The 144,179-nt window shown below is 43.8% G+C and overlaps 2 protein-coding genes and 1 non-coding gene across 7 annotated transcripts; 1 reads left to right on the forward strand and 2 right to left on the reverse strand.

Moving 5' to 3' along the window:
• Window positions 1-6,364: 6,364 nt before the first annotated feature.
• DRD1 (dopamine receptor D1) lies at window positions 6,365-10,510 on the reverse strand. Its single transcript, XM_032158658.1, has 2 exons — window positions 10,027-10,510; window positions 6,365-9,910 (listed from the first exon to the last, which is right to left on the reverse strand). Exon 2 carries the CDS (start codon window positions 9,425-9,427, stop codon window positions 8,087-8,089), a length of 1,341 nt encoding a protein of 446 aa, XP_032014549.1. The 5' UTR covers window positions 9,428-9,910; window positions 10,027-10,510; the 3' UTR covers window positions 6,365-8,086.
• Window positions 10,511-17,075: 6,565 nt separating this feature from the next.
• Window positions 17,076-17,178, reverse strand: LOC116472108 (small nucleolar RNA U13). The gene has a single exon (XR_004249013.1). It is a non-coding gene; the product is annotated as a small nucleolar RNA U13 (small nucleolar RNA).
• Window positions 17,179-45,719: 28,541 nt separating this feature from the next.
• SFXN1 (sideroflexin 1) lies at window positions 45,720-97,736 on the forward strand. Of its 5 annotated transcripts, XM_058440157.1 has the most exons (12): window positions 45,720-45,828; window positions 52,745-52,844; window positions 61,227-61,399; window positions 77,072-77,242; window positions 78,149-78,247; window positions 79,485-79,560; window positions 80,137-80,222; window positions 81,484-81,611; window positions 84,636-84,685; window positions 89,979-90,028; window positions 90,434-90,481; window positions 94,640-97,736. In XM_058440157.1, exons 3-12 carry the CDS (start codon window positions 61,236-61,238, stop codon window positions 94,734-94,736), a joined length of 969 nt encoding a protein of 322 aa, XP_058296140.1. In that variant the 5' UTR covers window positions 45,720-45,828; window positions 52,745-52,844; window positions 61,227-61,235; the 3' UTR covers window positions 94,737-97,736. The 5 variants fall into 5 exon arrangements, with proteins under 5 accessions (XP_058296140.1, XP_032014551.1, XP_058296139.1 ...); XM_032158660.2 differs by lacking the exon at window positions 52,745-52,844 and having other exon boundaries at window positions 45,730-45,828; XM_058440154.1 differs by lacking the exon at window positions 45,720-45,828 and having other exon boundaries at window positions 52,750-52,849.
• Window positions 97,737-144,179: the final 46,443 nt, after the last annotated feature.

Genomic DNA, 144,179 nt, shown 5'->3' on the forward strand with positions numbered 1-144,179 from the left:
AATGTTATTAGTACCAATGAAAGCTTTCTAAAAATGGCATGCCAATTTGCTCTTGCCTTGAAGGTATTATGACCCGTCTTTTTAAACAAACTAGAACCCTCACCTTATTGCCCCTGCACTGGATCCTCTTTAATCCCCTCCTTTGCCAGTCAGGAACATACTGTTTTACAGCAAGTAAAAACCCACAGCTGTTTCAACAGAATTAGTGTGGAGCACCCGTCTCCCCCGACACCCCTCCTCAACCATTTAACAGTAAACAGCAGTGTGCATTAAAGAAGCATCTTACAAATGGGGCTGACCATTATCTTAATTACAGTCAACATGTTTATAATGCTAAATACAGCTGTCCTAAAAACTCAATCTCAAAACAGCGTGCATGGGGCTGGATAATCTGGGTGCACATTTGTGACATTTGGTTGACATTTCCTCTCTCTCCTGGGTAAAAGGGTTGATTGCTATCCAGGCACATCCCCATGAGAGAGAGCCCTAGTTTGCCGTTTAAACACTATTTCAATTAGTTTTCCTGTGATTGTGTCAGTGATGAAGAAACCTAATTTAGAAGAAAAGATCAGCCCTTATAAACTCAGCAGAGTCAATCCCACAACAAAAATTAAGGTTTGTGTATAATAAGCAGCTACCCTAAGCTTTTCATAAAGTTATCAATTCGCTTATTCATCTAATGAACTAAAATATTAACTTGGATGGCTATGGCATGCCAGGCCATGCTGGGTGCTCGAATACAGTGTTGAAAAGGACACACTAAGCCCTCCAAGGGCTGTCTCACTCACTGGAGGGAACGGGAACCAAACGGCACACAGGACAAGATGGATGTTCTGCAAGGGGCTGTAGTCTGGAGGGAAGGTTTCCAGCTCTGAGGCCCACACTTGAAATGAGTCTCAAACAGCTGAGGATGACAAGGAGGAAGGGTGTCCCAGTTGGAAGAACAAAGAGGTGCCACCAGTGTGCCTTTGAGAGCAGTGGGCAGGTGAGCACAGCTGGAGAGGGTGTGCAGAAGGGAAGGGCGTGCTCACGCCCTGGGGCTATCGGAAAATCATCTGGTTAATTATTCAGATGACCGAGAAGGGGCTTCTGCAGAGGGTAGAGGTCACCCCAAAGCCACTAATTTGGCAGCCTGTAAGTCCCCATTTGGACCAAACCTAATACATTTAAATTCATCTCCACGTCACGTCCTATATCCAGAAAATCCATCTAGCATCCACTTCCCAGTCCCATGTTTTCAGGCACTGGAGCTCCCACCCCAGCTCTCCTCATTCCCTGTCTCTTTCCACCTGTCAAAGCTCTGTCCGTCCTTCAAACCCACCTCCAATGCCACTTCCTTCCCAGCCCTGTGCTCGGCTCCCATGCTCTGCCAGCAACACTCTCCCGTCTTCCCCATCCTGCCTTTACCCTCTCATGTCCCTCTCCAAAAGCACCAGGCAAGTGTAGGTAAATGTTTGCTGAAATGAAGTGTACCCTGATTGAATTGATCTGCAAACATAGGAATGTTTCAGCCCTTGAGTAAGCCATCTCCCTATTTCGTTATCTTTGAACTCCACAAGGTCATGTTTTTGAAACTTAAATGTCTCAAACATTTTCTTACACTCTACCCAAAGATACAAGCTTCCTGTTGTCATTGCTCACTTAACTCTTTCAAAGACCGTCAACCTCAGTGTTGCTAATGTTCACACCTGGGTAATGTTCACAGCTCATTCACAGTTTATAAAACCATTCTCTCTTCTTTTTGTATATCCTTGAAAAATGTCAATAATAATAATAATTTTTTAATGCACAGTATTTGAGATATTTGGAACCCTCTTAGGAAGTCCTTGTTTGGTTAGGACTATTTCATGGTAAACAGATTCTTGATTAAAAGAATAGGCTTTGAAGTCAGAGAGCCTAAATTCAAAGCTGGCCCCATCATTTACCAGCTATGTGACCTTGAACACATTTCATGCCCTCTCTCAATATTAATTACGATCTGTAAGATAGCAATGATGATAATTGTGCCCACCTCGTAGGATGAGTATAAGAATGGAATGAAATAAGGAATGCATAGTGCTTGACACAATGCAGGGCATGTGGTTATCAAGGCTCAATAAAATTGAATTACTGGCATTACCTGGAAAAAAACTCCTTCTCCTTACGTCATACTTTCAAAACATTTTTTGGTGATGGTTTATTTGCATATATGTCTCTCTCCTCTAAGACTAGAATAGTGTCTAATCCATTTCTGTGTCCCTAGCACCCAACACAGGGTCTGAATCATAAAAAGTGCTCCTAAAAGGTTACTAACTTCAAATTGTATTGAATCATATATATACATATACACACATATGTATGTGTATGCATATATGTACATGTATATGTATGTATATGTCTCTAAGTACATATGCATAGATTTATATATATATGCAATTACCTCTATACAACCATGTCACTCTAGGGAACTGCAAGCCTCAGAAATCACGTGGAAGTTGTACCCAAACTTTAGAGAAAGCCTCGCAGACTTAACAAATACTTAACAAATACATCAAGCCCTCAGAAATAAACTTCACTGAAACTGTGACTCCAGCATTCCTTATTTTGACTTGTTCATTCTTTTATTCATTTAACAAAGATTTAATAAACAACTCCTATAAGCCAGGCAGTGTGTCAGAGGCTTAGTAATACACAAAGAGAGGAGGGAAAAAATAAAATAGCGTTTGCTCTCATATGCACATAATTTAGGGAAAATGATAATAAAGTAAGATCACTTCATGACAATGTGGTAAGCCCTTAGGAAGAAATTAGAGAGTAGAGGTGGGAAGAAGGCGCCAAGGAAAAACTCTGACGTTGATGCCTGACTGAGTCGGAGTGGACAGACAGAGGCAACAGGGAAGGGTGCCCCAGGTCAGGGAACGGCAAGCACAGAGGCCTAAAAACAAGAAAGGACTCCACAAACCGGACGAAGCTCACGATGCCTGCAGGGTGGTGCCGCTGGGGTCGTAGCAATAGATGAGGCTGCAGAGGCCACCAGAGGCAGAATCATCAAAGGCTCTGAATGAACTTTATTTTTTTACTAAAAGTAATTAGGAGCCATCGAAGAATGTTAAGCAATGGCATAGCCATCAAATTTGCATTTTATAAATATCCCCCTGTTAGTTTTCTGAAAGCAAAGAGAATGGGCACTTGAGAAACACATCAGGGGGAACTATCAGAGTCATATTTTGCCTATAATGGATTTTATATCTCCTACTTCTTTTCTTTTCTTTTCTTTTTTTTTTTTTTTTTGAGACGGAGGCTTGCTCTGTCACCCAGGTTGGAGTGCAGTGGCCAGTCTCGGCTTACTGCAACCTCCGCTTCCCAGGTTCAAACGATTCTCCTGCCTCAGCCTCCTGAGTAGCTGGGACTACAGGCATGCACCACCACACCCAGCCAATTTTTTGTATTTTTAGTAGAGACGGGGTTTCACTGTGTTAGCCATGTGTCTCCTATTTCTAAGCCAGAAAATATCTTAGAAGGCATCTTATCTAACCCCCTTATTGTAGAGACCAACCCCCCACCTTATTTTCAAGGGATGTAAAGCAGCCTGTCCATTTTTTTTTTTAATGAAATGAAACATCTTGCCCTACAATTCAGCCTTCCTAGGTCCCACCACCACTGCCATTTTGCTAGCATTTCTGCCAGTGGAAGCATAAGAAGTATCACTTCTGAGTATGCAGCTCACAGCAGATCCTTTTCAATGGCTGAAAACATTTACCCATTTTGAAAGCTGGTAGAGTCTGTATTCTATGAACATGAGAAAAATTCCAACCGGCTTTGTATATTTTCTCATAGTGATTAGAAAGTTAAACCCTTTTAAATCAGAGATTATTCTTGAGCTTCTAATACTATTTAAATTACAACTCCCAAATCTTGAATGATGTAACAGACTAAAGTCCAAATGCTGCTTTTTAAATTCTGTGCATCACACGGAAGTTACTTAACGTGACAGAAGGCAACATAGATTGGCCTGGTAACAAAATCTTAGAGGTTTTGTCTGTGCTAGAATGCTCACCATCCTCTCAATCCTCCATAAAATAAACAGGTTGATTTGTCATCGTTTATATCCAGGAAGTCTCAAACATATCCATAGAGATGCATCTTATCTATATAGTACTACAATTTCATAGCCCAGAGGGCTCAATCCTTCTCATGACTGAAGTAACCAGATCGTGCAAAGCAGTAAGTCCTAAATTTAACAGCCGGCAGGCCATCAACTCATTTATTACTCCTGAAACAAATTCTACAAGATAAAGACATTTTAAGAAGAAAATGTTGTGGATAGATGTATTCAATCAGTATCTAGTGGTAACTTACAGCAATTTTCTTAACCACGCAGATATAAAAAGCCACTTGCTTTTGGAATACCAGATAACCGCAGCAAAAGACAATAGCGTCTGGGAAAATCCCAAACCACCTATACTCTGAAAGTCATTTCCCTTTGCTTTAAGCAAACATGCAACAAGTCAAGTATATAGCAAATCCATTATTACTAATGCAACAAACATTGTGATTAACCCCTTCAAAATAGAGATCTTGCAAAGAATCAGTGAGCGCATCTCAGTGCTCAGAGCTCTTATAGGCATTAACTTCATTTTTACCCTCCCAAGAACCTGCATATTTATTTCCATTTCACAAATGGGCAAACAGGCTGAGAGGCAAGGGCATAGGGCTATGCTCACACAGGTAGCTGCAATTCCTATCTGAAATGGCAGCCCTCCCCTGCCTGAAACAAAGCCTGAGCTTTTTTGCATTCCAGGCCCTCAACTGTGGGCTGGCTCTGGGGGAAAGAGTGGCTGAAATGCTGCTGGTGCGGGCCTGGAGATAAATCGTGATGGAGCCCCCAGAGAGTGGAGAGTTCAGAAAGTCACTGAAGTTAGACTACATATCAATTTGCTTTGGGGGACAACACCCCCAATGAAAAAGTTAATGCAGAGGTTTTGCTCCTCCTATTTAATGGATCAGGATAACTGAGGCTCAGAAAGCATGACTTGCTCAGATGCCAAGAGAAACCAGTAACGTTCCTGAATGCAACCTACCCTACACATTGAAGCCCAGTGCTCAGTCCCCACTTTCACAAAACTTCCTGCTGTGTCAGTTACCAATAAGAGCTGTGTATCTAGTTGATTAGGAAAGATGTCTTCTTGGACAGAGAGGGGAAAAATCACCTCTTTCAAGTTGTCTTAATCTTGGTAAAGTGTTTCACATATATTTAGCATTATTAATGCTCACCAATACAGTTAAAAATGAAGTGAAAGTCATCTTGTAATTTCGCTTTTATAATTATAAATCAAATTCTCTGAAAGGTTCTTTGAGTAAAATTACCATTTCATAAGATGCCCTTTTTCAATCCAATATGCCAGGAATCCAAAGTATAGTCTCATTGAAGGTGTATTGAATTTTATAATTATGGAACATAATTTCTAGACATATCATTCATTTTCACTCTTTTGCCAAGGAGATTAACGGTAAAGGCTCATATTTCATTGGTTTGACAATTCTGCCTGAGCATTATAGCTTGTGTTGCTGAGCTTCTAATTTAAGAACAAAATTAGGCTTCAAAGAAAAAAGAGGTCCATAAAGTTATGAAACAGAAAGAAAAGGCATTATGCTTTTTGGGTGCCCATTGTAGGTATGTTCATTATATGCCAAAGCCTGGAGAAGGCAAATACAGAATTTAAAAAGACACCAGCTGGTATGCGATGCTCCAAATTATAAACTTAACCCTTAATTTCTATATCACCTGCTGTTCCGCTGTTCTCTTTCCTCAGCACAGGGGAAAAAAAATGGCTTAGCATATTAACTGAGTAGCTTTGGCATGACCTACGGACGTGCCTCATAAGCCATTTTGATAAGCTCAGCATCACAACCTGTATATTTTCTCCAAAAAACAAAATTGTTATATTTTACTTTTAAAACAACCATCACATGTACGATGGTTGCCATCAGCTGAGAAGCTACAACAACCCAACCCAATAGCAAGCCATGGTCTTTTCTGAAATTTTTTATTTTCTTTAAAATAGTCTTTTTGAAAGAAAAGGCAGAGATTTTAGAAAGTTTTAAAATCTGTGAAATGAAAAGTAAAATAATTCCTCAAGTAATTCCTTTTTTCAAAAAAAATTATTAAGACAGAAGGAAAAATAGTATATAGCCCAAATCAGAAAACATTTTCACTTTAAATATTCGAAGGCAACATATGCCATACATAACTGAAGAAACTTCCATTAAAGAAAAAAAAAGTAATATATACTTGAAAATGCCTGTGTTTTCTTCCTTGTAGATCTGAAATGTTCTAGTTTTAAAAACACATTTAGCAAATGCAACACAGCTCATTCAGGGTTGATTTGAGTTCACAAAATATTTTTATTATGTGTAAGAAAGCATACAGCCAATAAAATTAAGAAAACATTCACAATACATAAATAACACAGACCTGATGCAGGAGATATTTTTCAGATTTTTTTTCTTTTCACGGATTGCATCTAAATGTTAAGTTCATTGCTTATCAAGAAGAATACTTTGTAAACATTTCAAAGAAACTCCGTTGAAATGCCCCACGAGTTGGCATCTGGCAAGGGAGGCTTATGATACTTTTTACAGTCCGGGTGATGATGCAGGAACTGGATTCCAAAGCACAGAGAAAGGACTAGCATTTGTCAAAAGAGATGCTGATGGCTTTGGGGGGTGCTCAACACACCCAAAGGGAAGGATTCTTCTGTTTCTCCCACCAACAGAAGTATCTGACTCAAGGATGATAATGAGGCACTATTCGTTAGTTAGTATACCGTTAACATTTAAAGACTCCTTAAAAATCAGCTCTAAATTCAGATTAAAGCACTATAAAAAGTAGCCCCACTGAGTGGCTTGGTTTGACGTGGTAAAATGGAAATGCAGAGTTTGAGTTTGGTCCCTCAGTGGGGCTGCTGTAACCCAGTGTCTGTGCTACACATCTCTCTCCAGGAAAGCCATTTGTCTGGTTCAGAAAAACTACCTGACACGTGAAATGAGAAAAGATGGAGAAGGCCAGTTATTTTACATAAATACAAAGCAGCATATACTTTTCATTACCACCTAAGATCATAAATTTAATGCTGGGTTCTTCTTAAGCTGGCTTTTATTTAAGATATTTACAGAACTGCAAATTCCCCTGGGAAAGTCTTTTGTCATTTAAAATGTTTTGAACACAGTAGTAGCTATACTTTTTTAAATTTTTCAAAATCTTTTCAGGAAAAGAAAGCATTTATGGCATTTGTCAATTCTCACCTTGCATTTATTTGTGTCCATGAATTTTAAGGAATCATTTCAACTTTATTCCCTTATCTATCAGTTTCTGCTGTGTTTCTAGAAGTTATACATGAACATTTAGAATCTCACAGAGTCTGTGTGTTTGTTTCATTGGCTTATAAAGTGCTAGTTAAATGGCCAGAAATGTGGTTGTAAGGTCTTGGATAAAACTCATTAATTTATCCTATTAAATATGATAAATATATATTTATTATATAATAAATTAAAAATATCCATATATACAATAAATAAATAGAAACAATATCAACAAAACATCTCTCAATTCTGGAAAAAAACTTCTCATTCCTACTATAAGCCTCAATTAATGTTTTAGAAATAATTTATGAAGGCATGCACCTACCTTTACAATCTGAAAACTTTGCTGGGAACAGTGTTAGCACCTGTTTGTATACAGCAAACTCAACCCATCTCATTTTCTTCCCAGAAAGATTCGACTTTAAGTGAAGCTGTTCACTGTTGATTCTTTGCCCTATTTGGTAAGTCCTAAGATAAGAATAAATTTCTAAAAACAATTTTGAAGCCAAAGACATGTCCCTTGCGGCTCCCCATGTTTGTAGTGTCCCTGTTGGATTGACTATGAACAACATAGAAAATACACCGGAATGTATTTGAAAATAGAGTTAGTTGTGTGTTGGAAAGCAGCAGAGGGCTCTCCTGACACCTCAGAGTCTCACCATACCTTAGTTTCTTAACAGCAAGCCCCAGAGCAATCTCCTCTAGCTTTTGGGATGAGCATGTGTGGCAGGATTCATCTGCGAGTTCAGGTTGGGTGCTGTCCGTTTTGTGTGATGGGTTGGATCTTCTCCAGAGAGACGTCAGTGTCATAGTCCAATATGACCGATAGGGCTGGGGACAGCTTCTCCAAGGGTCTGCCGATGCCAGCTGCCTCCTCCTTTTTCAGGTCCTCAGAGGAGCCCACAGCATGTGGGATCAGGTAAACCAGATTGCACTCCTTGGAGATGGAGCCTCGTGGCTCGTGATGGCTGGAAAACATCGCGGCCCCATTGTTATTGATACTCACCGTCTCTATGGCATTATTCGTCGCAGGGCAAAGTCTGTAGCATCCTAAGAGGGTTGAAAATGCCTTCCGAAAATCAGCATTAAAGGCATAAATGATGGGGTTCAAGGATGAATTAGCCCACCCAAACCACACAAACACGTCAAAGGTGATGGAATCAATGCAGAAGGGCTGCGTCTCCCCAGACCCACAGAAGGGCAAAATGCAGTTCAAGATGAAGAAAGGTAGCCAACAGCACACAAACACGCCCATGATCACCGACAGAGTCTTCAGGACTTTAGTTTCTCTTTTGAAGGACATCTTAAAAGAACTTTCCGGTTGAGAACATTCGACAGGCTTTCCATTACCTGTAGTGGTCTGGCAATTCTTGGCGTGGACTGCTGCCCTCTCCAAGGCTGCAATGCGCCGTATTTGTTTCTGAGCAATCCTGTAGATCCTGGTGTAGGTGACAATCATGATGGCTACAGGGATGTAAAAGCTTATTACAGAGGATGAGATGGCATATGTCCTGCTGAGGCTGGAGTCACAGTTGTCTATGGTCTCAGCCAGGGAAGTGGCATTTCCATCAGAGGGGCTTGTGGGTTTTGCCTTGTGCCAGCTGAGCTGCACTGGGATGAAGGAGATGAGTACAGACAAGGTCCACGCCACACTGATCAGGATGAAGGCTGCCTTGGGGGTCATCTTTCTCTCATACCGGAAAGGGCTGGAGATAGCCCAATACCTGTCCACGCTGATCACACAGAGGTTGAGGATGGACGCGGTGGAGCACATGATGTCAAAGGCCACCCAGATGTTACAGAAGGACCCAAAGGGCCAGAAGCCAGCAATCTCAGCCACTGCTTTCCAGGGCATGACCAAGACAGCCACCAAGAGATCTGACACAGCCAAGGAGATGACAAAGAAGTTGGTCACCTTGGACCGCAGGTGTCGGAACCTGATAACGGCAGCACAGACCAGCGTGTTCCCCAGGAGCGTGGACAGGATAAGCAGCGACAGGAAACAGGCAGTGAGGATACGAACAGAGAAGTCCCTCTCCACCACCAGCCCAGTCCCGTCCATGGCAGAGGTGTTCAGAGTCCTCATCTTCCTAAGGGAAAGCACATCAGGGGCTCGGACACCCCTCAAGTTCCTAAGCAGGGAATAGGGGTCACTCAGATTTCCAGGAGTCCTCCCCACCAGGCAGCCCTTTGCACAGCCGGATTGCTTCCCTGGCAAAGGAGCTCAGCAACATTCCATCAGAGGACCGCTTGAGTGGCAATCCAAGTCAATCCCGTGGACGGTCACTCTTGATTTCTACATCTGTCTTCTGACTCCCTTGCTGCAGGTCACTGTCTTGGGCACCAGAAAGCCCCTGAATTCCCCAAATAAAGCACTGGCTTTTTAGCATATTCTAAATCATCAATCCAGTGACTCCTGGGCCTCTGCTCTGCTAGTCAGTTGCAATCACATTTCGGGGCTGTTGCTTTTCTGGTGGTGACAGGAAATTCTCCCCTTCTGAGACACAGCTGAAAATACATGTCTTCTCCTTCCTCCAAGCCCCTGGCTCCTCAGCAGCTCTCCAAACGCCTTAAAAAGCAAAGGGAAAACACACGGTCTTTCTCCAAGACTTAAGCAGATGGCATCATTACTCACGTCAAGCCCAACCTAATAATTCCCAGGGCAAGCCCGTCCGAGCCACCTACCTTGCCTTGGGGTCGTCTCTTTCAAAGCCCCTGGAGCTTGGAATGTGGACTTCGCCGGGCGCAGCGGCTCCGAAACGTTGAGGAAGCGCGCCTGAGCCCAGCCAGCTGCGCGCAGCAGGGGTTCGGCTCCCGGTGTGCAAAAATCGCCGGGGTGCGTTTGGGGAAAGGATCCCGGGCCAGGTCCCCAGAGAGGCGGCGCCGCCCCACTTCCTTGAACAGCTAGAGATTGTTCAAAGGACACTGGACCCCGGCTAAGGGCTCCTGGGCGCTCGGAGCTTCCTTGGGAGAGAGCACTCCCAGGACTGGTCACCTGGGCAGCTTCTTTTCTTGGCTTCCTTTGGAGAGCCCAGAGCCTTAGCGAACCTCGGGCGGCCTTCAGCCCTACAGAGCAGGGCCCTGCGCCTCCCCGCAGGCACTGCCCGCGACCTCTCAGGAGCCTGTGGCAATGCGAGGCAGCGAGCCGAGCTGGCACCAGCGAGCGCACAGGCCGGCGGGGTTCCCGCGGGGCACAGCCCACCCCGCCCGCGCGTCCCCTCCCCTGCCCTGGGGGCGGTCCTCGCTTGACAGGCAGAGTTGCGGGCGACAGCCGCACGTGGTCCCCCTGGATGGTTCTGCGGGCGAGGTGGGCGGAGGACGCCCCGGTGAGTGCTTGCCCTCCCTAGTTACCTCGCCAGTCCCCGGAGCCCCGCGCAGCACGCGCAGGGCCCGCGAGACAAATCCGATGTCAGAACCTCAAGTAAGCTTGAGTCCCCTGAAAGCAAAGCTCAGTCCCGACATCCAGCGCCTCTTGGGGTCAACCCCTAGCCGGACCCAAAGCCCTAAGCGAGCGGGAGCCGCCCCCATTCTCGGCACACCAACTCCTAGAACGGCCGGCCGACGTCCGACCTGCGTTGTCTCCAAGTGCCCCCTAACTAGGGTTGGAGATGCCCATGGGCGCCTGTACTCACCGCTCGCAGGAAGGGCCCGGCGCAGCTGCGATCTGGACCAGCGCGCCCCGCTGCGCCCCGAGGGGACTCACTCCTTCTCCGCCCAGGTGACGGGCCCGTCCCGGCTGCGGTCAACGCCGGACTACAGTCGGTGCCCCGCACCTCCCGAGCGCCCCAACCCCAGCGCCGCGCGCTCCGTGTGCCCGGGGCGCCCTCTGCCGGCGGCTGCGACTTCCCGAGTCCCCGCTGTGCCCTCGCAGGTACCAACCTCACTCGCAAGGGTTCCAGCGACCGCCGGGGACCCGCGCCCCGAATCGCTCTTCCCGGTCCATGATTGCCAGAACCTGAAAACAGGGAAGCGGAATCTTCTTCATTCAGGACTCCTCCGCTTGAAATACCCTGAAAAACGGACAAGGGTGAAAAATCTTACTTTGCTGGCATTGCATTCGTGAATCAATGTTTCCTCCTGTGCGCCCACTGCGTTCAAACCTGGGGCGCTAGAGCAGTCAAGACGCAAGCCTTGCTCTCAAAGAGAACGGCAGAGCGGGCATTGACTCAGCAGCATCCGTGTTCCCGGTGCACGCCTTATGTTGTTCCCCCGTTAAAACAATCTTTCCCCCCCAGGCCGGCTCATCCCGCTTCGCCCAGGTGGAAATGAGGCTCGGAAAGGTAGTGGGGCCTGCTCAAAGTCACGCAGCTAACGCGGGAGCCGCGCCGCTGCCCACCTGTTCTTTGAACCCACCACATGTGATATAGCGAGCCCACAAACTGGAAAATTACCTACAGGGCTAAAACACAAGGAAGAGTCATATGGAGGCAGCGGGGCCTGGTGGAGAAGGAGCCCCCAGCCTCTCCTGTTTGCCCCAGGCAAGCTCACAGGTGAGACTTTGCACTAATTGTGCACAAACTGCGACATTGTGGTGCCTTCCTGTGCCTTCCGACAGGTGGGAGGAGAATAAGCATGGAGCCCCCGAGGCACACTGCCTGACTTCCTGGTCCTGCCCTGCCACTGTCGGCTGCATGTGCACTCTCTCCTCTCTGAGCTCGGCTTCTTCCTCTATGAAACGGTGAGGACATAACAGGATTGTCATAACTATTAACTGAGACGGTGTTTCCAGAGGGCTTGGCACCAAACCTAGAATCCCATCAGCCATAGGCAGGAACCCCTGGGACCCATTAACAAACCAACAGTCCAGGCCAGGCGCGGTGGCTCACGCCTGTAATCCCAGCCCTTTGGGAGGTCGAGGAGGGCGGATCATGAGGTCAGGAGATCGAGACCATCCTGGCTAAAACGGTAAAAATACAAAACAAAATTAGCCGGGCGTGGTGGTGGGCGCCTGTAGTCCCAGCTGCTTGGGATGCTGAGGCAGGAGAATGGTGTGAACCCAGGAGACGGAGCTTGCAGTGAGCCGAGATCGCGCCACTGCACTCCAGCCTGGGTGACAGAGTGAGACTCTGTCTCAAAAAAAAAAAACAAAAAACCAACAGTCCAATCTCCATGACAGCCATGCACTATATCAGAAGCAAGAATTTTCTCTGAAAAAAAAAAAAAAAACCCTAAAACCAAAGTAATAATTCCATTTAGTTCACCAGCACAAACTATACCTTGCTCTGTCACCCAGGCTGGAGTGTAATGGCGCTATCTTAGCTCACTGCAACCTCTGTCTCCAGGGTTCAAGTGCTTCTCCTGCCTCAGCCACCCAAGTAGCTGGGATTACAGGTGTTTGCCACCACATCCGGCTAATTTTTTGTATTTTTAATAGAGATGGGGTTTCACCATGTTGGCCAGCCTGGTCTTGAACTCCTGACCTCAGGTGATCCACCAGCCTCGGCCTCCTCAAGTGCTGGGATTACAAGCGTGAGCCATGGCACCCGGCCTTTTGCACCTTGGCTTTAGATGAAAGGACCATATTGCTGGCACAGACCCTCCTGTGCCTGTGCTCACAGCTGTCTCCTCCCACCCATGGCCTTGCCATCACACACAGCATCCAACAGACTGGGGGTCAGAGACACAATTGTTGCCACACACGTTCCCCAAGAACTGCATTTCTGTAGAGCCCTAAGTCATGCTTAACATAACACTTTCAGATCACTTTCCCCAAGGCCATCATTCTCCAAACTTCTTGACTTTGTTTCATTTTCTTTCTTTCCCTTTTACTAATAAACAAAAATTAGAGATATGTTTCTGGTTCGAGACTGTCATGTAAGCCTAAGCATTTAACTCCTGACATTCTACCCTGGCATCTGCAATTTTCCACTGAAACTACCCGGAAATAAAATAGGTAGGGGAAATTCAGCATTAACCTTGGAAAGCAGGAACGGGTGGGATCCTGATCTGTGGGATAATGAGCCAGTGGAATTGGACTGGGGGAAGCAAGACTCCATAGGAATATTCCATATGGCAAGAAAATGTACTTCAGGAAGTAACCTCAAAAGAACACACTAACTTCCCTGCCACCCCAAAATCGAGGTAGCAGACACTGGGGGTGAGAATGAGGCCAATTTGAGGGGTAAATTTTCAGTCTAATGACTGCCTTTCAGAAGTGCCCCCAATTCCCAAGTCCTCTCAGAGCCAACAATGCCACTGCTCTCATAATTAAAACAAGGATGACAAACACATCACAACACCTGGGCTTCAGGTGGTATCACGCTCAAGAAAACATCAGTTTAACAGTGGAAAAATATTTGACACGACATTTAAATAGTAATCAAAATTTTGTCCAAAGGAACATTCATAACATACTTCATATTCTCATTTCTCTCATCCCACCAGCTGCTCAAAAAAACTTTTCTGTTTTGCTTGAAAAATCACCTAAATTATTTCAAACTAGCCCATACTACCTTTATTTTTTTCTCTCAACCCATTTATCTGACAAGTCCAGGTGATCAAATCAACACATATCATTTTGGTAGTGACTGAGAGCTATTTCTCAACCACAAGTAGATTTCTGTCATTTTCAATGTCAGATATTAAATCTCCTCCCTACCCATATGCTATGGTTTGAATGTCTCTGCCAAAACTCATGTTGAAATTTAATTGCCATTGTGACAGGATTAAGAGTTGGGACCTTTAAGAGGTGATTAGGCCAAAGGGTTCTGCCCTCCTGAATGGACTAATGCTATTATCTCGTTATCTCTGGAGTGGTTAGTTACTGCTGGAGAGAGCTCCTCCATTCCCTCCCTGCCTCTCGTGTACTCTCTTCTTCTGCCAAGTTATGATGCCACCCCACGATCTGAGACTTCCCAGCCTCCGGGAACTATGAGCCAAATAAACTTACATTGTTTATAATTTACCCAGTTGGTGGTTTTCTGATACAGTAGCAGAAAACAGACTAGACATCATAACATACAAAAAAGGCTCAGAAACCCAGCCAGCAAAGCAAAAACTGTTAAACAGGTAGAGAAGGAGAGAACCTGAGAATAACCAAGGAGGTGATTTTGTTTAAGATCACCAGGAAAACCAGAGTGTTGGACCAGTTTGTCTATCATTCTATAACTCAATGCCTGAGATTCCTTCCTAACAGATGTAGGTCACTGGCTTTTGAACGTCATTGCTGAGAGAACAGGAAAAAGTAAAATGGAGCTTAAATCTCAGTGTTTCACTTTGCACAGAGTGTGAATTTCAGAGGAACTTACAGTTTTGCTAGAGGTTCGGAGATTTTCCTATTTTCTTATTTGAAGCTAAGGTGAAACAAAGCCTTCTATTTTGTTCTATAAAAATCTCCCCCACAAACATCAAGAACACAGATATAAAAGCAATAAGGTATTAGATCATGCTGAGAATGTAAACCCAACACAAAAGCACCTTTGTTTCCCAATTTAGTATGTCTTTTAAGCTCTGCTGTGTGTGATTTACATACTGCGAAGAGGGGGATGTCACAATGATGCTTTTCAACAAATCTTTATTTGGGGTATATAAAAGTCAGTGAATACAGAAGGCACACTATCAAAGGGGAGTTTAATCTCATAAAAGAATAAATAAAACAACAGAACTGTCAAGTATATCAAATGATGTATTTAAGAGTCTTTGGGATTATTAAAGCGGACTTTATACACAAGATGACTAGCTTATGATGTTAGTGAAAAAAGATAACGTTTGGCTGACCTTGACTAAGTAACTAGAATGCTTGTTTCAGACAATAAATGTAACTTTTCTGAAATTCCTAATCCCATGTCGTATTTTCCTCTCCTATAGTTATACAATTCAAAAATCAACACTTTAAAATTTCAAAATCAATATATATCAGTGTCTGCAGTGGTTGGTGGGTAGTGTAACGTGCATAATGTGTTTTCTATGGTTGCACCTGCCCTTCGTTCCCTTTTTCTTCTCTTTTCTGCCTTTTATAGGCTTAACTGAGTAGTTTTTATAATTCCATTTTATCTTTTTATTGGCTAATTTTCTATAATTTTTTGTTATTTTCATGGTTGCTTTAGAGTTTATATCATTTCTCTCTCTCTCTCTCCATATATATATATATATATACATACACCCATACACACATATGTATTTCATAATATACATATGTAATATTTTTCAAAACCTGCATTCAAGTGATATTCCATGTATCGTTAAGAACATTATAATAGTATTCTTCCAAGTCTTCTGAAATGGTCAATTATCTTTTAAAGAACTCTAAGTCATAGGAAATAAACGCCGTATGTCTCCCATGTGCCATTTCTGATGTTCTTCCTTTTTATATAGATCCATATTGCCATCTGGGATCATCTTTCTGCTAGAAGGACTACCTTTAACATTTCCTGAAGTGCAGGGCTGCTGGTGGTTGATTTTCTCCAGCTTTTGTATCTCTAAAAAGTATCCATTTTGCTTTCATTCTTGAAAGATATTTTTGCTAGGTATAGCATTCTAGATGGACAGATTTTTCATTTTAATGGTTTCAGATATTGATCTGCTATCTTCTTATTTATATTGTTTCCAACAAAATATCTGCCATCACCTTTATCTTTGTCCCTCTCTACATAACATGTCTTTCTTTCCTCTGGCTATTAAGATTTTTTTTTTCTTTATCAGTGGTTTTGAGCAATTTGATCAAGATCTACCTCGGAGTAGTTTTCTTCAAATCTTTAACGTGTTTGGGATTTGTGGAGTTTTTCTAATCGGTAGGCTTTCAGTTTTTGTCAAATTTGGAAATCTGTGGTCATTATTCCTTAATTTTGTTTTGGTTTTTTTGTTTGTTTGTTTGTTTTTTGAGACAGAGTCTCACTCTGTCATTCAGGCTAGAGTGCAGTGGCACGATCTCTGCTCACTGCAATGTTGCCTCCCAGGGTCAAGTGATTCTTCTGCCCCAGCCTCCTGAGTAGCTGGGATTACAGGTGCACACCACCACACCCAGCTAATTTTTGTATTTTTAGTAAAGATGGGGTTTCAGCAGGTTGGCCAGGCTGGTCTCGATCTCTTAACCTCAAGTGATCTGCCCACTTCGGCCTCCCAAAGTGTTGGGATTACCGGCGTGAGCCACCGCACCTGGCCTAAATATTTTTTTTAATCTTTCCCCTTTTATTCTCTTCTTTGGGTTCTTTAAATGCATGGACTGCTTGCAGTTGGCCTCCAACTCACTGATGCAGGTTCTCTTCTCTTTACTCTCTTTTCCCTCTGTGTTACATTTTGGATAGTTTCTATTGTTATATCTTTGAGTCAACTAACATTTTTCTTCTGCAAGGTCTAATGTGTTGTCAGATCTCATTCTGTGTATTTTTCAGCTCACATTTTGTAGTTTTCTTCTCTGAAAGTTCATTTTATGTCTTTTTGACATTTCCTGTGTATCTACTTAAGTTTCTGAATATATGAAATATGGGTATAATAACTATTTTAATGTCCTTCTTTGCTAATTCTAACCTCTGTGTCCATTCAATTGATTTTTCTCTTCATTGTGGGTCATATTTGTCTAATTCTTTTCATGCCTGCTAATTTTTTTGGATGTCCTACATTGCAAATTTTATCTAGTTGGCGCTAGCCTTTTTTATATTCTTAAAAATATTCTTGAGTTTTGCTCTAGAACATAATTATTTGGAAACAGTTTGATCTTTCAGTTCTTGCTTTTTTTCTTTTTCTTTCTTCTTTTCCCTCTTTTTTCTTTTGTTCCTTTTTTCCCCTTTTTTTCCTCACATCAGACGAGTGACGTGCTGACACCGTAACAAGGTTTAAGGCAGCACATCTCACACATGACCATGAAAACCGAATCATCATGCTTATGAACCACAAAACGATTCAGGTATTGCTTTTAAGAGGTGCTAGGTAGAACCAGAGCAGAGTTTAATCTGGGGTGATTTATTTTGTGTGACTGAAGCAAGATTCTTTTTCGGCGTATCTGGCTGGTGGTGGCAAACCCTGTTCATGCCCCTGCGTCAGTGCCAGACACTGAGATACTGTTCCTTATAATTTCCACACTTATATTTCTGCACACTCATGTACTGGTTAGTCCTCTGCTGAACACTCAGAGGGGACTCTCTGCAGATCTCTGGAGTCCTTTCTGTCTGTCTGTCTCTCTCTCTCTCTCTCTGTCTCTTTCTCTGCAGGTCTCCCCTTTGCAGTACTTTGTTCTGCGACCTCTGGTTGTCTTGATCTCCCTGGACCCTTAGTTCTGTTCACTCAACTCAGGGAGTCTGCCGGACTCCACCTGTGTTACCCCTCCCTGCACCACGGCTTGGAACATCTTTTGAGGCAGTAAGCTGGGTGACAGTAAGTCTCACCTCATTTCTTCCCCATCTTTCGGGGATCGCTGTCCTCTGTTTCCTGATGTCCAGTATCTGGAGAAACATGTATTTTGTTCATATTATTGGTTGTTTCTGGTGGGAGGGCAAATCCAATCCTTGTTATTCCATCTTGTCTGGAAGCAGAGATCAAGAAAAGTCACAACTTTTAGATTTAAGTCTCAACTTTTTAGGTTTTAAATCTAAAAAGGCAAAGGAATCTAATCAGGCAAGAAAAACTGAGGTTAGAAATAGAGACTAGTCCAGTAGTACTTTAATACCCCAAAACTGCTCTTGGTTCATGGCTCTGGCCCACCATAGCATCAAATCTAGCCCTGGCCACACCTGTCATTACGGTTCCAGCGTTCTCATCTTCCCCCATCTAAATCCTTCACTTTTAGGAGACACAGAGGGTCCACTTGGCTTAGCCTGGTCTTTGGGGAGTATGGGGAGTGCCAATGCTTTGAGAAGGGATGGAATGGTTACGAACACCACCATGCCTTCCCTAAGTATTTTTTGAATGCCTATTATTGGCCAGGTAGTGTGCTAGGTGCTGGGATCATAGCAGTGAACAAAACAAACCTCCCTGTCCTCATAGAGTTTATATCCCAGTAATAAATGATAAATACCTTTAGCACAACACAATATAGAATTGCTATAAGCTTTGATTTTGTTGAGAAAGAAAAATGTGCTTTCTAGCAAAGTCATAAGCTAAGCTGAGATGAAAGACAGGCTAATCCACAAAAATTGTTTATCCTGTGTAAACATAGAATCTATTTAAGTCACCTTAGAGAGTCTTCTTTAGGCCATTTACAGAAAACATGAATGAAGCCCAGGGGACAGTCTCTGCAGTGAAAAATGCTGAAGTGGGCTCTTGAGGCTGGAAATCAATGCTTTGTGAAGAAATAAAAGCTGCTAATTTGTCTGCTGGGCCCAAGAGATTATATATCACTGGGGGAGCCCAGAGAGTATCCTTCAATTCACAAAGGGCTTTCCTCTCAGCCTGCCTCTGCAATGATTTAATTACTTCCCCTCCCTAGAACATAAGCACTGGTCACTCTCACCCCCAGCTTCAGGCATCCCAATTCAGGAGACGAGCCTGGGGCTGCAGTGGAAGGAACAGTGGGTCAGACAGACCTGGGTTTGAATCTTGGCTCCATTGCTATCAAGCTGTGGGGCCTTGGTCAAGTTTCTTCACCTACATGCCCTCCTTATTTCCCACCCCTGAAAATGCAAATACAGCTGCCAAGAAGCTTACATGAAATCCCGTCCGAAGTATCAAGCAGGTAGGCACAGATCAGGAAGTCTTCCCTTGCATTGCATTTTGTCTTGGCAACGGCTGTATGTAAAGTGCACATTCACTGGTCTTTTCCAGCCCAGCATCCATTTCACCTTCTCTGAAGAAAACATCCCAGATTATTTTGGGGGAATTACCTGTTTTTTATTGAATACATTCTGGTGGTCTGATAGGGCCTGCCCCTCCCTAGCTAAGGGAGTAGACACACAACCTGAGACAGGTTGACCAGATGTTTCCTCCCTGAGATTTGTATCTTCAGCAGAAGGACAGAGAAATTGAACGCATATGAATGAAATAGCATCAGCCTCATCAGCATCCCTCTGATCAGACTGATTCTGCTGTGAGATGATTCATGGAACACTTGCTTCCAGAAACCCTGGTGCTTTGTTCCTTGTCCTCTCCCAAGCCTGGTTCTGCAGCCTCCCTTCCACTCAGTGTTACCTTTCCAGTGAATTTCCATTTGATGAGGTTAGCCATAGTACATTTCTGTGACTTACAATCAGAGAGCTCTATCTGATCAGCTGAAGAAGAAGAGGAAGAGAAGAAGGAAGAGGAGGAGGAGGGAGAGGAGAAAGAGAAAGGGGGGAAGAGGGAAAGAGGAGGAGGAAAAAGGGCAGAAGGAGAAAGGAGAGGAGAAGGACTAGGGAAGGAAACACATTTTATGTCTTATTTGGATTTAACACAGCTGGAGCCACAATTTTTGCTTGCCTGGCCAGCAAAGAGAAGAATCAAACACAAGGAACCTCAGGTTTTTTCCTAATTAACAGATAACTGATGACCCTATATAATCTATATAATGATGGATCTTCCCCCAATAATTTATTTCATTTACAAACTTCATTCCCTATAATAAACATATTTAATAGATTAAATAAATGAAGTGTATTACCTGCTTCTAGTGGGCAATCCCCTGCTATCTTACCTGGAATCATCAGAGCTAGCAGGCACCAAATCTCCCACTTTCGGACACTGAGATTGGCCTGATTGGCTGCACCTCCAGAAATACAGCTAATGGAGATGCCCATCCCAGCTTTGGGAGGGTGGATAGAGCACCAAAAGAGACTTTACGGAGGATGCAACACTGAATCTGATCTTAAAGGAAGATCTCATAGGACATGCTTAGATGAAGAAGGAGGGGAAAGTATGTTGGCAGAAGGAAAAATGTATGCAAAGACTCAAGTGGGAGTGTGTGGGGAGGGGAGAAAGAGGGTCCTTTTAAAATCAGAGCACTTTTGAGGTCAGTGCACTTTTATCCAGAGATTTATGGAGTCTCAAGGATACCCAGGAGACCTTGTTATGCTCGTGAAGTAGAGAAGCTGGAAGAAGTCCACATATTTTAGTAGTTTTGTTACTGGAAAGGAGACTCAGTCTAGACACCAAGAGAGGGTTCTTGGATCTTGTGCAAGAAAGAATTCAGGGTGAGTCCATAGAGTAAAGTGAAAGCAAATTGATTAGGAAAGTAAAGGAATAAATAATGGCTACTCTGTATACAGAGCGGCCCCGAAGGCTGCTGGTTGCCCATTTTTATGGCTATTTATTGATTATATGCTAAACAAGGGGTGGATTATTCAGGCCTCCCCTCTTTAGACCATATAGGGCAACTTCCTGACATTGCCATGGCATTTGTAAACTGTCATGAGGCTGGTGTGGGAGTGTAGTAGTGAGGACGACCAGAGATCACTCTCGTCACCATCTTGGTTTTGGTGGGTTTTGGCTGGCTTTTTTACTGCAGGCTGTTTTATCAGCAAGGTCTTTATGACCTGTATCTCGTGCTAACCTCCTGTCTCATCCTGTGACTTAGAATGCCTGAACTGTCGTGGAATGCAGCCCGATAGGTCTCAGCCTCGTTTTACGCAGTTCCTATTCAAGATGGAGTTGCTCTAGTTCAACACCTCTGACAGCTTTAATTTGGAAGAGATGGAAAACTTTGAGGAGGACCCGGAGAATGACCAGCAACCTCACAGACAGAATCCTGGGTACCTTGGGTAAAGGTTTCCTCTCCATGCCACCCACAAGACACTGTGGCCCCAATCTCCAGCCCTCCACCTCTCTGGAATGTTTCTATTACATCGTCTGTCCACTCAATGGCTCCCCCAGATTTTACTTGTGTCTTTTATCAAACTTACCATCTTCCTCCAAAACTCGCTGCTCCTCCTGTAATTCCTCCGTTAGTGAAAAACACTCCATCTTCTCCATATATGACAACAACTGAACTTCAAAATGAACTTTTGCACATCAAAGGGCACTGTAAACAGAGCAAAAAGACAACCTATACGCCGGGCACGGTGGCTCACGCCTGTAATCCCAGCACTTTGGGAGGCTAAGGCAGGCAGATCACGAGGTCAGGAGAATGAGAGCATCCTGGCTAACATGGTGAAACCCCATCTCTACTAAAAATACATTACATATAAGCATTGTGTAATGCTTCCCCTGCCTACACCACATTCAAAGTCATACACTCTTGCTCATTCTTCTGGGATTCAGGGATACATCTGCTCCTTTCACCTGATTTTAACACCTAGTGTTCTAATCCAGGTCTCAATATCTCTTATATGGGTTACCTCAACCAGCCTCCGCATCATCATCTGAGCCTCCCCAAGGGCATACACCATGGACCTGAGTTGTTAGGTCATGGGCTATGTGTCTCCAGCTTTCAGAGCAACTCTGTAAAATCAGATGAGCAGCACCTCTAATTGACTCTTCTGTTTCTACCTGAGGCAACTGGATATGGTAGCAAATTTATACACTATTTGCCCCTTTCTTTAAAATCGATGGCTTCATTATATAAACTTTTACTAGGTTATAGATTTCTTTAGGCCTTGCCTTATTGGAAGAAATTCTGTGTGCAATCTTGCTGAAGAAAGTCCTCCTAAATGTAGGTAAAGGAAGGAAAAAAGCTGGTGTGGCTTCACCTGGAGATGAAATCCTGAACAGTACAGCCTTTTAGGAAAAAAAAATGATAAAATTGGAAGTAGGAAACATTTCAAGAATAAAACTCCTGGGGTGAAGTTTAGAAGGGGGATGAGGGATAAAAGACTACACATTGGGTACAGTGTACACTGCTCAGGTGATGGATTCCCCAAAATCTCAGAAATCACCACTAAAGAATTTATCCATGTAACCAAACACCACCTGTTCCCCAAAAACAATTGAACTAAAAATTAAAAAAAAAAAAAAACCTCCATTCCCTGATTAGAAACCACAAAAGGGGCCTTAAGAGGTTGTCTGTAAATAATGTACCTTGAATCTCTCAAGGCCTTTCATGCTGATTGACCATCACAGGAAATGGTATTCAAATCAGCATCTATCATTTTTGGAAGGTTTATAAACTGACATTTTACTTTGCCAGAAATAGGAGACTCCGAATCCAACCTTGTTTGTGTCTTCTCTGGTGTTACAGAGGCAAATGAACTGATGAACCTGGCAGATTTCCCATCTTCAAACAATGATGGTTCATGCTGACACTTTGTCCCTGGCTGCAGAGGGCACCTCTTTTTTTGTTCACCTGACAGAAAACAACAATTGGATTGGTCTCTCCCAGACCACGTGGTCCTGGCAGGCTGCCCATCATGGGCCTCAACTCCCCTGACCACGTGGGTCAGGCACAAGACCCACAGTACTCTGTTCAGACTCTCTCTTGGGCATCTGAAATTTCCATGGAGACAGAAGGACAAAAGGACAGAGCTGTCCTTTCAACAAATGATGCTGGGAGAACTGGATATCTACTTGCCGAACAATGAAGTCATACCCTTATCTCACAGTATCTACAAAAACTAGCTTAAAATAGACTAAAGAGCTAAATGGAAAAGTTAAAATTACAAAACATAAGGAGAAAGCTTCATGGCATTGGATTTGGCAGTGATTTCTTCTTTATGACACTAAAAGCACAGGCGACAAAAGAAAAAAGACGGAAATTGGACTCCAAAATGAAGAATTTTGCACATCAAAAGGCACTGTAAACAGAGTAAAAAGACAATCTATAGGCCAGACGCGGGGGGCTCACGCCTGTAATCCCAACACTTTGGGAAGCCGAGGCGGGTGGATCATGAGGTCAGGATATCGAGACCATCCTGGCTAACACGGTGAAACCTTAAAAATACAAAAACAAAATGAGCCGGGTGTGGTGGCGGGCACCTGTTGTCCCAGCTACTAGGGAGGCTGAGGCGGGAGAATGGCGTGAACCCAGGAGGCAGAGCTTGCAGTGAGCCGAGATTGCACCACTGCACTACAGAGCAAGACTCTGTCTCAAAAAAAAAAAAAAAAAGACAACCTATAGAATGGAAGAAAATGTTTGTAAAGCAAATTCCTAATTAAAAATTAATATTCATAATATGTAAAGGACTCCTATAACTCAACAACAACAATTAAAAACTAGGCAAAGGACTTCAATAGACATTTCTCCAAATAAGTTATACAAATGGCCAATGAGCACAGGATGAGATGCTCAGCATCACTAATCATTAGGGAAATGGAAACCAAAACCACAGTGAGATCCCACCGCACACCCATTAGGATGGCTACTATCAAAGAAGCAGAGAATAGCAGGTGCTGGTGAGGATGTAGAGGGATTGGAAGGAACTCTCGTGCATTGCTAGTGGAAATGTAAAATGGTGCAGCTACTATGGAAAACAGCACAGAAGTTCCTCAAAAACGTAAAAATAGAATTACCATATGATCCAGCAATTTTGTTTCTAGGTGCATAACCAAAGGAATTGAAGGCTGGAACTCAAAGAGTTATTTGTACACTTATGTTTGCAGCAGCGTCATTTACACTAGTGTGAAAAGATCATCGTGGGCATGTTAACATTTTAAAGCATTTATTTGAGCAGACAATGGTTCATGAATCGGGTAGCACCAAACTGCGAGTAGTTTGGGCTCCACCAAGAGGGTGTGAGGTGAAAATTGTTAAAAGGTGTTCATGAAAGCAAGACAAAGAAAATATTTGATTGGCTAAGGCAGGAAGTCTCCAGTTAGAGGTCAGCTGGAGGTTTCTGATCGGTCAATTCTGTAGTGAGAGGTTAGTTAGCAGTTTCTGAATGGTTAAGCTGGGATTTCATTTTCCCAGGCCATGCTCACTCACACTGAAAGGGGTTTCATTTTGCTTATGTAGGAATCCAAGGTGCTGGGTTCTCAGCCAAATGGACTCCAAATTAATTTTTTAACAATAGCCAAAAGGTTAATCAGCTCAAATGTCCATTGACGGAATGAGTCAATGAGTTTGTTTACTCGTCGATGAATGAGTAAACAAAAGGTGGTATATACATACAATTAAATATTATTCAGCCTTAAAAAGGAAGAAAATTCTGACCCATGCCACAATGTGGATGAACTTTGAAGACATTATGCTAAGTAAGATAAGCCAGTCACAAAAATAACAAACTCTGTGTGATTCCCCTCATAGAGGGTCCGTAGACAAATTCACAGAAACAGAGTAGTGGTTGCGGGGGCTGGGTAGAGGGTGAGTCATGGTCTAATTTTTAGTGTTAAATTAAGCTTAGCCTAAAGCTGACTGCTTACATATTTTAAGTTCAGCCCAAAGATCCCTCCATACATGGTGAACTGTCCCCTAACTGGATGTATGAACAGACTGTAACCTACTCTTGTACCAGTCACTGAGTTTCTGCAAATCAAAGGTGGCCAGCCCCTGTTTAAATAAGGCAAACATTGAGCTGTAGCCAATACAGTAGTTTCTGCACCTCACTTCCACTTTCTGTACATTACTTTCCTTTTTCTGTCCAGCAATCTTTGACCACACTGCAGCAACAGGGTCTCTCTGAACCTATTCTGGTTTAGGAGACTGCCCAATTCACGAATCTTTCTTTGTTCATTTAAACTCTGTTAAATTTAATTTATCTGAAGTCTTTATTTTAACAATTACAGAGTTTCAGTTTTGCAAAATATAAAGAGTTCTGTGGATAGATGGTGGTGATGGTCTCACAACAATGTGATGGTAGTCAATGCCACTGATCCGCACCCTTAAACAGAGTGAAAATCGTCAATTTCATATTATTTTATCACAATAAAAAGAAAAGGAGGTCAGAGCTGAGCCATCAGGCAACAGTCTCCGGAGTGATGCTCTGTCCTTGCGTGCTGTTGAAGACCCTGGTGCTTCCCTGACCCCTCCATGGCAGACCTGAAGGATCGGCACTCCTTTCTAGCCTGTGAGTGCCCCGTTATGTTTACCATCAAGTCCCCTTTTGGACGAAGTCACCCAGTGTAGGCTTCTTTTTGCCAAAGAACATTCCCTGAAATGCCAGCATTCTACATAAAGTGGCTGCAGCTATCTGCCTACCAGACAGCCATCCCCAGATTGTTCTATGGAACAAAGAATACCTGCCGTTTGCTTGCCACCCCTTACGCATCCTGCTGCCACCTCGTCCCAGGGTCATCCTAAGCCATCCAGAATGAAGATTTATTTGGCAGTACATTCATGTTTTTATTTTGGTTTCTCTCTAATATTCTTTCCTATTTTCTTTTTTTTGTTTTGTTTTGTTTTTGTTTGTTTGTTTTCTTGAGACAGAGTCTCGCTCTGTCGCCCAGGCTGGAGTGCAGTGGCGCAATCTCAGCTCACTGCAAGCTCCGCCTCCCAGGTTCACGCCATTCTCCTGCCTCAGCCTCCCGAGTAGCTGGGACTACAGGCGCCCGCCACCACGCCCGGCTAATTTTTTGTATTTTTTAGTAGAGACGGGGTTTCACTGTGTTAGCCAGGATGGTCTCAATCTCCTGACCTCGTGATCCGCCCGCCTCGGCCTCCCAAAGTGCTGGGATTACAGGCGTGAGCCACCGCGCCCGGCCTATTCTTTCCTATTTTCATTCCTGTAGGTGACATGTACCACAGCTCATGGGCCAGTAAAAGCTACCAATTGCACCAGTCCTGATTCCTGGGCATGACATGATAGTCTGCACTCATCCCGTCTGGGTGAGGAGCTTGTGCAGACATCATCTTCATCTTACCCAAGAGAAAACAGAGGCTCCAAGAGGGGAGGGGATTTCCCCAAAGTCTCAGAATGAATACGATGATGGAGCCAGTGTCTTGCCCAGCCCTGTCTAACTTCAAAGACCATAATCTCTATCCACTGGAGAAAGCGTGGCTGGGATGTTCTGTATATTGGAGTAACTCTTGGATCAAATGCTGAAGAGTCAGAGATAACTCTCCAAATCACATAGATTGATTTGAGACTAAGACTCATTATTATTACTTAGAAAATAGATTTTGTAAACTACTTACAGCATGAAAAACAAATCTGCAAATTGAAACAAGGCAGTCAATAGATCAACAGATGTCATTTTTTAAAGCCAAATTTAACACATTCACTAGAGCATATGAGACTCAGTGGCAGAGCAAGAGATCATGAAATTAAATTAAATTTACTTTAATTAATGTATAAATTTACAATTTAATTAATTGGGTTAAATTACTGCAAAACACAGCCAATCTCAAATGGAGGGGTTTCTGAATCAAAGCCAGTATAAAAATGTTGTTCTAATGAGAACACATGGACACAGGGAGGGGAACATCACACACAGGGGCCTGTCAGGGGGTCGAGGGGGGAAGGGGAGGGAGAGCATTAGGACAAATACCTAATGCATGTGGGGCTTAAAACCTAGATGACGGGTCGAAAGGTGCAGCAAACCACCATGGCACATGTATACCTATGTAACAAACCTGCATGTTCAGCACACGTATCCCAGAACTTAAAGTAAAATTTTTTTTAAAAAATGTTCTTCTATATTTGCTGCAAAATAATCAATGTCATGTTATTGCTCATATATGTTGCAGTGAACACACACGCCTAAAAAATAATGATGACTACAAAACCAACACAGTGAGAAGGAAACTAATGTTTTGTTGGTGCCCTCTATGGGCCAACTGTGATGAAAGTTTTATCATCCTTGTTTTGAATATGAAGAAACTACAGCACTGAAATACTGGTTAACTAGCCCGAGGTCATATACTAATAAGAGGCAAAGCTGAGCTTCATACTTGATTCTACCTGATTCCAAAGTCTGGCCTTGTTCCATGATCTTTCAAGTTTACGTATTCATTTATCCAATGACGTATTTAGACACACACATTACGCACACTGCTCCTAAATCACCGTGGATTTATTTACAATTTATAATTGTAATAATTTCTATGAAAGCAAGCAAACAATAGGAAGTATTAAGAGAAAATACAGACCGGGGGTGACCTTTTTGGTAAATTATTGTTCATAATATTTGCTGCCTGTCCTTGGGAGAATATTCTACTTGTCCAGCTCATTGACTTCAGGCTTCGCTATGGGACTTTACACATCCCTAAGGAACACATGCTTTGTACTCTATGGGACTATTATAGGTCCCCACCCTGGGGAACTGGGGAGTGTCCATGTGACTTGATTTAGCCAATAAAATGAGGCTGGAGAGATGTGTATTATTGCCAGGAAGAAGCCTGGTTTTTATGCTTATGGCTCACCGTCTTTCTTCACTCCGCCCTAAGTCCAGCAATGTCCCAGTGAAGGCAGTTCATCAGCCTGTGTCCCAGAGTGAAGTCTTTGTGAACAGGAGCTGCAGCTGGCCCTCGATAGCACTGTCATTGTTGGACCAGGCACAGTGGCTCACGCCTGTAATTCCAGCACTTCGGGAGGCCCAGGCGGGTGGATCACTTGAGGCCAGGAGTTTGAGACCAGCCTGGCCAACATGGCAAAACCCCATCTCTACTAAAATATAAAAGTTAGCTGGGCATGGTGGCGCACGACTGTAATTCCAGCTACTTGGGAGGCTGGGGCATGAGAATCACTGGAACCCGGGAGTGGCCGAGATCGCGCCACCGCACTCCAGCCTGGGGGACTGAGCGAGACTCTGTCTCAAAGACAAAACAAAACAAAAAAAGAATTATTATCGTTGTAAGTCACTGAGATTTGCGGATCATTTGCACAACATAATTTGACCTATCCTGATGGATGAGTCTTCTTAACTTGGGGGTGAGTGAAGACCCCTTGGAAGAAGTGACATTTGAGCTGAGACCTGAATAAAGAGAAGGGTTCTATCTGTGAAAGAGCCAGGAGGGAAGAGATTTCCAGACAGTGCAAAACAGCCAGTGCACATGCCCCAGGGTGGGAGAGAACTCAGCACACTCGAGGAAAGGAGGCCTGAGTTACTGAGCTGACAAGAGTGGTGAGGGATGAAGCCAGAGATGTGTCCACGCCTGAGCACAAGGTCATCGCCAGCCACGTGAGGAGGTTGGGCGGTATTCCATGTGTGACAGGAGGACACCCAGGGAGCCAAGCGGTGGAACGAGGTGGTCAGATTCAAGCATGTGAGATTGTCCTCAACACTGGGTAGTAGAGGAAGCAGAGAAACCAATTAAGAGGCTTTGTTCAGGCCTGTTAAGGGCCGAATGGTGTCCCAGTAAATCACATGCTGAAGTACTAACCCCCAGTAGCTCAGAATGTGGCCTTCTATGGAAATAGGGTGGTTGCATGTATAATTAAATTTAGATGAAGTCACACTAGAGGAGTGTGGTTCCTTAATCCACGTAATTGGTATCCTTATGAAAAAAAGGAAATTTGGGGCCAGGCGTGGTGGCTCATGCCTGTAATCTCAGCATTTTGAGAGGCCGAGGCGGGCAGGTCACGAGGTCAAAAGACCGAGACCATCTGGGTCAACATGGTGAAATCCCATCTCTACTAAAAACACAAAAATTAACTGGGCGTGGTGGCACGTGCCTGTAGTCCCAGCTACTGGGGAGCCTGAGGCAGGAGAATCACTTGAACCCAGGAGGAGGAGGCCGCAGTGAGCCAAGATCATGCCACTGCACTCCAGCTTGGCAACAGAGTGAGATCCTGTCTCAAAAATATAAAATAAACGACAAAGACGAAATTTGGGTGCACACGGACACGCAGGGAGAATGCCATGCAATGAAGGCAGACATTTGGGTGGTGCTCGCACAAGCCACAGCATACCAACAACTATCAGCAAACCACCAGCAGCAGAGCCAAGGGCACGGAACAGATCCTCTCTCACAGCCCCAAGAAAGAACCAACCCTGCCGACACTCTGAACTTGGACTTTCAGCCTCCAGAACTGCAAGACAATAAATTTCTGTTGCTTAATTCACTCAGTTCATGGTACTTTGTTACGTCACCCTAGCAAACTAACACAAGGCTAGAAACAATGGTGCCTTGGACTGGGGTCATAGCACTAGAGGTGGTCAAAAAGCAGATTAATTCAAGGTTTTTTTGGTTTTTTTTTTGAGACACAGTTTTGCTCTGTTGCCCAGGCTGGAGTGCAGTGGCACTATCTCGGCTCACTGGAACCTCCACCTTTCCAGTTCAAGAAATTCTCCTGCTTCAGCTTCCCCAGTAGCTGGGATTACAGGTGCACACCACCATGCCCAGCTAATTTTTTGTATTTTTAGTAGAGACAGGGTTTCACCTTATTGGCCATGCTGGTCTAGAACTCCTGACCTCAAGTGATCTGTCCACTTTGGCCTCCCAAAGTGCTGAGATTACAGGCGTGAGCCACCACACCCAGCCTCAAGGTACATTTTTGAAGGTGGAAATAATGGAAGTTTCTATTGGATTAGACATAGATTAAAATGGAAAGGGAGGAATTAAAGAGGAAATTCTCAAACTTGTGTATCATGCACTGTGTTCAATGCTTTCAAGGATTATTGCCTAATTTCATCTTCACCAAAGTCCCGTGTATCAGTTGGGTCCCCTGGGATGCAGACACTGAGACAGAATTAAGAATACAAGAAGTTTATTGGGGGTAATACCTGTGGATGATAAAAAGGAGAGGAAGCAGGATTGGGCAGGGAAAAGACTGCGATGCAGATGTGACAGAAGATTCAGCCATCCCAACCCAACAGGGATCTTCAGAGCAAAGATTTCCCATGGCAAGCATCGTGCATTGGCAGAAATAGGCCCTAGTGTTCCCACCATGCTTGGTCATTGGCTGGCAGGAACTGGAAACAGTGTGGCCTCTGCTCAAAAGTGAAGGTGGACCCTGAAGGCTCTGACAGCTAGAAGCTGTCAGCTAAATTCACTCCTAACAGTGAAACAGCAAGTTCTTATTTGAAGAGAGATCCAAGCTGCTCACCATGCTCTGTAACGTACAATTTCTAACCATATTTCTCAAATTAGGAAACGGAGGTTCAAAAATCAAACTTTGAAACGTTGCCTTGAATGGGACAACACAGACTCTAGCTGTGCTCCTCTAACATCATGGTCTCTGCTGAATTATGGTGAGTACTTGTGGCAGAGACTGAAAGCTGGCTCACTCAGCACCCATTCCAGTACCCTCAAAGCTTGCCTCACAGCACGATAGGGGATGAAGAGCTAAAAAACAAAGTCTCAGATTCCTTTGCAGTGTGGGTGCAGGTGCGTGGCCTGCTTTAGGCCTGTTTGATGTATCACTAGACTTGGTCATGACTGTCAGAAGTGAAAGGTAGGACTGTGGCAGCTAAGACGCTCACCTGGACAGCTCTGTGGCTGAGTCTCTAGACCCACAGGTGCTGAGTGGCAGGTGGTTAACAGCTGCATTGTTTTTGCTAGAACAACCCTTGATATGACTGACTGATTCTCCCAACTGTGCTGTGCCTGGTTCTTTAAACACTCCGGAGTTTTGCAAACTATCCAATATCCTTTAACAAATCACCTTCTGTTTACACTAGAAGGAAGGACCTCTGTTGTCTGCAATAGAAAGCCTTGAGATTCACGATACTGGCTAGAGTACACTGAGTCATACAGACACAAATGCACTATTTAGCAGGGAAATTGAATTGAAATCCAAGTGCATTTTTCAAGCTCTGGCGTACTCCACTGCAGCATTTCTCCTAAATGAATCGAACACATTTTGGCCTTAGCCGCATGCAAACATGTCTAAAAAATCAAGTACACACCTGGCAGGCAGTGTGTTGGTTAAAAGGGTCTCAGGTCTCCTAGAAATTGCTGTGCAAGAACCAGACTTTTTTCCAGTTGTATGCAAATTAACTATCAGCATCTTTAAACAAAGCAAAATACTAACTGAAAAATCAAGTGCCTCAGCTACAACATAGAATAGGTGTTCACAGATTTTTGTTTAATACAAGGCCCTCTTAAAAAGTCCCATTTTTATCTCTGATGTAATTCAAAGAATGTGTATGTTTTTTTCCTCCCTACCTGTCCATCAAAAGCAAATCAAAGGCCTTTTTCCTCAAGGAAGTTTCCACACTATGCAACAGCCAAGAATGTCAAGAGCTGATTTGCAGGCTGAGCTCAGTCACATTAGGGACTTCCTGCTATGCAAGCGGGGCTGTTGAAGGCAACAGTGAGATTAGTAAGGGTGATAGTCAAAAACCTGGACCCTCCTCACAGCCTGGCAAAACGACGCTGACTGAGTGGTGCAAGCTCTCCCTTCCCTGAGCCTCTCTGTCCTCCTCTGCAATCCTGCCTCAAGCGGTCATTTTCAGGATTGCGCTGAAAATCTGACAAAGCAGGAAGCTGATAGGTCTACAGAGGTACTGAATAGAGGTAAACAGAAATTTCAGAGGCCACCTCTGCATGGAGAAGCCACAAGCAGAACCGCCCAGTGCACCACCACCTCGGACCACACCTCCCCAAGTCATCCAGTCCCCAGAGCCGCCTTTTCCTGTTGTTTTGTTTCTTCTATAGAGATAGGATCTTTCTCTACTGCTCAGGCTGGAGTGCAGTGACATGATTATGGCTCACTGCAGCCTTGAACTCCTGGGCTCAAGCCATCCTCCCACCTCAGCTTCCTAACTAGCCAAGGCTACAGGCTCTCACCACCTTACCTGGCTAATTTCTTTCCTTCTTTTTTTTTTTTTTTTCTTTTCATAGAGACAAGGTCTGGCTGTGTTGCCCAGGATGATCTCAAACCCCTGGACTCAAGTGATCCTCCCACCTTGACTTCCCAAAGTGCTGGGATCACAGGCATGAGCCACCGTACCTGGCAAAGCCTCTTGGCCAAAAGCCCCACTCCAGTGGCTCCCAAGGAGCTGGTCTCAAAAATCCTATCTGTTCAATGGATAAAAAAATCCAGCATCCTTATACAATGGAATACTACATGACAATGAAAAGGAACAATGCACTGATGAATGCACCAACGTGGAGGAATTTCACAGCCATTGTGATAAGCAAAACAAGACAGACACAAAAGACATGCTACAGGGATTCCATTGATTGGGCATGCTAGAAAAGGCTAAGCTAATTTAGAGTTACAGAAAGCAGATTAATGGTTGTTGGGGATGGGGGCTTGACTGCAAAGGGACACAAGGGAAACTTTTTTGGACACTGGATATATTCTAAATTTCAATTGTGATAGTAGATATGCAAATGTATATACCTTGGTCAAAACTCAACGAACTATACAACTTACCGTGAATTGTGCATATATAAACTATGCCTCAATAAAGTCAACAAGAAGAATCCTGTCAGGATGACTAAGACTTTCTATGTGAAAACCCCTTTTCTATGTGTTCCTCTTTAAATACCTGCCCCCTTGTTCTCTCTGAGGGCATAGATAGTTCTGCTGCCAGTTAAACCTGAATTACAGTTATCCTCATCCCAAAATGTTGTCTGAGAAAAATATGTAGTCTCTGCACTTACTTTCTGTGTGCCTTTGAGTATAATACTTCACCTCTCTGTGACTCAGTTTCCACACGTGTACCATGGAAACAGCAGTACAAAGAGGGCTCAACAACACAGCTTACACAAGAGAGCCCAGCCCAGAGCTGGGCATATGCTGTGTGCTCAACAAAGCCTGGTTTCCTGTCTTCATGCCATCAGTTACGGCTCTTTAGATTGCATATAACAGAACATCTGGCCCAATTTATTCAGAGGCGACACTAATGGCAGAAGCGCCCAGAGCTTGTACTGACTCTAGAAGGTCAGCATCGAGACCAGGCACTGGATTTCTCTCCCTCTCTCTGCCATGCACTTGGGCACGTCAGCATAATCCTCTGGCCCCATGTGGTGCACTCCCTCCCAGCAGCACCCACCTCTCCCTTTGAGCCTCCAGAGCGCTCTGCCTCCCATGCCATCCTGGAGGCCCTCTCTCTGTCCCCAGTTGGGACACACACCTGTTGTCTTAGCCAAGAACTGCAGCTACGGGCATGTAACATGCTAGTAGGATTAAGCAAATCATCCTGGAGCTGAAATCTGGATTCTACACTCCCCAGCCAAGTGGCTGCTACAAAATGGGGTACAAGTGACTGCTTCTCTCAGCAGAAGAAGGGGAGTAATGATGTGGGAAGATAATCAACAAATGTCCATCCAACACTTTCTGTCTGTCCGGGAGTTCATCAGGAAACAGAAAATAGAGAAGTTATTTTAACAGAGGATTTAATCTAAAGAATTGTTTGAACAGGTGACAGAACACTGAAGCCATCAGAGCGTAGCAACTGCAGGAATCAGCTACCATTCCTAATACCAGGGGAATGAAGAGGAGAGGCTGGGATTATGAAATCAGAGAGACTCGGGGAAAAGAGAGCACTCTTTGGCTGGTGCTCCTGGCCCTGAGCTTAGAGGAGAGGCCCTTTGGTTCCAGGACCCAGAACCCTGAGGAGAGGTGCTGGGATCTCTAAAGGGGTGTAATGGGGCTGAATCAGGGTGTGTGGAAAAAACCTAGCTCTTGGATGAAGAAGCAAGGCTGGAGTGATGCCAACAAGAATAAGATGCAAACAGGAAGGGACCTGTCTCTCCTTCTGCTTTCAGTCTTTCCCCCCTCCCTAGGCCTGCATTAGGGCCAGCTGGCAAAGCACAAATGTGGCTTACAGAGTCGTAGAATCACAAAGCATTGTACAAAAAATTGGGTTTGGAGCAGAGAGACGATTACTTAACAACTAGCCCCCAAACTATTCCACAATCAGGGTATCAGTGAGGACATTTTCGCTGCAAGAAGTAGAAACTCCAACTTAATTAGCTTAAGCAATGAAAACATTTTCTTCCCCAGGAAGAGCTACTCCAGATTTGCTTAATAATTCCACTGTTCAACATTGCTGTTAAAAACAAGGTTCTTTCCATCTTGGAGGAGACGCTTCTTGGTTCTGGAACCCAGAACACTAAGGGGGAGTGCTGGGGTCCACACTGTGGATATGTGTGTGGATATATCACATATGTGGATATGCATATGGGCACCTCAGGAGGTTTGCTGTCATGCATATACATATATACTATATGTGTATATATATGCTGTATATATGTGTGTGTATAGAGAGAGGGAAAATTTATTTTATTTTTTAATTTTTATTTTTAGTTCTGGGGTACAAGTCCAGGATGTGCAGGTTTGTTACATAGGTAAACGTGTGCTGTGGTGATTTGCTGCACCTATCAAGGAAATTTATTATAAATATACTGACATAAAGGAAGTGTAGAGCAAAATTTACAAATGATAATAAATTATACAATACTCCTCATTCTAAGTTTCATGTAGGCAACTGGTTCTCACAGGATGCTTTCATTGATTTTTGCCAAACTCTTGGATTCTTTTTTTTGAGACGGAGTCTCGCTCTGTCGCCCAGGCTGCAGTGCAGTGGCGCAATCTCGGCTCACTGCAAGCTCCGCCTCCCGGTCCCTTCACGCCATTCTCCTGCCTCAGCCTCTCCGAGTAGCTGGGACTACAGGCGCCCGCCACCAAGCCCGGCTAATTTTTTTTTTTGTATTTTTAGTAGAGACGGGGTTTCACCATGGTCTCGATCTCCTGACCTTGTGATCCGCCCGCCTCGGCCTCCCAAAGTGCTGGGATTACAAGCGTGAGCCACCGCGCCCGGCCTAAACTCTTGGATTCTTAGCCAACCTATGGTTGCAACTGACCAAGTTTAGTTCAGGCATGACCTTGCTTGACGTAGTAAGACAAACTGAAACCATAAAGAGGTGTGTGTGAACTTCACTTATTAGCCAATAACATGAGCATCTCCCATAATTGAGCTAAAAAAAATAATCTCTATCTGGAGCCCTCCTTCCACCGGGGTGACTGAATGTTCATCTTAGTTAATTCAAAGTTTACCTGTCTCCTCATTTTCTAGGGATTACATCCGATTTCCAGGACATAGTGGGAGGGCCCATGTGATCTTGCAACAGTTCAAAGAGCTCACTGTTGACATAGTTGCTCATCCGTCTGTCAGTACTTGTGTTTACACATCCCTCATTCCCGTCCGTGGGACGCTTTGGATCTGCTCGTTCTGTTTCCATATCCCACACTGAGAGCCCAAGAATCTCCACGAAGCAAAGTCCCCATCTCCCAAGACTCATCAGCATGCTCTGTCAGGGAAGCAGGATGCAGATTCCTTCTCCCTGGAGCACATTAATATCTGAGTTTTCCACGTTTTCCCTCTGCTCTCCTCTTCCTTCAGACTGATGAAATCATTTCCATTCTGTGGGAGCAGTAAATCCCTACATGCCTTAAATGCCCTGATCCAGTTTAGCTGAGAGTGCAAGGGAAACTGGCTCGCTCTTTGAAGAAAAATAAAGCTGAATCCCTACCTCTCATACTGCATACAAACTCTAGACAGATTTTAGATTACATTTTACCTTCTAGATGAATGAAAGACCCAAATGTGAGGTGTAAATTATACAACTAAAGCATTAAACATTAGAGCAAACCTTTTAAGCCCACTGTTGAGGGAGACCTTCTCTAATAAGACTTCAAAAGGCCAAAACAAAAGAAAAACAAATTGATGGATTTAATTACACCGATGTTCCAGATAATCTGTTCAACAAAAGTACACTGCTGACAAAATTCACAGCAGGATGACAGGTTGGGGGAAGATATTCACAATGTTTTTGGCAGACTTGGAATACTTACAAAGATATAAAGAAAAGGAAAAAAAGGCAACAAACATAAAGAGGTGCTAGTAAGTAGAGGAGAAGATTCTCAAATTTTTTAATAACCAAAGAAATACAAATTAAAATGACAATATAGCACTTTATTCCCATCAGATTGGCAAAACTTAGAAAGAAGAATAACACCAAGTCTTGGTGAGACATGAAAAAAACAAGAGCATTTTTGCACACTGGTGATGAGTTATACAATGACTTATCTGGAATGATATTCCAGAAATATCATTCTGGAAAGTCCTCTGGCAGTGCTATCTAAATTAGACAAGCAGGTATCTACAGAAATTTCACCCTTGGATATGTTTCTGGAGTCCTTATTAAACAAGACCATAATTGGCTATATGTTAATAAGTTTTTGCAGGGTTTATGATACTGAGAAGTACCATAACACATCCTAGGTAGTGGATAAGTAAAATGCATCCTAGGTAGTAGATAAGTAAAACGTGGTGGCTCTACACCAGGGAATTTTATCAGGAGTTAGAAAGAACAAACTAGATCTATACAAAACAACATAAACAGATCCCAAGCACTCAGTAGTGAGTGACAAGTGAGAAAGCAAATGGGATCTCCAAAAGAATACCATTTTTATAACTTAAAACCATATGCCCAAAGCATTACGTATTCTACAGAGATATTTTGTAACGTGTTAGAGCTGTTGCCTACAGAGGACAGGAAAACAGAAATCGAGGGCGGGAATAAAGTGAGTGATTTCTTTCAAACATCTTGTCTCCATTCAGGCTTTCTCCATCCCCCTAAGGATTCAGATTTATTGGCCCTAGAGTTCTGAGTCTAGAGCCTTTCTTTCTGCCTTGATGCAGCTTATCATTGAGAAAATTAGCCCAGAACAGCTCAGTCATTGGATGAGGAAGGAGAGGAATAGCAAAGGGAGTTGGGGGTTGGATTAGCTAATCAGCTAACCAACCAAAATCTTGATGTGTCATCCCACCACGAATGTTTCAGCGTTCTTGGTGAGAGTTTTCAAATCCATAACAAAATAACCAGAAAAAGAATGTCTACTCTATGTTGCAATTTGCGTATGACTTGGGTGAGTCTGTTTCAAATGACCCTCCATGAGGACTGCCATATTCAGTTGTGCAGCCTGTGCACTGCACAAAGATGCTCCTGCCCAGGGGAGCAGGAGGAAGCTGGAATTCACCAGGGACTCTGTTTAGGAGCTGGGCCTGCCTGGGGCTCTTTCAATCATAGCCTGGGGCTCTTTCAACCATAGAGAGGAGCCTCAGGAGGTCTGCTGTAACTTGTCTGCCAGAAAGGGTAACCTTGCGAAATTCCTACAATGATGCTGTATGTACTTGCTGGAGCCCTGACTTAGTTTACCCTCAGTCTCCCCATGCCTCAGTCTGGTCAATATCCTTATCAGAAATTCACACTAGCTTCCTTTACAATCTGCCTTTAGGACAGTCCTGAGGCAAATTTCACTTGTTCTTCCCTCTGCCTGGAATGCTCTTCCCCAGATAGCCACATGGCTCACTCTCCTCCTTCACTCAGGCCTCTGCTCCAACGTCACCTCAACAGAGAGGCCTTCCCTCCACATCTCCTCTAAAACAGGCCCCCATCCTGCCTTGCTCTCGCCTCTCATCCCACATTCTTCATCCTGCTTATCACCCACAGAATGTGTATGTATTCATTTATTGCAAGCTTCTCAAAAGGAGGGACTCAGTCTCACTCACTAATTGGTGCCTGTCCTGCGCTGGCACAGAGTAGGTGCTCAGCAAATACATGTTAGATGAATGCATGGATTGCATCTAAACAGCAAGCAGAGTATGGTATTCCTCTCCAAAGAGTGCAGGAAATAGAACAGCAAGTGCTGAACGAGGGCAAAAAGAAATGTGAAGTATTACTTCTTCCTTAATTCTGCCCTATTACATATAATAAGATGAATTTGACTAATGAACCAGTTCCTTAAAACCCATAATGGAGTGGCTCAGTTTTCTCGGAATGATAAACATTGTCTTTAGCCTCTAGGAACTATTTCAAAGACATAATTGGCTTCTAAGCGATGCTTAGCACGCTTTATTTTTAAACAAAGAGCCAATTCATGATGTGTTCTTCAGATGCTTTGTATGTGAGGCTTACTGGGCTTTCACTCTAAAACAAGAAATGCTGGCCAGGGGGATGTGAGAGGGGTAACATTAGGACAAATACCTAACGTAAATGACGAGCTACTGGGTACAGCAAACCAACGTGGCACATGTATACATATTTAACAAACCTGCACGTTGTGCACATGTACCCTAGAACTTAAAGTATAATAAATAAATTAATTTTTTAAAAAAAGTTTGTGCTTGAATGTTCTTGGCTGCTTTATTCATAATAGCCCCAAACTGGAAATACTGTAAAGGTCCAACAATTGAAAAATGGATACAAAAGTAAATGTGATATATAACAGAATTCTATGCCACAATGGGAAAAAAATCCAACACCGTGGATAAATCTCAAAAACATGCTGCGTGAAAGAAGCCAGACATATATACACACATAAGTGTAGCCGTATGATTCCATTTATATGAATAATAAATGTTTCAGAGCATGAATGAGTTCCAGAACAGGCAAAAGTATTAGCTTGGTGCAAACGTAATTGTGGTTTTTGCCATTGAAAGTAATGACAAACAACGCAATTACTCTTTTTTTGTTTGTTTTTTGTTTTTTGTTTTTTTTGAGACGGAGTCTCGCTCTGTCGCCCAGGCTGGAGTGCAGTGGCGCAATCTCGGCTCACTGCAAGCTCCGCCTCCCAGGTTCATGCCATTCTCCTGCCTCAGCCTCTCCGAGTAGCTGGGACTACAGGCGCCCGCCACCACGCCCGGCTAGTTTTTGTGTATTTTTAGCAGAGACGGGGTTTCACCGTGGTCTCGATCTCCTGACCTCGTGATCCGCCCGCCTCGGCCTCCCAAAGTGCTGGGATTACAAGTGTGAGCCACCGCGCCCAGCCCGCAATTACTCTTGGCTACTCCAGACAAGTGGTTAGGGAAGGCACCTCTGAGGAAGGTGACACTAATAACTGAAAATTAGTGTCAGAAATTATGGAAAGCCGGTGACAGAAAACAGGATAATGTGATGTCAGGAGTGCGGGTATCCTGACTGAGAAAGGGCAGGAGGGGACTTCTGCGTCTGAGTGGGAGGCAGGCGTCATTGGCCTCTACAGGAAAGGTCTGATGTTGCCTGGCATGTGACCTCAGCTCAGCCAATCAGATGCTCCTGCCCAGACAGTGGAGACTCCATTCTGGTAGTGGCTGCAGCAACCAGTTTCAGGAGAGGAGTGACTTTCATCCAGTGTTCAGGGGTGGAGACCACAGAGTCCTCGCCACAATGGTTCCGTGGCATAATCTGGGCTGTGACAGTAACTGCAGGCACTTTTCAAGGAGCTGAGAATATAGCAGGGGATAAAGAAGACAGGATTCCTGCCCTTATGGTAGAAAATTCTAGCTGAAAACATAGAGAAGAAACAAATCAAAAATAAGTAAACAAGGTGATTTTTTGTTTAGTTTGTTTTTGGTTTTGTTTCGAGAAAGAATCTTGCTCTATTGCCCAGGGTGGAGTATAGTAGCGTGATCTCACCACACTGCAGCCTCAACCTCCCAGGCTCAAGCGATCCTCCCACCTCAGCCTCCCAACTAGCTGGGACTACGAGTGTGCCACACCATGCTCAGCTAATTTTTTAATTGTTTGTGGAGATCGGGTTTTACTATGTTGCCCAGGCCGGTCTTGAACTCCTGGGCTCAAGTGATCCTCCCACCTCAGCCTCCCAAAGCGCTGGGATTACCGACATGAGCCACCATACCTGGCCTAAAGGAGGTGATTCTGAATAGTGACAGTATGACAAAAGAAATAAACAAGCAATGAGCTCCAGTGTGAGTGAGAGGGGCTACTCCAGATAGGTGATCAGGGAAGACATTCCTGAAGAAGTGACATTGGACCTGAGAGCATTCCAGGCAGAGGGAACAGCATATGCAAAGGCCCTGTGGTAGGTAAAGTTGCCCTGTGGAGCCAGCATTACCATGAGCACGGGGAGCAGTGGTATATGGTAAAACTGGAGAACTGGAACAGGACAGATCATAAGGGTCCATAGGCCACAGTAAAGAATTCAAATTTTATCATAAGTATAACTGGAAGCTGTTGATGATTTAAAAGCAGAGGGAGCATGATTTTATTTACCTTTCCAAGAGATCAGGGACTGAACAGTTAGAGGCAAGAGTAGAAATGGAGATGTAAAATCAGGGGTAGATTAGTGTGACGGTTGCTTTTATGTGCCAACCTGGCTCGTCTATAGAGTGAATTAATCAAACACCGATCTAGGTGTTGCTGCGAAGGAGTTTTGTAGATGTGGTTGATATCTACAAGCAACTGACTTTAAACAAAAAAGATTACCCTCAGTAATGTGGGTGGACCTCATTCAATTGGTTGAAGGCCCTAAGAGGAAAACCTGATTTTCCCGGTGAAGTTCAGCCTCAAGACTACAGCATCAATTCTTGCCTGAGTTTCCAGCCTGCTGACCTGCCCTAGAGATTTCAGACTTGCCAATCACCACAATTGTGTCAGCCAGTTTCTTAAAGTAAATCATTCTAGACAAATAGATGGAGAGAGAGAGATGGATGGAGATATAGTATATAGAGAGATATAGATATAGTGTATTTGTCCATTTCTCTAGAGAAGCCTGACTGATATAAGTAGTTAACCCCTCAGGGTTCCAGCGAAGACGAGAGAAGATATTTGTGCAAGTGGTTAGGGTATGTGTTGCCTGCCCTGCTCACAGTGGACACTCAGTTACCGGCATTCCTCTCCCTCCTTTCTGTTAGGCTCTGCTGAGTTTCTGGACCCAGAATCTCCAGGTCTTCCCTCACCTGAGAAGAAACCACACTGAATCCAGTGTGCATGAGTGGGTAGTACAAAAAGACTTTCTTCGACAGGTGGGGTGGACACTGACACACCTGCTCCATGAAATGTTCTACAGCCATTCAAACAAGAAAGGGCACCTTCCCCTAGGTCTTCCCTGACCTCGCTCCCTGTCACCCCCATACCCCCTTCTTTGTTTACTTATAGGACTTACTACCTTCTAACATGCTATATATTCTACTTTTTTTTTGGAGACAGAGTTTCGCTCTTGTTGCCCAGGCTGGAGTGCAATGGTGTGATCTCAGCTCACCACAACCTCCGCCTCCCAGGTTCAAGCGATTCTCCTGCCTCAGCCTCCCAAGTAGCTGGGATTACAGGCATGCACCACCACACCTGGTTAATACTGTATTTTTAGTAGAGACGGGGTTTCTCCGTGTTGGTCAGGCTGGTCTCAAACTCCCAACTTCATGTGATCTGCCCGCCTTGGCCTCCCAAAGTGCTGGGATTACAGGCGTGATCCACCACGCCTGGCCTTATATATTCTACTTATTCATTGTGTTTATTGTCTGTCTTCATTTCCTACACAGTCAACTGCGTGAGGGCAAGGGGCTACATGTGTTCCATTCACCGTAGACTCCTTAGCACTTAGAATAACGACTTATGTAGAATCAGTCAGTGTTCAATAGGCATTTAGTGAATAAAAAGCATGAAAGAATGAAGATTACGATGTGACTTGAGAACATGTTTATAAAATATAACTTTGAGTAAAGAAAGCAAAACATAAACCACATGGACCAGGATTCTCACCATATATTTAACAAACAAATACAGCATTCACTGGATGTCCTGCTAGACACTGGGGATGGAAAGTTAAATGACACTGAGTTTCTTGTTTGAAAGAGTTCATGGTCTAGAGAGAAGACAGGACTGTAAAACTATGCAGAGAGAGTTTATGAAGCCGCAGGAGCCATGAAGCTGGAACTCTAAGAAAAACAGCTCTCAATTATCAAGGCTCACCATTGACCAGGCACCCTGCTTATCTTTACACATATGTAATCTCAGGTAATGGTCACAATGGCCCCAGGTAAGTGTTAGTCTTACCCCATTTAGACATAAACCAATGCACAGCAAGATCAAGGAACTAATTTGTGTAGGGTCTCACACCCGATCCAGGCAGAGGTGGAATCAGAACCCAGGCGGGCCCATCTGCAGATCCTGTGTGCTTAAGCACTGTGCCACGTGCTTCTGGGCTTCTGCATACAGAGAGCTGAAACTCAAGCATGGGATGAACAGAAGTTTGATGGGTCAGAAAAGGAATGAAAATATTGGAAGGGAATACACTAAAAATCTAGCAGGCAGATTTCTGGGGAGTAGCACTGAGTGTACACTTGTACTTTTCTGTACTTTCAAATTCATTTGATTACGTATTTCTTTTATCATCAAAAACAACGTGGCGGCCAGGCGCAGAGGCTCATGCCTGTATTCCCAGCACTTTGGGAGGCTGAGGCGGGCAGATCACGAGGTCAAGAGATCGAGACCATCATGGCCAACATGGTGAAACCCCGTCTCTACTAAAAATACAAAAATTAGCTGGGCATGGTGGCGTGCAACTGTAGTCCCAGCTACTCCGGAGGCTGAGGCAGGAGAATCGCTTGAACCAGGGAGTCAGAGGTTGCAGTGAGCCGAGATCCCACCACTGCACTCCAGCCTGGCGACAGAGTGAGGCTCCAGGAAAACAAAAGAGAAAAAAAAACAAACCATGGCTAATATCATCTGGAATTTAAAGTTTTCATTAAAGAGTTCATTTAAACAAACAACAAAAAATATGGTTCTCATTGGATTACCTGTCCTGTCCTGATGAAAACTTCACTTTGTGATACATTCAGCAAGATCTTTCCTCAGCTCCCTGAACTTTTGCTATGCTCAGAAATGCCCCTAACCTTTGCTGATTTAAGCGTTGTTTTGTTTTTGCTGTTCCCTGAATGGTCAAAGTCCGTATTAAAATGCAAGGGTTTTGCAACTTTTGTTGATGCAAGCCTAGCAAGAATTCCCAAGCATTCGTTTTCTGAATCAAAGAGAAATGTCATTTTAGCTTTATGGAAGCTGTTTCTGAGAGGGTTGTAATTGAAACAATGACTGGAAATCATATAAACCCTTTCTTTCCACTTTTAATTCCCTCTCATTTTTCTTCCTTCATCCATCTGCTTTTCCCACTTTTTCAAATCTGGTCGCACTAGCTCGGATGTCACCACCTCTATGAATATCTCCTCTCCCCAATTAGTCAGGGATGGAAATTCAACTCACAAGAGCTTAAGATTTTAAAAAGAAGGAAAAAAGAAAAGGAAGGGAAAAGAGTTGGGGCAGGGGATGGGGGTTACTGACTCCCATAGCGGGAAGCCCAGGCGGTAGACCAGGAGGCAGATCTAGCCTCGGGCTTGGCTGAGTTCGGGGCCTGATATGATGTCATCTGACCTCTGTCTCTCTCACATCTTTTAGCCTGGCTTCACTTCCACAGCTCTAGCAGCCCTTAATCCACATTCTCTTAGATTAGCTGTCCCAATATATGTGTGTGGTGGGGAAGGGAGGCGGGGAGGAGAGGTTACTTCTCTTCCCCAATGCCTACATATAAATTCAGGGCAGAATTCTGTTTGGCCCAGCTTGGGCCATGTACCCATGACTGTGGCGGGCAGGAGGAGATCAAGTACCATGATTGATAATCGGACAAGATCAAATGAAATGCGGGAGGGGAATTCCCCAAGAGAAATTGAGATGCTGGAAAGACAAAAACTACACGTGACAGAATTTTTGAAGAAAAAAAAAATCCACAATTCTCCAAGAGTCTATATGTCTACACCTGCTTACCGTGTTGCTTGGCAGCTCCTCTCATCAAAAGATAAAGTCTATTTCACCCTGAATAGGGGCTGGCCTTGTTGACCTGCTTTGACCAATAGGATGCCTTGGAAATGAAGGTTTGCAAGTTTCAAGCCTTGGCCTCAAGAGGCCTTGAGTGCATCTACTCTCTCCTTTCTCTGCCTTTGCCGTGTGAACATGTCCAGGCCAGCCTACTGGAGGAATGAGAAATGGAGCAGAGCCATCCCGACCCAGTTATCCCAGCTGAGGCCCCAGACACATATGAGAGAGCGCTGCCAAGATCGGCAATGCCGCTGATGGCCCAAAGGTGACCACAGACACATGAGCAAGCTCTGCAGAGCCAAGCTCAGGTCAGCAGAACCTCCCAGCCAACCCATACACTCAAGAACAAAACTAAATGTTTACTGTTGCATAGTCCCAAGATTTTGTGGTTGTCATATAGCATTACTGTGGCAACAGACAACTGATACATTTGTATCTACTAAACCTCTTCCACATGCCCATTCTGCAGGCAACTAGTCAATCCCTTCTCTGTGTTCTCATGGCTCTTAGTTATACAATATATTCCACATTCTACTGTTGCAAGTTTTCTATTGAATTGTTAACCATTTATTTTAAACAATTATTTACATGTTTATCTCCTTGCTCATAAGCTCTTTGGAGAAACTGGTTTTGGTTTTTTCTTTTTAAATTTTTTTATAATTGTTAGTTTTCTTTTGTGTGTGTGAGAGAGAGAGAGACAGGGTCTCACTCTTATTACCTAGGCTGGAGTGCAGTGGCACAATCTCAGCCTACTGCAACCTCCACATCCCAGGCTCTAGCAATCCTCCTACCTCAGCCTCCTGAGTAGCTGGGACCATACGCCACCATGCCCAGGTACTTTTTTGTATTTCTCGTAGAGATGGGGTTTTACCATGTCGTCCAGGCTTAAACTTCTGAGCCCAGGTGATGCACCCACTTCGGCCTCCCAAAGTGCTAAGATTATAGGAATGAGCCACAGTGCCCAGCCAAGAAGGGGCGATCTTTTATATATCTTTTTGAGCCGAGCACTTGGCACAGGGTATGGTACAGAGAAAAAGCTAGTTAAACATTCATAGGAATTTGGAGGATGAGGAATACCACTCAAAATATCTGGGACATATTGCTTAAGTTTTAGAAGTTCTGTTTTTCACGTTTGGATCATTAATCCACCTGGAGTTGAGTTTCATGTACTATACAAGTAGGGATTTGGCTATCCCGGTACTGTTTAATGAATATCTGACCTTCTTCCCCTGACCTGTGATGCCAACTCACAGCAGGTTTCTACACGTGCAGGTTTCTACATGGATGGCAACTCTATTTGGCTCTGCGAGGCTCTTTGTTGACCCCGGAGCAAACACACCACCTTTCTTATTTACCAATGTTTTATAACAAGTTTTGTATCTGTAGGACAAGCCACTCTGCCTTGCTCTTTTCTTAAAAGCTTGTTTGGCTATTTCTGGCTCTTTATTTTTTTCATATACATTTTGCAGTCCGCTTGTGCAGTTATAACACACACTCCACCATGCACACTAGTGTTGTCGAATTTTTTTTTTTGAATTGTCATAGGTCATTTGGGAGACAATTTACATCTTTAAAAATGGAATCTTCCTATGTAATTTATGATGTAATTCACCATTTATTAGATTTCATTTGCCCTTTAAATATGCCCAGGTTACCCACCTGGTCCAAAACACCATGATTCCTCTCCTTGATAACCACAGCATTTCGCTAAACAGCCTCTCTGCCTGCACATCCCCTCCCACACAGTCTGTTCTCCGTGAAGAAGACAGAGTGTTGTTGTTGTTGCTGTTATTGTTGTTGTTGTTGTTGTTGTTTAAGACATAAATCAGGTCGTGGCACTAAAGTCCTAAAATCGCCTTGTAGCGCCGTTCTTGCCAAGCTCCACACTTTAATTGGGTAAATGAGTGCGTGAATGGATGCTGGCTACGCCAAGGCCCTGGGAATAAAGAAATGATAAAGAAGCAGTCCCTTAAGGGAAACCCAAATGGAACATAGTGGCCCCAGCCCGCGCAGAGCCCCACACCACCGTGAGGATGGGCTTGGAGTTCCTCGTAGAGCCGGGGCGCGGTCGCTAAGCCAGAAGCGGAGAAGCGAGCGCGGGGCGGGGCCTGGACCCGGAGGGCGGGTCCCTGGGCCTCGTAGCTCCCGGGCCCGGACGCGCGCTCGCGGGCCTGCGCGAGGACGCGCTCCGGGGACGCGCGAGGACGCCGTGGCGGGAGAAGCGCTTCCGGTGGCGGCGGAGGCTGCACTGAGCGGGACCTGCGAGCAGCGCGGGCGGCAGCCCGGGGGAAGCGGTGAGTCGCGGGCGGCAGGCCCAGCCAGGTGGGTGGGAAACGCGCAGTGGGCCCGGCAGAGGCGCGCAGGCTCGGGCCGTGCACCCGCGGGCCGGCTGCGGGGAGACCCCGGGCTCGGAGGTCGGAAGCCCCTTTGCGGACTGGGGATGCCTCGGGCCGGGGGGTCCCTGCACCTGGGGATCCCTGCCATCCTGCGGCCGGACAGCACCCCGCTTCCAGCATCCCGAAGCCCAGCATCCCGTGGGCCTCGTCCCCGGTGGGAAGGGCCCTCCGCCGCATCCCCGCGCGCCTGGCCGCGCTGTCTTCGGCGCCTGCGTGGCGAACTCGCCCCGGAGACACCAAGATGGCTGCCTCGGGGGCAGCGGCAGCCAGGTGGCCCGGTGCCTGGCCCAGCGCTCCGCGCTCTCGGCTTTGCCTCCTGGTGCTGGGGGTCGGAGGGGAGACCACCTGGTTCCTGCCCTAGAACTCGCAATCCAGTAGGGAGGTGATGTGCAAGGAAGTAGATTCTTGGAATAGTAGTTGGTCCTACAGGGACCTTGCGTTTTCACGCTTTTCTCCTGAACTTTCACATCTGTCACAGGTCTCTAACCTGCCCAGAATGACAATAAACAGTCTACTAAGTGCGTGCCAGGTGACTTAGGTCCATATACTTTTACACCCTTCCGGCCCTGCGAGGTACTGGGTGTTGGCTCCGTAATCCAGATGAGAAAACTGGGGCTCAGAGAGGTTGAGTGCCCAAGGTCACACACCTGGCCATCCATAGTCCAAGGCCATCTGAGTCTCAGTCGTAAATGCTGCGTTCTCAAAGACGCTTTTCCTTGGCTATGCAGCCTAAGATTGCACCCCCCATCCCCACACACACCCTTTGTAACACAAACTCTGGGTTTTTTCTCTTTAGTGTCTTTTGTCACTAGTTGAAATTAAAGGTGTTTACTTGTTTTCTTCTCCTCATGTGAACAGGGGCTATTTTGTGTTGCTCAGCCTGTCTATCCCCTGCGCATAACAACTGCCTGCACCAAGAAGGTCCTCAGTGAATATTTGTTGACTGCCTGAATGAAAAAGCGTAGCTCTGCGTCACTCCAGAGCTTGGGCACTTAGCTGCTCCGTAGGCAACTCTTTTCTGCGCCCCCATAGCTTTTTCCTTGTACATTTCTCACAGTCCTAGTCCCTCTTCTGCCTTGACTTCTAGATTTTGACTTGGGTGCCTCTGGATTCTCCCTTCTTTGTCCATCCCCCTTTTACTGATCTGCTTCAATGTTCTAGGCATTGTTATAGGTGCCCAGGGAGGATGCAGGTAAATGAGGAGGTTTTGTAGCTCCTACTGCTTCAGACTTGATACAAAAGATGAGAGGGAACTGTTTGGGAGGATGAATGGGGTGGCTACCAAGAAGTTCTGGGACCTCAAGCAGGTCCTTTCTCTCCTCAGCACTGAGCAGGTGTCTTACTTTCAAAAATACAGTGTTTGGGCCGGGCGCGGTGGCTCACGCCTGTAATCCCAGCACTTTGGGTGGCCGAGGCTGGCGGATCACGAGATCAGGAGATCGAGACCATCCTGGCTAACCCGGTGAAACCCCGTCTCTACTAAAAATACAAAAAATTAGCTGGGCGTGGTTGCGGGCGCCTGTAGTCCCAGCTAGTCGGGAGGCTGAGGCAAGAGAATGGCGTGAACCCTGGAGGCGGAGCTTGCAGTGAGCCGAGATTGCTCCACTGCACTCCAGCCTGGGCGACAGAGCAAGACTCCGTCTTAAAAAAAAAAAAAAATACAGTGTTTGGCAGGGAGGAGCTATCAGCTCCCATCTCAGCTCAGTACGTATTCAGAGGTTAGATTGAGGCTTTCAGGCCACATGGATGTTCAGAAAAGGGATGATACCTGTGGTTACAGTTGTCAGAGAGGAACATATATGGCAAGGGGTGTCATAATTCACGATCAGTGAAGTGTTTAGCATGTTCTTAATTTTCTGTAAAAGTTCTATGAAATCCCATGGGGATGGATACAGAAAGGCACCAACTGGCAGGGAATATCCCTTCCTGCTCCTCACTTCCTGCAGAGAAAGCTGAGAGGACAGCCAGGGCAGCAAAGGTGGTAAGAGCAGACCCGTCATCAAACGTTGTTGTTCTGGAAGACTTACATTGAAGTCAGGCATCTGTATCCTGTTGTGTAGCAGTGGTGAGCTGCATTCAGTTAGAGTAGAACCATGAGTGTGACCAATTTTTCCTTTGTGGTTAAAGGTAAGAAATCAAAGTAGTGAATCCATTTTTTAAAAAGGGGGGAACAAAGGCTGTTGTCCAGAAAGTGAAAAGTCATTAAATTAGACTGTATCAAACCTGCACTTAATTACACAAAGTTCAAAGTTACTAAGTTTTTCTTTAGCAGCTGTTAATTTGTAAAATAGTTTTATAGACTTTGGTACATGGCATCTCTGAGTTGATTCTTATAAATGGATGGTAAAACTTCATCCAAATATGTCTAAAATACTAGTTTGGTGGTGTTCATCATTTTTTGCAGGCTGATATCACCATCTCAAATAGAAATCAGTAGATTTTTTTTAACTGTAATAACATCACCCATCCTAAGATACTGCTTAAGAAATCCATGCACATAGTTGATCTTGAGGACTAGAATATGAGCAATGGTTGTAATGTTACATCCGTGTTTTTGTTTTTTGTTGTTGTTGTTTGTTTGGTTTTTGAGATGGAGTCTCGCTCTGTCGCCCAGGCTGGAGTGCGGTGGCACGATCTCAGCTCACTGCAACCTCTGCCTCCCGGGTTCAAGTGATTCTCCTGCCTCAACCTCCCGAGTAGCTGGGATTACAGGCGCGTGCCACCATGCCCGGCTAATTTTGTTGTATTTTTAGTAGAGACGGAGTTTCACCACGTTAGCCAGGATGGTCTCGATCTCCTGACCTCATGATCCGCCCACCTCAGCCTCCCAAAGTGCTGGGATTACAGGTGTGAGCCACCGTGCCTGGCACATGGGTGTTTTAAAGTTAATAGAATAGTGGGACCTCCATGGGAGGGGAGAACGTGGCAGTGGGAAAGGCAAAGCCTTGATTCTCCATGTCTTCCTGATTCTAGGCAGGCCCCACATCTCCATGCAGAACTATCCTGAAATAGGGAAGCATATGCAACACAAATCCATTGCTGAGTGGAAATAGAATGAATCTCATGCTTTGCACAGAATTCAACTCTCTGATATATAATTCTATCTCCTGTGTGACCATGCCCATAAAAAAGGGATACTATATGCAGGTGACCAGCCCAACAGAAATCAGGGAATTTGGTTTTTAGGCTCCTTGAGTTAGTGTGATTGTCCTTGGCAGACACATCTTCTCTGGCCTCCAAAGAGTCAGAATTGAGTTTCAAAGTCAGATAGAACTGTGAAGGCTATGTCATCTTGGGCGTGGTACTAAATTTCTCCGAGTGGCTCTATAAAACGGGAAAATATCTTGAAGGGCTGTCATAAGGATTTGGCAATCTAACAATGCATGGAAAGCCTAGTGTCTGGGTGCTCCATCATGTCCCCTGGACAGTGGACAGCAGTGACTGACGGGCTGTCTCACACCTGCCTGGCCCTACCTAAACAAACTGGGCAATCAGACTCTTTCATAACTCTTTCAAAATACAGTAGTTTTAACCAACAGCTTTCCAGCTTAATAACGCAGTTATCATTGTTAATCTTTAGCCAAGATCAAAGGTCTTTGTACTAATTCCTAATAAAGCACATTCCCTGCTAACTTGTTTTCTACAAAATTTTGGAAAATTCTTTTTTTCTCCAGTAGTTAAGCATTTTCTTAGCATGCAGCTAAAAATTTGAAATAAAGTTTATCTTGGAGATAAATTCTTTTTCTTATATGTTTCTGATCATCTTCAGGAAGCTCAGGAGCCATTCCTGGCACCAGGAGCTGCATTTATGCACAGGACTGTGGCCAGTGAGGACAGGAGCTTCCACTCGTGGAAAGCCAGCTTGTTAATAATGATCCGACTTTTGTGTGGCACCTTAATGAAGATTAATAAGGGCCAGCTTGTTAATAATGATCCGACTTTTGTTTGGCGCCTTAATGAAGATTAATAAGGGCCTCTTATACTCTTCAGTTTGCTGATCCTACCAACTCTATGAGCCAACTCGTATCTGTGTTTTATAGATGGCAGAAGTGAGGCTCAGAGATGTAAAGTAATTCACCCAGTCACATGTCTAGAAAGGAAATGACAGACTCAGGACTGAAATCTAGATTATATTTGCTTAAGTCCAGTTCTCATTCCATAGGTTATCAGGGTAGATGCTCAGGAAATTAACGCCACAGGGCGGGGGGCCTCCATCAGCAGAAACCAGCCAGAAAAAAGCAGCTGTGTTTGGTCTTTCCAAACCCAGGACCAAGCCAGTGTTGAGTACATAAGAGGCCTTCAGTGGATATGGAAGGCATAAGTTAATTTTGTTTGTGAATGAATAAATAAAAAGACTTTGAGAAATCTATTGGGAGGAGGCTCCATGAAACTATATTTACTCAAAACCTTAGTTAAAAGATTGAATTTAAACAGTTTTTAATTTCTCTATGAAATTATTTCTGTCTCTTTTTAGGGGTAAAATAATTTTTCAACATATATCATCTCTAAAATAATCTGTTCACTTAAATGCAGTATAATGTCATAATTATTAACAGTTCCAGATAGCCAGCGTCATTGTGAGAATGTCTTTATGTGATAAAACCTTAAAGTCATTTTTCTTCTTAGCATAAGTGGCATCAGCCAAACACAGAATTTTTTTAAGTCCCGCTTTTTTCTCATACCCCACCAAAATTTCTTAATACGGTTAAAATCCAAATATTTCTTTAAAATCATTCATGAAAAAGATTCTTAGAATTAACACCTCAGTTGGCCAAGCACCAGGAAGCCACACTACAGCTATTGCAATACACGGAGACCGTCTGTCACCAATCATTTTCTTCTAGCGTGTCTGTTCTAGCCCCTTTCTCTTCCCTCCACACCCCATTGCACCATTTCTTCAGTTCATGAAAACTGAGCTTGCTGGACATGAGAAACCTGCCAGTGTGGCGCTGTGTAAACCATAACATTTTGCTGCTGCCTTTCTGAAGTCCTGAAGCCAGCTAATAACTGCTCAGTAAGCGCCTCTTCCACAGCTTCCCTAGGTCCCTCTGTGTCTGTGGTGGGCTGGGTCCTGCTCCCCTGTCTCCTAGCCTCTCTGAGTGCCTGAAGGCACCACCCCAGCGCTTCTGCATAACTCTCAAAGCCTCAGGTGAACAGGGCAAAGAGAGCACCCTCCCCACTGACTCCTCACTCTCCCTGGCATCTTTCACTTGCTTCAGGTGCCGTGAAGCTGATGAACCCACACATTCTTGGAATGGAACACATTCTTTGGCGTCCTGTGCAGTCTGTCCCTCTGAGGGACATTCTTCATGATCCTTGCCGCATCTGCAGTGGGAACGCAAACATCTTGTTCTCCAAAACCTTCTTTTGAAGCATCTGTGGTTTCATGATTATTCACACTGTTCCCAGTGTTAGCACAAGGCTGTGCAGCATGACTTCCTCCAGCGCAGTCTGCAGAAATCCGGAGTCGAGAAGCCTCTGTCCTAGCACTGCCCCTATCCTAGGTCACGAAAGACTGTGATTGATGTTCAAGACACCTCTGTAACAAGATGTCTGATCTTTACCCAGTTTCAACCTTCCAGACAAGCCCAGGGGCCATAATTTGCCAGATGGATGGCTGCATAAGCCAGACCATGGAAAAACAAAGGCCGTTGCTGCACAGTCACCCCCACCCCAGGACCTCATTCCCTCCCCACGATGGTGCCCGCGGCAGCCCCGCCCCACAACCGGCCCTGCTGACCCGTCAGTACCAGGTGTGCGGGGCACATGCCCTCAGCGCATCTCTGCCTTGCCCGGGGCCAGCAGGTGCACGCTGGAATGCTGCGGACCAACCAAGTGGCCCGGCCAGCCCTGACCCCGGCGGGTGGAAGGAGGTGCACCCTGGGGATCCCTACATAGCGGCCAAGGCCTGAGGGATACCAGCATCTCGCTCCCTGAATAGACTCTAGACACAAAGCGAAGCCAGCCCAGGGCGCGCCTGGGCGCACCCTCCTCAGCCCAGGCCCCACGCATGAGGAGCGATCCATGTCAGCACGCTTGCTAGACCCCACTGATTTTTAGAGACGGGTTTTACTGTGTTGCCCAGTTTGGTCTCCAACCTCCTAGGTTCAAGCAGTCCTTCCATCTCAGTCTCCCAAGTAGCTGGGATTACAGGCGTGTACCACCACGCTCAGTGCTGTTGACTTTAATGTGAATAGGAAATAAGTTTTGGTGTTTGTTTTTTTTAAGTGGGACTCCTGTTTTTTAAAAATGGATCAATTTATCTGGAGTGCAGGCTGCTCCTGTGCTTGAAGGTGGAAGTCAGTTCATGCGTGAAAGAAGTCTTGCCTAATTGAAACATGGCATCATGGTTAATAATTAAAATGTTATCTGATTTGAGATCAGCTGTTTTTATGAGAATGCTAATGTGGCATTCCTGATTAGTCTGTATGTTTGTTTGTTTGTTTTTAATTCTAGGGGCAGAGGAACACAGATTATCAAATCCAGTTGGTATTTCTTATGCCACTATAGTACAACTTGAAATCCTTTTTAAGTTGAGGAAACAGTGTTGTATTCATTTCCTATTGCTGTTATAACAAATTACTACATATTTAAGGAGCTTAAAACAACACAAATGTATTATCTCAGAGTTCTGGAGGTCAGAAGTCTAGAACAAGTGGGCCTTCCTTCTGGAGGTTCTAGGGCAGAGCCCCTTCCCCTGCCCTTTCCAGCCGCTAGGGGCTGCAGCTCACAGCCCAGCATCACTCCAACCTCTGCTTGTTCCCACATCTGTTGCTCTGGCTCTGCCTCTTCTACCTCCTTCCTTCTCTTATAGGGAGCCTTGTGATGACATTGGACCAACCAAATATTCCAGGATCATCTCCGCATCTCTCAAGATCCTTAACTTAATCATATCAGCAAAGTCCCTGCACCATGTAAGGTAACATATTCACAGTAGTAGGTGCTCAATAGATATTAAAGATAGCAGTATTTTTTATTAGACCTTCTCACAGCTTCTGGGGATTAGAATGAGACATCTTTGGCAGCCATTATTCTCCCCATCACAGGTACATGCAGTAGGCACTTCCAGTGCCAGGATTTTGGTGGGTTTAACTGGAGTGTGCAGATAAGTAGTTGGAGTCAAGAACTCCTGCTTCTTCCGTTGCTGGAAAGATGGGGTGGCTTTGAGTGACATCCCAGAATCTGATTCTTCTGTCTGAAAAATGTGTATAGGGTGTCTGAATCACACTATTGTTATGAGAAATGAGGTAGAATATTCTCTAATGTGGCAAGCTTAGGCCAGCATCTAGCCCAATTCCTTGTATATAATGGAAATTCTTAAGATGTTAGGGTTGCCCTCTCCATCTCTCTCCGTTTTCCTTCCTACTAAGGAAGACATTTTTTGTGAGGCCTCCACAGCATTCTTATTCACTTGTACTGTAGAGTAACCTTAAGGTTATTGTAGTATAGAACTTCATAGTGTAAAGGTCAAGTTTTATTTAAAGGAAAAAAGGGGGGGCTTCCAAGATATCATTTCTCTGCAGACATCAATTGGTGTCATACTTCAAGAAAAATGGCTGGAAGAGAGTGGTGAGTGGAAAGCGGGCCAGTGCCCTGGAGGCTGGTCCTTCTTTGAGTTCTCCCAGACTTGTTTCTGCTACCAGCATCCGCCATGCAACCTGGGCAAGTTATTTCCCCTCTGGACCTCGGCTTCCACATAATAAGCACATTGGATAAATCATTTTTAAAAGCATCCAGCTCTTATACATGATAATACTTATATTTTATAGAGTAACCATATTTTTGGCTGGGTGCAGTGACTCACACCTGTAATCCCAGCATTTTGGGAGGCCAGGGTGGGCAGATCCACTTGAGCCCAGGAGTTCGAGACCAACCTGGGCAATATAGTGAAACCCTATCTCTACAACCAGTACAAAAATTTAAAAAAACAAAAACTAGCTGGACATGGTGGCAGATGCCTGTAGTCCTAGCTACTCAGGAGGCTGAGGTGGGAGGATCACCTGAGCCCAGGACGTCAAGGCTGCAGTGAGCTGTGATTGCACCACTGCACTCCAGCCTGGGTGACAGAGTAAGACCCTGTCTCAAAATAAATAAATAAATAAATAATAAAGTAACCAATTCTAAAATGAGACCGTGATGGCAGCAACTTGCCCTAAAGGTTGCCTTATATTTAACAAATTAGGGATAGTTTGTTATTAGGAACTAGAATTCTATAAAAGCTACATATTTTTGTTTTCATTATTTATGTTAAGCACAAAGGAAAAATAGTGATAGTGAGAATTATAGTTAAAAGGGAAGAGAGATTCCTTGGTATTCAATTTTCTGAGAAAAACCCATATCAGATCTCCACCAGGGAACATCACAGATCACCTAGGCCCGAGGGCAGGCACAGGAGGGTAGAGAAGGGTGCAGGGAAGGAAATGGCTCACGGCCTCACATACAGCCCCAGCCTGGTGTCCATCCAGCACGAGGTCCACACCCAGAGCGCATGCTGAGTCCCATGCCCAGCCGTATGCTGGACCTCCTGGATCAGAACCTCTAGAAGGAGGATAGTATTTGTCTTTATAAGAAGCTCTCCAGGTGATTTCGATGTGTTCCATTGGTGCAGAACCATCAATCTACACCAGCAGCTTTGCAGGAATAAACGGTTTCCCAAGGAGGGGAGGTTTAATGTGTTGTTCCTCTTGCTACCACGATCATTGCCGTTAAATCCACCTCCTCCCGCTTCACTATCCAGAAATGGAAGTGACCAACTACCAAGGTGTCTTCCTTTTGGCCAGTCAGGCTACCAATAGATTTACCTCCCATCTTTCAGGATGCCACTCTCTCCTGGTTTTCCACCCACAGTCACTCCCCAGCCCGCTTTGCTGTGCCTTCAGTCCTTTCTGACCTCTTCACATCAGAGTCGTTGGATCTCTTCTCTATTTACCTTCGCTTCCCTGGTGATCTCATCACATCGCATGACTTTAAATATAATCTCTGTCTGACAACTCCCACGGATAATCTCCAGATTACACTTCTCCCCTGAACTTAGACCTACTTATTCTGCTGCCTGCTGGACATCTCCACTTGCTGCCTCCTAGGTGCCTCAGACTTACTCCGTGCAAATCTGAGCTTCCTGTCTTCTCCCTTGGCCCTCTCCTCCTCCAGTTTTTCCAACCAAATACCTTAGGAACCATGCTTTTTCTTTCTCTCACATCCCACATCTAAGATGTCAAGAAATCGTGCTGGCACCATTGAAGAAATACCCAGAATTCCAGTACCTCTTGCCACCTGCGCTGCCGCCCGGCTCTGTCTGGATCTCTGCAGTAACCTTGCCACTGGTTCCTCCTGTGTCCACTCTTATCTCCCCACTGTCTGTTCTCCACACAGTAGCCAGAGAGATCCTTTTAAATTGTGAGTCCATTTATTTCAGTCCTCTGATCAGAACCTTCCGATGACTCCCATTTTTTGCAGAGTGAAATGCAAAGGCCTTATGACCCACATCATCTGACTCCAACCTAAGCCATTCCATCTCTTACCTCCTCATCTCCCATCTCCTGCTTCCTCACTCCGCTCCAGCTCATGCCTTCTTGCTATTCTTTGAAGACACCAGATGCGTTTCTTATTTATTTATTTATTTATTTATTTATTTATTTATTTATTTATTTATTTTTAGATGGAGTTTCGCTCTTGTTGCCCAGGCTGGAGTGCAATGGCGCGATCTCGGCCCACCGCAACCTCCGCCTCCCAGGTTCAAGCAATTCTGCCTCAGTCTCCCGAGTAGCTGGGATTACAGGCATGCCCCACCATGCCTGGCTAATTTTGTATTTTTAGTAGAGACAGGGTTTCTCCATGTTGAGGCTGATCTGGAACTCCTGACCTCAGGTGATCTGCCCGCCTCGGCCTCCCAAAGTGCTGGGATTACAGGCGTGAGCCACCGCGCCCGGCCGACACCAGATGCATTTCTGCCTTAAGGTCTTGGCAATGCCTTTTCCCTCTGCCTGGAATGCTCTTCCCCCAGATATCCACATGATTCAATTCTTCACTTTCCTCTGATCTTGCTGCAGTATTACTTTCTCAATGAGACGTTCCTTGACTACCCTGGACATGATGGCAGACGCCTGTAGTCCTAGCTACTCAGGAGGCTGAGGTGGGAGGATCACCTGAGCCCAGGACGTCAAGGCCCTGCCCATGATCCTTCTTATCCTGTTCTGGGGTATTTTTGTTTGTTTGTTGTTTGTTTGTTTTCCCTAACCATTTACTGCCTTCTAATATAATGAATAGTTTACTTATCGTTTGTGTTTTTTGTTTATTGCCTGTTTTCCTTTCACTCTGACATCCCAGTGTCAGCACCAATAGGGCAGGAATTTTTGTCTTTGTTCACCAATGCAGCCCAAGAGTCTGTCATGTAGTAGGTGCTCAATAAATAGATATTAAAGATAGCAGCATTTTTAAGACCTTTTAGAAAAAAACAAAGCTAACAGATTTTTTTTTCTCCTGAGTATTTATTCTGTTATGCATTTAAACTATGGTCTACTTGAAGGTAGGAATTGTATCTTTTATTGGGACATTCAGAAATGGGAGGAAATTAGGCCAGATTATCTGTCTTATTCAGTTGTATGATTATGTATGGCATTTATTTGATGACCTCTAAGAATAGAAACAAATGCTGAGTGATACACGTAATTGTAACTTCAAAATGTGGCTCATGGACAGGGGCCAGCGTGTGAACCCACCTGCTTGAATTCCCCTGCACGCCCTGCAGGTTGCTAAGATGCCTCAGCAGAGCCCAAGCCTCTGTAGACGAGTCTGAAGAGTGCTGCTTTTCAGAATAGGAACTGGACTCTGCTTTTTGTAATACACTTGATATATTCTAATTCAAAATTTAGTAATGTCTCCATACAATGACATACATTTCTTGTATCCCCATGATGGTGGTAGCAAGAAGGAAGACACTACACAACACATTCAACTCCCCTCCTCAGGGAACTGTCTATTCCTGCGAAGCTGCTGGTGCAGATCGATGGTTCTGAACCAGTGGAACACGTCAAAATCATCTGGAGAGCTTTTTAAAAAGACAAATGTTATCCTCCTTCTAGAGATTCTGACCCAGGAGGTCCAGCACAAGGCTGGGCATGGTATTCAGCCTGCACTCTGGGTGTGGACCTCATGCTGATGGGTACCAGGCTTTGGCTGTACATGAGACCATGAGCCATTTCCTTCCCCGCACCCTTCACTACCCTCCTGTGCCTGCCCTTGGGCCCAAGTGGACTGTGATGTTTCCCGGTGGAGATCTGATACAGATTTTTCTCAGAAAATCGAATACAAAGTAATCTGTCCTCCCTTCGGCCGGGCGCGGTGGCTCACGCTTGTAATCCTAGCACTTTGGGAGGCCAAGGCGGGCGGATCACGAGGTCAGGAGATCGAGACCACGGTGAAACCCCGTCTCTACTAGAAATACAAAAAAAATTAGCCAGGTGTGGTGGTGGGCGCCTGTAGTCCCAGCTACTCGGAGAGGCTGAGGCAGGAGAATGGCGTGAATCCAGGAGGCGGAGCTTGCAGTGAGCCAAGATCGCGCCACTGCACTCCAGCCTGGGCGACAGAGCAAGACTCTGTCTCAAAAAAAACAAAAAAAACTATAATTCTCACTATCACTACCACATCCCTGTTTCCTTGGAAACTACAAAGTTAAGATGGACTTGCAATGTTGTGTCCAAAAGTTTCCTAATCTGAAACTCTGCACCTGGGCTGGAAATCCAGGCCAGCTTCCTATGTCAAGAGTGGAATGTTTCACTCTTCACGTTATGATTTCAGGTAGCAAAGTTTCTGACCCTCGTGATGACAGAGAACAAGGTTTCTCAGTGAGATAAGAAACAGTGGTCACAAAAAAAGAACTGTTAGGACACCGTATAGCTGCATTCTGACCTTGGGGAAATAGGCTTCCTGTTAGCTTTGTAGCTGGCCCTTCTCTGTTTGTTACCCCAGCCTGCTCTAGGAATAGCCGGGCTGATTTTTACCTTCTCACTAGATTCCTCACATCTGCAGACCTAACATGCTCAGTTTTGATCCTGTGGTCCATGATATGTGTTAATTGGAGATTTTGAGAAAATATACAAGAATGCCCAGCATTCACATCCGACATCTTAATATACCTCCGAACCTGTAAAGCACTAAGAAAGTAACTTAAGCCTGCCTGCCTGCCTGCCTTCCCTCCCTCCCTTTCTTTCTTTCTCTTTCTTTCTTTCCTTCCTTCTTTCCTTCTCTCTCTCTCTGTCTCTCTCTGTGTCTCTTTCTCTCTCTCTCTCTCTCTTTCTCTTTCTTTCTTTCGCACGGTCTCCCTCTGTTGCCCAGGCTGGATTGAAGCGGCTTGGTCTCGGCTCGCTGTAGACTCCCTGCCTCGGGCTCCCGTGATTCTCCTGCCTCGGCCTGCCGGGTGGCTGGGATTGCGGGCGGGTGGCTGGGATTGCGGGCGGGTGGCTGGGATTGCGGGCGGGTGGCTGGGATTGCGGGCACGCGCCACCACGCCTGGCTGGTTTTGGTATTTTTGGTGGAGGCGGGGTTTCGCCATGTCGGCCGGGCTGGTCTCCAGCTCCTGGCCTCGAGTGGTCTACCCGCCTCGGCCTCCCAAGGTGCTGGGACTGCAGATGGAGTCTCTCACTCCGTGCTCGGTGTTGCCCCGGCTGGAGTTCGGTGGCGTGGTCTCGGCTCACTGCAGCCTCCGCCTCCCAGCCGCCTGCCTTGGCCTCCGAGGGTGCTAGGATTGCAGCCTCTGCTCGGCCGCCGCCCCGTCTGGGAGGTGGGGAGCGTCTCTGCCTGGCCGCCCCGTCTGGGAAGTGAGGAGCGCCTCTGCCCGGCCGCCCCGTCTGGGAAGTGAGGAGCGCCTCTGCCCGGCCGCCCCGTCTGGGAAGTGAGGAGCGCCTCTGCCCGGCCGCCCATCATCTGGGAAGTGAGGAGCACCTCTGCCCCGCCGCCCATCGTCTGAGATGTGGGGAGCGCCTCTGCCCGGCCGCCCCGTCTGGGATGTGGGGAGCGCCTCTGCCCGGCCGCCCCGTCTGGGAAGTGAGGAGCGCCTCTGCCCCGCCGCCCATCATCTGGGAAGTGAGGAGCACCTCTGCCCCGCTGCCCATCGTCTGAGATGTGGGGAGCGCCTCTGCCCGGCCGCCCTGTCTGGGATGTGGGGAGCGCCTCTGCCCGGCCGCCCCGTCTGGGAAGTGAGGAGTGCCTCTGCCCGGCCGCCCCATCTGGGAGGTCTACCACGGAGGCCAGACACAGTGTGGGGGCTGGACGTGGTGGCTCACACCTGTAGTCCCACCACTCTGGGAGGCCGAGGCGGGTTGATCACTTGAGGCTAGGAGTTCGAGACCAGCTTGGCCAACATGGCGAAACATATGAAAAATACAACAAACAAACCAACCAACCAACCCAGCGACAACAAAACAGGTCTAACCTGGAGTCATACTCTAATTTTTTCTATTTTCCTCCCTTTCTGATCCTTTATCCCACTTTCTTTTTCCTCCTCTTCCTTCTCCTTCTTCTTTGTCAAAGACATAGAGGATTGAGTTATTATCATTGATCCATGCAAAGTCCCTCTCTCATTTATTTTCTTTCATTCCCACCCCCCATTTCTATTCCCGGTCTTCCCATGTGCAACCTTCCTAATATGTTTGATATGCATCTTGTTGTTTGTATGTATTTTTAGAAAATGTTTATTGTTTTGTGTGGGAAAAAAAGAAAAAAATTAATATAAAAAAAAAAGAAAAGAAAGTAACTTAAGGAAAAGTGACCTGAAAAGAGAATTAAAATTAAAACTGCTATTAAAAATGTAGGGAAGGGAAACAGGTATAAGGAAGCAATGATTTAAAGCCTTTATAGTGGTTAAAATCCTTTGGCCTGCTAATATCATGCAAAGAGAGCTAGTCTGAGGAAATCGCTAGCTGTAAGGACAAAGATGCATAGACAAGGATAAGCATTATATGTCATGGTGAAAAACCAAAAACCACTTAAACATTAAAGGTAGTTATATATCCAAAATGAACAGCGGCCACAAGGATGCTCATGAAATAAGTGTAAAAAAATCAAGATCTTAAAATATACAGTATAATATCAACTAATTTTTTTCAATTGTATAATAACATGTATAGAAAATGTCTATAAGGAAATGTACCAAAACAGTAACGATGATTTCAGAGTGCCTGGATTATGGGAGATTTTGTTTCTTTATTCTTTATTTTCTATAATAAGCTTGTATTTTTCGGAATACCACAGTAAGCATCTATTACAACAATACAAGGCAGTTCTAAAATAAACATGTATTACTCAGAGAAAGAAATTAATTACTTTTGGAAAAAAAGTGATGGCTCTTTAGCCAGAAAATAAAAATGTTATGAGGATAATTACATGCTACAGAGTTATTCCTATTCATGGGACTGTGCAAATGTGTTTTTCCCGCTATGTTCCTGGTAGCTTGGAGAACATAATTTTTAATTTTTGATTGGTGGTTTATGTGCTAAACAAGGCTGAATGAATCTGCATCCTTTTTAGTTGTGTAATTTTTAGCATTTAAACCTTTTTTTAATCATTAGTCATTTCTCCTAGTAGGAATAACAACTTTAGTAGGCGTTTGACATTGGTTGTTTCACTCAGAAAAATGGGTTCAAACTTCAGACCTTGTTACTGTTATTTTTAAACTTTTTTTTTTTTTTTTTTTTTTAGAGACATGGTCTTGCTTTGTCACCCAGGCTGAAGTGCAGTGGCGTGATGATAGCTCACCACCACCTCCAACTCTTGGGCTCAAGCGATCCCCACACCCCACTGCCACCTCAGCCTCCTGAGTAGCTGGAACTATAGGCATGCACCACCATGCCCGGATAAGTGTTGAAAATTTTTTGTAGAGATGGGGTCTTGCTGTGTTGTCCAGGCTGGTCTCAAACGCCTGAGCTCAAGGGATCTTCCCTCCTCGACCTCCCAAAGTGCTGGGAATGTAGGTGTGAGCCACCGCACCCATCCTAAAACTTTTCATACCTTTATTTTCTCCAGAGTAATTCTAGATATCCAACAAGTAAATATTAAAATACTATGTACTTATAAAGAGACATATGTAGGAAACTATTGAAATTTAGTTAAGATCAATTGAGATTTATAGACAAACTTAGCTTTGAATTTAGGTGGCCTTTTTGCCATTTATAGCAAAATTATCTTTATAAATAGGAAGAGTATGTAAATCTTTACTTGAAAATTTAAGGTGACCGTAAAGTTTCTAAATATGTAGTGACATTGTAAGCCTTACGCGAACTTGCCTTTTTGACTCTTTGCAGTCCGGGACCATGTCTGGAGAACTACCACCAAACATTAACATCAAGGAACCTCGATGGGATCAAAGCACTTTCATTGGACGAGCCAATCATTTCTTCACTGTAACTGACCCCAGGAACATTCTGTTAACTAACGAACAACTAGAGAGTGCGAGAAAAATAGTACATGATTACAGGTAACATTAATTATTGTTTTTTGGTTTAATGTATAAATAGATCATCATGTTAGGCTGCTATCTTTAAACCTTCACTTAGTGATTTTACAACTTTTTTTTTTGCAATGGAATTCTTTTGACCAAAAAAAAAAAAAAGGAAGAAAAGAGTAAAAAGACCTGTTCTATCCCCCATTGCTCGCCCTTAACACAGATATCTAGGGTTCCTATTAACCTGACAATGAGAGTCATCCCTCTTAGTTGTAGATACCAATCCCTTTTTCCTGGCAGCTTGCCTGCTGTTTTCCGATAGCACCACCACCTCCGCTACGACAGCCACAACCCCTCCATGCATTTTTCTGTCTCTGGACAGAAACAGCATTATGCAAAAACAAGTTGCCAAGAATCGGGTAGGTTGGTTCCTTCTGAGTTATAGGCCCAGGAAGTAAAATCCTGTAGGTAGGAGCTCAGATGGGAAGGGTGCTGGTGGCAATGCCTACAGGGAATGCAGATGTGGGATGCACACCATTAGCTGCGAGAACCATGCAGGAGGGAGGAGAAGATGCTACCGGTGTAGAGATATTCCAAGGCAGCAGTTGGCTACTTTTTCTGTAAAAGATCATATGGGAACTATTTCAGCCTTTGTGGGTCTCTGTCACATATTATTCTTAATTTTTTATTTGTGTTTTTTTGTTGTTGTTGTTTAACAATCCTTTAAAAAAATGTAAAAACCGCTGGGCGCGGTGGCTCACGCCTGTAATCCCAGCACTTTGGGAGGCTGAGGCGGGTGGATCACGAGGTCAGGAGATCGAGACCATCCTGGCTAACACAGTGAAACCTCGTCTCTACTAAAAATACAAAAAATTAGCCAGGCGTGGTGGCAGACGCCTGTAGTCCCAGTTACTTGGGAGGCTGAGGCAGGAGAATAGCGTGAACCCGGGAGGCGGAGCTGTCAGTGAGCCAAGACCGCGCCACTGCACTCCAGCCTGGGCAACAGAGTGAGACTCCATCTCAAAAAAAAAAAAAAAAAAATGTAAATACCACTCTCACCTGGCAGGGCACACAGGCCAAGACCAGTAGTTTGCTGACTCCCGCACTGGGGGAAAGTCAATTGAAAGCTGGGGATTGGATTGTTAGAAGCTTTGTGCCTAAACGTGCCCAGAAGTGATACATCAGAAGCAGGTCCTTAACCATCATCTAGGTAGAGAGAGAACCAACGACAGTCAATAAACACTTAGTCTGGCCAAGTTCTGCCATGTGCCAATGTGTGTAAAGAGGGAAAACACAAACAGCAGATATACAAACAGCAGAACATCCTGGAGCCTTACGAGAAAGTAGTGAAGATAGGCAAAAGCCGTAGAAAGCGGAGAGGTTGAGATGAAAAGACAACTACATGGTTGAAAAGAAGATGGCATAAGGAAGATTGCCAAGAACATACAAATGTAATTGAAATTGAAATGTTTACTGGAGGCAGTGGTAAAGGACCAACATCAGAAATCGCACGTAAGAAAAAGTAGAATTACCGATGGAGAGAATGAACCTGAGAAGCTTCCCGGGGTGAAGACCAGAGGTCGGCAAACTTTTCCCATAAAGGGCCAGACGACAAGTATTTTAGGCTTTACAGGCCATGCATTCTTTGTCACATATTCTTGTTTGTTTTTACAACCCTCTAAAACCATAAAAGCTATTCTGAGCTCACAGGCATAGAGAAACAGGCCAGGCCGTGGACTGGTGTTTGCCAATCCCTGATACAGATGGAAAAGAAGGGTATGAAAAAGACTGTATAAGAGGAAAAGAGAATGGAGACTGAAGATAAAATTAGTTGGTGCTCCTAAAAGAGAAACTAGAAAAAATGCACATAAGCAATATTAAATATATTTCATAGCAACAGAAAGTAAAATGGAATTTTCCTCAGGTGAGGAAAACCGTTTCTCTAATTAAAGAGACCTGCCCTATTTCAAGCAGAGACACCCACACATGGCAATTTTTTTCCTTTTGTGTTTTCTATAAACTTTTAAAACTTCCAAAAGCATCCATGAACAGGAAAACAACAAAAAGCTATTAAAAAGGAACATGTCAGAAAGGGCTCAATCTTTTCATCTCTATACTGAACGCCTGAAGATGGTAAGCAATGTGTGCAAAGTTCTCAGGAGAAAGAGTTGTCACTTGGGAATTTTAGAGCAGATTGTCTTTATTTGCGACAGCAACAGAAAATATGCAAGTGCGGCCGGGCACAGTGACTCATGACTATAATCCCGGCACTTTGGGAGGCCAAGGCGGGCAGATCGCCTGAGGTCAGGAGTTCAAGACCACTCTGACCAACATGGTGAAACCGCGTCTCTACTAAAAATACAAAAATTAGTCAAGCATGGTGATGCCTGCCTATAATACCAGCTACTTGGGAGGCTGAGGCAGGAGAATCGCTAGAACCCGGGAGACGGAGGTTGCAGTGAGTTGAGATCGCACCACTGCACTGCAGCCTGGGCAACAGAGCAAGACTTCATCTCAAAAAAAAAAAAAAAAAGGGTTAAAATGGTAAATTTTATGTTATGAATCTTTTACTACAATAAAAAAAGAAAAATATAAGAAAGTCATATAAATAGACAAGTGATGAATGTTGAAACACATAGAAATAGCTGTATCTCTAGTATGAAATACTGTATAGAATAAAAGAAATTAAAAGTGGCTTTTTTTTTTTTTTTGTGACGGAGTTTCACTCTTGTTGCCCAGGCTGGAGTGTAGTGACGCGATCTCGGTTCACTGCAACCTCCGCCTCCCAGGTTCAAGCGATTCTTCTGCCTCAGCCGCCCGAGTAGCTGGGATTACAGGCATGGGCCACCACACCTGGCTAATTTTGTATTTTTAGTAGAGACAGGCTTTCTCCATGTTGGTCAGGCTGGTCTCAAACTCCTGACCTCAAGTGATCCGCCCTCCTCAGCCTCCCAAAATAGTGGGGTTACAGGCATGAGCCACCGTGCCGTGCCTGGCCTTAAAAGTGTTTTATAAAAAATTGTAATAGCCAGGCATGGTGATGCGCACCTGTAATCCCAGCTCAGGAGGCTGAGGCAGGAGAATCACTTGAACCCAGGAGGCAGAGGTTGCAGTGAGCCAAGATTGCTCCCTGCACTCCAGCCTGGGCAAGAGTGAGACTCCGTCTCAAAAAAAAAAAAAAAAATAGTAATAGCTATCTGAATCTAAAGCCCTAGATTGCAGTGTCAAAAAACAAAAAGGAAATGGAAGAATTAAAACGTCTTGTCTCAAATAGGAACAAAACTCAGAAATATACATGGTTTTGCTCCTTACTGTATTCAATAAATGCATTAACATGTTTCATTTTAAAGTTAGTAGAATATGCATGAACAGAAAATTGTAAGCCTTAATAATTTACTAACATAACAAATTAAAAATTTTAAAAATCAAATCAAAGACTTTAAAATTGGGTGGAAACACTTAAAAAGCTCAGTGATGACATGACACCCCACTTAGAATACCTGAAGCTTGCATGATGTAATTGTACTTACGAAATTACAATACATTTTTCCAAAAATCCCTAAATGTCTCCCTTTTTTTTTTTTCTTTTCACCTTTTTAAAGCATATAGACCCTTAAAGTCTGGGTAGTAAATTGCCTAGGCCTGTTCCAAATTAGCTTTGGGATATTTGTTAGGTTCTGTGCTGATATATACTCTTTTTTTTTTTTTTTTTTGTGATGAGTCTTGCTCTGTTGCCCAGGGTGGATTGCAGTGGCGCGCCAGCTCACTGCAACCTCCACCTCCCGGGTTCAAGCAATTCTCCCTGCCTCAGCCTCCCAAGTAGCTGGAATTACAGGCTCCTGCCACCATGCCCAGCTAATTTTCGTGTTTTTAGTACAGCTGGTGTTTCACCATGTTGTTGGCCAGGCTGGTTTTGAACTCCTGGACTCAAGTGATCTGCCCACCTCAGCCTCCCAAAGTGCTGGAATTACAGGCATGAGTCACCATGCCTCGCCTATATACTTTTATATATATAAATTAGTAAGCCAGTTGTTGAATCAATATGTAAGAAATAACTCAGAGTTTCCTACCTCCCCATCAAGAGATAAATCAGCCATGAGCCTTCAGGGGAGATTAGTTCAAGGGCTAGTTAGGGTTGAAGAGAACATTTTTTAAGTATGACTGCCAATATATAGTTCTAATGGGATACCCACAATGCTATTTGAACAATGCTATAAGAATCAAAAAGAAAGTAATAAAAATGGCTAACATTAAAAAGCAGGACAAAGGTAATTGCAAATAAAAAGTAAGAAATTACAATTCTGGGCAAATAGATCCAAATATTTTGATATTGGTAAAGATATAGTGAATGCCAAACAGACAGTATTCATGAGCCAGTGGTGTTCCATCAAAATATACAAAGAAAGGGTGGTTAGCAATACAAATAGAACTTGATTAAAACATAATCGTAGGGCCAGGCGCAGTGACTCATGCCTGTAGTCCCAGCACTTTTTGAGGCTGAGTCAGGTTAGGAGTTCGAGACCAGCCTGGCCAACATGGTGAAACGCTGTCTGTACTAAAAACACAAAAAGTTAGCTGAGTGTGGTGGTGGGCACCTGTAATCCCAGCTACTCGGGAGGCTGAGGCAGGAGAATTGCTTGAACCCAGGTGGCGGAGGTTGTAGTGAGCCGAGATCATGCCACTGCACTCCAGCCCAGGTGACAAGAGCAAAACTCCGTCTCAAAAAGAAAAAAAAAAAAAAAAAACAATAATTGCAGTAGGAAATTCTAACATACCTTTTATTATCTTTGATAGATCATCTAATCACATTAGAATTTTTATGCTATTTTAATTCTTTGATCACAAAAATAAAATTACAAAGTAAAAACAATGAGAATATTAATAAGAAACCTTAAGGAATTGTACTCAGGGGAAAGTTTATAGCTTTACGTATCTCTGTGATTAAACAATAAAACCAACAATGAATGAACTGAGAATCCAGCCTAAGAAATTAGTGAACAGCAGAATAATAAGAAAATAGTAAACCCTGCAAGGTGCTTCCTGGGTGCTGGATACTGTTTTAATCATTTCGCATTTACTAATTTAACCCTCACAACCTTTGAAGGTAGAGAATGTTATTTCCATTTTTCAGATTAAGAAACGGACGCATTAGCAGAATCCTGCTGCAGTAGGTGGTAGAGCCAGGATTAAAACCCAGACGATCTGACCACAGAGTTCATGCTATTAACTACTACATACACTGCTTTTCAAAACAGAGAGGAGTGAATTTTAAAAGTCAGAAATTAATTAATAGGGTTAAAAAATAAATGTAAGAAATTGTCCTTTGATAAATCCGGAAAAGGATAAGCCTCTGGTAAGTCTAACCAATCTAAAGAAAACAAATAAAACTCAAAATATGTAACAAAAGGAGCAAGAAAGCTACCTAAAAGAGAAATAGAATATAGAAATAAAGCCTACTGTATAACATTTTTGCTAAAGATTTTAAAAATCTTAGTGAAATATATAACATTCCATGAATACAATATATAGATTACCAAAACTGACTCGATCCAAAAGAAGGCAGGGAAAGGGGGGAAAAAAGGAATGAGGAGGAGATGAGACAAACAGAAAACAAATAGGAAGATGGTAATAAAACAAAAATCTTTCCCACAAAAATCTCAAAGGCCAGGTGGCTTTACACAGGTAAAGAAAGAATTTTTTCACAGGAAGAATATCAAACCAGCCAGGCACAGTGGCTCATGCCTGTAATCCCAGCACTTTGGGAGGCTGAGGCGGGCGAATCTCCTGAGGCCAGGAGTTCGAGACCAGCCTGGCCAACATGGTGAAACCCCGTCTCTACTAAAAATACAAAAATTAGCCGAGTGTGGTGGCTCATGCCTGTTATCCCAGCTACTCGGGAGGCTGAGGCAGGAGAATTGCTTATACCCAGGAGGCAGAGGTTGCAGTGAGCCGAGATGGCACCACTGCACTCCAGCCTGGGCGACAGAGTGAGACTCTGTCTCAAGAAAAAAAAAAAAAAAAGATATCAAACCACAAACTCCAGTAGATAGCAGAAGAGTCAGGAAAGACTTCATCATTCATGAAGCTACAAATACCCTGATGCAAAACCAGAAAAAGGGATTAGAGGAAAAATGACTAATACCCCTCATAAACATAGACACAAAAATTCTTAACAGAATTTAACAAATCTACCCAGAAAGGGCAATACCCAAAATAAGCAGAACTCAAGTGGAGTTATGACAAAAATGCAAGATTGGTTTAACATTTAAAAATCACTCTTATCAGTAGACTAAAACAGAAAACCATATTATCATATCAATAGATGCAGAAAAAGCAGACAAAATCCAACCTCCATTCATGATACAGCTGTCAGCAAACTAGGAATAGAAGGGGAAGGTACAGCTACAAAAACCCTACAACTAGCATCAACCCTAATGGTGAAAGTATGAGCACGTTCTGCCTAAGACTGGGGGGCAAGGCAATTTCTGCTCCCGTTACTTTCTTCAGCGTTGTGCTAGAGGTTCTAACTAGGGCAATAAGAGAAAATTTAAACTTTTTTTTCAAAAAAGACAAAGGTGGGAAATGAAAAAGTAAAACTTTCCTTATTCACAGAAAACGTAATCATCTATATAGAAAGAATTTACCAGGCCAGGCATAGTGGCTCATGCCTGTAATCCCAGCACTCTGGGAGGCCAAGGCAGGTGGATCACCTGAGGTCAGGAGTTCAAGACCAGCCTGGCCAACATGGTGAAACTTTGTCTCCACTAAAAATACAAAATTAGCCAGGCCTGGTGGCACACGCTTGTAATCCCAGCTACTTGGGATGCTGAGGCAGGAGAATCACTTGAACCTGGGAGGTGGAGGTTGCAGTGAGCTGAGATTGCACCATTGTGCAATAGCCTGGGTGACAAGATCAAAACTCTGTCTCAAAAAAAAAAAAAAAAAGAATTTACAAAAAAACCAACTAGGATAAATGAGTTTAGTAAGGTTATAAGATACAAGATCAATATACAAAAATCAATTTCATTTCTATCTAGTAGCAATTAACAACTGTAATTTTGAAATTTTTTAAATAATACCATTTTCAGTAGCAACAAAAATATTAAGTACTTGGAGATCACTTTAACAAAATATATGAAATGCCTGTACACCAACACACACACACACAAATTACAGAGAAAAAAACAGAGCTTGGGTTTTTTTAAAAATGGAGAGATATACAGTGTTCCTGTATTGGAAGATTCAATATTGTTAAGATGTCATCTCTTCCCAAATTGATGTAAGATTCATTGTAATCATCAAAACCCCAGCAGGCTCTTTTTAGACACTGAAAAGCTACTTCTGACGTTTACGTGGAAATACAGGGAGCCTAGAATATTGGAAACGATTTTGAAAAAGAACGAAGCTGAGAAACTCACACTACCTGGTCTTAAGATTGACTGTAAAGCTCTCGTAGTAACGACAGTTTAGCATTGTTGTAAGGAGACACATTTAGATCCATGTAACAGAAGAGAATCCTGAAATAGGCACAAATGTGTATAGTTAACTGATTTTACGTAAAGGAGCCAAGATAATTCAATGAGGAAAGGATACTCTGTTCAATGAATAGTTCTGGAAAAATTAGATTGTTATATAAAAAATGGATCTTGATCCTTAACTCTTCCTGTAAACAAAATTTAACTTGAAATGGATAGTAGACCTAAATATACTAGCTAACACTATTCAACTTGTAGAGAAAACGGGAGAAAATCTTTATGACTTTGATATGGGCAAAAATTTTTTTTTTTTTTTTTTTTTTTTTTTTTTGGAGACAGAGTCTCGCTCTGTTGCCCAGGCTGGAGTGCAGTGGCACGATCTCAGCTCACTGCAACCTCCGCCTCCCAGGTTCAAGCTGTTCTTCTGCCTGTGCCTCCCGAGTAGCTGGAATTACAGGCACGTGCCACCACGCCCAGCTAATTTTTTGTGTTTTTAATAGAGACAGCGTTTCACCATGTTAGCCAGGATGGTCTGGATCTCCTGACCTCGTGATCCGCTCACCTCGGCCCCCCAAAGTGCTGGGATTACAGGCATGAACCACCACGCCCGGCAGTATGGGCAGAAATTTCTTAGATAAGACCTAATAAACAATGATCAATTGAAATGGAAAGAAGAGAAAAACACTGATAAACTGGACTTTATCAAAAGTAAAGTCTTTTTATGACAGAAGACACTGTTTAGAAAATAAAAATGCAATTCACAGGCTGAAGGAAAATATTTGCAAAACTTATATCTCATGAAGAATTTGTATCCAGAAGATACAAAGAACTCTATCAATATTGAACTATATCACTTGAACTACATCCATCCAGTAATTACTCAACTCAATTTTTTTAAATGGACAGAAGATTTGAGTAGAGTGAGGACACTTCACCGTAGAAAATACAGGAATAGCAAGTAAGCATATGGAACTATGCTCAGCATATTAGTTACTAGGGAAATGCAAATCCACAAGAAGATGCTACTTCACACCTACTTCATGACCACCCAGTGGGTTCACCTTACCTGCTGCCTAGACAGAACCGATTTATCAAGACAGGAATTGCAACGGAGAAAGAGTAATTCACGCAGAGCCGGCTGTGAGGGAGACCGGAGTTTTATCATTATTCAAGTCAGTCTCCCCGAGCATTCGGCGATCAGAGTTTTTAAAGAACATTGGGTGGATAGGGGCTTGGGAAGTGGGGAGTGCTGATTGGTCAGGTTGGAGATGGAATCATAAGGGTCAAAGCGAGGTTTTTTAATGTCTTCTCTTCCTGGGTGCGGTGGCAGAACTTGTTGGACCAGATTACCAGTCTGGATGGTGTCAGCTGATCCAAAAGGCAAAATATCTCAGGCACTGATCTTAGGTTTTACAATATAGTGATGTTAGCCCCAGGAGCAATTGGGGGAGGTTCAGATTCTTGGAGCCAGAGATTGCATGACCTCTAAACTGTAAGTTCTAATCTTGTAGCTAATTTGGTAGTCCTGCAAAGACAGACTGGACCCCAGGCAAGACGGGGGTTTTGGGAGGTGTTACCAATTTTGTTTCAGAGTCAGACCATGAACTGAACTCCTTCCCAAGGTTAGTTCAGCCTACACCCAGGAATGAACAAGGACAGCTTAAGGATGACAAGCAAGATAGAGTTGGTTAGTTCTGATTTCTTTCACTGTCATAATTTCCTTAGTTATAATTTTGCAAAAGCAGTTTCAGAATAACTAAAGAGAATTGATAAATAACTGGTACTGGCCGGGCACAGTGGCTCATGCCTGTAATCCCAGCACTTTGGGAGGCGGAGGCGGGAGGATCGCCTGAGCTCAGGAGTTCAAGACCAGCCTGGACAACATGGAGAAACCCTGTCTCTACTAAAAATATAAAAAATTAGCCGGGCGTGGTGGCACATGCCTGTAATCCCAGCTACTTGGGAGCTGAGGCAGGAGAATCGCTTGAACCGCGGAAGCGAAGATTGCGGTGAGCCGAGATCACGCCATTGCACTCCAGCCTGGGCAACAAGAGCGAAATTCCATCTCAAAAATAATAATAATAATAATAATAATAAATAAATAACTGGTACATCCATCCATGTAATGGATTAACCAACTCACATAAACAACAGGGTGCATCTCAAAAGCATTATGCAAAGTGAAAGAGGTCAGACACAAAATACACAAAATATCTGCTCACTGTATGATTCCACTTGTGTGAAATTCTTGAAAAGGTAATACAGTGTTAGAAAATAGATCCATTGGTTGGCAGGAAGTGAGGAAATAACTCCAGAGGGGCCCAAGGGAACTGCTGGAGACAGAAATATCCTGTACCACAATTCTGGGGCGGTTACACCACTGAGTACATTTTTTCAAAACTTACCAATTGGACACTTAAAGTGGATGACTTTTCTGGTATTTAAATTATACCTCAATAAAGCTGATTTAATTTTAAAATGTTACGAGATCATAGAAAAAAAGGAAATGCTTCCCGATTAGTTGCAACCCTGATACAATAAATGATAAAAAAAAAAAATACAAAAAGAAACAATGGCCTGTCCTACAAATCGATAATGCAAAAATCCAAAATAAAACACCGACACATAGCATCCAACCTTGTGTTAAAACATGAACTGGTAGAATTTATTCCAAGAATGAAAAGGTGATTTATATTTAGGACATTTATTAGTGTAATTTATCACATCAATATGTCAGAGCAAAAAAGCCACATCTTGATAGATGCCCAAAAGAAGGTAAAATTATATATCTATTTCCCATAAAATAATTAATCAGCTAGGAATAATGGGTAGTACTTCTTTAATTATTAAGAATGCATATCCCACATCAGTAGTGAGCAATGCACGAAATTATGGAACACTAGAGCTGAACTTCCCAAAAAGACCTCTAAAGAAATGGAACCCTGGCCGGGCACGGTGGCTCACACCTGTAATCCCAACACTTTGGGAGGCCGAGGCAGGTGGATCACCAGAGGTCAGGAATTCGAGACCAGCCTGGCTAACATGGTGAAACCCCGTTTCTACTGAAAATACAAAAAATTATCCAGGCATGTGGCACACACCTGTAATCCCAGCTACTCAGGAGGCTGAGGCAGGAGAATTGCTTGAACCTGGGAGGCAGAGGCTGCAGTAGGCCGAGATTGTGCCATTGCACTCCAGCTCGGGAAACAAGAGTGACACTCCATCTCAAAAAAAAAAGGAATCCTACGGAATACTTAGAGAAAGAAAAGAGCGGGGCGGAGGAAGGGAGAGAGGGATCAACGGAGGCACAGAGAAAAAGGGAGAGGGTTTTGGTAGTTAAATTTGAGAAAGTTTGCATTCCACTCTTGAGAATGTCACATTCTATTAACTGTTCAAAGTTTCCAAAAAGTCCAGGAGTGAAAATAAAGATGCTTAATCATTTTTCCCAAACTTGGACATGAGCCCTTTCTTTTTTTTCCATAATGTATGTAATATGTATGAGAATACTCAGCCGGGCGAGGTGGCTCACGCCTGTAATCCCAGCACTTTGGGAGGCCAGGGCAGGCAAATCACCTGAGGTCAGGAGTTCAACACCAGCCTGGCAAACGTGGTGAAACCCTATGTCTACTATAAATACAAAAACTAGCCGGACGTGGTGGCACACACCTGTAGTCCCAGGTACTCCAGAGGCTGAGGCAGGAAAATCGCTTGAACCTGGGAGGTAAAGGTTGCAGTGAGCCAACGTTGCATGACGGCACTCCAGTCTGGCAACAGAGCAAGATTCCATCTCAAAAAAAAAAAAAAGAAGTGACCATAACCAACTGAAAAACCATAGAACAAATTAAAATACAATGAGGGAGCTACTTATAATAGACAGAAAACAACAGTAGTTTCCTGTATACCAGCAACAAGCAATTAGATATTGTTTTTTATTCACTTCATAAGAACAATTTTTTTTGAGATAGAGTCTTGCTCTGTCACCCAGGCTGGAGTGCAGTGGCGCAATCTCGGCTCACTGCAAGCTCCACCTCCCAGGTTCACGCCATTCTCCTGCCTCAGCCTCCTGAGTAGCTGGGACTACAGGCACCCGCCACCACGCCCAGCTGATTTTTTGTATTTTTAGTAGAGACGAGGTTTCACCGTGTTAGCCAGGATGGTCTCGATCTCCTGACCTCATGATCCACCTGCCTCGGTCTCCCAAAGTACTGGGATTACAGGCGTGAGCCATCGCGCCCGGCCAGAATAATTTTTTAAAAATGTAAAGTACGTGGGAAGAAACGTACCTAGAAATTTGCATCAATGATGAAAACATTTGGAATCATGTTAAGTTTGAATAAATGGAGAAATGTGCAGTAGGCCTGGGTAGAAAGGCTGGAGATTGTAGAGGTGTCAGTTTTCTCCAGATTAATACAATTTCAGTCAAATTACAATTGTGATCACCTGTAAAATTGATAAAATAATTCTGTCCGGGTGCAGTGACTCATGCCTGTTATCCCAGCACTTTGGGAGGCCGAGGCAGGGGCATCACCTGAGGTCAAGAGTTCAAGACCAGCCTGGCCAACATGGTGAAACCCCGTCTCTACTAAAAATACCAAAAAAAAAAGCTGAATTTGGTGGCAGGTGCCTGTAATCCCAGTTATCTGGGAGGCTGGGGCAGGAGAATCGCTTGAACCCAGGAGGCAGAGGTTGCAGTGAGCCAAGATCGCGCCATTGCACTCCAGCCTGGGCGTCAAGAGCACAACTCTGTCTCAATAATAATAATAATAATAATAATAATAATTCTAAGGTTTATCTGGGAGAATAAATTAGTATAAGGCATTTTAGAAAAAGAAAAAGAATAGCATGTAGGACGATTGCTCTACCCAACATTAAAATTGACTGTCAAGTTAAAATGGTGGGTATTGGCATCAGAATGTGTAGATAAGTGGAAACACAATAGAAAGTCTAGAAATCAAGGCTATTTTTCACAAATTCTCAACTGATGCAGGCCAGCCAAAAGAGAAAGTTGAGAATGTTTCACATTTTCTTTCCTTTTGAGACTTAGTTTCATTCTTGTTGCCCAGGCTGGAGTGCAGTGGCACTGTCTTGACTCACTGCAGTCTCCGCCTCCTGGGTTCAAGCAATTCTGCCTCAGCCTTCTGAGTAGCTGGGATTATAGGCACCTGCCACCATGCCCAGCTAAGTTTTGTATTTTTTAGTAGAAATGGGATTTCACCATGTTAGCCAGGCTGGTGTCAAACTCCTGACCTCAGGTGATCTGCCTGCCTCGGCCTCCCAAAGTGCTGGGATCACAGGCATGAGCCATCGTGCTCGGTCCACATTTTCGTATTAAGATAAATTCCAAATTCATTAAAAACCTAAATGACAAAAAGAAAACAACTATTCTGAGAATGCTAGAAATATAGGTGAACATTTGTATAATCTTTCTAGATAGAAACTTTATTTGTTCCTACCTGATTACATAAAAATAATAATTTTCAGGACAGCAGATAATACAACAAAAAAAATAAAAATCGGGGTTAATTGCAGTGTATAAAGTATGCATACAAATTACATAAATAACCATGATGCTGCTGTGGATGGTGATTTTTTTAAAAAAAGACATAGTCAAGTAGAGAAAAGGGATGGAAGACATAGCCAGAGTTTTAATGTTGTACATAGCTTTTGTTCCAGCAAATTTACTCATTTCTTTCAGAATAATCTTGGATGTGGGGATAGATTTATGTATGAGGGTTTATTTACTTCCTCATCCTTTACAAATAGAGTAAAATTAGAAGCAATTAATATGCCCAATACTAGGAGATTGGTATGTGTTACAGTATCTTATAATCACATAGGAGAATACTATAAAGTACTTAAAAAGATGGTGTATTCATTTCTTTTTTTTTTTTTTTTGAGACAGAGTCTCACTCTGTTGCCCAGGCTGGAGTGCAGTAGCGCATTCTCGGCTTACTGCAACCTCCGCCCCCCAGGTTCAAGTGATTCTCCTGCCTCAGCCTCCTGAGCAGCTGGGATTACAGGTGCCTGCCACTGCACCTGGCTAATTTCTACATTTTTAGTAGAGACGGGTTTTCACCATGTTGGCCAGGCTGGTCTTGAACTCCTGACCTCGTGATCCACCCACCTTGGCATCCCGAAGTGCTGGGATTACAGGCGTGAGCCACCACGCCCAGCCTATTAATTTCTTAAGGTTGCCATAACAAATTGCCACCAACTTGAGCCTCACAGTTACAGAGGCTCGAGGTCTGATATCAAGGTGTCAACAGGGCCGTGCTCCCTCTAAGAATCATTCCTTGGGGCTTCCAAGGTTCTAGAGGCTCTAGAAATGTTTTGGTGCACCTTGGCTCATGGGTACATCGCTGTCATCTCTGCCTCCTTCATTACTTGGCCTTTTTCTGTGTCTGATTGCACATGGCCTTCCTATAAGGACACCATTCATTGGATTTAGGGACCACTCTAATCCAGTATGCCATCATCTGAACTAACTGCATCTGCAAAGACCCCATTTCCAAATAGGGTCACATTCTGAGGTAGCAGGTGGATATGAATTTTGGGGGAGACACTGTTCAATCCAGTATAGATCATATAGAAGAATATCTGAAGACACAGAGAAATGTTTACAGTATATTACTGAATAAAGAAGGTGGTTATAAAGCAGCAGGTCTGGTGTGATGCCTTTAAGAAAACACATCACATTTAGATTCTAGAAGAGAGACTGAAAATATACGCATGAAAACATTGCCAGTGGAGATGAGTAGGTAAAGACTTGAGTGATTTTAATTGCTCTAATGGATTCCTGTATTTTCTCAATTTTGGGCAATGAATATGTGCTTCTTTGATAAAGGGAAGAAGTAAAGAATGATGTACCTAATTTTTTTTTTTCATCAAGAGTCTTCTGAGGCTGGGCATGGTGGCTCACGCCTGTAATCCAGCACTTTGGAGGCCATGGCGGGCAGATCACCTAAGCCTAAGAGTTCAGAACCAGCCTGGGCAACATGGTGAAATCCTGTGTCTACAAAAAATGCAAAAAAATTAACCAGGCATGGTGGCGCATGCCTATAGTCCCAGCTACTTGGGAAACTGAGGTGGGAGGATCACTTGAGCTTAGCAGTTCAAGGCTGCGGTGAGCTGAGATTGCACTCCAGCCTGGGTTACAGAGTGAGACCCTGTCTTAAAAAAAAAAAAAAAAAATTCTTCCTGAACTAGCTTTTCATTCTATAGGTACAAAAATGAATTAATATCCTTGATTACCATAACTTTTGTCTAATTGTTTAAAGTATTTTAGAGTTTACAAATTCAAAATACATTATAAAATATGTCACTTAAAGAATTTTTCAAAATTGAATGCTTTCCTGTTCCCTATATATAATTTCTTTCCTGGCTTTTCCAAACTACAGATAATTTGAGATGAATAGGTTTGATTTTTTTTTTTTTTTTTTGAGAGGGTCTTTCTCCGCCCAGGCTGCAGTACAGTGGTATGATCACTGCTCACTGCAGCCTCAACCTCCTGGGCTCAAGTGATCCTCTTGCCTCAGCCTCCCAGGTAGCTGGGACCACAGGCATATGCCACAATGCCTGACTAGTTTTTATTTATTTTTATTTTTTTGTAGAGACAGAGTCTCACCATGTTGCTCAGGCTGGTTTTGAACTCCTGGGCTCAAGCAGTCCTCCTGCCTCAGCCTCCCAAAGTGCTGAGATTACAGGCATAAGCCACCACGCCCAGCCTGAAATGTTCATTTTAAGTGTTTATTGTCCTGTATGTCTTGAAATTTTTACTGACTGTATGTAACAAATTTGTCACGCCATCTAGACACAAGTGTTGGAGGTGAGCATAAACTTTTTTTTTTTTTCTTCTGAGACAGAGTCTCGCTGTGTCACCAGGCTGGAGTGCAATGGTGCGATCTCGGCTCACTGCAACCTCTGCCTCCCAGATTCAAGCAATTCTCTTGCCTTAGCCTCCTGAGTAGCTGGGATTACAGGTGGGCACCACCACACCCGGCTAATTTTTGTATCTTTAGTAGAGACAGGTTTCACCATCTTGGCCAGGATGATCTCGATCTCTTGACCTTGTGATCCACCTGCCTCAGCCTCCCAAAGTGCTGGGATTACAGGTATAAGCCACCACACCCCACCAGAGCATAAACTTTTAAAACCTTGTAGCCACTTGTCTCTAGGGCACTGGGTAGATATTTGAAATGAGCAATTGCCATATTATTTGTTGTTTTCTTAGGCAAGGAATTGTTCCTCCTGGTCTTACAGAAAATGAATTGTGGAGAGCAAAGTACATCTATGATTCAGCTTTTCATCCTGACACTGGTGAGAAGATGATTTTGATAGGAAGAATGTCAGCCCAGGTTCCCATGAACATGACCATCACAGGTTGTATGATGACGTTTTACAGGTATGTTATGAATATGTAGCAACGGTGTGTTTACCATTACAGAAGCTCAAAGTATATTTTTGTATGTAAATAATTTTGTTGAAATAAGTATTATTTCATAAATATATGAAGTGACAAACAAGGTAATTAGCTTGATTGAATCGTTCCATAATGTACTTATGAATCAAAACATCATGTTGAACTCCTTTAGTATATACAATAAAAACTAAAATTGAACACAATAAAAAACGAAAAATGGGGTATTATTGATGTAAAAAAAAGTCATTTCACTTTTAGTTCCATTATGTTTGAATGTTGCTACTCTGGGACTCTTTTTTTTTTTAACCCTTCCCCTCTGCTAAATAGCATCTTCTTAGTTGTTCAAGAGGAGGTTGAATTTTTTTTCTAAATCTTAGCCCCGAAAGAGAATGAAGCGGAGAAAGAAAATAAAGAGTCTGCAGGCAAATTCTCCTTTGACTCCATTCACATAGATACAGGTATAGGTATAGGTATAAATGTAGATATAGGCACATTAAAGGTGTATTTGTAGACATAGACATATAGCATTGCACATGCTGTTAGGAGGGCCCAGGACCACTTAGCCTACAAATTGTATCTTTTTTCCCCAAGAGAAGGGATCTGGCATTTATTGAATGTCTATTCTGTACCAGGCTCTCTACAAATTTTATCTTACTTCATCCTCATAGTAACCCTCTGAGCTTGGTGTTATCTGTATCTATGGAACAAGGAAACTGATGATCCCAGAGGATAAAAGCTTGCCCAGCACACAGATCTTAAGCCTGTGGCCTTGTGGCTTTCTCCCTTCCCCAGTACGTCTCCTCTCTGGTTACTGGTGTTCACGTTTTCTGTTCCGTGCAGCGGCTGGGCCCAGTGATGGTGGGTATGTGATGGATGGCTCTGTTTTAGGACTACGCCGGCTGTGCTGTTCTGGCAGTGGATTAACCAGTCCTTCAATGCTGTCGTCAATTACACCAACAGAAGTGGAGACGCGCCCCTCACTGTCAAGTAAGGCTATGAGATTTGACCACTGTCTGCAGTTCTCCAACCTTCCTTTTATTAAGTGGTGATACTCTCCTATTTAAAAAAGCATATGTGTACACATTTTTATATTGTTCAGAATATTATGTAGCATCTTTTTTTGTAGCTTTTTTTTTTTTAAGTGTTTCTTTCTCTCTCTCTCTATCAAGAAAACTGTCTTCTTCCAGCCTGCCTTCTCAGACATTACTCATGGCTTTGGAGGTACTGGTAGGATGATACCTCCTTCTCACCCTGGAGCTCATGGCCCTGTAGAACACATGGCAGGCAGCACCGGCCTGGCCTCCAGTAACAGGCTGTTCCCCCATCTACCCTGCCTGAGTCAACAGACACCAACGTTAAAAGTAGAGGAGACAAAGTGTGGTCTCTGCAGAAATCAAGGGGAGACCATGGCGGTGTGACCTTTATATCTGATATGTTTTTAAAATAGCTCATCTGTGGAGTCCAAAAGAAAGCAGTGAGTTTAATTTTTTGTCACCCTGTTAAAAAAAGAATAGGCTCACAAGATTAGTTAACCAAAAATGTTCATTAGCATAATTGTATTACACTTGAAAGAAAAGTGTTTCTCTTTTTTATTACTTAAAATTGCTTTTGACAACCCATATTCTTCTACTGTTGTTATATGGAACAAAGGATCTTGAAGTCTGCAACCCAGTGGTGTTTATCGCAATTAAAATTTCTTTTAAAAGAAGAGAGAATTGCTTGGGCTTTATAGTTTTTGGACGATAAGACTTAGTATTTTTATGCAGTTCAGATATCATTTTTTAAATGGCAGCACTTCATTTTTGCTTTCAGTGTGTATATTAATATTTTGAGAAATATTTTTAAGCAAATATGCTCCAAACATTTAGCCCAATATGCATTCCCCTGTATTGATAGCTTCCTGCACACAGCTCCCCTCCTTCCCACGAATACAAAGTCTGTATGTTTGTTTATTTATTTATTTTAACCAACTCACTTCAAAGAATACATGTCTACTTTTTTGGAGTTATAGTCAAGATACGTGTGAAGAATCCCATTTTTTATGGATCTGCTTGTTTTTTTCTCTAGATTCCCCTATTCGTGGAGTGATAGTGAATGTTGTTTTGTAGACTCCTAATTCTGAATCATGCTCTTTTATGTTTCCCTTTTATTTCTTCAAATAATGTTGCACCAGAGTTTCCTGACATGCCCTCGTCGTCTACACGATACCCTTTTTTCTTTTCAGTGAGTTGGGAACAGCTTACGTTTCTGCAACAACTGGTGCTGTAGCAACAGCTCTAGGACTCAATGCATTGACCAAGGTACTCAGATTTTTATTTCCATAATAAAGCTGCTTAATTTGTTATCACCTGTCTGGCTCTAAATCCCTCTATTATTTCTTAAAATAGTTCAAGGCTTTCTTGTTATAGTCCTTATCTTCAGCTGCATATTTTAGTTATATCTTCCGATAAGTTTGGGAGAGTTGTCACCAGTGACACCTACCAGGACTGTGGTCCGTGCCTGACTCTGTGTAGGAAGTGCTAAATGTTCACCCATCCTGACAGCCCCCCAGAGGCATTGCAGAGGGCAGTGTGCCTCAGGCCACAGCTCTGAAAAGAGGCAAGAGCATCTCTATCTCTCTCTCTCTCTCCACTCCAAAGCCCATACGCTCCTCCAACAACACTAAACTATGATACCTTAGAAGCTTGCATGGTCCCAGCACACCCACGTGGGAAATATACAAATACTGCTAGGAAAAGATTTGAAAGTATTCTTGGCCTGAGTTTCTATGCAAATAGGACTCTGCATTTTTCAGAGTTTTCAAGAAGAAATAAGTTATTTCCATTCACTAGTGCAGGAAAAATAAGATAAAGCTTTTGAAATTTTCTCCTCTGCAGCATGTGTCACCACTGATAGGACGTTTTGTTCCCTTTGCTGCCGTAGCTGCTGCTAATTGCATTAATATTCCATTAATGAGGCAAAGGTAAGACGAATATGCACTCTTAGTAGGGACGTGTACTTGACAGGAGAGTCTCGTAATAATTAGCTTTGTTGAAACTGTCAAATGTTTGTTTTAATACGTATAGGTGAAATTATATGAGATCTTGGATTTCTTTCAAAATACTCTGGAGTTGGGGATGAGAATGGGCATATTGATAAAACAAGTTTAGCCATGAGTTACTGATTATTGAAGCAGACTGAGGAGTGCGGGGAGGAGGCTGATGCTGGAATAGTCTTTCTGTGTCTGTATAATAAAAAGTTTAAAAGATAATATCTCAAGCTTACATTGAGTTGTGCTAGGGTTGGACAAAGTCTATCCAAAGAAAGTTTATTCTCTAAAATAGATTCCTTTTTTTTCCTCCAGAATTTTCTTTTGGGGCTTAAAGTACATTATTCTATATCTTTGGAAGTATTGTTTTAGAACTGGCAAAAATTAAAGGAGAAGAAAGAACAACAAAAGCATTTTGGAATGGATAACGAAAAACAGGGGTAACGGTAGAAGTTATACTTAGTGTTAGTAAATGTAGTTAATAAACATACAGTAGGGCCATGTGCGAGTGACTGTTTCCATGTCTGCATATTAAGTTTGTTGACTTAATAATGCTGTGTATTGTATCTGTTTCTCATTTGGAAAGTTGCTCAAATTTGCACATGAGCGTAGATTGAAGTTAGCATATCCACCCTTCAAATCGTATTGTTACTGAAAAAGGTACACCCTGTTTTAAAAGTTTACTAGTGTTGTTTTACTGTTATTTCTATCAAAGGAGGATTAAACTTGTCCATGGTATTTAAAAATAGATGTGTCTGCTGGGCGCAGTGGCTCACGCCTGTAATTTCAGCACTTTGGGAGGCCGAGGCGAGTGGATCACCTGAGGTCAGGAGTTCAAGACCAGCCTGGCCAACGTGGCAAAACCCTGTCTCTACTAAAAATACAAGAATTGGCCAGCACACTGGCACACGCCTGTAGTTCTAGCTACTCGGGAGGCTGAGGCAGGAGAATCACTTTGAACCCGGGAGGTGGAGGTTGCAGTCAGTGGAGATAGCACCACTACACTCCAGCCTGGGCAACAGAATGAGACTGTAAAAAAAAAAAAAGAAAGAAAAAATAGATGTGTCAGTACCAAAAATGACACTTGAGTGGGTATTTGAATTAAGTAGAGGCTTGATCTTTCCCAACATAGTACTATTTCAAGACGTTTATTGAAGGCATTGGTGGAGCTCTCTGTATGTGTTTTGCTCTGCAGGGAACTCAAAGTTGGCATTCCTGTCACGGATGAGAATGGGAACCGCTTGGGGGAGTCGGCAAACGCTGCGAAACAAGCCATCACGCAAGTTGTCGTGTCCAGAATTCTCATGGCAGCCCCTGGCATGGGTTAGCAGGACTTTGTCATTTATTCCATAAATACAGGTTGAACCAGCATTCATGGATCTGTGAACCAGAAAACAAACACAAATATCGCACCTCTTAGTGGAAATTGCCTTCCAGTGGGGGTGGCAGAAAATAAACAAGTAAATAAAGTATATAGTATGTGCAGTGGTGATGAGGGCAAGGGGGCAAGGGGGCTAGGGCGTGTGGGTAGGGCAGCCGGGGAAGAGCACTGGATGGAGGTGTGGGAGTGAGCCAAGTGGGTATCAGTGATGAATATTCTGGCAGAGGGAACCACAGGCAGGAGTTTGCCTGGTGTGTTGCAGGCACTATGGGTGCAGGTGCAGCTGGGGCACAGTGGGAGGGGTGGGGAGCAGTAGGAAGGGAGGCAGGAGGCCATAGACGGCACAGCGTGGATGGCAGCCCTGGCGTTTCACACTTGGGTTTTAGTCTGAGAGGTAAGAAGCCAGGCAGGGTTTTGAATACAGGAGCAGCACAGTCTGACTTAGGTTTTATCTGTGTGACTCTGGGTGGTGGGTTGAGAATAGGCTGAAGGAGAACGAGAATGTTCAGTGGAGGCTGCCTCAGTAATCCAGGCAAGAGGCGGTGATGGGCTGGACCAGGGCCATACAGTGGGAATTTGACCAGAAGGAACTGATGGAGCAAATTGGAATGGTTAGAGCAGATACTGATAAAATGTGTGCCAAGCAGCTACTCAGTTTTCCCTATAGGGACTGGGGTCAGCATGACCAAAAATAGAAAGTCTATATTGTATTTAGTTCTGCTGAGAATCTCTAGTCCACCCTAAGGCTGCTTAGAGCTACCTTCAGACCAGGGGCCTAAAGAAAGTTTTCAGACTGAGAAATCAGAGGGCCTGGGAGTTAGAGTGCTCTTCACAGAAAAAAAACAGAAATTAGTATGTTTAATTTTCATCATCTAAACTGAATGCAAACAGCACTTGGCAATTAAAATGAAGCTCTCCAATGAAGTATATACTTCATCAGCTGCTGTCAAGTCATCCATTAATACTTTTTTGCAGTTTTTAAATTCCTTTTGTCACTGTGACTGCTCATCAGCAGGCAAGGAAGAGCAGGCAACAAAAGTTGAAGAAAAGTGCATGAAGGAAAACTTTGAGGAACAGTATATTCACATTCCAGCAAATTGGGGAAAAACTGCTATTATCTGATTTAACACAGGAGTGCCTTGGTGCCCTGTGTGAGGCTAATGTGTTCTGTAGGGGTGGCTGCACAGCCATGGTCCTGAGACATGGGAAAGCATCCCCTGAGTCCAGGGACCAGCACGTTTATCACTAACCTAAGAGGAGGCTATGGGGCCCACCCCGGTGTGCCTACTGAGCCCTGATTTCCAGATTTGCTGAAATCGAGGTTGCAGCTCCAGCTTCTGCCCTGGGTTTGTTTTGTTGTTGTCGTCGTTGTTTTTGAGACAGGATATTGCCCTGTCCCTCAGGCTGGAGTGCAGTGCTGTGATCATGGCTCACTGCAGCCTCAACTTCCCTGGGCTCACGTGATCCTCCTACCTCAGCCTCCCAAGTAGCTGGGACTACAAGCATGTGCCACCACACCCAGCTGATTTTTATATATTTTGCAGAAACAGGGTTTTGGCATATTGCCCAATCTGTCTAGAACTCCTGGGCTCAAATGATCCACCCACCCCAGCCTCCCAAAATGTGAGGTTTACAATTGTGAACCGCCGTGTCCGGCCCTGGGTTTGCTTTTGATTGTGGTCTTTTCTATTTTGAATTGCCTTACTCCTCTTAGAGTTCAGCCAGCCCAGGCGGACAAATCCATTTCTAGTGATTTGGTTATTTTAAACACTATTTAGTCCCCGGAGAAGAAATACAATCTTTCTGTCCTAGTGCAATTTATAAGAGTAATTGACATATTGAAGTAGTGGATATGACAGTTTAGCCTGATGAAAGTTGTCAGCAAATGAATGAATGCTGTCCACCACATACCCAGTGTTTTACATGCATTATTGTATCCAATTTCCTCCATTTTATAGAAAAAGAAAACAGAAAGCTGAGGCTCAGAGAAGTTAGGTAACTTCTCCAGGGTCACCCAGCTAGCAAGTGGTCTAGCCCAGCGGTCCCAAACCTTTTTAGCACCAGGCACCCATTTCATGGAAGACAATTTTTTCATGGACCAGGGGTCAGGGGGATGGTTTCAGGATGATTCAAGCACATTAAATGTATTATGCACTTTAGTTCTATTATTATTACATTGTAATATATAATGAAATAATTAGACAACTCACCACCATGTCGAATCAGTGGGAGCCCTGAGCTTGTTTTCCTGCAGCTAGGCAGTCCCATCTCGGGGTGATGGGAGACAGTGACAGATCATCAGGCACTAGATTCTCATAAGGAGCGGGCAACCTAGATCCCTTGTATGTGCAGTTCTCAATGGAGTCCAGGCTCCTGTGAGAATGTAATGCAGTGGCTGACCTGACAGGAGGCAAGGCTCAGCCGTAATGCAAGCAATGGGGAGCAACTGTAAATACAGCTAAAGCTTCATTCACTTGCCCGCTGCCTTCCTCCTGCTGTGCGGCCCTATTCCTAACAGGCTACAGATCCGTACCAGTCCATGGCCCAGAGGTTGGGGCCTCTGGTGTAGCCTGTACGGAAGTAGTTTCTGCCTGACTCCAAGGCAGGATTCTTTACACCGTCCTCCCTGCCTTGTGCCCTTTGTTTTATTAATATAGGAAGAAAAAGTTCCTGATATTTTTATTTTTGCCTACTTAAACTTCAAAGTAAAGTTCTTTTCAAGATTATAAAACTTTCTGGCTGGCAGAGGATGTGATATTACTTTTCAAAAATTTAGAAAATCGGAACAGTTTTCAATTTAATGAATTCAAGTGTAATAATTTAAAGAATTGCTACAAACTGTTTTTACTGTGACAGTGGAAATAGCCTAAAAGTTACAGAAGCTTTCTGTCAAATGGTTGAAAAAAAAAAGTAAGCTGAAAATTGGCATTAAATAAAGATTTAAGTGGATCTATCTTTATTTCCAGCCATCCCTCCGTTCATTATGAACACTTTGGAAAAGAAAGCCTTTTTGAAGGTAAGCTGTGGTTCTTTTGTCATTTTCTCAACCCTTTTTATTTCTTTTCAGATTTCAAACTGTACAGACTATTTCCTACCTAAACAGTAAAGAAATTGAAGGCCAGTTTCCTGGGCACTTATGTAAATAAAAAGATGTTCCCAGGAAGATTTTATTTCTAATTTCAGATATTTGAAAAAGCTTTTTGTAAATAAAGACTGCTACTATTGAGAGGTTGTAACTCAGTTACACACACAGTCATCTGTTGGATGCCTGGCTGGGTAAAAATGAAGAGATGATGTGAATTTAGAATGACATGTGTACAAGTCAGTAGTCATCCTATCAGGAATGAAAAAATCATTTGGAGTAGCAGCTTCAGGGGGTCTCAGTTTGGGAACAGTTACCACAGTTCCTCTCAGTGACAAACACTGAACAGAAGACATAGTTGGGCATGTTGCATAAGTTTCTTGCTGTGACAGATGGAAATTTCTGTAGATGTACCCTGGCATTTTCTCATGCGAAGGAGCTGGCAAATGATAAAAGCAGTTAGCCCCATCTTAGCCCACCATTGCTGCATTGTTCCAGGCTGTTACACAATGACAAGATGATTAACTATTGTGTTCTCCCCACTTTCATCTTAAGTTGTGGTTTTTTTAGCTTTGCTTGATATTGTACCCTTTGATCATCATTTGGAAGTGTGCCGCCATGCCTACTTTTCCCACCGAAGCCCCCTACCTGCCCCACTCCCCACGTGGAAGGGCCCACTGGTTTCAGAACCCCATTGTGAAGGTCCAGAGAGATGATCAGGACAGCTCATGCTTAGTCCTGGCACCTCACTGGCTACAGGGGGGCCTGGTTGTAGCTGTACTCCTTCAGACCTCAATGAGAGATACTGCTCTGAAAAAGTAATGGCTAAATACTATTAAGGTACCCATACATACCTACCATTCCCCAAGTTCACGGTTGCTGGTATATGTCAATGTTGCATTTCACCCATGTAGAGAGGACCATAGGACAGAAATGATAGTATAGTCATTGCTAAAATAGACACAGAGGCAGCTTATATTAAAATCCCTACTTTTCCACAATCAAAACACTTTCACACTCTATTGTGAAGGCGGGCTTCACCATGCCTCTTCCGCAAAGGCTGAAGAGGTCACTTCCTTGGCAGCCCATGATGCCCATGCGGTGGTGTTCCCCTTGGTTGGCCTTCCGCTTGTTCCCATTGCCCCAGGGCCAGGTGTGCCTCCTCTGCAAGGAGGTACTTCTCTGGGCTTTTACCTTAGAAATGACCAGACTCCTCCACAAACATGAAACTAATTGAACATTCTGGGCTTTTTTAAACGGTGATGCTTGGGGAGCATTCAGCATGACTCATCCATCCCCCCACGCCTTATCTCTCCCCAAGTGGAGAGCTGGAAAAAAGGCGTCAGCTGTGGGCAGGTGACTCACGGAAATTTTTGCAGTAAACCAAAAAGTTCACCGCCTAAAATCTGGTGCTTCTGTGAACAGTTTTCTTGAAGAATAGTTCCTGTTGTCTCTTTAAACTTGGGTCATTCTTGATGGCACTTTCATTGGGAGTGAAATTGATATGGTTTGGGTCCTATGCTAGTTCTTATTCCTTAAGTTGTAGTTCTTTTATATTCCCTTTTATAAAAGTAGACTGCTGTGTCTACTCAGTAGGCTTTCAGGACTGCTAATTGAATGGGAATGTAACATTTATTTGTTCATTCATGTTTTTTTCAGCAGCCCTTTGCTGAATGCTTGTTTATGCCAAGCAATATAGTAGACAACTAGAGTCCCAGAAAGAGGATATGACCCCTGCTCTCAGGGAGCATGTAGCATGGTATGGGGAAGAGGCGCAAGACACATTGTTAAAATACACAGTGTTTAAAGTTTGGGGCACAGAGGGAGCGCATAGGAGGTATCTTACCCAACTGGTGTAGGTGAGCAGAGACTTCTTTGATGAGGACTGGCTGAGGGCCACATGCTCTACAGAAGCTCGGCAAGTACACAGAGCATGAATTGTTGGAGATTTGTGGATGGTTAGGTTGGCTCGGATGTAGGCAGTGTGTAAGGAATTGACTACACCATATGTAAAAATTAGCTCTCAGTGGTTCATAGAATCTAAATGTAAAAGTCTACAACTATAAAACTTCTAGAAGAAAATACAATAGAACACTAGGGCTAGGCAAAGACTTATTAGACTGCACACAAAAAGCACAGACCATAAAAGAAAAATTGATAAATTGGACTTCATCGGATTTTTAAAATTCTGTTCTTTAAAACAATATGGAAAATGAAAAGAGAAGAAACAGCATGGGAAAAAATGTTTACAAGGCATGTATGTGATAAAGGACTTGTGTCCAGAATACATAAAGGACCCTCAACACTTAAGCTGGGCAAAAGGTTTGAACAGACACTCTACCAAGTACATACAGTTCTCAAGCACCTAAAAAATGCTTAGTATCTTTAGTCGTTGGGAAATCTAAATTAAAACCACAGGAGCTGCCACTAAACGCCTATTAGAATGTCAAAAACTAAAAAGATTGATCATAGCAAGTGTTGGTGAGGAAATGGAAGAACTGAAACCCTCCCCACTGCTGGTAAGAATTAATGTGGTACAGTCATGTGAGAAAATAGTGAGGCAGTTTCTTACAAAGTTAAACAGATGCTGCCCTATGATCCAGCCATTTCCTTCCTAGATCTTTACCTAGGAAAAATAGAAGCACATGTCCATAAAAGACAAATGTTCATAGCAGCTTTATTTGTAATAGCCAAAAACTAGAAACAGCTCAAATGCCAATAAAAGGAAAATGGATAAATAAATACCTTGTGAATACAAGGGAATACTTAGCAATAAAAAGTAACAGACTAGTGCTACACACAACATGAAGGAGTCTCAAAGTAATGACACAAAAGAATAGATACTGTATGTCGAGTCCTAGAAAATGCAAACTAATATCTAGTGACAGAAAGATGAGAGGTTGCCATATAATGGGGTGCAGGGTTTATGGAAGAGGGAGGAACTGCAAAGCGGTACAAGGAGCAAGAAAAACATTCGGGGTGGTGAATAGTTTCATTATTTTGATTGTGCTTATGGCTTCACAGCCACATATGTATGTCAGAACTTACACACATTAAATATGGGCAGTTGTATGTCGATAAAGCTATTAGGAAAAGATCACTGGGGAGAAAGAATTTAGAGTCATTAACTTTTGGGGGGGTTTTTTGCTTTTTTTTTTTTTTTTTTTTTTTTTTGAGACCAAGTCTTGCTCTGTCACCAGGCTGGAGTGCAATGACACAACCTCGGCTCACTGCAAACTCCACCTCCCGGGTTAAAGCGATTCTCCTGCCTCAGCCTCCCGAGTAGCTGGAACTACAGGCATGTACCACCATGCCTAGCTAATTTTTGTGTTTTTAAGAGAGACGGGGTTTCATCATGTTAGCCAGGATGGTCTCGATCTCTTGACCTTGTGATCCGCCTGCCTCAGCCTCCCAAAGTGTTGGGATTACAGGCATGAGCCACCATACCCAGCCTAACTTTTGAGCTTTTTACTTCATTGAATATATATATGTACATATATATATACACACACACACACACACACACACACACACACATATATATGTATTTATATATCTTTTAAACATACAATTACTCTCTTTAATTCGTTTGGACTTTTCATCTAAACATCCTCTGTTTGCACAGTTCTGTTAGGTAAGATATGTTCCTACCCTGAGAAATGTTGTGAATATCTAGTGAAACACCAAACATCCTCAGCTGACTAATGTAGTATCAGACTCTAGTTGTGAGGTAGGGGCGAATAAGGCAGGATGGGGTGCTGGGGTAGGAGCTGGAAGAAGACATGGCATCAGGTTGGGTTTTGCAGGATACTGAAATTGTCTAGGAGCCTTGTCTGTGTGAGGAGCCTTTCCATCAAAACCCTCTGCATGAGCCACAGTCAGCACGTAGTTTGCACATGCCCACCTCCAAGGTGGCACACAGCTGCTTTTGGGTAACAGGTTAGCCCAGTTTGCTGCAGACCAGAGTCTACTTACAATGAGGAGGCTGCTCTCACAGGGTCAAGTTCATCCATGTGCAGGCTCTCACTAAGTACTATGTTTACTCTCCCATCACCAAATCTGTCCCGGCCCAGATGTCACCTGGCTAGGAAGTGCTGGGGAGTATTTAGCATCTCCTTATGACAATCCTTCATCATCAAACAGAGACAGTTGCCAAAGATAGTGTTTTCCTTTTCATTCTATCTTTTGAGGAGAGGGGCCTCTCTGTGTAACCTGTGAGGACCAGTTTCCTTGATGATGCTTCTCCCTTCCTCTCTAATGCATCCCTTTCCCCTCTTATGCCAACCCTCCTGATGAACCTTTTCTCCAGAGTAGTCTCTTTGGGGACAAGGGTACGCCTCCCGTGCACGTTGTCTTCTAACAGCTTGTGTTGACTCCTCACTAAGCTGGCTGATTTCATTACAACCAGCTCACACCTTGGTTGCAGTGATTTCTGTGGCCTTATTTATATAACCATATATCTCATCACTCTTTATATTGTGTATTTAAGTACCACTCCATTTTTAAAACTAAAAATCTAACAGCGTTTATTCTCCAGAAGACCAACCAACTTGTTCATTTCCATTAAAAAAAAAAGTGTGACTAGCAAGAATGTTTTATGCCAGAAATAGTTTTAACCATACTGACAGCAACTAAAACCAAGAAAGACAAGGTACAAAGTAGGGTGAGGGATGGTAAGCATTTGTTGGGTTTCTGATATGTTCCAGCCACCATACTAGGTGCTTTATGAATGTGATCTGGCATATCTTCATCCACACACTTTTAGGAAGCTGTTAATGATGTTCATTTTGTACCATAACAAGGAAACGGAAGCTTGGAGAGGCTAGGCTCTGCCTGTGGTTCCCCACAGTCGGGAACTAACCGGAAGGGTGGAGACTTGAGACCTTGGCACCAGGCTATCCTACCTCCCCAGCCAGGGGATTCATTAGAATTAAATGGCAGCTACTTCTCCACCTCCATTATATACCCAAGCAGTGCTCAGATTAAATGGGCGACTGGGGTAAAAAATAGAAGCTACTTGATCTTTGCGTGTGTGCTGATTTACAGATCAAAGAAGGCTACAGGAAGTTAGGCTAACACCCTTGTTGCAGCATTTCCCCCAAATTTCACTAACCACATTCTATCTGGATCTTGAAATGTGGTGAGAGGTTCCTTCCAGTTAATCAGAAGAAATTGCCTCCAAGACCCTGTATAAAAAGTATTCAAAGTCATTTATTTCTCAACACAGAGGTTCCCATGGATGAGTGCACCCATTCAAGTTGGGTTAGTTGGCTTCTGGTGAGTAGAAATTACTTTTACATAATTAATTTCTTTTTAAAATATAAATACACAGCGTATGAAAGGTGACTGGGTAATATGGGATATAAATTTTGAAAATGAGGCCATCTCAGAACGTCTGGAATGCATGGCCCCAAATAATTAAATAGAAGTAAACTGTCTTTAGAGAAACCTACAACATGGGGGGCTATTCGTGTGATTCTTTTTTAAATTGTTATCTCTGTGACTTTTTCATTATTTTGGCAATCCTAGGTAATAAAACTTACACAAACAGGACTTATTTTTGTTAGACAACACAGAACGTAATGCTCTGAAGAAAGAAGGGATTGTTATAAAAGTAAAATAGAAAAATAAGCTGAAAAATTAACCATTTAAAATGGTCTTTTTTTTTGTTTTTTTTTTAAGTTTGGTGTTTGCTACACCCCTGTGTTGTGCCCTGTTTCCTCAGAAAAGGTATGTATTTGTTATTCTTCAGAATAATCATGAGTTTTAATCCTAAAAACCAATTGAAGGCACAGGTGCCATTATTCCATTTCATTGGCAGGGAAGTTGAGACTCAAAAGATACTGAAGCCAGGATCCCTTAAAAGGAAGGGATGGAGGCAGAAATCAAACCCACATCTGTCTAATTTCAGATGTACCCAGCTCTTTTCTACCCCCTTCCATTAAATTTGAAAATGCTTTATTCTTTTGTAAGAATCAGATTAACTCATGCAAATTTGCTTTTATGAAAATTTAAAATATGGTCCAATCCACGGGCAAATGCCTCTGTAATACAGATATGATAGGATGCAAGTTCCACCTCCAGGGACAGCAATTATATGCACTTAGCTTAGGTGGTTGGTATATTTGCTTCCCTTCTTCCCACTTACTTTTTTGCCTTAAAAGCTTTCTTGTGCATGCCTTTCATCGCAAACTGCCCTTGAATCCCGCTTTTGATGTGAGAACAGGACTAACTGGCATTAAATCGGCATTTCCTACATCAGGTCTCCAGCCTGCTCTTGACCTGACACCAACACACAAAGCGGCGGCATTTTGTTGTCTGTCATTTTCTGTAAGTGTTACCAGGTCCCCTTTGCCTTGGTAATACCCTCTCCTTTGTGGGCCAGTAGGTCCCGAACATACGGTCTTTAATCCCCTAGCCTTGCAGAGTTGGTTTTGGATGAGGTGTTCTGTTCTAGAACAGTGCTGTCAGATCCCTCTACCTGATCTTGAACTCCACCTTGTATCTGCTCTCCCACTCTGTCTCCAACCCTGCTGTTCTTGAATAGAAATTTAAGCCTCATGGACGGGAGCCCTTCATCACCTTGGGGCCTACTGAGGAGCCCGCCTTGAAGAGGGCAGGACCTTCAGAACTTGCTCTGGGAGCCTGATTCAGATGAATTTCCTCATCTCTACAGTGGGATAATGATACCTGTTTAATTGTACAAACCCCAGAGTCTCGGGGCTCAACCTGAGAAGGTCCATTTCTGTAGTATGTGGCTTATGAACACTGGTGTTCAGCAGCTGACCTTGATTTAGCAATTTAGACTTTGAGCACATAAAATGCCAAGGGGTGTGCCTGATACCAAGGAAACACCTAAGAAATGTAGCTGTAATTATTTTCAGATTGAAAGGATTTTAGATTTGAAAACCTGTAGAGAAACTTTCTACTTTGGCCTTGATTTTCTTTGAGTGCTGCGAGAAAAAAAATATAGTCTAACATTTACTTTTTATGATTCATTTAAACTCTAGGGGTAGAAATGAAAAGCTTTCTGTAACTACTAGTGTCCTTAGGTCAAGGCCCTCAGAAAGCATGTGGTTTTACATTTGGGAAACCAATCCTCTTTTGTTTCACTGTATTTTAAAATAGCTTCTCACTCTGCTTTGTTGTTTACACATTGTTTGTATGTTTGACTTCTTGAGGTCTCTGGCTCCTCAGTTTTTCCTTGGCTCGTAACATAGTATCCTCATTGATCCAAGCATGCCCCTGTTTTGCTTATTTTTATTTTACTTATACTAATAATATAATTAATATCCACAAATTCAGTGCCCAATGAGGCAGGAGAAGTGCTCGAACCCAGTAGGCAGAGGCTGTGGTGAGCCAAGATCACGCTACCGCATTCCAGCCTGGGCAACAGTGCGAGATTCCGTCTCAAAAAAAAAAAAAAAAAAAAAAATATATATATATATACACAATAAGTTACATCTTATAGGCTCCTCCCAACCTGTGTCCCTGCCTCCCCTGCAGATTTAACCACTATGCTGAATTTCATGCTCTTGCAGTTTATATTTGTGTATATATCTTTGTCTTAGGAACTTTTTAGACAAGGGTGTCACACTGTCATAAGATGTATAGTCTTCTAGTACTTGTTCTTTTTATTCAGTATCAGAACTAAGATTCATCTACATTATTGCATGTACCTATAGTCCATTCATTGTTATTGTTGTATAATAGTGCATTGTATGAATGCACCACAGTTTCCCGTCTCCTATGTGAACAAGTGATAATGAAAACATTCTTTATTAACATTTTTGAGAAGCAGCAAATGTGTTGCTTTGAGAGATATTTATAGCTTTAAATGTTTATATGTGAAGAATAGGTGAAAATCAATGCACTAAATGTCCCAACTTAAAAAAAAAAAGCACAAAAGAATAAACATCAGAAAAGAAGGAAGGAAGGAAATTAAGATCAGAAATCAATAAAATAAATAACAGAGTAGAGGATCAACAAAGTGAAAACTTGATTCTTTGAAAATAGAAACAAAATAGACAGTTGTCTGGTGAGATTAATCAAAACAAAAAGAAAGAGAAAAGCACAAATAATATGAATGAAAAAGAGGTATAACTGTAGATTCAGCAGTGATTAAAAATAATATCAACATTATACCAACAGATTTGAAAACAGGCAAAATAGACAAATTTCTGGAAAAAATATTAGCAAAGCTGAAAAATTAGAAAGTCAGAATAGGCCAGATAGTCATTAAGGAAGCTGAAGCAGCATTTAATCTTCCTCCTACAAAGAAAACACAAGAAACAGGTAGTTTTACAGGTAAGTTTCTCCCAACTGTCAAGAAACAGATTATTCCAATTTTAAACAAACTCCCCTGGAAGATAAAAAAGAGAATGTTCCCCATCATCCACCAAGGTTTGAATAACTTTAATTCCAAGATCAGACTTGGGCCTTTAACATACATTCATAGTAATTACAGATACTTAGGGATCAATGGCAAAACAGAAAGACCAAGAGGTGGCGTAACAGGGCTTTGGGATCAAGAAAGATCTGCCTTCAACATCCCAGTTGCACCTCAGGTTTCCTTATCTGTGCAATTATAATACTGGACTTCTAGAGTTTTCATAAGGATTAAAATGCATAATGTCTGGCCCAGCAAATGAGCAATAAGTCATAGCCATTATCATTACCATCATCAGTGTCATCATCATCGTTTAAAATTACTCAAAGGCCCATTACATAAACAATAGCCATCATGGGATTTTTTTTCCTACCTGTTTTCTATATTCATAATTTTTAATATTTGTTTTGCATATTTTAAATATAAACTTATATCCTGACTTTTAACCTTACAGCCTATCACATGTCAACTATATTAATCAATTTTTTGATTGTTTTTTAGAGGCAGGGTCTCACTCTCTTGCCCAGGCTGGAGTGCAGTGGCACAGTCATAACTCACCACAGCCTTGAACTTCTGGGCTCAAGCAATCCTCATGCCTCAGCATCCTGAGTAGCTGGGGCCACAGGCATACACCAACACACCTGTCTTATTTTTTATTTTTATAGATAGAAAAATTTGGGTCTCACTAGGTTGCCCAGGCTGGTCTCAAACTCCTGGCCTCAAGAAATCCTCCTGCTTCAGCCTCACAAAGCTCTGAGATTACAGGTGTGAGCCACTGCGCCCAGCCTCAGATACTTTTTTTAAACTAATTACATATCAAAATATTAGCAGTTTTTCTGGTAGGTATTCTGGACAATTTTTCTTTATACTTTAATGAGTGTGTGTTTCTCTTAAAGAAGCTTTAATATATATACACCCATAATACCTTCAAATACGTTTTTAATCACTTAAATACTAACAGTGGTTATCTCTCAGTGGAATTATGAATGTTTTGGGGGGGTTTTTTGTACATTTTAGTATTTTCTGAAATTTTTTTAATAAGTATGTATTATATACAGTAAATGAAAGCACATTAATGTAGGCAAATTATCAATGTTATTTCACTGACTGCATATCTCTTTTTTTATCAATGGTGAACATTGCAAATGATTGATACGTTTTTCTTAGGAAGTGGCATTGCCACAAATGGTTTTTCCAACACCAGCAGGGTCTGAGAGTGTCATCACCATACACTCTTGCCAGCAATAAGAGATTTCACCTTTTAATAATATGAGAGGGAAAAGTTGGGTGTTGGATTCTCCAATGCATTTCTTTCATTATGAGTGACATTTTTCTGAAAGGAACATGATCTCATTTTCTAGCTGCATGAAGCATTTCTCCAACAAGACCCACTGTACCAGTCCTGGGATCTCCACACCCGTGCCTTCTCCCTGCACTTTCTAGGTCCTGATTCTCACCTCTGTCTGTGTAATAACCCTGTCATTTCTCCCTTATCCCAGTTCCATGTCTGTGACAAGCTTGGAGGCCGAGTTGCAAGCTAAGATCCAAGAGAGCCACCCTGAATTGCGACGTGTGTACTTTAATAAGGGACTGTAAAGCAGGGAGGAGACCTCTGCAGCTCATTCTGCCACTGCAAAGCTGGTGTAGCCTTGCTGGTGAGAAAAATCCTGTTCACCCTGGGTTCTCCCAGTTACAGAAACCTTTTAAAGATCCACATTAGCCTTTTAGAATAAAGCTGCTACTTTAACAGAGCACCTGGCGTGGGCCAAGTGCCTGATACTTCCTTACATGGAATCACGTTATGATTTATAGAAATACCCTTCTTGTAGCTTTTATAGTCATTGTTTTTCAAAGACAATATACCAGCCCTCACCCCGAGTTTTAAAAAAAGCACTGGTAGACATAGAATAGGTGCTCAGTATATGGTCAGTAAATGTTCTATTGATTATCAATCCGCGAAAAGAGAAATCTGTTTAAAATACTGAATTTTCATCTCACTCCCATTGCAAATCAAGGAGATCTCAGCAGTGAACTGGGAAAATACAAAAGCTCTGGGCTAATCTATAAAAACTTACCCCAAAATATTAAGAGCAGTTTGCTTCTAGTTTGGGGACTGTGCTGCCCCAATGAAGGTGATGAAGTTTTTGTATTTGGAGGGTAAAAGCTCCTTCACACCCCTTCCAAAAGTCAGTCACAGACCTCTGCAACATGCCTTCCCCACTGGGTCATTATATACATTCAGATTGTGGGTGGATTGCCTTGGTTGACTTTTAATTTACTGTTTCATGTTCTCATAAAGATGATAATCTTACCTTGCAGTTATTGACTTTATATTCAGTTATTTACATCAAATAATGAAATAACTGAAATGTACAAATGTCAAATTTTGGAAGTATATTCAATACCAATGCTGTATGAGTGGGCTGAATCCAGTTCATTGGTTTTTTTGGTAAGAAGTGAGACTACAGTTCCAGCTGCCTACATGTCTTTTCTTGTCATCCTTATAGATCTCTTTGGCTTTCAAAGATACAGCGATAATATGTATATGAATCAGTCACAGTGAATTTTACTTGAATATTGTATGTTGCATTCCACTTCATTTGAAAATAATGAAACCATGTACCACTGTTTACATCATCTGTAGTGACTTCACAGATAATATATTTAATATAACAGATTATGTTTCAAGTCTGTAGATGTTTAACGTCATAGACAGTCGGCCCTCTGTATCTGTGAGCTCTACATCTGTGAATTCAACCAAGTTTGGATGGAAAATATTTTTTAAAAAGATAAAAAATAGCCGGGCTCAGTGGCTCACGCTTGTAATCCCAGCACTTTGGGAGGCCGAGGCGGGCGGATCACGAGGTCAGGAGATCGAGACCACGGCGAAACCCCATCTCTACTAAAAATACAAAAAATTAGCCGGGCATGGTGGCGGGCGCCTGTAGTCCCAGCTACTTGGAGAGGCTGAGGCAGGAGAATGGCGTGAACCCGGGAGGCGGAGCTTGCAGTGAGCTGAGATCGCGCCACTGCACTCCAGCCTGGGTGCCTGGGTGACAGAGCGAGACTCCGTCTCAAAAACAAAACAAAAAAAAAAGATTAAAAAATATACATAACAATGAAAAATAATACAAATTTTAAAACCAATACAGTATAACAACTATTTACATAGTGCTTACATTGAATTAGGTGTTATAAGCAATCTAGAGATGATTTAGCAAGTATACAGGAGGATGTGCCTAGGTTATATGCAAATACTGTGCCATTTCATATCAGGAACTTGAGCATCTGCAGATACTGGTATCAGAGGGCGGTCCTGGAACCAAGCACCCACGGATACTGAGGGGTGACGTTTCATGAAGTGTAGATCATTGTAGTCAGATTGTAAGTGAAAAAAATATAGAAACTATTTAGTTTTGGCAGATTTTTTTTCTGACAATGTGACCAGACTGAATTTCCTCATAAAGAAAAAATGGCGTGCCTTGTGTCTGTGTTTCTCTTTTCTCTGAAAGGATTAATAGATCTGAAGCTTTGGGCCACTCGGAGCCTTCCTTGATGCCGCCAGAATCTTCTCATTTAGATTTTCTGTCTTAAACCATTGGAAGCAAAACGGTTTTCCCGTGACATTCTGGCCTTGGACAGATTCTGTTGTCCTCGACGCGTCTCTTTATAAAGTGGTAAAAGCCTGAAATTCAGGGCAGATCTCCATGAGATGCTGAAGGGCTCTTTTCATAAGAAGCTAAGGCACTGCTGCCTGCCCCAGGTGTCCCGCTCCTCTCAGAGTCCTCCCCCTTCCAGGTAATCTGTAGCTCCGTTTCAGAATGTTAACCTCCGGTGAAGAACTAATGACAAACTAACCAAAATTTTACACACTCCGGTTATGTGTGTTAAAGGTTATAAAAGGAATGGCCGGGTGCGGTGGCTCACCCCTGTAATCTCAGCACTTTAGGAGGCCGAGGCGGGTGGATCACCTGAGGTCAGGAGTTTGAGACCAGCCTGGCCAACATGGAGAAACCCCGTCTCTACTAAAAATACAAAAAATTAGCCAGGCTTGGTGGCGCGTGCCTGTAATCCCAGCTACTTGGGAGGCTGAGGCAGGAGAATGGCTTGAACCCGGGAGGTGGAGGTTGCAGTGAGCGGAGATCGCACCATTGCACTCCAGCCTGGGCAACAAAAGCAAAACTCCATCTCAAAAAAAAAAAAAGATTATAAAAGGGATGATGAACATGGAGCTGCATCTTTTTAAACGTTGTTTTTTGATGCTTCAGACTCTTAATGCTTTTATATAAAGCTATCAACTGTGTATGTTAATCACGGTTTATAACAAAGAACAAATAAACCAAGATTGGCAATCTTTCCCAATCTTTTAGAAATACCTTTTCTGTAGAAAAAAATCCACATGAAGTGCAATAAGCTTGTAAAGCTAAGTAGTTATTAATATTTCTATTAACATGATATAAAGGATTATGATTGTAAGTGTTTACTGACTGGCAGTTTTTATTTCAGTATTAGCACAGCGTCTTGCCAGTGTTGGAGGCCATGTATTATTTCAGTTCAACTGGATGAAATGTTAAATAAACTCACAATGAAAATAAATTCTCTCTTTTATTTGTACATAAAGGATAAAGCAGTTTGTATGTTACAATTGATGGTACTTTTCATTCAAATTTAATACCTACAGTACCATCAGCAACTCCTAATGAAAAGATATTTTTGTATTATGCCTTTAACAAGAAATATATTTCTATTTTGGGCTACCAGTCTTCCACCTTTTTGAACCTCATATACATAGAGGCACACTCACCCACCCCCCAAACCCCTATGACAGTGTGATTCCAGGAATATTAATGATAGGCGTGGGGGATGGATTTCGGCTTTAAACGTTGATGGCCAACACCACTGCACATGACGGTGACGTAAACTTGCTTCTATATTATTGATCTGATTCTAACCTGAAACTGGCATTTACTAACAGAGAAAGTCTAAATGAACCTAAGTTTGAGGAGTGCCTTAATAAAAGACTTGATACAGAGCTGAGCATTTTAACTTCCTTGGCCATGTTTCTGCATTTGTTTTGCTACAGTAACTCTGTTGTCACTGAAATTATTTAAATATATGCAAGAGCGTGGGTCTAGAAGTCAGACAGAGCCGGGTCCAATCTTCATGGCGCCTATTTATAAAATACGCTTTTGGGCCAATGACATTCTCTGTGACCTTCAGTTTTGTGGGTTTTGTTTTGACCGTTTGGAGGAATCACTGAATCATAGAGTTGTTATAAAGATTAAATGAGCTAATCCCTGCACAGCAGTCACCATATTGCCTGGCACTTAGTAAACATTCAATGAATGGTTGCCTCCTGTATATTTGCTCTAGAGACAGTGGGTGTGCATTCAAAATGCCAGTATATCATTGCTAAAGGTAAGATTTCAGAACCCTGGCAACTTTGCCAAAGATAGCACGCAACTAAAAATAACAGATTAAGCCGGGTACGTAATCCCAGCACTTTGGGAGGCCGAGGCGGGCGGATCACGAGGTCAGGAGATCGAGACCACGGTGAAACCCTGTCTCTACTAAAAACACAAAAAATTAGCCGGGCCTGGTGGCGGGCACCTGTAGTCCCAGCTACTCGGAGAGGCTGAGGCAGGAGAATGGTGTGAACCCGGGAGGCGGAGCTTGCAGTGAGCCGAGATCGCGCCACTGCACTCCAGCCTGGGCGATAGAGTGAGACTCCGTCTCAAAAAAAAAATAAAAATAAAAATAACAGATTAAAATGGTTAAGTGGAGACTTCAAATCCATCCCTTAAAAATGTCCAACAATTAAGGTTTTGAGACAGAAGTAGGAAGAGTCTCCACTCAGATGAGAAAACGGGCTTGCATTAGTGAAGAGCATGCGCCAGGCTGCTCCTGGTCACTTGAAAACCAGATCTGACACCTACACCTACAGCCTTGTCCAAAAATGTAGACAACTGGAAGATGCTAATAAAATTGGTTTTTCTTCTGTATATTCAGAGTTTTACTAAAAGCTGCAGGAAAATAAGATTACATTTGGTGGGATGAAATAAGGCATCACTTAAACCCTAGATAGTCAAAGTGTGGTCCGCAGACCAGAGGCATCCAAACTTGTTAGAAATGCAGATTCTTAGACCAGCCCCCACACCTGCTGAGCCAGGATCTGACGGATACCAAGAGCCCCAGGTGATCCCTGAACATGTGGCAGCTTGAGAAGTTCTGGCTACAGCCACATTCCTGGTGTTCCCAGGGGTCAGTGAGCTTCATTGGGTCAATTTGAGGAAAACTTGTGATTTTCCATGAATTTGAATATTTATCCCTCACCAGATTCCAAGAAACCATGGGAAGGGGTCATCATTGACATACTTGGGGGCACAGTAACAATGAGCTCATGATGGCAAGGATTTGGATTTCTGTTCTGTCCGTTGCCATATCCCCAGCACCTGGAACAATTGACAGCCCAGGGGCCATGTGGTCACTGGGTTCAACCTGGGCTATTTCTAGGAATGTGCAAAGTATACTTACCTCCTATCCAAATGTGGACAAGAATCCATTTTGTGTTACAAAGAGGTCATCAGCAGCATGTGGAAGGAACCGGGAATATGATTTTCTGAGAAGAGGGCTAGAGGGGAAATGACTGAGCAACCATGTTAGAAGTGTTGTTCTGGAATGAGCCCTCTCCTTGCAGAGGACACAGTGCCTCTGAGTTTCTGAAACAGAAGGAAACCAGGGCTGATACACATAGGGGCTTGTTTAATCCTCACTGAACCCATAATATCGCCACTTTCAAAGAAAAGAAATTTGATGCTCAGGGAAGTGGACTGACTTACCCAGTGTCACACCATGGCAGAACCACGATCGTGTGTGTGTGTGTGTGTGTGTGTGTGTGTGTGTGTGTGTGTGTGTGGTGTGTGTGTGTGTGTGTGTGTGTGTGTGTGTGTGTGTGTGTGTGTGACGGAGCCTCACTCTGTTGCCCAGGCTGGAGTGCAGTGGTGCAATCTCGGCTCACTGCAACCTCCACCTCCCAGGTTCGAGTGATTCTCCTGCCTCAGCCTCCCGAGTAGCTGGGACTACAGGTGCCCCGCCACCATGCCCAGCTAATTTTTTGTATTTTTAGTAGAGACAGAGTTTCACCGTGTTAGCCAGGATGGTCTCGATCCCTTGACCTCATCATATGCCCGCCTCGGCCTCCCAAAGTGCTGGGATTACAGGTGTAAGCCACCACGCCTGGCCCAGAACCACGATCTTAATTTATACCTCCCAAATCTCATAGCTTCCCCATCAACAGGAATAATTATAACCAGCTTTAGAACAACATTTCACAATCTCCAAAGTGTTCTTTACATACATTCTTCCTTGTAATTCCCCCAAGGGTTCCTCTGAGCATCATCTCCATTCAAAAGGTGGGGAAAGTCTTGAAGAAGTGAAATCGTTTGCCACAAACCTTACCCGAGATACTCAAAAGACCACGAAGGGTTCTGTTCACATTCACATACACATACATACAAGGTACATAGAACATGTAGAGTTCCAATGAGCACCCAGCCAAGGTCAAAGGTAATTTCCAGGTGGGGCCTCATATTAGAGTCATAGAAGCAATGGTTCTCAAAGTGTGGTCCCTGGACCAGAGCGTTAGCATCACTGGCACCTTAGAAATTCCCACTCTCAGGCCTATCTCGCACCTACCAAATCAGAAACTCAAGCTGGGACCCAGGCAACTCTTACTAAGCCTTCTGAATGATTCTGATGGACATTCAACCTTGAGAACCATTGGTCAGGAGGATGAATGCTTGGAGTTGGACCTCCCAGGCTTGGATTCAGCTCAGTTCTTCAAATTGAGGTAGGCTAACCTCTCTAAACCCCAGTTTTCTCATCTGTAAAATGAAGATAATACTACTTCCCTCATTGAGTTATTGTGAGGATGCAGTGAGTATTAGCACATAGGCAGCCCTTAACTTGGTACCTGGCACAGTGCACGTCCAATACATTTTAGCTAAATTTAAGATGGATGTGTGGTCCCTGGGACAAAGGGCTGACCACATTTTGCTGGTGACCCTATTGGGAAACAGCTACTCTCATGACTGCCAATAAGAGTGCAAATTGCTACAATATCTCTACAAGAGTTTGGCAGTATCTATCAAAAGGTATAAAGGCATAACTCTCTTTTAAGCGGTTTCACTCCTGAAACCTAATCCCACAGATGTATACACTCATGTTCACAGAAGAACAAGGCTACTCCTATGGAAGCCATATGAATGGAGCCTGTTGGGTGGATTTGGAGGAAGGGGTGGTTGGAGGATGTTTTCCAAAGATGGTGAGAAATTTTCAAGCAGAAAAAAATACTAAGTGTATACTACTATGGGGTAATCCAACCTATAAAAATAAATTTTTCTCTGGGCGCGGTGGCTCAGGCCTGTAATCCCAGTACTTTGGGAGGCCAAGGCAGGTGGATCACAAGGTCAGGAGGTCAAGACCATTTTGACTAACACGGTGAAACCCCATCTCTACTAAAAATACATAAAATTAGCCAGGCATGGTGGCATGCGCCTGTAGTCCCAGCTACTCAGGAGGCTGAGGCAGGAGAATTGCTTGAACCTGGGAGGCGGAGGTCGCAGTGAGCCGCGATTGCGCCACTGCACTCCTGCCTGGGCAACAGAGCAAGACTCCGTCTCAAAAAATAAATTTTTATCTTGGGAATTTTTTTAAATTTCTGATTTGAATTCTTGCTAAGTAGATATATATATATATAATGATTGACTGTCATAAATATAAACTAAATTGGGAAGGAAGGCTATCTCTACGTGATGAAACTAAAAGTCATTTTTACATTTTCTTTATGCTTTTCTATTTTTGCAGATTTTTTTCTGCTTCTGCACTCAGGACATATTAAATGCTATTTTAAAAATTCTTTGTACATTCTAATCTCAATTTGGTAATACATCAATACACATAAAAGACATATAAGAAGAATATACACCAAAATGGTTAACAGTTGGTGTCTCTGAGTTTGCAGGTAATCTTTATTTTATTTACACTTTTCTGATTCCCAGATTTTCTGGAATGCACCTGTATTCATATTATAATCAGAAAACCATCCAGTTCAGGCCTTTGAGTAATGTCATAGCTTGAAGCAACACCCAAGTCTCCAGGCCTCCTCGCAGGGTGGGCAATGATTCCGGCCCAGGTTCCCACGCTGGCAGCCCCGGGACAACTCTCAGCTCTCCCAGCTCGAAAGCCCTGGGGATACTGAGCCAGTCGTGGACCCTTCCCTAGATTCCAAATCCCTACTGGAAAAGATGGAAACAGCGTGGACCTCAGGAGCCTTGTCAGGCCTGAATCAGGCTCTGATTTCCGAGCCAGGAGAGCGGCGCAGCGCTGAGAGGCGACGCCAGGGCGCAGCATTGTCTGCAAGATCGCGCTGCCGGAGCCGGACGCTCCCCGCAGCTGCCGGCAGGGGGCCCAGGGCAGCCGCCTGCCGCCCGCGGACGTGCATCTACCAGGCGAAGTCAGGAAAGAAGTAGAGGGAAGCTACGAGAAAGACATGGTCTCTCCTGCTGCGGCAAGCTGGAAAGATGCCTTGGCTTGGCGTCCCACAGATAGGAGTGGATTCGTCCATTCCGGATGCATTTCTTTAGGGTACATTGTAGCGGGCACCTGGCTGGGGGTGGGAGGGGAGGACCCAAAACAAGGGTGGACCAGCCCCCGTCCTTGCCCTCAGCATCGTCAGCACTGTGACACACAGGTCAGTAACAGCAGGTTCTGCAGGAGCACGGAGGCTGAACCCTGAACCTTGGCGGTGGGAAGGGAGCAGGGAATGGGAAGGGTCTTAGGGGATGAAACCTCAGCCACACCAGGAGGATGAGCAGGACTTCCTCACTGGGAGTAGAAAATGGCAGAAAAAAAACCAGGGCTTCTAGGTAAGGGAGACTGCATACAAAGACCTGGAGACCAGGGAAAGTGTGGCTGAGTGTAGTGTGCAGGAAGGTCCCACCAGGATGCCAAGTCATGAGGGCCCTGCAGTGCCCACAGAAGCAGCATGGATTTCATCCTAAAAGTTGGGGCTCCTTCGGAAAAGTTTTGTGCAGAGAAGGAGCAGTAGTTAAATTTTAGCTCTGCCACTGTTTCTGTGATATGAGACAAGCCACTTGCCTTCTCTGGCCCTCAGTTTTCTCCTCTGTAAAATGAGTACAATAAAAGGTACCTTACAGTCTTTTTGTGAAGATTAAAAGGGGTAAACAGAGAACCCTGAGTCAATGCCCAGTATGTGTGACTTGCCTTCCTTTGTCCTTTTATTTCTTTTTATTTTTTATATACTTTAAGTTCTAGGGTACATGTGCACAATGTGCAGGTTTGATACATAGGTATACATGTGCCATATTGGTTTGCTGCACCCATCAACTCATCATCTACATTAGGTATTTATCCTAATGCTATCCCTCCCCCAGCCCCCCACCCCCTGACAGGCCTGGGTGTGTGATGTTCCCCGCCCTGTGTCCAGGTGATCTCATTGTTCAGTTCCCACCTATGAGTGAGAACATGCAGTGTTTGGTTTTCTGTCCTTGTGACAGTTTGCTCAGAATGATGGTTTCCAGCTTCATCCATGTCCCTGCAAAGGACATGAACTCATCCTTTTTTATTCGTCCTTTTATTTCTCTGCAATAACATTCAGATGGAAAAGACAGATAAGTGAGCCATCTCCAGCACGGCCACAGTGTCAGCCTGGCAAAAATTAGTAGTCCAGGGGAGTCATCTCAGCTGGTTTCCAGGGGCCAGGAAATCATTTTCATCATGTTTGATTGCAATCAAGAACAAGTTCTGCCCTCTTATTCCCGTTAATAATAAAAATGTATCTTAAAAAATGCATCTTATTCTGATTACAAAAATACTATCTCCAGGAAAGATGGTAGCTGAGAGAACAATTAAAAAAAAATTAAAAATAGAAAAGAAAATGCCAACTCCATTGAATGCAAAGGACCCAACCTCATGATACAAACTCAAAATAATAATTTTCATACAGAATGTAGGAGGGGGGATTCTGGGACCCACTTCTGGAGTGGAGCAGCATCAGGTGAGTGAGAGAAGGGCTGGGCACTGGGTAGGACATGAGGGGGCAGGTGCAGACACGTGCGAGGAGGACAGGAACCAAGAAGAACATTTTCCTCTGACCTGGTTCCCTCACTGAGGGGTGAGTCACAACAGGAATTCCAGTGACGATCAAGATCCGATGAGGAGGAAGAAGATACCATTACAGAGAGAGAAGTTGAGGCTGTATTCAGCTTTCCTGGGAAGCTCAGCTACCTGCGCTCCTTTGCAAGACAAAATCTGGGTCATGGGGAATTAACAAAAGAATCCTGGCCGGGCGCGGTGGCTCGCGCCTGTAATCCCAGCACTTTGGGAGGCCGAGGCGGGCGGATCACAACGTCAGGAGATCGAGACCATCCTGGCTAATGCGGTGAAACCCCGTCTCTACTAAAAATACAAAAAATTAGCCGGGCGTAGTGGCGGGCACCTGTAGTCCCAGCTACTCGGGAGGCTGAGGCAGGAGAATGGCGTGAACCTGGGAGGCGGAGCTTGCAGTGAGCCGAGATCGCGCCACTGCCCTCCAGCCTGGGAAACAGAGCGAGACTCCCTCTCAAAAAAAAAAAAGAATCCTAAGCAGCTAAGTTGAACCTCACAATAAAAAGCAGAGAGAGTAAGAAGAGGGGGCAGATGGAGAGCGTCCACAGCAACTGAGAGTGGTGAGTGGGCAAGAGGCAGTTTTGGAGAGAGAGGGTGCAGAGAAAGGCAGCAATGGAAGACGCCATCCTTCAAAGTTGGCTGAGCATGGACAGGACGTGCCCATTTCGGTGTACAGCAAGGCTTCTCATCCCTGGCTTCATTCCAAAATCACCTGCCAAGCATTTCAAAGTATCTGTTGCTCAGGCCCCATCCAAACCTATTATATCTCAATACCCAGAGGAGGCCTGGGAATTGGAATTTGGAGCTCCCCAGGCTGGTCTGAGGTGCAGTCAGGATTGAGAATTGCTGTTCTAGAGATAGAATTGTGCTTTGATGTACTTTAATAACTTTGGGAGTTGATGGATGGTTTTTTAAATGCATTATACTGATGTCAATGTTCAGCCCTGAGCTAAGAATATTGACATTTATTATCTCATTTAAATCCAGTGTGCCCCTGTTTACAGATAGTGGTGGCTAACATTCATTGAACAGTTATTTTGCCTTAGACAACACCTCAATTAACCTCACAACAACCCTGTGAAATAACTAGTTATCCCCTGCTACACAGATGAAATTATGGCATAGAGCATTTAGGTAACTTGCCCAAGATCAGCCAGTTAAACGGCAGAGGCAGAACTGAGCCTGCACATCTGGCTCTAGGGCCTCCTGGTCAATACACCAACATCTGCCCAGGTTCCCCCTTCGCTTGCCTTTCATCAGAGGGAGGAGCAGGCCAGCCTCTCATCCCAAGGTAACCACAACCAAGACTCCATTCAGACTGGCCTGGGAGAAGGAACCTAAATGAGGCTGAATGCAAGCAGCAGATGTCCCCACACAGCAATTCATTTGCTACTGGGAACATGGCTCGGCAGACTCCAGTATGAATGGAGTTTGCAATTTGAAAGATGATGTGTCTGGAACCCTCCGGCGTGCTGTATTCCGGCGTGCACCTGCCTCCTCCATTCATTCCCATCCCCGCTCCCATCCGGCTCCACCTCAAACTCCTCTTCTTCCCCCTGCCCTCCTTCACACCTCAACCTCTCTGACCTAAAAATCCTGGTTTATTTTTACTATAAAAATAATAGGCCTCACGCAGTGGTTCACATCGTAGCACTTTGGGAGGCTGAGGCAGAGGATGGCTTGAGCATAGGAGTTCAAGATAGGGCATAGCAAGACCCTGTCTCTACAAAAAAATTAAAAATTAGCCAGGTGTGGTGGGCATACCTCCCAAGTAGCTATGGTCCCAGCTACTTGGGAGGCTGGGGCAGGAGGATCACTTAAGCCAAGGAGTTTGAGGCTATAGTGAGCTATGATGGTGCCACTGCACTCCAGCCTGGGTGACAGAGACAGACCCTGTCTCTAAAAAATAAAATTAAAATTAAAATTAAAATAATACTTTCTCATAAGAATAAGATAGCACAGAAGTATATCCCAACCCTGAATGCCACCATCTCCTGCTGGGTACAATTTCCTGTGTGTTCATCCAGGCCTAGCATAGATAGGCTCATACAAACATTATGCTCATCTGTAAACGTTTTTGCTTTTGAATTGTCTGTAAAAATTAAATCCTGTTATACAAATTATACTACAACCTTATTTTTTTCTCGTTAAAAATATGCCATGAACTTTTTTCAAGACAAAATATATTAATCTTTCTCATTTTTAAGAGCTTCATAGAATTCTGATATACTAACTCCTGTAATTTATTTATCATTCCCCTATTGATGAACATTTATTTCCACAATTTTGCTACTATACACACACACAAAATGCTGTCATGAGTCCCCTTGTGCATAGCTTTATATTCTCATGCTATTGTTTCTGTAAAGGAGGTTCCTAGAAGTGAGATTAGTTCATAAGATGTGAGCATGTATATTTCTTTTTTTTTTTTTTTTTTTTGAGATGGAGTCTCACTTCGTCACCCAGGCTGGAGTGCAGTGGCGTGATCTCGGCTCACTGCAACCTCCACCTCGTGGCTTCACGCAACTCTCCTGTCTCAGCCTCCCAAGTAGCTGGGACTATAGGCGCCTGCCACCACACCTGGCTAATATTTTCTATTTTTAGTAGAGATAAGGTTTCACCGTGTTAGCCAGGATGGTCTCGATCTCCTGACCTCGTGATCCGCCAGCCTTGGCCTCCCAAAGTGCTGGGATTACAGGCGTGAGCCACCGCGCCCAGCCTGAGCATGTACATTTTTAATGATAATGATGGTGATAATCATCTTGCTAACTGTATTTAGCACTTACTTTGATATGCCAGGCATTATAAAAACATTATATTCATTATCTTATTTAGTCCTTCCAACAGCCCTGTAAGATAGATTTTATTATTATCTTCATTTTCGCAATAGCATTAAGGCCTAGAGAAGTTGGGTTCTTGCTTCAAATACTAGAGCTAATAAATGAACTGTCTACCAAAAAGGCGGTACCAATTTTCACCCCAGCCACAGGGCCATTTCCCCAACAGGATATCATTGTCTTTGTGAGAACGAACATCTAAAAGTACCTCTTTTTTGGTTTGCTTTCTCACCCCTTGAGGTGAACATCTGTGGCTTCCATGATCACCACCCTATTTCAGACCATTTTCTCTCCCTATTGGACCAGAGCCTCCACAGGGTCCTGCTCCCAGACTTTCCCCTTCCAGTCCATCTTCCACACTACCAGAACACTCACACGCTCCCCTAAAGCCCTTTGGTCTCTCGTTGCCACCAGGATAAACTCCTGGCCCCTTGGTCTACTATTTGAGGTCCTCCCTGACCACATCCCTGCCAGCCTGTCAGAGTCACTATCCTTTCCCTGGCTCTTCTGTCCTCTTCCCGTCAGTTTTCCAAACCATGACCCTGCACCACTTTCACATCTCTGAGCCTGTGCACATGCCATTTCTTCTTTCCGGAAGGCCTTTCCATCTTTGATTTTCCTGGCAAACTCTTACCCATCTTTCAAAGCCCAGTTTAAATGGCCTCTCTTGAAGTCAGGATGAAACCAAGGATAACACCAAACTCTTAGTGACAGCAAGCTTGCAAGTGATAGTTATTCTGTTTTATGCTTTTTGTGCTTTCTAAATGTTTTGCAATGAGTAGCCGTTACTTTCATAAGGAGAAAAGATAAAATACCTTTAATTTTTTAGCATCTTTTCCTTTGAAATTTCTTAGTCTATGCTTTAGGAAGTAGTCATAAAGCATACTTGGACACGCTTGTAATCCCAGCTACTGGAAAGGCTGAGACATGAGAATCACTTGAATCCAGGCGGTTGAGGTTGCAGTGAGCCAAAATTGCACCATTGCACTAAAGCCTGGGTGACAGAGCGAAACTTTGTTTAAAAAAAAAAAGAGTGGATTTGGAGGACAACCAACTGAGATTGCGCTGGAAGAGCTGGAGCCACAGGCCTCTCCTAGCTGTCCCACAGGGCCCTGCTCCCTGAGGCTTTACCTTACACAGAGGAGGAACTGAGGACATGCATTGCTGGAGGAATGGAAGGAAATGCTAGTGAAAGACAGGTCCCACCAGTAGGGAGAGAATTTTGCAAAAGCTGCATGAAGACCAGAAGAAAAACCATCTCTTTAAGGAGGTTGCATTCCTGAGCAAGGCCAAGAACTCGGTGTACTTCAGAGGGGACTCCCGGTGGCAGCCACAAAGGTGCATGCTCCAATCTCCCTTCAGGAAGAGTGTGCATTTCAGCTATAAGACATGCAACTGGCTGCTCCTGCTGCTACAGCTTTCAGGGTCCATCTCCGCATGCAAGTTCTAGCCAAGGCCATACTCTTCCCAGGAAGCCCCTCAGCCAGTGACTGAGCATGGTGGGGGTACTCAGGCTTGGCCATTTCTGCCAAGTGTGGGATTCTTCTGAAACCCATCTTTGCCCTAGGACTTTGTGCTGCATTCACAGAATGTCAGATCAGCATCACAGTCTGAAGGTTTTCCCTACTTCCTCCCTCTTTTACCTTTCATAGCTGCTGTGCCCAATATGCCCTTTGCTTGGCTAACATTTACTGAGGATGTATTATACATCAGGCACTGCGCTAAGGGATCTATGTGCCTTGCCATTTCGTCTCTACAGCAATCCTATCAGATAGCAACCGATAGCACCCCACGTTATAGGTGAGGAAACAGGAACAGAAGGATGATGTGGCTCACCTTGTGTGTGGGGAGAGGGGAAGCACAGCCAGGAAGAGGTGGAATGAAGATTGGGTTTGGGGATCGGATCTGCACCCTCCACAGGGGAAGACACACTTCTCGCTGCTCTGTCCTTTCCCCGGATGTTTTCCAGGCTCTAATTTCCTCTAGATTTGAAAAATGAACTTTCCTTCTTGGAATTTGTCCAATTTTGGAATGAAGTTTCCTGGTCTAGTCACAAATTCATTAGCAAGAGCTCGAATTAAGGGCTTACCCTCAGTAGGGTGTCCCTCAAAGTCCTGCCTTGGGGATTCAACTGACCAAGTAAAGGAAAGCACTGACCGTGCAGATAGCACCGGAAGAGCTGCTTTGGCTTCCCCAAGATCAGCAGGCCCTGAAAGGCAAAGACCTGGGTTTGGAAGGTGCAGCAGGTTAGAGGGAGAGTGGGGCTTCTCCGCTTCTGAGAACAGCATGGGGAAGTTCCCAGCAGGGTGCCTGCCTCTCCAAGTCACACAGGGTTCGTCAGCCCTCTTGCCCCAGAGGCTCTGCTTAGCTCTTCTGTCAGTCAGAATCTCAATTTCATCTATACCTCACAGCCGCAGACTTTCAACTGTAGACCTCCATGCTCTAGATACTCTCTAGCCCACTGTCACCCCCAAGGAGCTGGTCTCCAAAGTCTCATCTGTGCAGGAGATTCAGCAGATCCAATGAATGAAATAGACCAGAGCAAGAATTTGATTTTGAAATGAAATCAAAACGGAATCAACCAGCACAAACTTGGCTTCCAGCCCAGGCACGATGTCCTGGAAAATAAGTCACTGTGTGAATTTGGGACAATCACTTACCTCTTTGAGCCTGTTTTCTCATCTGCAAATGGGAATAATAATAGTACCTGCCTAATGAGGATTTCATGAGGAGCACAGGCAGTATGCTCAGCTCGGCACCTGGCACAAAGCCAGCTCTTAATATATCTTAGTTACCATCTCATTTTGGGTCCCTTAAAGAGTAGGACTTCGTGACCCTACTTCAAGGTTGACTTATGAGGTAATCCCAGGAAGCACAGTTGGAAGAGTGAAAGGAGAAAAGCCACTAAAAGTTGTCATCCCAAGTGGCTTCCTACTGTGGGCACTTGGGGCTCAGGCCCTCTGAGAAACAGTGTGGAATATGCATGAGACTGCCGGGGAGCTGGAGCATTTGTCCCCAGACTCCCAAGCCTCATATGTAAGGGATGCCCAGGGAGGCAGTGACAAGCCCCACAGCAAGTCTGGGTGCAGCCGTATGAAGAGGGAAACCCTCAGCCCCGTGAAGAGCCCAGTGTTCGAGAAGGAGCGTGGTCAGCTTGCAGGCCAACTCAGGATGGCCAGGAGGGTGTGGGGGGCATTCCTTCCGCTCCAGTTCCCTTTATTGTTACTGTAATGACAAACACGGGTAACGGGGTATATTATCTTGTGTTACTCGGGTAAATAGATAGACCACGACAACTCAGTCCAATTTGCATTGTCTTCTGTGATGCTCGAATTTCAATAAATATCCTAATGGGCTTCATGATTCACTGCAAAGGAAAGAAGGGGAACGACCAGTTATTTTATCAAAGGCTGTCATGGCCAGGGACTGTGCTAAGCACGTAATCCTCATACAACTCATGAACTTGGATATGAATATCCCCATTTTGCAGGGAACAAAACTGAGGCAAAGAGAGGTTATACATCTTGTTCAAAATCCTACAGCCTGAAAGAGGCAGAGATGGGATGCAAATACACAAAATAAGACTCTGCTGTCGATCATCTAAACCTTTGTGGAATTGAACTGAAAATGGCATGATTCTATGAAGTGGTTTGGAAGCCTGGTGAGTGGGTGGGGCAGGCCAGCATTCAAAGTCAGGCACCAAGAAGGCTGAGTTCGAAGGCTGGGTACGGTGGCTCACGCCTGTAATCCCAGCACTTTGGGACGCAGAGTCGAGTGGATCCCATGAGGTCAGGAGGTCCAGACCAACTTGACCAAATGGCAAAACCCCATCTCTACTAAAAATACAAAAATTAGCCAGGCATGGTGGCAGGCGCCTGTAATCCCAGCTACTCGGGAGGCTGAGACATGGGAATAGCTTGAACCTGGGAGGCGGAGGTTGCAGTGAGCCGAGATGGCACCATTGCACTCCAGCCTGGGCAACAGAGCGAGACTCTGTCTCAAAAAAAAAAAAAAGAAGAAGACTGAGTTCATAACTTTATTAGACACCTCCCAAGGGCTTTCCTCTAGACCAGAAGGATGTCTCTTCTGTTCTTAGAGAAGCTGTATGGAGTACCCTTGATATAACTAACTCCATCTTAGGAAAAGGCTCCACTTGATAATTCATAGGGCACTCTGCCAACAAGGATAAGATGTTTTGTTTAATAAACAAATTTAAAAAGTAAAGACTGCATCCAACCAGATAAGGACAGAAACAAGCATCCTCTTCCACTATCAGTTCTCCCCAGAGAACTCTGTGACTATAAAAGATTAGGCCTTCAGCAGCTCAAAATGGTCGTCTTAACTGACACCATCTCGCTGTCACTTGTGATAAGAACTTGGCATCTGCTGCCAAAGGCTCTGCCACCTCAAACACTCTTCCTTGCAAGACCAAGAGACTGCCCAGCCCAGAACAGGACACCTTGTGTCTTCTTCGCTCCCCCTGGACTCATTTATTAACCCTTTCTCCTATCTCTTTTTCCCCTTGATGTTAAATGCTACATTGTTTGTGTGGAGCGTTTAATCTATAACACTTCAAGTACACTGTCATGCACGGTTTGCAGTATTGACTGACTTACGGAGTGCCCGCAGCTCTGACTACGGAGTAAATGGGCAGTATTAAGGAGAACTGCCTCCTTGGGAACTCCACAGAGCTCCTGGCTTTTGTGATTGAATCACAATCATTACAAGGCTGACACTGTGGAAAGACACAAGCATGTGTGGACCTGGCTATTTCTAACCTGGCACTGCTCGTGACAGAAGCCAAAGTGACCATTTGCATATGTAGAATGAGAATGGTCGGCCTTCAGATGGACTTCATTCATTGCTAGTAGTGCTCCCTTTCATTCTCAACTGTCCTGGTTTGGACAAGACATTGCATGTCTCCCTATACAAAATGCTATTAAATTAACAAAGAGCTTCCGCAGAGGTTATTTCACTTTATTATCCCCACAACCTTAAGAGGGAGCTGTTTATGCCACCATTTGATGGAGGGGCAAATCAACACCCAGACAGGCTGCCCTGCAAGGCCCTGGCCTGGCTGAGACTGGAACCCAGACATCTCTTTTGATTCCAAAGCCCAGGGTCTTTATGCTTGATCTTCATGCATTGTTCTTACATTGATTTGGTCATTTATTTATTCATCTTTCACTCATTCGTTTTTTCTTTAGAGCACGCTGTGCCAGTTTTTATGTTTCTCCCTGCTTCCAGAAGTTCAGGGTACAGAATGAAGCAAAAACCACGCTTGACAGCAGTGAGCCATGTTCACACCACTGCACTCCAGCCTGGGTGACAGACTGAGACCCTGTCTCAAAAAAAAAAAAAAGTAGGAAAAAGAGAAAGAAACTCAATTGTTATGCATCTCCCTGGGGACTTTATGTACCAGGAAGGATAAATTGGGAGCACAGGAGAGGCAACTGCAGGTTGACACCAGCCCAGACAGATTACCACCTGTTCTTCTAAGAGCTGCTCCAGACAATTTTCATTACCTGACAGACTTTTTGTCTGTATAACAGGACAGCGTTTATCCCCATGCATTTCCTCCCTCACCCTCCCATAACTAGTATCTCTACCACCCTCCAGAAGCCCCAAGTCCCTATTCATTTCTGTAGCTCAGGATGCTATATAAGCTTTAATCATCTGATCATTCCTCCAGTGTCATATTCTGTGGAACTCCTGTGCAGACATATGTAATTAGTTTTTCTCCCGTTAGTCTGTCCTGTGTCAATTTAATTCATAGCTTAGCCAATGAACCTAGAAGAGTGGAGGGAAGTCATTATTCCTCCCCCTAAAACACAACATATATGTATATGAAATTGTTAACAATGGCGAATTTGTATGGGTCTGCAGCAACCTCAATTCTTGCCTTCTCAGAAGAAAGAATTCAACTGCGGGACAGAAAGCAGAGTGAGAGACAGAGGCAAGTTTTAGAGCAGAAGCAAAAGTTAATTAAAAAGTTTAGAGCAGCCGGGTGCAGTGGCTCACACCTATAATCCCAGCACTTTGGGAGACTGAGGCGGACAGATCACGAGATCAGGAGTTCGAGACCAGCCTGACCAAAATGGTGAAACCCCCGTCTCTATAAAAATACAAAAATTAGCTGCCTATAATCCCAGCTACTCAGGAGGCTGAGGCAGGAGAATCGCTTGAGCCTGGAAAGCGGAGGTTGCAGTGAGCTAAGATCGCGTCACTGCACTCCAGCCTGGGCGACAGAGCAAGACTGCGTCTCAAAAAAAAAAAAAAAAAAGAAAGAAAAGAAAAGTTTAGAGCAGGAATGAAAAGAAGTAAACTGGAAGAGGGCCAAGCAGGTGACTTGAGAGATTCAACTGTGCTGTTTGACCTTTGACTTGGGGTTTTACATGTTGGCACGCTTCCAGGGTTGCATTACTTCCCTGAACCTTCCCTCGGGTGGGCTGTCTGCATGCACAGTGGCCGGCTAGCACTTGGGAGGGGCTGCAAGCTCAGTGTGTTTGCTGGAGTTGTACGCATGCTCGTTTGAGGCATTCTTCCATTACCAGCCAAGTGTTTAAAGCCTGCCATGTTGCCTCTTAGTGCGCATGCTTGAGCCCACTCTCCCAACTTTTGCTATCTTATTGGGAAGCTGCTGATTACCAATTTCAGGTGTGTTTTTGTTTTTGCTTTTTTTTTTTTTTTTTTTTGAGACGCAGAGTCTTGTTCTGTCGCCCAGGCTGGAGTGCAGTGGCCCCATCTCGGCTCACTGCAAGCTCTGCCTCCCGGGTTCACGCCATTCTCCTGCCTCAGCCTCCCGAGTAGCTGGGACTACAGGCGCCCGCAACCACGCCCAGCTAATTTTTTGTATTTTTAGTAGAGACGGGGTTTCACCGCGTTAGCCAGGATGGTCTCGATCTCCTGACCTCGTGATCCGCCCGCCTCGGCCTCCCAAAGTGCTGGGATTACAGGCGTGAGCCACCGTGACCAGCCTCATATTTTTATTTTTATTTTATTTTATTTTATTTTATTGAGACGGAGTCTCGCTCTGTCGCCCAGGCTGGAGTGCAGTGGCGCGATCTCGGCTCACTGCGAGCTCCGCCTCCCGGGTTCACGCCATTCTCCTGCCTCAGCCTCCCAAGTAGCTGAAACTACAGGCGCCCGCCACCACGCCCGGCTAATTTTTTGTATTTTTAGTAGAGACGGGGTTTCACTGTGTTGGCCAGGATGGTCTCCATCTCCTGACCTCGTGATCCACCCACCTCGGCCTCCCAAAGTGCTGGGATTACAGGCGTGAGCCACTGCGCCCGGCCCCCAGGTGTTTATATCCATTGGGAGACGGCCTTTCCCTGGCGCCGGCTGCCACCAAGTATTATTTTAGAGACACAGTTCACAATTGCCTGACCATCACCTGATGGTCACCTCCCATTCCCGGTGGGAGGGAAGGGGGACCCTCTCCTCTCCTGCTCATGTCTGCCTGACTACCTACTGTAACAAAGTCATCACTTTGTACACCTTGAATATATTCAGTCTTCATGTCTCAATGTAATACTTTAAAATTAAAAGAAGAAAAAACAGGCTTGAGTCCTTGTCTCAAAGCCCTTGGGATTCTTCACATACTGTAGTGTGGCTACAGCTCTTTGAACCTTTCTCTAGGTTTAAATCCTGGTTTTGGCACAGCTAAGTGACTCCACCTGGGCAAATCTCACATCCTTCATCTGCAAAATAAGATAATCAGAGCAAGTGCCCACCTCATGAGCTGCTGGGAGGAGAAACGAGATAAAGCATGGGGAGAGCTTGGCACCATTCCCTGTACACAGGAAGCCCTCAGCAAAATGCAAGCCAGTATTTCCTTTATCAGGCGGGAAACACCACCCAGATCTAACCTAGGGGATGGAGTGAGCTTTAGGAAACCAGAGGATTGGGGTTTTGTTTTTTGTTTTTAGCTTTTAGCCAGGAACAATAATTGAAAATTTTATTTCCCCCCCCACCCGCCACCCGCCCGGAACACGGACCACGTTTTAAGGAAAACAATTGGGGGTGTGGGGTGGAGAGTTACTTGGCTTCCAAGGTAAAGGGACTTGGGAAATGTTGAGCCTTAATTTCTGCATCTATGCTCCATTTATCCTAAGAGAGTTCTCATTTCAAAGGGGGCATATTTGCATCATAAAAGAGGTAATTGAATTCAAATGTGTGGAGTCTTTACCTTTCAGAGTCCCCAGTCCTTTTGTTCTCCCTTCTAATCATTCCTGGCAGTTTTTGTAAAAGGCTAAAATGTGGCACAGGAAGATATCAATACAGGAGGGAAAAGAAATATGGTCATAAAAGGGGTTAATTCAAATTGTGGGCAGAAAGCCTTTTTTCTTCTTTTTTTCTCTTTTCCTGTGAGGGACTGAGACCCAGCGAGAGGGAGCTGTGACCGGCAGCCGCTGAAGAAAAAAGCAACTGAATTCCTGGTTTCCTTTTCTTTCTTTCTTCTCCACCCAACGCAGGGAAGCGGGTATTTCTTCAAAGAGGAATTTTTAAACATCTGTACACGTCTGTTTTTAAAAACCAAACAAACTAAAGTTATTCATTAAATGCAAACAAAACACTTGAAAATCTACTTAAGTTTCAATCTTCTGACCAATTACAGAGGCAGAAAGGCACTGACTGAGGGTTACACTTCATCTCCTCAAAGTTGATATGTTCATATTATTTCCATTTTACAGATGAGGAAATTGAACAGAGAGTTCAAGAAAGTCCTAGAAATTGAATGAGGGAGGCATTGAATTCCATTCTTTTTACTAGAAAGAAATTTAGAAAAAGACAAAAGAAGAAAAGGAAGGAAGGAGAGAAAAAAAATAACAGGAAGGAAGGAAGGCAGGCGCATCTTATTTGGTATTATAAAGTGAAAAATATAAGCAGATAGATTCTGAGACACACACTGAGCTAGAGCTGAGTATCAGAAATAGATGCAGAAAAATAAAGGCTGTGTGGAAATGTTATCCAGCAAATGGGCTTGCTGCCGGATGTGCACGGAAGCCAATACCATGGCACCAGCGCCTGAGAAAAAAAAAGGCTTTATTGCAAAGCCAGGCAGCAAGGAGAACAGGGTGCCAAACTGTCTCCCCAATTTGGGGTCTGCAGCAAGTTTTAGGGATCAGAGGGCAAGGGAAAGGATTTAAGAACGTTGGCTTGTCAAAGGCTGATTGGAGGGCTTCAAATTTGACCATTGATGGTAAGGTATGCTGAGGTGGATGTTAGTCCTGGATCTTTTTAACCAACGGACCCCTCGCTTCTGAAAGAGTTCCCGTGGTGGAGTTCCGGCGGTGGAGTTCCGGCGGTGGAGTTCCGGTGGTGGAGTTCCGGTGGTCAGGTTCAGATTTGTCAGGTTCCGCCAAGTCCCAGGCTTCCCGGTCCTGTGGGGAGGGATCATTGGTTCTGAGTGTTAAGTGAGAGCTTTATCCTACTGCGCATGCCCTCGCTAAGTGACTTGAAGTTTCGTCTCTGTTCTACCTAAAAGGTAACAGGACAATGGCATGATCTCAGCTCACCGCAACCTCAGTCTCCCGAGTTCAAGCGATTCTCCTGCCTCAGCCTCCCGAGTAGCTGGAATTACAGGCATGCACCACCATGCCTGGCTAATTTTTTGTATTTTTAGTAGAGACGGGGTTTCTCCATGTTGGTCTGGCTTATCTCCAACTTCCAACCTCAGGTGATTCGCCCACCTCAGCCTCCCAAAATGCTGGGATTACAGGCGTGAGCCACCGCGCCCGGCTGAGAGGTCCTACTTTTTAGTGTTTGTGAAAGCAACAGAAGAGCCATAGACTGTGAGATATCAAAGAGAAATAGTACTGGACCCTTATTAATGGTGGCAAGACAGATTTTACCCTGACTATTGCAGCAGGGAAGACAGACTCCAGCATAAACAGAGCCCGACTCCAACTAAGACAAAGGTGACTGAGGTTTTCGAAGGGAAAACAAAGAGGAAATAAGGAGTTATGGGGCAATGGAATACTACAGAGGGATGTAAGTGAAGAATTACTGAAAATGGTTTGGCAGTGTGGGTTGGAACTATGAACACTTTGCAGTTTGGCTGCACTGAGTTTTTTTGACCAAAGCCTCAGCACAGGGGATGGGGTTACCTTTAGGGTCATGGTCTAGTGCAGGTGGAAGCCAGGCTAAAGTTTGGTCAAGTTCCGTAGCACAACGTTTGGGCAAGTCCTTTCTGCTGCATGAAGGCGCACAGTTCACAGTGGCTAGGAATGCCGGTCCACCCCTACCTCTTGCACAGTGTAGAAAAAAAAAAATCATATTCCTCAGTAGAAAACTATGCATTATCGGCCGGGTGCTGTGGCTCAGGCCTGTAATCCCAGCCCTTTGGAAGGCCGAGGTGGGTGGATCACTTGAGGTCAGGAGTTCGAGACCAGTCTGGCCAACATGGTGAAACCCTGTCTCTACTAAAAATACAAAAATTAGCCGGGTGTGGTGGTGCCCGCCTGTAATCCCAGCTACTCAAGAGGCTGAGGCAGGAGAATCGCTTGAACCCAGGAGGGGGAGGTTTCAGTGAGCCGAGATCACGCCACTGCACTCCAGCCTGGGCAAACAGTGAGACTCTGTCTCAAAAAAAAAAAAAAAAAGAGAGAAAATAAAACTATGCGTTATCTATGTGCATCCCTCATGCCTTATTAGATTCTAATTCCATGGGAGCTATTTTCTAACTCTGAAAGCAGTATGTAAGTGGTAGATATGCAGATTCTGCCCTATCTCATAGAGATTTCATTGATTTCCCTCATCCCTACACACACACATACACACACACACACACACACACACACACAGAGGTTTGTCTTCATTTGCAATTCATTTCCACATTCCTTGACTCCACATAAATTTGTGCTTTTCTGACATTTTCTTTGAACCAGTTATAACATCTGCCTGGTTCTCTCATTGATTAACAAGTAAAGTAATGTTGAACATATGTTTATTTTTGTATCTGTATGAGAGTCCTGATTTTATTTTTTATGAAAATTGTCTTTTAACAACAGAACTTCCTCTTAAAATTACAGGGAAACCCATCCCACTTAACTATAAGTAAACAGAAAAAGATTGTGGTCAAAGACTAAGACAGAATAGAATAATAATCATGGTAATATATCTATGAAAATAAAAACACATCAGAAACATATGGCTCCAAGAAGAATCATAACCTAATATTTCAAAATGAGCTAGGAAACTTTAAAAAATGATCGCAGCTATGAAACAACAATCTGCAACAGAATCACAAAAGCCCAGAAATGAGTGGCTAAATGTAGGAGGACGTAGGACAAAAGCACTGATAGTGCTCAGAAACAAGTGAGAAATAAAAATTTTAAATTTAGAAATGAAGACTGAGGCTGGGCACAGCGGCTCATGCCTGTAATCCCAGCACTTTGGGAGGCAAAGGCGGGTAGATCACAAGGTCAGGAGTTTGAGACCAGCCTGGCCAATATGGTGAAACCCCGTCTCTACTAAAAATACAAAAAAAAAATTAGCCAGGCATGGTGGCACATGCCTGTAATCCCAGCTACTCAGGAGGCTGAGGCAGGAGAATTGCTTGAACCTGGGAGGCAGAGGTTGCAGTGAACCGAGATCACGCCATTGTACTCCAGGCTGGGCAACAGAGCGAGACTCCGTCTCCAAAAAGAAATGAAGACTGGCCAGGTGCAGTGGCTCACGCCTGTAATCCCAATCTCAGCACTTTGGGAGGGTCTATTGAGCTCAGGAGGTCAAGGCTACAGTGAGACAGGTTTGTGTCATTGTACTCCAGACAGAGCAAGACCTGTCAAAAAAAAAAAAAAAAAAAAAAAAAAAAGAAATGAAGACTAACTTAAAATAAACACAAAACTGAATAGATGCCATAAAAAATTACTGTTAGAGAAATACAGAGTGAAAAGGAGAAAAAAACGAAATAGAATACAAATGAAGAAGTAAAAAGAAAAGATTTGAGAGAAACTGATAGATATAGAACATATTCCTAATAGATTAGAATACCCAACATGTGTATAATAGTTCCCAAAGATGGGGGTGGAATGCAACACAAGAGAATAAATAGTATTATACAGAAATTACGAGAGGCCACTGTTTTGGATTGAGCTTCAATACTCTAGGCTTCGACAGACCAGATCAAACCACAACAGAGACACTCCTGTTAAGTACCACAGAGTCAAAGCGAAACGTTAAGGCAACAGATCTCAAAAGAGACCAGTTCTTCCTGAAATCAGAAGATGCCAGTCTGAGTCATCACCATAAGGAAGTCCCTTCTGCTTTAACCCTTAAAAAAAAGTAACCTGAAGTTACCCAATGTTAACCAGCCTTTTTTTCCCTCTTATTCTGTTCCTCGTTCCCACCTCATAAAACCCACTGTTCTGCTACTACCCAGTGAGAGCTCTCAGTCTAGTTTATCGAGTGGAGGCTGCCCTGATTCATGAATTGCAAATAAAAGCCAATCAGATCTATAACTAAATTGGTTGTAATTTTATCTTTTGATGATTCTGGCATTGTAGGACTTTTTCCTTAGTTCAGCTAAAAACGGGGTCCTTGTCACATGACCAGGAAAGATTAGGCTCATGAACACACAGAATGGTGAGGAAAGTGGAATGTATTGGGTGAAAAGGAAAAAAATTCAGCAAAGCCAGAGAGGTTCCTGTTAACAGGCCCCCATCTCACAGATTGAATCCCAGGTTGCCCCCCCCCCACCCCGAAAAGAAGCGGCCAGGCTCCTGCCCCCTGCAAACGGCACAAACTTTCTGGGGCTCCACCCCAAAGCACACGCCTCCCAGTGCACAGGCCGATCAGAGGCTCTAAGGGAGCCCTTTTTACTTGGCTGTGTCACTGGCAACCACAAAGGGACCCAAAGGACCTGGCTCATAGCTCCCAGGACTCCTTGAGGAGTTCAGGAGAGGTGCTGCTGACCCTCTCGAGGCTCTCTCTGTTCCACACAGAGCCCTGAGCATTGTAAGTCAGTGCCTCTCGGGTCAGACGCTACTCTTTTCGCATTGGACCACCTGATCTTTTTGGCTTTCAAATCCAGGGTTTAGTTTATGCTGTGAACCCATGTAAAACCTCTTGGGGTTTACAGTGGCTGAAAGTCATTGGCAGAGCTGTGGTTTTAAATGTCACTGACACCAGTTGCAGTACATGGTCATTACTGCAGGGCCACAAACTTCAGCTTTAGGAATTCACAGGAATTTGAGTTCTATCCTCTTCCTTTCTTTTTCTTGCACACTTGCGTAGGCGGAAATCATTGGCTAAGTTGGCCAGGGGGATCTCAGCCCCAAAGCCACAACTCGACTGGTGGACATGGATTAGGCACTTAAGAGTTATCAGAGCACTCACTGCCAAAACATAATGCTTCCGTCAGGGGAAAGCAGGTCATGGGATGGGGCAGTTGACACCAGTCCACCCACCAGCCTCAAGAAAACTTTCACGCAATGAAGGAACACAGCTAAAGCATCACACGACTCAACCCTGTGGCGTTTCTCTATTAAGCTTTTTTCTTGGCCCTGAGAGGCCCATGATTCAACATAAAAATGGGATCCTTAATTTCTAAATAACTGAGTAATCCACTTTCCGGCTACACTTGCCTTTACATGTTTTAGTATTAGGCCCCCAAAGCTGCAAATATTTACAAAAGTGGCCAAAATCTTACTATAGATATTTCAGAATTACAATGGCCATTACATGGGACATTCCAGATGAACAACACTGCACTTTAAGCAGTGCATTTTAAAATGAGGGCTCCCAAAATTAGTCTCACCCAGGGACGCCTACATAAGCTTCTAAAAAATTTCAAAGAAAATATTTTTGCCTCTTTTAAGAGACTGTTTACAAAAGACAAACGAAAAGCTTCAGGGACTGATAAGAAAATTAAATCTACTAACTTTTTCGATATTTTTCTTTTTGCTTCATTACTGTCCTGCCCTGAAGGTGAAAAGAAAGCTCCTGGATAGGCCAGGTGCGGTGGCTTACACCGTAATCCTCCCACTTTGGGGGGCCAAGGTGGGCGGATCGCGAGGTCAAGAGATCAAGACCATCCTGGCCCATATGGTGAAAACCCGTCTCTACTAAAAATACAAAAAAAAATTAACTGGGCGTGGTGGTGTGCACCTGTAATTCCAGCTATTCGGGAGGCTGAGGCAGGAGAATCACTTGAACCCGGGAGGCGGAGGTTGCAGTGAGCTGAGATCACACCACCGCATTCCAAGCTAGCGACAGAATGAGACTCTGTCTCAAAAAAAAAAAAAAAAAAAGAAAGCTGGATAAAATGTTTATAAAAGCTAGGCCCTCTGGTCAAGCAGTCATCCATGCTGAATCCAGACATAGAAAATGCTTTATCTGTCCAATTCGTTAATGGGCCCCACTCTGAACTCAGTAATCCAGTTAAGAAACAAAGCTAAATTGAAAAGCCACCTATCTAACTAAACTCATCTCCAAAATATGCCTTTCTGGCATTCCGCTGGTTACTTTGAACAGGCTTCTGAATTTTCTCCTGGGCTCCTCTGCGTACGTCCTTGTAAAAGCCTGTAGCGAATTTCTGTGATTTTAAATTGCCTCTGCATCCATTTTGAATCTTCTTGTTTCCTGCCTGACTGGCACACTGAAATCTAAAGCTCCTCCCAGTCAGGGCTCTCCTAGAGAGTGACTAATGGATAGGAGTAAACTGGACACAGGTCAGACAGAGCCACAAGGGCATCAGCCAGTACAAACAAGTTTCCTGTGGGAGGGACACTGGCCACAGGTCAGGCATTTATGCATTAAGGGGCCCACCAGGACACAGAAGTATCCTGTAAGAGGCACACCAGAACATCCACAATCAGTTCCCCTGTATCCGATCACAGCAGGGCCAGAATTCAAAGCCACTCTCCAGAGAGATCCTCAAGACCAAATTAAAGGAAAATGTATCAAATTCAGTTTTAGCAGAAATGGATGTTTTGCCCACCCAGATGAGCTTTGGAGACATTCAGATCTAATATGTAGTCCACCATCTCTATCAAACTGACCACTAATAATAGGCAACATTTCCTAAGTTATTTCTTGGGAAAAAAAAAAAAAAACTTGAGGCAGAGTGCAGTGGCTCACGCCTGTAATCCCAGCACTTTGGGAGGCCCAGGCAGGCGGAACACGAGGTCAGGAGATCGAGACCATCCTGGCTAACAGGGTGAAACCCTGTCTCTACTAAAGATACAAAAAATTAGCCAGGCGTGGTGGCACACGCCTGTAGTCCCAGCTATTCGGGAGGCAGAGGCAGGAGAATCGCTTGAACCCGGGAAGCAGAAGTTGCAGTGAGCCGAGATTGCGCCACTGCCCTCCAGCCTGGGGGACAGAGCAAGACTCTGTCTCAAAAAAAAAAAAAAAAGAAAAGAAAAAAACGAAACAAAACAAAAAACTTGAATTGTTTCTCTGTACATCTGCTGTAGGACTTTCTCCTTAGTTCAGCCAAAAACCAGGTTCTTGTCACATGACAGACACTTTAAAGGGTGAGGGGGAATGGAATTTATTGGGTGAAAAGGAAAAAACAAGACAGCAAAGTGAGATGAGGTCCTGCTAACAGGCTGTCCACCTTACCAACTGCATCGCAGGTTACCAACCCAGAAACAGGAGAGGCCAGGTTCCTCCCCCCTGCAAATGGCGAACTTCCCAAGGCCCCACCTCCTCTTCCCAGTGGGCAGGTGGGCATTATTCAGAAAGAATCAGCTGGGAAAGGACAGGCTTCATCCAGGACTGACAGTCAGGTTTTTCAGCCTTCAAGCTGTTTTCGGCTTGAAGGCAGGGTTTCATGGGGGTGGGGAGGCCTTGGCTGCCACTTGTCTGTATCACCTCTGAGATGTAAATTTTCCCCCTAAAGTCATTCTTTTTTTTTTTTTTTTTTTGAGACAGAGTCTTGCTCTGTTGGCCAGGCTGGAGTGCGGTGGCCCAATCTCGGCTCACTGCAATCTCTGTTTCCCAGACTCAAGCAATTCTCCTCCCTCAGCCTCCTGAGTAGCTAGGATTATAGGCGTGTGCCACCACCATGCCTGGCTAATTTTTGTATTTTTAGTAGAGACGTTGTTTCACCATGTTGGCCAGGCTGGTCTCGAACTCCTGACCTCAGGTAATCCACCTGCCTTGGCCTCCCAAAGTGCTGGGATTACAGGCGTGAGCCAGTGCCCCCGGCCAAGTCATTCTTTTAAAAGGATGAATTTAGGCCGGGGGCAGAGGCTCACGTCTGTAATCCCAGCACTTTGGGAGGCCGAGGGGGGCGGATCATGAGGTCAGGAGATCGAGACCATCCTGGCCAACATGGTGAAACTACCTCTCCACTAAAAATACAAAAAATTAGCCGGGCGTGGTGGTGGGCGACTGTAGTCCCAGCTAGTCAGGAGGCTGAGGCAGGAGAATGGCGTGAACCCGGGAGGCGGAAGTTGCAGTGCGCGGAGATCATGCCACTGCACTCCAGCCTGGGTGACAAAGCAATACTCTGTCTCAAAAAAAAAAAAAAAAAAAAGACAAATTTAGCGCTGCTGGGCTAACAATTGCTTAGGGCAATGGAACAGGTAATTGAAAGATTGATAGTCTTAAAGGGGGATGGACAAGCGAGGTGGCTGGGGCCTGTAATCCCAGCACTTTGGGAAGCAAGTGGAACACTTGAGTCCAGGAGTTCAAGTCCAGCCTGGGCAACATGGCAAGACCCTGTCTCTACAAAAAGTTAGCCTGGCATGTGCTGCCATGCACCTGTAGTTCCAGCTACTTGGGAGGCTGAGGTAGGAGGATGGCTTGAGCCCAGGAGGAGGAGGTTGCAGTGAGCTCAGATGGCGCCACTGCACTCCAGCCTGGGCAACACAGCGAGACCTTGTCTCAAAAAATTAACTAGTTAATTAAAAGTCTTAAAGGAGGAGAGAAACAATTTTGGAAACTGGCAAATGAAACATTCTTAATGAACGCTCTAAGATCTGCTTCTATCTGCATGTTTATGTATGTCTATATATGTATGTGTGTTATGTATATGTAATTTTTTTTTAATTTTTAATTATTTATTTATTTTGAGATGGAGTCTCGCTCTGTCACCAGGCTGGAGTGCAGTGGTGCCATCTCAGCTCACTGCAACCTCTGCCTCCCGGGTTCCAGAGACTCCCCTGCCTCAGCCTCCTGAGTCCCAGCCTGTATCTGGGACTACAGGCACGTGCCACCATGACTGGCTAATTTTTGTATTTTTAGTAGAGGCCGAGTTTCACCATGTTGGCCAGGATGGTCTCCATCTCTTGACCTCGTGATCCGCCCGCCTTGGACTCCCAAAGTGCTGGGATTACAGGCGTGAGCCACTGCGCCTGGCCTGTATATGTAATATTTTTTACCTTGAATGATATTGTAACTACCCAGCAGATTATCCTTCCCTGCTGCCTAGACAGAGCCAATTTGTCAAGACAGAATTGCAATAGAGAAAGAGTTTAATTTATGCAGAGCCTGCTGTATGGAAAACCGGCATTTTATTATTACTCAAATCAGTCTCTCAGAATTTGGGGACTGGGGTTTTTAAGGATAATTTGGTGGGTAGGGGCCAGTGAGTCGCGAGTGCTGACTGGCTGGGTTAGAGATAAAATTATAGGGAGTTGAAGTTGTCCTCTTGTGCTGAGTCAGTTCGGGTGGGATTCACAAGACCAGATGAGCCAGTTTATCAACCTTGATGGTGCCAGCTGATCCATCAAGTGCAGGGGTGGGGGCAGGGGGTGGCCTGCAAAATATCTCAAGTACTGATCTTAGGTTTTACAACAGTGATATTATCCCCAGGAGCAATTTGGGAGGTCACAATCTTACAGCCTCCAGGGGCATGACTTCTAAAACCACAGTTTCTAATCTTGTGGCTAATTTGTTAGTCCTATAAAGCAGTCCAGTTCCCAGGCAGGAAGGGAGTTTGTTTTGAGAAAGGACGGTTACCGTCTTTGTTTCAAAGTTTAACTATAAGTTCCTCCCAAAGTTAGTTTGGCCTGCACCTGCACCCAGGAATGAACAAGGGCAGCTTCAAGGTTAGAAGCAAGGTGGAGTTGGTTAGGTCTGATCCCTTTCACCATTATAATTCTCTCTGTTATAATTTTGCAGTGGCAGTTTCAATCTTGCCAAAATGTATAAAGAGCTCTATTTAATTGACATAAAGGAAAAAATAAACACTTAGATAAGTATTCTCTCAGAAAAACAGAAACTAACTCAATTCAGTTTTAGTTCATGTAATCTGAGATAATCTTTGGTAAATAAAGCTTGTTTTAAAATTGTTGGTAAAATAAAAATAGGAATATCTTTAAAATTGTCAGCATTAGTAAGGCTGGGCATGGTGGCTCACACCTGTAATCCCAGCACTTTGGGAGGCTGAGGCAGGCAGATCAACTGAGGTCAGGAGTTCGAGAACAGCCTCGCCAACATGGTGAAACCCCATCTCCACTAAAAATACCAAAAATTAGCTGGGCATAGTGGCGGGCGCCTGTATCCCAGCTACTCAGGAGGTTAAGACGGGAGAATCGCTTGAACCCAGGAGGCAGAGGTTGCAGTGAGCCGAGATTGGGCCATTGCACTCCAGCTTGGGCAAGAAGAGCAAAACTCCGTCTCAAAAAAAAAAAAAAAAAAAAAAAGAAAGAAAGAAAAAAAATTGTCAGCATTAGTAATAATGCAAACATACTTTTTTAAACCTAGATTTACTTCTCAAGCAAGCATGTTATCTCCTAGATGTTTAAGGCTATAAAACTAACACTGTCATGTTTAAAGTTTCAACCCAAGAGCAGAATGCCCAATGAAAATAAATTGCTTGGCTGAACTCAGTGGTTCATACCTATAATCCGAATACTTGGGGAGGTCAAGGTGGGAGGATCGCTTGAGTGCAGGAGTTGAAGACCAGCCTGGGCAACATAGGGAGACCCTATTACAGGTAGTTAGACAGGCATGAGCAGGGCTGGAGAGGGCTCTCCCTCCACCCACTAGGAATGTCAAGTGATGGTTCAGCAGTCATCACATTTGGCTCTCTAAAAGTGGTCAATTGAAAGCTGATGCAAGGGAGAGACCATTTCCTGATGCACTAAATTTGAAATGCACCATTTCCACACCTGTTGCACTAAAATGTTAATTGAATGCAGATGCTAGGAAGAAGCAACTGCCTGGGTATGCTCATTAAGAGACCAAATGGCAGAGTATGACCTTCTGGGGACACTCCACCAGAAAAGGGAAGAAAGCCTCAGATGGGCTTGCGTACAACCTCCTAAACACACTGCACTGGCTCACCTCCCAAGAGTAAGGAGGGCACTGTGCATGTGGCAGGCCACCCTAAGGGAACGATCATGGGAAAGGCACCAGCCTGGAAAGTCCCAGGATCAAGGTTCAACATCACAGTTGACCTCGATGCCCACTTGGGACTCTTCAAAGCATACTTTCCTTTCTTTCCTGTTTTAGAGCCTTTTAAAATAAACTTCCACTCCTGCTCTGAAACTTGCCTTGGTCTTTTTTTCTGCCTTATGCCCCTCAGTCAGTCTTTCTTCTGAGAAGCCAAGAATTGAGGTTGCTGCAAATCCCAATGGTAACTCGGACACCTTCCACCAGTAACAACCCCATCTCTACAGAATGTTAAAAAATAAATTAGCCAGGCATGGTGGTGCACACATGAGGTCCTAGCTGCTCAGGAAGCTGAGGTGGGAGGATCCCTTGAGCCCAGGAGGTCAAGGCTGCAGTGGACCATGATCACACCACTGCACTCTATCCTAAGCGACAGAGTGAGACCCTGTCTCAAAAAAAAAAAAAAAAAAAAAGGAAGAAAGAAAATTAATAGCTTGATGCATGTCAGTCATGGAAGTAAAAAGGAGAGAAAAACTATATTTAACTTTTTAGTTTCTTTGCTTCTGTGATATTTTTGATACTATGTCAAGAAATAACTTAAGATGATGGCTAGCCTTGTTTTCCATGAGCGATTCAAACAGAAATGTTAAGAACAAGTAAATTGGATAAATGCAAATGGGATAAATGTTTATAAATAAACTTTTCATGGTTTCACATTTTTTTCAGAAACTTGAAACCTTAAAGTTATGTTATATTAAGTAATAGATATTTATGAAATGTCTGAGTCATTTCTATAGAAGTTAAAATGTTGAAACATTAATTGCTGAACATCAGTTTAAAGTATACATACTTTGGTATCTTGCTTTTACATGGTATAGAGAAGCTAAATATATTTGGAGCTATTAATAAATAGAAATTGATGAAACCTATGTTTCTAAAAATTATGAGATGGTGCTCATCTACAAAATGCTGACATAAATTGTTCAAAATTGCTTACTTCCTAGATTTTTACTAGAAATTAAGGTCACTACAAGTGAAAAATTCTAATTAGTATATTGTAATTATAACTAAATAGTAAGGAAAACAACTGCTTATGCAAAGAAAGTAATAAGTGAAACGTACATGAAAGATGTGTTTATATTAAGGGAAAAGGAGTACATTTCATCCTAAAGTAGAATAACTAGTTGTCCCAACATAAGAAACAATAAAAGTACAGGGCAAATAACTGAAGAGATATAAGAAGGTTGTAGAAGTTTGTGGAAGATGAATCTTGGGGAAAGAATCTTACGTGTGATCAAATTGGGTAAAATTAGAAGGGAATTAGTTATAAGTTTTTCTAAAAACTGAGCATCAGTATCAAAAGTACACTGATGCAAAACTACAATTTGGTTCTCTCTGTTATAACAACAAAGTTTTCTTGGAGTTTTATCTGCTCTTAATAGGAAACAGTAAAAAGTTTTTCTTTACATTTTTAAGTAATTATTCTAGGAGACAAAGATTTTGTGTTTTATCAAAATTCCCTGTGCTTCATGTTGGCTTTATTAGATCTTGGTCACTTAAGAAAACTGAGTTATCTAATTCCATGAAAGGGTCATATATGCAAAGCAGCCCCCAAATGCCAAAAGAGCCAATAAACCAAAAGAGGCAGAAAAATCCAGTTTGTCAGTTTGGGGTGATTTATGAGGGGAACTTACAGACACAAGTGTGGTTTTGGGCAGCTGTGAGACAGGTAGATCTCCATACCACAATCCCCCAGACTCGGGTATCTTGGAGAAAAAGCATGCAAGCTCCGGAAGGAATGTGTAGGTGGCTACAGATGTCACAGCCTATGATTTCTGCCACAACAAGGGTGGTTTTGAAGGAAATTTACAAGGAATAGGTGTTCCTACATAAAGAATAATGTGGCCAGGCGTGGTGGTGGGCGCCTTTAATCCCAGCTACTAGGGAGGCTGAGGCAGGAGAATTGCTTGGACCTAGGAGGCGGAGGTTGCAGTGAGCCGAGATCACGCCACTGCACTCCAGCCTGGGTGACAGAGCAAGACTGTCTCGAAAAAAAAAAAAAGAAAGAAAAGAAAAGAAAGCAGGGAAATTGTTAAACAAAAATTATAGGAGGCTATTGTTTTGAACTGAGTTCCTACTCTTCCCCAATAGGCCAGAGTCACATGCTAAATACCACATAATCAAACCGAAGCTTTAACCATGAGGATAGATCCCAAAACAAGTCCATGTTTCTCAACCTTCTTTTCATTGTTTTCCCTCTAAGGAGGGGAAATTTTCCCCCCAATCACACTCCCTCGTGAATTTTTAATATCACAGATGTACTGTGTGTTGGTTTATGCATTCTATGTGTATCTATGTGTCTTACATTGGAAGAAAAAGATTCTTTTCTACTCCCCTCTAAGAACAGACTTCCGCTTCTGAGAGGCACTATCGCCCCAGCTGAGAATCCATAATCCAGACAACGATAATCAGTGATTTGATGGGGACCACTGACATGTTGAGATCTACTGACACCATCTGAACTCACCCACCATTCCTAAAATTGTAGAACAGACCCTATGGCCCTCTGGATAAAAGGCAATAGGAAGTAAACAGCACCGCCTAGTAGGCATATTTGCAAAACAAAAAACAATGAACTTGAATCTAATCAAGTTTGCAGCTCTAATCAATTTAGAAGAAATACAAGGATAAACTAGCATGTTAAAAACAGCAAAAGGAAACAAACGTTTAAACCCAGAATATACAAAGTTCTACAGACTAAATGACCCAGTTTACTCAACAAATGAAAAGCATTAAAAAAAAAAGAAGGAGGAGGAAAAGGAGAAGAAACTGTAATCGATGAGAAGAAATTTAGAAGGCACATCAACCAAATGAAGTGTGGGTTGTATGGATGTGTTTAAGATCAATTTTTTTTTTTTTTTTTTTTTGAGACAGAGTTTCGTTCTGTCACCCAGGCTGGACTGCAGTGGTGTGATCTCGGCTCACTGCAAGCTCCGCCTCCCGGGTTCACGCCATCCTCCTGCCTCAGCCTCCTGAGTAGCTGGGACTACAGGCGCACGCCGCCACGCCCGGCTAATTTTTTGTATTTCTTTAGTAGAGACGGGATTTCATCGGGTTAGCCAAGATGGTCTCGATCTCCTCACCTTGTGATCTACCCACCTCGGCCTCCCAAAGTGCTGGGATTACAGGCATAAGCCACCACGTCTGACCAAGGTTTTGATTTTTAAAAGTCTTCTTCTCTCAGAAATTCATTCTATTGTATTTATGAGTGGAATCATATTATGTCTTGAATTTGACTTAAAATATTTTAATAACTTCCAAAAATGCTTGGGATGGGGATTGAGGAAGCAAGAAAGGCAGAAGGTGAATAATTGTCAAGGCAAGTTGGATGGTGATGCAGCTGGATGAGGGTACCCCTGATACTATTCTCATCTCTACATCTTTATATGTTTAATGTTTTTCACTATAAAAAGTTTTTTATTATTTGCTCAACCAAAACATTCTAAGACAGACATAAAATAAAGAGGGTGGTTAGTAAACGCCTTGTGGGAATCAGAGGTCCCCAGTCTAGTACCTTGGAAAAATGTCAAACACCATTCCTCCAGCCAAAAAATCTTTCCTCCACTGGGAATAACTTGTCTGCTTTTACTTTTAAACCCTGTGGTTATTTTTGAAATGCCTGAAACAATGATTGATTTTAGAAAGCTATTTCCAGGACATATATATATATTTTTATTTTTATTTTATTTTTATTTTTTTGAGACGTAGTTTTGCTCTTGTTGCCCAGGCTGGAGTGCAATGGCACGATCTCGGCTCACCACAACCTCCGCCTCCTGGGTTCAAGCGATTCTCCTGCCTCAGCCTCCCGAGTAGCTGGGATTACAGGCATGTGCCACTACTTCCAGCTAATTTTGTATTTTTAGTAGAGACAGGGTTTCTCCATGTTGGTCATGCTGGTCTCAAACTCCCAACCTCAGGTGATCCACCCGTCTTGGCCTCCCAGTGTGCTGGGATTACAGACGTGAGCCACCACACCCAGCCTCCAGGCCACATTTTCTAGTTGTGCCTCAAAGCAGAGCTGTTGCTCAGGCCTCTTCTTCCTCAATGTTTCCATGTCCTCTGCCACTGACCAGTAGGCCTCCTTGGCGCTTCTCCTCCTCCTCCTCCTCCTCCTCCCAGTGCTCTGTCTCGATCTTCATTCTTCACTCCTCTTCTTCCCCCTAGTCCACACAGGATAGACAGGGCCCCCACTGCTCTGGGCTTGGCCCCCATTTCTTCCCAACCAGGGACAGAGCCCTGTGACTTGTGTTACCATCGCTCTGCTGTTGACTCCCAAGTCCCCATCTCCAGCTCAGCCTGCTCTCCTGCTGATTCTCCAAGACATCTATAGCCTGCTAGGTGCCTCAGTGACATCCCAGCATCACCATGTTCCAACCTGGAGCATCATCTTTCTTTCCATGCCACTCCCTTCTCATGAAGTCATTACTTATAAACAGGGCCCCCATACTCAGAAATTAGAAGTTGGGATATAAAACAGCTACATGGTATCAAACTTGCGTCTCTGTTCTTTGACTTATTCACTCAACAAATATTTATTGTGTGCCTACTATGTTGTCAGGCACTGTCTGGACACAGCAGCATTGGGGACACAGCAGTGAAAAAGACAAAATCTATGCTGTTATGAAGCTGGCAATAAACAGGCAAGTAAATATGTCATCTATCAAGGCAAGGCAATAGAGAGTATAGGGTCGATACAGCGAAGGCTGCTCTGAGGATGTGACATTGCAGCAGAGACCTGAGTGAAGTGAGAAGGTGAGCCGTGTGGACACCTGGAGAGCAGGATTCAAGGCAGAGGGAACAGCATGTGCAAAGGCCCCAAGGCAGGAGCATCTTGGCAGATCCTAAGAGCAGCAAGTAAGGCAGTAAGGCTGGATTTGAGTAAGTAATGGGAGATGGTAAGAGATGGAATCGGAGGAATAGCAAGGAGCTTGCTGGTGCAGGGGTTTGTTGGTCCCAGGAAGGGCTCTGAGTTTAGGCCTGGCACAATGGGAATCCATCAGAGGCTCTTGAGCAAAGGAACGATATTATTTCATTGATGCTTTTATCATATCACTCTGGTTTCTGGTTGGAGAATATCCTGTAGAACATAGAAGCAAGGATACTCATGAACGTATGTGTCCATGAGACCCTATTCTCAGCCTGGTATGTTTATTGTGTGATATGAATGTTTGTTGTTGTTATTTGGAAGTTAAGGCCATGCATCCTGAACCCTCTGGATGACCAGTTTAGAAGTGGGTACCTGGCCAAGACTTCCATGTTCCTATGTGTGCTTTGTCCATGGTGGCCCCTAGCAGACCACTTTAGTTGCCACAAGCTCAGGAGGTAAGAAGCTGAGTGCTCCCTGGACCAGGGCCCTCGCATGTGTTGTCTTGGGTGCCTGGTTCTCTCTGCCTCCAGCTCTTCTCACATCTGTCTCCTTCTCTTCAAATCTTACCCGAAATGTGAGGCCTCAGAGATGTCTCCTCTGATACCCTATGTAGGTGGCATCCCCTTGTTATTTCCCATCACTTTTCTCTCTCCATTTCTGTAGCATTTATTACACATCACATTCATGCATTTGCTTGTTTTCTAGTTGGTGGCCCATCTTCTTCCTACTAGACAGTAGAACTGTGACTGTGATCTTGCAGCCATAAGCAGAAAGAAAGGGGTCCTCAGAGAGGCCACCTGGGAGTTCTGACAAAGCTGAGCCTGGAACCAGACGTCTTGTCAAGTGATGAGGTAATAAACCCTGACGGTTAGGCTGCTGTTGTTGAATATTCTGTTACTTGCAGCCAGAAGCATTTCAATGGGCACACTCTGTTTCACCAAAGAGGAAACGGAATCTCAGACTAGCCAAGTCACTGGCAGAGATATCTCTGCCTTCTCCCTTGCTATTCTCCACCAACATGCCTTCCTCTCCCTGCTCCTGCATCCTCTTGGCAAGGACAGCCTTGTCCTATTTAAGGTCCACTTCAAGCCCCCTCTTCTAGGAAATCTTTGATCCCACCAACCGTAGGGATCTCTCCCCTCCCTCTGCATTGCAGAGGATGGTAGGTGGGGTGAGGGGGATGCAGGCAGGGATCCTGGGAGGAAAGAGCAGCTCCCAACACCTCCTAGAGAGAGAAGACTTAAACATTTGCCTTTTAAAAAGCTGTAATTATTTTTCATGTTGCAATTAGGCTTGGTTTAAAAAGAAACATGTTAATTATTCTATTTCCTGCTGAGTCTTTGCCAAAGCAGCAGCTCATTTCTCACTCCCCCAAAGTCCTCAGAGGTAACACCATGCCCTGGAGATTCTCTGGTCTGCACGGCACACAGGGCTGTTTCTGTGCTTGCTTAGAGATGACAGCCCCAGGGGTGCTGAGATTGCTCTGGGCATCACCTCTCTCCAAGCTGCCGATGCTTCCACAGTAAAGTGAGGCTGTTGGATGCAGCAGACCTCCCTGTCCCAGTCTCTGAGGACACCATTCTAGGGTCCCTGAGGCAGCAAGGAACTTCCTATTGAATTCTGAGCCCATTTCTCTGGTCAGCAGTGCTCTCGCCAGGAATCGAGGAAGACAAGGAGGCGCAGACCTGGGTGGAGCTTCGTGAGATGGGCCGTCATGGGGAAACCTTCCTCTGGGCGTTACTTTCCCTCTTGTTTCTCATCAGATTCTCTCAAGAACCCTGGGAGTCACATATACACCATGGAATACTATGCAGCCATAACAAATGATGAGTTCATGTCCTTTGTAGGGACATGGATGAAACTGGAAAACATCATTCTCAGTAAACTATTGCAAGGACAAAAAACCAAACACCGCATGTTCTCACTCATAGGTGGGAGTTGAACAATGAGAACTCATGGACACAGGAAGGGGAACATCACACTCCGGGGACTGTTGTGGGGTGGGGGGAGGGGGGAGGAACAGCGTTAGGAGATATACCTAATGCTAAATGACGAGTTAATGGGTGCAGGAAACCAACACGGCACATGGATACATATATAACAAACCTGCACATTGTGCACATGTACCCTAAAACCTAAAGTATAATAATAAAATAAAATAAAATTAAATTAAATTAAAAACCCTGGGAAATTAAGAAGGAACGGTCTTTTTAACAAATTGTGCTGGGATAACTAGATATTCACATGGAAAAGAATGAAGTTGGGCATACCATATACAAAAATTAGCTGAAAATGGATCAAAGACCTAAATGTAAGTATTAAAACCATGAAACGCTTAGAAGAAAACATCAGGGCAAATCTTTGTGATCTTGGACAAGGCAATGATTCCTTACATATTACACCAAAGGCACATGCAACAATGACCAAAAAAAGTTAAGTTGGACTTCATCAAAGTTATAAACATTTGTGCATCAAAGAGCGCTGTCAAGAATGTGAAAAAAAAAACCAACCCACAGAATGGGAGAAAGTGTTTGCCAATCAAATATCTGATAAGGGACTTGTATCTAGAATATATAAAGAACTCTTACAACTCAATAATAAAAGGACAAATAACCTAATTAAAAACTGGGCAAAGAACTTAAATAGACATTTCTCCTAAGATGATATGCAAATGTCCATTAAATACATGAGACAATGCTCAGCATCTTTAGTCATTAGAGAAATCAAAACCAGAATCACAATGAGATACCACTTCACACCCACTAGGATGGTTAGAACAAAAAAGATGAACAATGACGAATGTTGGCAAGGATGTGGAAACTTGGAACCCTCATACACTGCTGGTGGGAATGTAAAATGGTGCAGCTGATTTGGAAAACAGTCTGGCAGTTTCTCACAAAGTTAATTATAGAGTTATCACATGCCCCAGCAATTCACTTCTCGGACTATGCCCAGCAGGATTGAAAGCACACGTCCACAGGGAAACTTGAGCCCAAAGGTTCAGAGCAGCATTATTCATAATAGCCAAGAAGTGGAAACAACCCAAATGCACATCAACTGGTGAATGGATCAACAAAATGGCATATCCATACAATGGGATATTATTTGGCAATAAAAAGAAATGAAGTTTTTATTTATGCTACGACATGCACAAGTTGAAAACATTGTGCTAAGTGAAAGAAGCCAGACACAAAAGGCCATCTATTATATGATTTCATATGATGAAACTTCCATAAAAGAACAATCCATAGAGATTAGTGGTTAGTAGGGCATAGGGAAAGGAGGGAATGGGGAGGGACTGCTAATTGGTACGGGGATGATGAAAAGTTTCTGGAATTAGTGATGGTTGCACCACTAATTGTCCTTTTAGAAAGGGTGAATTTTATAGGATGTAATTGCATACTGAATTGTACTCAATTGTAAACTTAGGAAGGGTGAATTTTATGGGCTGTAATTGAATTACATCCCATAAATTGGGATGTAATTGAACTGTACACTTAGAAAGGGTGAATTTTATGGGATGTAATTTGTGTATCTATTTTAAAAGAAAGAACCCTGGGAGCTGCAGAGGCTCCCTCCCTTCCTCCCTGCCAGTACCTCACTCCCTACTCTAGTCCAAGCCACCAGCCTTGAATTGAAGCCACAGCCATCAGCTGGGCCTGCTGCTCCCTCTCCTGCCCCCCACAGCACCCACAGTGCTCCTTTTGAAATGTAAATCTCATCACATCCCTCCCTTAGGTAAAGCACTCCAGCACTTGGACTCAAATTCAATCTTCCATGGCATAGACGGCCCGTGCAATTTGTCCCCTGCCTTTCTTGACCTCCTCCCAAACCCTCATCCCACATCTCCCTAATTGTTGTCCCACAGACACCGGGGGCTTCTCCTTGGTCTTGCGTGGGTGGCCCCTTCTTGTTGAGATCTCAGTGGCAATGTCACCTCCTCTGAGAGGCCACCCCCATCCCAGCTCTCTGAAGCAGCTTCTTTGCTTCCCCCAGCACTTCACCCTGTCTTCCTCCTTCACTTTCACAGCCTGCGCTCACCTTGTTCATTTGTATGTTTAGCTATTACTTGCATCTCTCCACTTCTAGAATGTAAGCTCCCGAGAACCGGGATCTAGCATAGTGCTTGGCATGTACTAGGGTTTTGTCCAAAAAAACACCAACAGCTTCACTGGAGTGGACTGAAGTTGCTCTCTCTTCGAAGAGGGAAAGGGCAGGTTGGTTTTATGCCTCACAGGGTCCATATTACACAATAAAGTCATACATATTCATCAGGTTTGGGGGAAAGCTATACATATTTATAAGGAAAGCCGAGCGCACGTACAATGGGTAAAAATATATGTGACATGCATCCCATGTTCACTTTGGAGTGGGTTTTAGCATTGAAATGCGGTGGAATTAGGCTGGGCGTGGTGGCTCGCGCCTGTAATCCCAGCACTTTGGGAGGCCGAGGTGGGCAGATGTCCTGAGGTCAGGAGTTCGAGACCAGCCTGACCAACATGGAGAAACCCAGTCTCTACTAAAAATGCAAAATTAGCTGGGCATGGTGGCTCATGCCTGTAATCCCAGCTACTTAGGAGGTTGAGGCAGGAGAATCGCTTGAACCCAGATGGCAGAGGTTGCGGTGAGCTGAGATCACACCATTGTACTCAGCCTGGGCAAAGAAAGCAAAACCCCATCTTGGAAAAAAAAAAAAAAAAGAGGTGGAATTTGGCTCTTTACAATAAAAGGTGAACTATAGGCCACAAAGACAATCTGTGTGCAGTCTCTGTAAGCTGCTGAAACTGGCTTAAGCTCTGCAGTTGCTTTTCAGGAAAGAATGTGAGGCAGGTCCACTGTCCGATCAGTTACAGTGGTCTGGGTGTAAGTCAGAGTTGAGAGAGGTCGGATCATTTTCCTGATAGCTCCTGTTGTTAGGGTGTTTTGCAAGAGCGTGGTTTTCTTGTAGCTGTTGGAATTCAGGGAGTTGCCATGCCAGTTGCTCCAAACCCTCAACCCAACCTGTAGGTAACTTCTGTTTTCTTAACCTTAGGATCCATCTTAGTTGATAAGGGAGTGTCTCAGATCACAGTCTCAATAAATGTGTGTCAAATGAATAAAAAAATCATTGTGTATCTGCCACTTAGCAGAGATGTGTCCTTGTTGTCAAGTTGCCTCCCAGACCCCCAGGGCCTCTGTCTCTCAATCTGTAGAGTAGGACATCATGGGACCATTTGTGGGAATTTGATGAGCTGATGTACATAAAGGCCAAATGGTGAAATAGCCAAGTAGGAGGGACGTTTTTGTGGTTTGAGGAGGATATTTGACTCCTGGACTTGGATTTACGTCCCACTCTCAAAGGCAACCCCTTAAGGGGGCCCCACTGCTTGTGGACTTGGTGCTGCATAGCAAATCACAACCCCAGAAGAGAGTTGTCCATGGCAAGAAACACACTGATTCATTTCTGTGTCCCAGCAGAGCTACTGAGAGCCAGGCCTAGAGTCCACAGTCTTCAGGGTTTGAGTGCCTGATGGCCACCCAAAAGTGGGTCCTCCCAGAGAAGTGGTGAAGACCAGTGAAGTGCTTCCTGGAAGCATGTCAAACACCTTGCTGTGAGCTTTTCTGCGTGGAACAGGCAGACTGGGAGGCAGGGCTGGAATTTCAGGGGTTCAGGGAAGGAAGACCTTTATATAGACTTCCACCCAACAGTGAGCACGTTGTCTGCATTTGAGTCCGGGGAGCCTGGAGGCCAGGCTGCATCTGGCCAGGACCTAAAAAACAGCCCCGCGGGGTAGGAAGTTGGCCTGACCGATATCCAGGCATGATGTCTTGAGAACCCAGAGGAAGTTGGGTCACTGGGGCACCAGTGATTTCCAGCTTGGCCACTGCCTGCCCCATAAAGGTACAGGTGGGAGGAGATGTGGATGCTTTTTGCTAGTCAGGTGATCCTGGGCAGGCCACAGGAGCTCACTTCCCCTCTGGGAGCTTCAGCTTTGGTCTGCCGGAAAATGGAGTTGAACCAAGTGCGTCTGTCTGTGGTCTGCTGAGAAGGAAGTAAACTCGTAGCCCCAGGAGGATTCCAGAACCGGTGCTCTGGAGTGTGGCAGGCAGCCCTTGATCTGACTCTGTTTTGGTATTTAGCAGCTGTGCCACCTCGGACAAGCCACTGACCTCTCAGGACTTCTTTCCTCATCTAAACTGGGAACCTAAGGTTCACAGAACTATCTAAAGGACTAAGGTGCTATATACAATGCATCCAGCAGGAAAAGATTTAGAAGAAATTATAGAAAAAATAATTCTAATGTTAGGATAGGAATATATTTTTGGGAATAGTTATAAAAAGCAGCACAAACCACAAGAGGAAGGAATTGATTTGATTAAAATTGAAAATGTTAAACTTATGAGTAAAAATGTCCAACCACCAAGGGAAATCATCAGTCAAAGGCAGGGATATTTGCAATACATGTAACAGACCACAGGTTGATAAACAGAGTGTTACAAAGAATTCCTGTAAATCAAGGATAAAAAGACAAATAGCCAAGTGAAAAATGGGCAAAATGAACAAGAAACTCACAGAAGAGGAAACATCAAGAGCCAAAAACACAAATGAAAAAGCACTTGATGGCCGGGTGAGGTGGTTCACGCCTGTAATCCCAACCCCTTGGGAGGTGAGGTGGGCAGATCACTTGAGCCCAGGAACTCGAGACCAGCCTGGGCAACATGGAGAAACCCTGTCTCTACCCAAAACATACAAAATTAGCCAGGTGTGGTGGTGTGCCATTGTAGTTCCAGCTACTCAGGAGGCTGAGGCGGGAGGATCGCTCGAGCCTGGGAGGCAGAGATTGCAGTGAGCTGAGATCGCAGCACTGCACTCCAGCCTGGGCGACAGAGCGAGACCCTGTCTCAAAAAAGAAAGAAAGCGAGAAAGAGAGAGAGAGAAGAAAGAAAGAAGCACTTGACTTCATTAATTATCAGAGAGGTGCAAATTAAAGCAAGATACTATTTCTTGCCCATCGGGTTGACAAAAATTTAAAAGTCAGACCATACAGGTTATCAACCTAAAATAATCAAAAGGCTCAGGATCAAGTTAAGAGTCTATTCAGGCACAAAGTATGAGAGTGGTGGTGCCAGGAAACACGGACCCCAAAGAATAGTGATCAGAGCTCCCTGGCATGGGTAAAGGTGAGGATGGCTTATATAGCCAAAAACAGAGGTGCTGACTAGAATTAGAACATTTTCCATACAAAGGCTAACATTGATATGAGATTTGGTTGGCCACCGATTGATTACACTCTAAGGGAGTTGCTTAACATTCACTTGTAAAGAGATAACAATCACTAAAGTCTCCGTCTCCGATGTCATTTAGTCTAGGTTTGAGTAAAGCATAGTGAGTCTGGTTAAGGTGTAACATCTCAACCCAAAGGTCAGGAAATAGCAGTCACGTACCAAAGAGGAAGAACAGCTGTGTTACGTGACTCAGTTTCCAGGGCTTAACTTTTCCCCTGGGAATAATAAATTTGGAAGGTCCTGAAATTTTCTTTTCTTTTCACAAGGTGTTGGGAAGATGTAGAACGGCAGGAGCTCGCATACACAGCTGGGGGGTATAAATTAGTCCAGCCACTGTGGGCCTGCAAACCATTCTTAGGTACACATCCTAGGAAATCTTGAGCAACAACACAAGAGAAAGATATGGATAGGTGCAAAGAAGAATTGTCTGTTACAACCCCAAGCCAGAAAACAACAGCCCAACTGTCCATCAACTGTAGCATGCAGTGGTTAGTGAACTTTTTCTGCCAAAGGCCAAACACTAACTATTTTGGCTTTGCGGGTCCTACAGTGGCTGCCACAATGATTCAATTCTGCCATTGTAGAGTGAAAGCAGCCCTAGAGGACATATGAAAGAATGGGTATACTTGTGTTCTAATTAAACCTTATTCACAAAAAAAGCACACATAGACATTGGGTTGGATTTGGCCCATGGGCGATAGCATGCAGACCCCTGGTAGAATGATTATGTACATTGTAGCATCTTCACACAATGGAATAATATTCAGCAATGAAAATGTTCTACAACAAAATGAAAGAATTTTAAAAATGCATTTTAAGCTAAAGAAGTCAGATACAAGAGGATATATAACTTTAATTCAACATATAGAAAACTCAAAGCCAGATAAAACTCGTTTTTAGGGATACACACCTAGATAACAGAAATATAAAGAAAACTAATGAAGTGATGACCGTAAAAGTGAGGACCATTGTCATCTTTAGCAGGATGCAGAGGGTTGTAATTACAAGGAGAACATAGGCTTCTGGAGAACAGACCACTTTTTCTTTCTTGACTTGGATGGTGGTTACATGGATGTTCATTTTCTTTTTTCTTTTTCTTTTCTTTTTTCTTTTTTTTTGAGACAGGACCTTGCTCTGTCACCCAGGCTGGATGGTGCAATCATAGTTCACTGCAGCCTCAAATTCCCAGGCTCCCACCTCAGCCTCCCAAATAGCCGGGACCACGGGTGCTTGCCACAACGCTGGGTGAATTTTTGTATTTTTGGTAGAGACAGGGTTTTGCCATGTTGCCTAGGTCAGTCTCAAACTCCTGAGCCGAAGCTATCTGCATGCTCAGCTTCCCAAAGTGCTAGGATGACAGGCTTGAGCCACTGCACCCAACCCATTTTAGAATAATTCATTAAGCTGTTCTTTTGTATTATACGTACTTTTCTGGATGTGTATTATTTTTCACAATTTTTTTAAACATGAGAGCTTTTTTTTTTTTCTTTTTTGAGGCAGGGTCTCACTCTGTCGCCCAGGCTGGAGTGCAGTGGAGTGATCACTGCTCACTGCAACCTCAATCTCCTGGGCTCAGGTGATCCTCCCACCTCAGCCTCCTGAGTAGCTGAGACCACAGTCACACACCACCATGCCCGGCTGATTTTTTTGTATTTTGGGTAGATATGGGGTTTCACTATGTTGCACAGGCTGGTCTCAAACTCCTGAGCTCAAGTAATCTGCCGACCTTGACCTCCCAAAGTGCTGGGATTACAGGCATGAGCCACCGCGCCCAGTCGGAGAGCTTTTAACGTTTATTTCACATCCCAGTGCATTTTCATACATGGTGAAAGGCATTTTAGGAGGTAATTGCCCTTGGGAGGGTACTCACCCAAGGCTCAGTGGTTGGGCAAAAAGCCTTAGGAGGGAAATGGGCAATTAACCCCCAAGGAACTTGCCCAGGGTAATCGCACTGTGCAGAGATGGAAGAGAGATGGCTTTAGACTCAGGAACCATACCTTATTTAAAAGGGAAGTACCTTATGTAAGAAGAGGGGGTTAAAGCTAAAATCTAGTGTCCAAGCTAGGATTTGAAAGATAAAAGCCACCTTCACTGCCAATATGTTCCTGTTTAAGCCTCCTCCTTAGATTTTTCTAACACGGAGCTGGGGGTGGTGAGTTTTTGAAGGGTAGTTTCCCTAGTTACAAAGACCCACTCTTCCTAGTCCTAGGAGTGACTCACAGCAAATGCTAAACGTGTCTGCACGTGTGTGTTTGTGCAAGAGCATTTGTGCACATGCTAAGCATTTGAAACAAGTCTTACAGATATCTACGAGATCATAGAGTTAAAATTATCTTGGAAAGCTCACGGACAACCAAGAACCTAAAACATGTCCCAACCCTTGTCTCAATATCTCTACCTCCAAGATTTTTTCGAAATGATGTTCTCAGAAATGTGAAATAAGTTTTTACCGAAAATTTTCCATCACCACGTGATAAAGCCCCAGAGAACACTGGAAACTACCTAATGTCCAAATATAGAAAATGATTAAGTTAACTGATTCCAGACACATGATGAAATTTCTTACGGTTATTAAAATTCTATTTAGGAAGAGCTGGTAATCACCAAGAGGGTAACCAGACACAAAATTGAAATTACAGGATGATTACAACAGTAGCAGCAACAAAACCTTATACACAGAAAAATATGGTGGAAGGAAATCCAAAATAATGGTAAGCAGTTATCTTCAGGGACAGAAATGAAATACGATATTTTTTCTTTCTACTTTTCTGGAAGGAATTTTCCCAAACTATCAAAAATGATGTAAGTATTTTTAAAAATTGTAGAAAAGCAGGTGAATACAAATATGCATAAGGAAAGCAAAAATTGCAATGTGTAGTGTCATGGGACAGGAGAGTCAGGAGGGAAGCTGAGGCACAAAAAGGGGTACCACTTGTTGAGCCCATTTATGGTTTACATATCTCAACACTGGGTAGCTAGCGGGTTCCAAGCCAGGGCTTATGTGCAATTCTGTCTATTTTAAGTCTGTGCTTGTATTAGTTCATTTTCACGCTGCTATAAAGAACTACCTGAAACTGGGTAATTCATTTTTATTTTTTATTATTTATTTATTTATTTATTTGAGATGGAGTCTCGCTTCGTGGCCCAGGCTGGAGGGCAGTGGTGCGATCTCAGCTCACTGCAAGCTCCACCTCCGGGGTTCACGCCATTCTCCTGCCTCAGCCTCCCGAGTAGCTGGGACTACAGGTGCCTGCCACCACGCCCGGCTAATTTTTGTATTTTTAGTAGAGACGGGGTTTCACCGTGTTAGCCAGGATGGTCTCGATCTCCTGACCTCGTGATCCACCCGCCTCGGCCTCCCAAAGTGCTGGGATTACAGGCTTGAGCCACCGCGCCCGGCCTTATTTTTTATTTTTTGAGACGGAGTTTCACTCTTTTTTTCCAGGCTGGCGTGCAGTGGTGCAGTCTCAGCTTACCACAAGCTCTGCCTCCTGGGTTCAAGCGATTCTCCTGCCTCAGCCTCCCGAGTTGCTGGGATTACAGGCATGCGCCATCACGGCCGGCTGATTTTGTGTTTTTAGTAGAGACGGGGTTTCTCCATATTAGTCAGGCTGGTGAGATTGGGTAATTTATAAAGGAAAGAGGTTGAATTGACTCATTGTTCAGCATGGCTAGGGAGGCTTCAGGATATTTACAATCATGGTGGAAGGCAAAGGGGAAGCAAAGAACCTTCTTCACATGGCAGTAGGAAGGACAGATGCTAAGTGAAAGGAGAAGAGCCCCTTATAAAACCACCAGATCTCGTGAGAACTTGCTATCACGAGAACAGCATGGGGGAAACCAGCCGCATGATTCAAGTACCTCCACCTGGTCTCTCCCTTGGCTTGTGGGGGATTATGTGGATTACAATTGAAGACGAGATTTGGGTGGGGACACCAAGCCTAGCCATATCAGTGCTCTTCCTGAGATGGAGCAGCGACCCCATTTTAAGGGCCTGCAGCCCCCCACCGCCAAGCATGGAAATAAAGCAAAATCTTGAGTTCCTTCAAGGAAAATTTCAGGCACCTAGCTAGCTGTGAGAAGTAAATGAGCAACTTGATAAGCAAGAAGGTAATAGTAGCTTAAAACAGTAGCCAAGGAAGTTAGTCGGGAGATGTTTTGTTCACTGTAGAAACTAAAGATAACATCTTAACATATGTCCCTGAGTTGTTTTTCAGAAACCTGGACCCCCACCAAACAAATCTGCTGGCATGTAGGCCTCAGAGACGGGGGAGCCGGGGACTGAACTCGGACCACCGTTCTGTGTTCTAAATTTCTTCCTGAGGGACTTGGAGGAGGTCACACCCACAAGCCAGAGCTAATACTCTTTTCTGCTGATCCCAAATTTTTAGACAAAGCCTCACCTCCTTAACCAATCACAAATCATAATCTTTGAGTCCACCCATGACCTGTGGGCCCCCACTTCATGATGCTCCACTTTTTTAGGTCAAACCAATGTATAGTCTCCGTGTATAGATTTATGACTTTGCCTGTAACTTCTGCCTTTCTGCCTTTGAAACCTTTACCTGGAAGCTATCTGAGAGTTGCGGTCTTAGGCACGAGCTGCCTGATTCTCCTTGCTTGGTGCCCTGCAATACATGCCTCGCTTTCTCTGGTTGCAATCCCAATGTCAGTGTTTGATTTTGCTGCACTGGGTGAGGGGACCCCAGTTTGATTCGTTAAAGTAATCCACTTACCACCAGCCTCCAGATTATCATCATCATCATTATCATCACCATCATCATTCATTTCCTCAATTCCAAGACACTTTCTTCCCAACTTTTTAACATTTCTGCAATCAGGATACTTCCCACAATTGATATGGCAGTTTTATTTTTTTCTTTCCCAAATCTCATTAAACCAATGGTTCAATTACAATCAATGCTATCATAGAATCAAGGAAATACTAGGATTGCTACATTTTATTGAGTACTTCAGTGCCAGGGACTTTGCATAAATTCCCCAAATTACATACTACTTTACTTTCCCCAATTCCCTGTAGTAACTCTCAGAAGGAAACATTTTATGTACTACTTTACATATGAAAATCATCACCCTGAGAAATGAGCACATGCCCCAAGGCCACCTAGGAGGTAAATGCCTAAGTCTGGACTTGATCCTCTATGTGTCAAGCACTCTGGTGTGTCTCCAAAGCATTCCTTTTCTGCAACTCCACTGCCTTCATCTGCACCTTCACCTTCCCTAGCACCTGATTCCCCCGCCACAGAGGGAGTTCCCACCTCTCCCTCACCCAACACACCCATCTAAGAGCAGAGCAGTTCTCCGCAGATATTAAATAAGTACTTCTAAACTGAGCCATCTAATCTTCTTCTAGGCAACTACCTATCCTTCACTGTCAGGTCCTTTGTTTCCTGTAGAGTTGACTCCATTCCTGCTTTCATAGACAAGTATCTCAAGTCTGGCCAACCAAATATCATATTCCCTTTTTCATGGTGATTGGGTCAGACGTGGGCAACAGACCCACGA

Source organism: Hylobates moloch, unplaced genomic scaffold (genome assembly GCF_009828535.3).
Source record: "Hylobates moloch isolate HMO894 unplaced genomic scaffold, HMol_V3 SCAFFOLD_6, whole genome shotgun sequence".
Taxonomy (NCBI): Eukaryota; Metazoa; Chordata; class Mammalia; order Primates; family Hylobatidae; genus Hylobates; species Hylobates moloch.

Bases quoted from the DNA above. Each gene is read 5' to 3' on its own strand.
- DRD1 (XM_032158658.1), bottom strand. From the start codon at position 9,427: ATGAGGACTCTGAACACCTCTGCCATGGACGGGACTGGGCTGGTGGTG.
- SFXN1 (XM_058440157.1), top strand. From the start codon at position 61,236: ATGTCTGGAGAACTACCACCAAACATTAACATCAAGGAACCTCGATGG. The intron at 77,243-78,148 runs GTATGTTATGAA...GCTCTGTTTTAG, and splicing joins TGTATGATGACGTTTTACAG to GACTACGCCGGCTGTGCTGT. The intron at 81,612-84,635 runs GTTAGCAGGACT...CTTTATTTCCAG, and splicing joins CATGGCAGCCCCTGGCATGG to CCATCCCTCCGTTCATTATG.